Below are 144179 nucleotides of genomic sequence, written 5' to 3'. Positions count from 1 at the left end.
GACTGAGTCATGTGTGTGTGTGACTGAGTGTGTGTGTGAGTGACTGAGTGAGTGTGTGAGTGACTGTGTGTGTGTGTGTATGAGACTGTGTGTGAGAATGTCTGTGACTAAGTGAGTGTGTGAGTGACTGACTGTGTGTATGAGACTGTGTGTGAGTATGTCTGTGACTGAGTGAGTGTGTGAGTGACTGAGTAATGTGTGTATGTGACTGAGTGTGTGTGTGAGTGACTGAGTGAGTGTGTGAGTGACTGTGTGTGTGTGTGTATGAGACTGTGTGTGAGAATGTCTGTGATTGAGTAAAGTGTGTGAGTGACTGATTGTGTGTGTGTTTATGAGACTGTGTGTGAGAATGTCTGTGACTGAGTGAGTGTGTGAGTGACTGACTGTGTGTATGAGACTGTGTATGAGTATGTCTGTGACTGAGTGAGTGTGTGAGTGACTGAGTCATGTGTGTATGTGACTGAGTGTGTGTGTGAGTGACTGAGTGAGTGTGTGAGTGACTGTGTGTGTGTGTGTATGAGACTGTGTGTGAGAATGTCTGTGATTGAGTAAAGTGTGTGAGTGACTGATTGTGTGTGTGTTTATGAGACTGTGTGTGAGAATGTCTGTGACTGAGTGAGTGTGTGAGTGACTGACTGTGTGTATGAGACTGTGTATGAGTATGTCTGTGACTGAATGAGTGTGTGAGTGACTGAGTGAATGTGTGAGTGACTGACTGTGTGTGTGTGAATGAGACTGTGTGTGAGTATGACTGTGACTGAGTGAGTGTGTGAGTGACTGACTGTGTGTATGTGTGTATGAGACTGTGTGTGAGTATGTCTGTGACTGAGTGAGTGTGTGAGTGACTGACTGTGTGCGTGTATGAGACTGTGTATGAGTATGTCTGTGACTGAGTGTGTGAGTGACTGAGTGTGTGAGTGACTGACTGTGTGTATGTGTGTATGAGACTGTGTGTGAGTATGTCTGTGACTGAGTGAGTGTGTGAGTGACTGACAGTGTGTGTGTATGAGACTGTGTGTGAGTATGTCAGTGACTGAGTGAGCGTGTGAGTGACTGACTGTATGCGTGTATGAGACTGTGTGTGAGTATGTCTGTGACTAAGTATGTGTGTGACAGAGTGAGTGTGTGAGTGACTGTGTGTGTATGAGACTGTGTGTGAGTACGTGTGTGACTGACTGAGTGTGTGAGTGACTGACTGTGTGTGTGTGTGTGAGACTGTGTGAGTATGTCTGTGACTGAGTGAGTGTGTGAGTGACTGACTGTGTGTGTGTGAATGAGACTGTGTGTATGTCTGTGACTGAGTGAATGTGTGAGTGACTGACTGTGCGTGTATGAGACTGTGTGTGAGTATGTCTGTGACTGAGTGAGTGTGTGAGTGACTGACTGTGTGTATGTGTGTATGAGACTGTGTGTGAGTATGCCTGTGACTGAGTGAGTGTGTGAGTGACTAACTGTGTGTGTGTATGAGACTGTGTGTGAGTATGTGTGTGACTGAGTGAGTGTGTGAGTGACTGAGTGAGTGTGTGAGTGACTGAGTGAGTATGTCTGTGACTGAGTGAGTATGTGTGTGACTGAGTGAGTGTGTGAGAGACTGACTGTGTGTGTGTATGAGACTGTGAGTGAGTATGTCTGTGACTGAGTGAGTGTGTGAGCGACTGAGTGAGTGTGTGAGTGACTGAGTGAGTGTGTGACTGACTGAGTGTGTGAGTGACTGACTGAGTGTGTGAGTGACTGAGTGAGTGTGTGAGCGACTGAGTGAGTGTGTGAGTGACTGAGTGAATGTGTGAGCGACTGAGTGAGTGTGTGAGTGACTGAGTGAGTGTGTGAGTGACTGAGTGAGTGTGTGAGTGACTGACTGTGTGTATGAGACTGTGTGTGAGAATGTCTGTGACTGAGTGAGTGTGTGAGTGACTGAGTCATGTGTGTGTGTGACTGAGTGTGTGTGTGAGTGACTGAGTGAGTGTGTGAGTGACTGTGTGTGTGTGTGTATGAGACTGTGTGTGAGAATGTCTGTGACTAAGTGAGTGTGTGAGTGACTGACTGTGTGTATGAGACTGTGTGTGAGTATGTCTGTGACTGAGTGAGTGTGTGAGTGACTGAGTCATGTGTGTATGTGACTGAGTGTGTGTGTGAGTGACTGAGTGTGTGAGTGACTGTGTGTGTGTGTGTATGAGACTGTGTGTGAGAATGTCTGTGATTGAGTAAAGTGTGTGAGTGACTGATTGTGTGTGTGTTTATGAGACTGTGTGTGAGAATGTCTGTGACTGAGTGAGTGTATGAGTGACTGACTGTGTGTATGAGACTGTGTATGAGTATGTCTGTGACTGAATGAGTGTGTGAGTGACTGAGTGAATGTGTGAGTGACTGACTGTGTGTGTGTGAATGAGACTGTGTGTGAGTATGACTGTGACTGAGTGAGTGTGTGAGTGACTGACTGTGTGTATGTGTGTATGAGACTGTGTGTGAGTATGTCTGTGACTGAGTGAGTGTGTGAGTGACTGACTGTGTGCGTGTATGAGACTGTGTATGAGTATGTCTGTGACTGAGTGTGTGAGTGACTGAGTGTGTGAGTGACTGACTGTGTGTATGTGTGTATGAGACTGTGTGTGAGTATGTCTGTGACTGAGTGAGTGTGTGAGTGACTGACAGTGTGTGTGTATGAGACTGTGTGTGAGTATGTCAGTGACTGAGTGAGCGTGTGAGTGACTGACTGTATGCGTGTATGAGACTGTGTGTGAGTATGTCTGTGACTGAGTATGTGTGTGACAGAGTGAGTGTGTGAGTGACTGTGTGTGTATGAGACTGTGTGTGAGTACGTGTGTGACTGACTGAGTGTGTGAGTGACTGACTGTGTGTGTGTGTGTGTGTGTGTGTGAGACTGTGTGAGTATGTCTGTGACTGAGTGAGTGTGTGAGTGACTGACTGTGTGTGTGTGTATGAGACTGTGTGTATGTCTGTGACTGAGTGAATGTGTGAGTGACTGACTGTGCGTGTATGAGACTGTGTGTGAGTATGTCTGTGACTGAGTGAGTGTGTGAGTGACTGACTGTGTGTATGTGTGTATGAGACTGTGTGTGAGTATGCCTGTGACTGAGTGAGTGTGTGAGTGACTAACTGTGTGTGTGTATGAGACTGTGTGTGAGTATGTGTGTGACTGAGTGAGTGTGTGAGTGACTGAGTGAGTGTGTGAGCGACTGAGTGAGTGTGTGAGTGACTGAGTGAGTGTGTGAGTGACTGAGTGAGTGTGTGAGTGACTGACTGTGTGTATGAGACTGTGTGTGAGAATGTCTGTGACTGAGTGAGTGTGTGAGTGACTGAGTCATGTGTGTGTGTGACTGAGTGTGTGTGTGAGTGACTGAGTGAGTGTGTGAGTGACTGTGTGTGTGTGTGTATGAGACTGTGTGTGAGAATGTCTGTGACTAAGTGAGTGTGTGAGCGACTGACTGTGTGTATGAGACTGTGTGTGAGTATGTCTGTGACTGAGTGAGTGTGTGAGTGACTGAGTCATGTGTGTATGTGACTGAGTGTGTGTGTGAGTGACTGAGTGAGTGTGTGAGTGACTGTGTGTGTGTGTGTATGAGACTGTGTGTGAGAATGTCTGTGATTGAGTAAAGTGTGTGAGTGACTGATTGTGTGTGTGTTTATGAGACTGTGTGTGAGAATGTCTGTGACTGAGTGAGTGTGTGAGTGACTGACTGTGTGTATGAGACTGTGTATGAGTATGTCTGTGACTGAATGAGTGTGTGAGTGACTGAGTGAATGTGTGAGTGACTGACTGTGTGTGTGTGAATGAGACTGTGTGTGAGTATGACTGTGACTGAGTGAGTGTGTGAATGACTGACTGTGTGTATGTGTGTATGAGACTGTGTGTGAGTATGTCTGTGACTGAGTGAGTGTGTGAGTGACTGACTGTGTGCGTGTATGAGACTGTGTATGAGTATGTCTGTGACTGAGTGTGTGAGTGACTGAGTGTGTGAGTGACTGACTGTGTGCATGTGTGTATGAGACTGTGTGTGAGTATGTCTGTGACTGAGTGAGTGTGTGAGTGACTGACTGTGTGCGTGTATGAGACTGTGTATGAGTATGTCTGTGACTGAGTGTGTGAGTGACTGAGTGTGTGAGTGACTGACTGACTGTATGCGTGTATGAGACTGTGTGTGAGTATGTCTGTGACTGAGTATGTGTGTGACAGAGTGAGTGTGTGAGTGACTGTGTGTGTATGAGACTGTGTGTGAGTACGTGTGTGACTGACTGAGTGTGTGAGTGACTGACTGTGTGTGTGTGTGTGTGTGTGTGAGACTGTGTGAGTATGTCTGTGACTGAGTGAGTGTGTGAGTGACTGACTGTGTGTGTGTGTATGAGACTGTGTGTATGTCTGTGACTGAGTGAATGTGTGAGTGACTGACTGTGCGTGTATGAGACTGTGTGTGAGTATGTCTGTGACTGAGTGAGTGTGTGAGTGACTGACTGTGTGTATGTGTGTATGAGACTGTGTGTGAGTATGCCTGTGACTGAGTGAGTGTGTGAGTGACTAACTGTGTGTGTGTATGAGACTGTGTGTGAGTATGTGTGTGACTGAGTGAGTGTGTGAGTGACTGAGTGAGTGTGTGAGTGACTGAGTGAGTATGTCTGTGACTGAGTGAGTATGTGTGTGACTGAGTGAGTGTGTGAGAGACTGACTGTGTGTGTGTATGAGACTGTGAGTGAGTATGTCTGTGACTGAGTGAGTGTGTGAGCGACTGAGTGAGTGTGTGAGTGACTGAGTGAGTGTGTGAGTGACTGAGTGTGTGAGTGACTGAGTGAGTGTGTGAGCGACTGAGTGAGTGTGTGAGTGACTGAATGAGTGTGTGAGCGACTGAGTGAGTGTGTGAGTGACTGAGTGAGTGTGTGAGCGACTGAGTGAGTGTGTGAGTGACTGAGTGAGTGTGTGAGTGACTGAGTGAGTTTGTGAGTGACTGACTGTGTGTGTGTATGAGACTGTGAGTGAGTATGTCTGTGACTGAGTGAGTGTGTGAGTGACTGAGTGAGTGTGTGAGTGACTGAGGACGGAATTTCCGGCCCCATTGACGTCGGGCGTCCTGTTGGGCGGTGGTGGTGACAGAGCAATGTCACGAGGAGGCTAAAAGTCAGCTTCACACCATCACGAAACCAGTTTGTGATCGTCTGCTCCATCGTCAATGGTGGGCCGTGTTTCTCACACCAGCCCCCCCCCCCAACCCTGACCGCAGGCTACAATCAGTGTGAAGCCCTTGCTCGTTCTCTCTCTCACTGGCACTTGTTGAGAAACCACTTCTACCAGTCAGGGCCCCAAACGCACTAGCACACATGGATAAAGATGAGCACAAACTGGAGCTTATGCCAAATTGTAGTTGTAATTGTTCTCAGGTTGGGCACCAGATTGAGGATCTGCTGTAATGGGAGTCTAATAAATATAGTGAGGGAGTCAGCGTTTTGCCAATGGCTGTCACTGGTGCACAGAGGTTGAATGATTGGGTAATGAGGTGAGCATGTGGTCAAATTGTTGTGCTGGCAATTTGAGATTTCTCTCTGGATATCGTGAGAAAGGAGGGTTTTTATTTTTAATTGGTGACCTGCATCATTAACAGATTGCACTGACTGAATCAGAGTGAAGGTTGTTTCTCATTTCCCCTTCTATCACTGCCCACTCCCCAAGGCGTGTGTTCCTTTTTTGGACGAGGAGCTTCCCCAAACCCTTCCAGCCCTGCAAGGGGAAAATTGCTTAAATAATTAAAACTTCATAATTGTACCATCAGGCAGGGTAATGAATCAAACAGTTGAGCAAGGTCCTATTATGTTTCCATTTCTGCTTTACACAATTTCACCAATCATACACAGGAATGGTAAACTATACTGAAGTTCGGTTTATTTGAAGATACAGTACAGGATGACTCAGCAGACAGACCTACTTTATGGATTCAGCAACTATCACTCACAGGGACAGCACAGCTGCAATTCCGACACACACAGTCCGAGCGGCTGGTCATATGCTGCTCTATGTCTTGCTACTTGCTCATTTGCATATTCTCTTAAAGTGATATCACAACGTCCCCTTTTTCCCCCAAGATAACATGACATACATTAACAGTGAAAATACATACGCAGTAGGGTGGTATGGGGGAGGTGGTGGCATTGTGGTATTGTCACTGGACTAGTAATCCAGAGACCCAGGGTAATGCTCTGTGGACCAGGGTTTGAGTCCCAACACGGCAGATGGTGGGATTTGAATTCAATAAAAACCTGGAATTAAAAGTCTATTGATGACCATGAAATCATTGTCAATTGTCGTATAAACCCACCTGGTTCACTAATGCCCTTTAGGGAAGGAAATCTGCTGTCCTTACCTGGTCTGGCCTGCATGTGACTCCAGACCCACAGCAATGTGGTTGACTCTTAAATGCCCTCTGAAGAAGGCAATTAGGAATGGGCAATAAATCCTGGCCCAGCCAGCAATGCCCTCATTCCATGAACAAATAAAAAAAATTGTGAAGAAAGATAGATCCTCTGTTTAAGGGTTCAAGAATCTGTATAACGTATGGGTGGCTTGCTAATTCTCCTGGATTTCATGATGGTATGACCTTCCTGAGATCTAGACTTATCACTTAGGTGTTCTTGACTTGTAGGCGTGTTGGTATCCTGTGTGTTATTGGAGTGCTAGTTGTTTTCATGGTCATCTTCCACAATTCCACTTTCCAAGTTTGGATGTTTTTAGATGCAGTTGGAGTGCTGAGTGTTATACGGTTGTACAGTTCCTGGAGCTGGCTTCTGTTTCTCTTTAATGTCACTCCATTCAATGTTGTGACCTCATAGGCTCACTGCATACCTTAGGGACTTCTGAGGGTGACCAGTTTCCCTTAGTAGGAAATCAACCAAACCTTCTGTCCTACGCATTGACCAGGCAGTTCTGCACCTGCAAGTCAGTCGTGTGCTGTCTTCATTCTCCCTTGTATTTTGAGAAGTTTCTCCTGCATCTCTGAGAGCTGGGACAGGTGATGGCTTGGCAAGGTTGTCCTAACCTGCCTTGAGAACACCATTTCCACTGGTGACAGTAAGCCCATTTCTAAAGGTGTTGCTCTCAAGTGTAACACGGCAAGATCTTGTTATGTTTCTCTGCACTTCATCATTAACGCCTTAAGATTAATGCTTTAACAGTGAGAACCATTCACTCAGCAAGGTTGTTGGATCTGGGATAGTGTGGCGAGGCCGTCACATGGTTTATGCCCCAATTAACACACACGTCCCTAAAAAGTCTACCTGTATATTGTGGCTCATTATCTGATATGATCTCTTCAGGTATATCTAACAAACCGAATATTGCACTCATTATGTCCACCACAGACGTACTCGGGGTACCCATCAATTGTCTGATGATTAGAAATTTGGAAAAGTAATCAGTGACTAGGAGAAAGTCATTGCCATGGATGGTGAATAAATCTGTTGTGATTTTAGACCAAGGATATGATGGAACCTCATGAGGGTGTAGAGGTTCTTTGCGTTGATGTAGTTGCTGACTCTGGCATGCTTTGCACATCCTCACTAGCTTCCTGATATCATTGTCGATCCCCAGTCAATACACAGACTTCCTTGCCAGGTGCCCTTTTCGTTCTATGTCAATCAATTCATTCTTAAGCTTCTCCTAAATGTGCACTCTGCACTTTCTGGAAGGGTTAATCAATGGAATTGCATCTTCTCTGAGGTGTCATAAGCATCACTCTGAAGTTCCCGATAGTATTGAATCTGTCTGGGTATCTCTGCAGTAGGCCACAGACTGACTCAATGTAATTGTTCTTGGTCTCTTCTCCTGCGACTGGCATCTTCCTCGTTTTCAATGCCGTCCTTATTTTCACCACTTCTTTATTCAGATCTATGATGGATGAATCTAAAAAGTATAATTCCATCCTTTGTTTGAAAATTCAAGTAGGACACTATGGCCTTCCAAGTCATACTGAGGAATTTGATGTCTCCTGACTTTTATGGATACTCCTGATGTGTAGGGAATTTGTGATCTCTACTCCATTCACCAATGCGGCTGCTGTGTTTTTTTTCCCCTCTCTTTTGGTGATCTCAAGTATGGTCTCAGTGTTGAGTCCTGTACATGCCAGTAACCCAGCTACTGCTGGTCCACTTGTGTCCATCAGGTAGAACACTTGTAGTTTCCATGGAGACTTGCTGTAGCTGCATTTCAATGTCAATGTACCAGTTCAATGAATGGGTGACCCATTGTACACCATTAGTTTGTCTGTCATAGGTTATATCATTGACTTCCAACAATCCAAATACATATCCTTCAGGATTCTGACAGGAAAGATGTTCATGCTCCCTCCCACGTCCACTTCGGGTTTGTTTGCAGCTTTTCTTCAGGCATATGATGCTGATAGTAACAAAAGGTTCTAACTGTCTGACTTCATCCACACGTCACGTCACACTCACAGTGTGGAAATCCTCTTCACTTTCCAGGTGAATATTTTTCTGCTCTTAACCTTGACCCTGATCTGTCTGGATCTGTCTGGCCATTAACTTTGTCTACGATCTGTCTGGTCGTTAACATCGTGTACGATCTGTCTGGTTGTTAACCTCGTGTATGTGTTTGCGTTTATGTGGGTCTCTGGCGCAGCCCCTGCAGTTGCAGCCAGTGTGCTTCATGTACTCTTTGGTTGTAACTTACTGTGACCTCTGGTCGCACCTCTGGAACCAGATTTCCTACGTATGTGAGCCCAGTGTCCTTTTACACCACATACCCTCGCAAAAGACCTTGGAACGCAGGACAGCTTCACGTTGGGTGCAGTAAACCACATTTCCCATGTGGCTTGTTTGCTTTCTGTATCCTGGCTACCATGTCTATACTGGTGGGTGGACCTAATGCTAGCAGCTGTTGTTGTCCCAGCTACAAGGGCTTCATATTTTCTGCCATTTCTAGCAGTGTATCAGTATTGCAACCTTACTTTTTCTCCAGAAGGTCCTTTTGAAAGGCTTTGACTGGTATCAAAGCTATAATCAGCTCCATTATCCATTCAGAAAGTTCTGCTTCCAAAAAATCACAGTCCCTGTGCTTATCAGGGCACCTGCTGTTGAACTGATCAATTGGATGTGAAAGATTCCAGGACACTATTTTGAAGGAGAACAGCGGAGTTCTCCCCTGTTTCCTGGCCAATATTTATCTCTCAATCAACACCAGTAAAAACGACTCACCGGCACATAGTTACATTCCCAGGGGAGGAGGGGAAACTGCTGACTGGGAAAGGACAGTGGGACACAGCAGCAAGCAGCTAAGTTGTAGCAAGAATAGAGGCTGCTTTACTGAATGAAATCCTGCTCATCTGAAGCTCACAACTAATCCAGAACTCATTAAAAGGTTAGTGCTGGTGATTACTGTCATTTTCTTAGTTCACAAGAAGGGATCTGAAGTTAATTTGTTCATTCATTTTGTGTTTGTAAAGTAGAACGGGTTAACAATTTGCACCAAAGTGTCTCGATCACCGAAGTGTTTTCAATCATTCAAGAAAGGCTGGAGAAGTAGTTTGTGAGAAGACGTGTTCAGTACAATTAGGCACTGACACTCTCTTTACAGGGAAGCGGTTAGCTCAGTTGCTGGATGGTGAGTGTGTGATTTAGAATAATGCTCACAGTGTGGGGTCAATTCCTGTTCTGGCTCAGGAAGGCTTGGGATCTGTTCTTATCTTCTTGGTTGTAGAGGTTGTAGGTTTCAAAGGTGCTGTCAAAAAATATTACAGAAGGACTTACAAATATTCTGTTTTCCTTAGATATTCTCTGGACAATCGATAAGCAGCCTGATCATCATACACTCAGGAGTGGCCGGTACCAATAGCCAAGAACAGAACCTGGGGTATAAAGAAAGTGACGTCATTTTTAAAAATTTGTTCACAGGATCTGTTTCACAGCATTTATTGCCCTTGTTCAGAGGGCATTTTAAGAGTCAACCACAGTATTGTGGGTCTGGAGTCACATGTAGGCCAGACCAGGTAAGGACAGCAGATTTCCTTCCCTAAAGGACATTAGTGAACCAGAGGGGATTTTACGACAATCGTTTCATGGTTATCATTAGATGTTTTAACACATGGTTTTTATTGAATTCAAATTCCACCATGCCGTGGGATTCAAACTCAGGTCCCCAGAGCATTACCCTGGGCCTCTGGATTACCAGTCCAGTGACAATACCACTACACCACCACCTCCCGCTATGTGTCCTCTGCCCAAAGACAGGTCTTTGGTGTATTGTCTGCTGATCTTCACTCTTGAGTTGTTTTCCTTGTCAGTTTTTGTCAGTGTTGATTTGCAATGGCCTTTCACTCTCAGGGGCAAGCGAAGAGGCAGGTCCCAAGCCTTCCTGAGCCAGAACAGGAATTGACCCCACACTGTGAGCATTATTCTAAATCACACACTCACCATCCAGCAACTGAGCTAACCGCTTCCCTGTAAAGAGAGTGTCAGTGCCTAATTGTACTGAACACATGTCCTCTCACAAACTACTTCTCCAGCCTTTCTTGAATGATTGAAAACACTTTGGTGATCGAGACACTTTGGTGCAAATTGTTAACCCGTTCTACTTTACAAACACAAAATGAATGAACAAATTAACTTCAGATCCCTTCTTGTGAACCAAGAAAATGACAGTAATCATCAGCACTAACCTTTTAATGAGTTCTGGATTAGTTGTGAGCTTCAGATGAGCAGGATTTCATTCAGTAAAGCAGCCTCTATTCTTGCTACAACTTAGCTGCTTACTGCTGTGTCCCACTGTCCTTTCCCAGTCAGCAGTTTCCCCTCCACCCCTGGGAATGTAACTACGTGCCGGTGAGTCGTTTTTACCGGTGTTGATTGAGGGATAAATATTGGCCAGGAAACAGGGAGAACTCCGCTGTTCTCCTTCAAAATAGTGTCCTGGGATCTTTCACATCCACCAGAGGAGGCAGACAGGACCTCGGTTTAGCATCTAATCTGAAAGATGCATGAACTCTGGACTTTAGCAGTGATCAGGGGTACAGAGGCTAACTGTAGACTGCAGTGCAGTCAAAATCGACTCTAGCTACTCCAGCAGAGTCTGAGACTAGAATCTGAGATCTGTATCGCTTTAAGGAAATAGCAAATGAGCAAGTAGCCACGATGTAGAGCAGCTAGTAATGTGTAGCATGTGTGTAGGAATTGCAGCTGTGCTGTCCCTGTGAGCGACAGTTGCTGTATCCATAAAATAGATCTGTCTGCTGGGCCATCCTGTACTGTATCTTCAAGTAAACCAAACCTACCCTACCTATTGTTTATCAGTCCTATGTGTAAGATTGTAAGTTTGTGTAAAGCCAACCTAGAAACACAACATGGTGGCAGTGATGTGAATTTGAAAACCACAGGACAAGCCACTGAAGAGTCAGAGGCTGTGTGTACATCAAAACCCCGGGAGGGAAAATCCCTCTACAGATGGTATTTTGCAGAACAGTGAGTACCTGGTTTGTGGAATAGCCAGTTCGGTGGTTAATGGAAGCAGTGAGTTGGTTCAGAGACTGGTTGTACAGCCAAGACCACATCCTCGAGTGCCATTCCTACACAAAAGTTAAAAACGCGCAAAACTGAAAAAACCTGAATGGCCATTGCAAAAAGAGGGGAACAAAAACGAAGCAGCTGCATTGGTGAATCTCTTCGTGGAGTAGAGAGATCACAAATTCCCTACACATCGGGAGCGTCCGCAAAAGACAGGGGACATCAAAAAGATGACCACCAAATTCCCCAGTATGATTTGGAAGGCCACAGGTGTCCTATCCTAATTTAGGCTTTTCAAACAAAGGATGGAATTATGCTTTTTAGATTCATCCCATTATAAATCTGGATAAACAAGAGGTGAAAATAAAGCCATTGGAAGCAAGGGGTTGCATACTGTCAACAACTTTGGGCCTGTCTGAGGAGGATCAGAAGGATCCTGTTAAGTTGTGGAACATGCTGGAGGATCAGCTTTGTGTAAAAGTGAACTTAAGGATTCACCTTTGAGCTGATGTCCTAGAGACCGTAGCCACAAGATCCAATTGATCAGTTCATCAGCAGGTACCCTGATAAGCACAGGGACTGTGATTTTCTGGAAGCGGAACTTTCTGAATGGATAATGGAGCTGATTATAGCTTTGATACCAGTCAAAGCCTTCCAAAAGGACCTTCTGGAGAAAAAGTAAGGTTGCAATACTGATACACTGCTAGAAATGGCAGAAAATATGAAGCCCTTGTAGCTGGGACAACAACAGCTGCTAGCATTAGGTCCACCCACCAGTATAGACATGGTAGCCAGGATACAGAAAGCAAACAAGCCACATGGGAAATGTGGTTTACTGCACCCAACGTGAAGCTGTCCTGCGTTCCAAGGTCTTTTGCGAGGGTATGTGGTGTAAAAGGACACTGGGCTCACATACGTAGGAAATCTGGTTCCAGAGGTGCGACCAGAGGTCACAGTAAGTTACAACCAAAGTGTATATGAAGCACACTGGCAGCAACTGCAGGGGCTGCACCAGAGACCCACATAAACGCAAACACATACACGAGGTTAACGACCAGACAGATCGTACACGAGGTTAACGACCAGACAGATCGTACACAAAGTTAATGACCAGACGCATCATAGATGAAGTTAACGGCCAGACAGATCGTAGATGAAGTTAATGGCCAGACAGATCGTAGACAAAGTTAATGGCCAGACAGATCATGGATGAAGTTAACGACCAGACAGATCGTAGACGAAGTTAATGTCCAGACTGATCGTAGACGAAGTTAATGGCCAGACGGATCGTAGACAAAGTTAATGGCCAGACAGATCATGGATGAAGTTAACGACCAGACAGATCGTAGACGAAGTTAATGTCCAGACTGATCGTAGACGAAGTTAATGGCCAGACGGATCGTAGACGAAGTTAACGACCAGACAGATCAGGGTCAAGGTTAAGAGCGGAAAAATCTTCACCTGGAAAGTGAAGAGGATTTCCACACTATGAGTGTGACGTGACGTGTGGATGAAGTCAGACAGTTAGAACCTTTTGTTCCTATCAGCATCATATGCCTGAAGAAAAACTGCAAACACACTGCCAAAGTGAACGTGGGAGGGAGCATGAACATCTTCCCTGTCAGGATCCTGAAGGATCATTGGAAGTCACACTCAGCAAGAGCAACAAGGGCAGCAAAATCACTCACCATCCTGACTTGGAAATATATCGCCGTTCCCTCACTGTCGCTGGGTCAAAATCCTGGAACTCCCTCCCTAACAGCACTGTGGGTGTACCTACACCACATGGACTGCAGCAGTTCAAGAAGGCAGCTCACCACCACCTTCTCAAGGGCAATTAGGGATGAGCAATAATTTTTGGAGTTCATTGCCGGAGATGCAATGCAGAAGACACAATAAATTTCAGATAATTAACTGAGGTCATGAGGGACCATAGACATCTCTCTTTATTAGAGAGAGACAATTGGTTTCTTCATAAGTTGAGGGGAACCACTCTGCAGCCTGGGGTATTGTGAGGGGGGAGGGCTCCAAGAACAATCACAGCCAGTACAGAGAATGAACCCACACCATTAGCATCGTTCTGCATCACACACCAGCCATCGAGCCAGGTGAGCTAACTGACCCCACCCTGGAACTGATTCACAGCAGCAGTAACAGCAGAATGGAAACTTGCAGTCACTTGCTGGGGTGTCAGCAGGTGGATGACTGAATGAATCCCTTACTATACAAGGGGCAGGTGAACAGCCTCTCCCCACTGTGAATGTGTTGGTGTTTCATCAGATCAATCCTGCTTTTAATGCTGGCCTCACAGTCAGACCATTTAAACGGATCTCGGATTGGTGTGAATAAGCTTGTGTACCTTGAGATGGAATGGAGTTTAGAAGAGCGAGAACAAGGGGTGACGTGATTGAAGCGTGTAAATTCCTGAACGGCCTCGAGAAGGTGAATGTGGAAAGGATGTTTCCTCCTGTGGGTGAGTCCAGCCTAAGGGGCACTGTTTTAAAATTAGGGGTGGCCCTTGTGATGAGGGTTCTGCAACTTTGGAACTCTCTGCCTCAGGTGGTGGAGGTGGGGTTACTGAATATTTTAGAGGCAGCGGTAGATAGATTCTTGTTAGGCAAGGGAATCAAAGATTATTGGGGGTAGATGGGAATGTGGAATTTGAAACACAAACGGTTCTTATTGATGTTTGGAGCAGGCTCGAGGGGCTGAATGGCCTGCTTCTGCTCTATTTTGTATGCTTGTATGTAAGTTCCTTCCCACACACGGAGCATGAATATGCTGTGAACCAGAAGATGAGGTAAATTAGTGAATCCCTTCCCACACTCGGTGTAGTTGAAATTGCAGGTATTATATCCAATGGTTCAGCAAATCAGAGTAAATAATTTAACTTAATAACTTGATCCAGACAAAAAGACTGCTTCATCACAAGACCAACACAGTCCAGGACCCTCATAGTCCATGACCATTACAGTCCAGGACCATCACATTCCAGGACTATCACATTACAAGAGCATGACAGTCCAGGACCATCACAGTCCAGGACAATTACAGTCCAGGACCATCACATTCCAGGACTATCACATTACAAGAGCATGACAGTCCAGGACCATCACAGTCCAGGACAATTACAGTCCAGGACCATCACATTCCAGGACCATCACAGTCCAGGACCATCACATTCCAGGACCATCACAGTCCAGGACCATTACAGTCCAGGACCATCACATTCCAGGACCATCACAGTCCAGGACCATTACAGTCCAAGACCATCACATTCCAGGACCATCACAGTCCAGGACCATTACAGTCCAGGACCATCACATTCCAGGACTATCACATTACAAGAGCATGACAGTCCAGGACCATCACAGTCCAGGACCATCACATTCCAGGACCATCACAGTCCAGGACCATCACAGTCCAGGACCATCACATTCCAGGACCATCACAGTCCAGGACCATTACAGTCCAGGACCATCACATTCCAGGACCATCACAGTCCAGGACCATTACAGTCCAAGACCATCACATTCCAGGACCATCACAGTCCAGGACCATTACAGTCCAGGACCATCACATTCCAGGACCATCACATTCTAGGATCATTACAGTCCAGGATCATCACATTCCAGGGCCATCACATTCCATGACCTTCACTATCCAGGACCATCACATTCCAGAACCATTACAGTCCAGGACTGTTACAGTCCAGGACCCTTACATTCCAGGACCACCACAGTCCAGGACCATCACAGTGCAGCACCATGACAGTCCAAGACCAACAAATTCCAGAACCATCACATTCCAAAACCATTATAGCCCAGGACCATCACATTCCAGGACCATTACAGTTGAAGATCATCACATTCCAGGACCTTCACATTCCAGGACCTTCACATTCCAGGACCATCACAGTCCAGGACCATCACAGTGCAGCACCATGACAGTCCAGGACCAACACATTACAGGACTATCACAGCCCAGGACCATCACATTCCAGGATCCTCACAGCTGAGAGCCGTTACATTCCAGGACCATTATATTCCAGGACCATTACAGTCCAGGATCATCACTGTCCAGAACCATAACAGTCTAGGACCATCACTGTCCAGAACTATAACACTCCATCAGATTCTAGGACCATCACAGCCCAGGACTGTCACATTCCAGGACCATCACAGCCCAGGGCCACCACATTCCAGGACAATTACATTCTAGGACCATCATATTCCAGGACAATTACATTCCAGGACCATCACATTCCAGGACGATTACAGTTGAAGATCATCACATTCCAGCACCATCAGATCCCAGGGCGATCACAGTCCAGGACCATCGCACTGCAGCACCATGACAGTCCAAGACCATGACATTCTAGGACCATTACAGTCTAGGATGATCACAATCCAGGACCATTGCAGTGCAGCACCATGACAGTCCTGGACCTACACATTACAGGACTATCACAGCCCAGGACATCACATTCCAGGATCCTCACAGTCGAGGGCTGTTACATTGCAGGGCCATCACATTCCAGGACCATTACACTCCATGATCATTACAATCCAGGACTAATGCAGTCCAGGATCATCACTGTCCAGTACCATGACAGTCCAGGATCATCACTGTCCAGAACCATGACAGTCCAGGACCATTACAATCCAGGACCCTCACAGCCTAGGACTACTGCATTCCAGGATCATACATTCCAGGACCGTCAATTCAAACAGTGATGGAAATTATTGAAGATTTTGATAGCCTCTCATTGATTATCAATGTCTGTTGTTACTTGAAGTTAGAACAATGCTGAGTGGACAAACCATCAGAGAGAGTCTTGGTGAGTTGCTGCAGTGCATCTTGTAGATGATACACACTGCTGCTACAGTGTGTTGGTGGTAGAGGGTGTGAATGTTTGTGGATGTGGTGCCAATCAAATGGGCTGCTCAGTCTTAGACGGTGTCAAACTTCTTGAGTGTGGTTGGAGCTGTGCTTATCCAGGAAAATGAAGAGAATTCCATCACACTCCTGATTCGTACCTTGAGCATTCCCGATTTTAATCATTCCACCATTGTGAAGTGGGCCTTCAGCTGCCTGGGCCCTAAGCTCTGGAATTCTCTCCCTAAAACTTTCCTCCTCTCTGTCTGTCTCTCTCTCTCTGCTTTTCTCTATCTCTCTCTCCTTTAAGTCGCTTGTTTGGCACCTCAACCACAAACATTCATTCCCTCCACCACTCACGCTCAATAGCAGCAGTGTTCATCATCTACAAGATGCATTGCAGGAAATCATCAAGGCTCCTTAGTTAGCACCTTCCAAACCCACGATCACTACCACCTAGAGGGACAAGGACAGCAGATACATGGGAACACCACCACCTGGAAGTTCCCCTCCAAGTCACTCACCATCCTGACTTGGAAATATATCGCTGTTCCTTCACTGTTGCTGGGTCAAAATCCTGGAACTCCCTCCCTAACAGCACTGTTGTTGTCCTACATCACATGGACACCAGGGGTCAAGAAGGCAGCTCACCACCACCTTCTCAAGGGCAATTACGAATGGGCAATAAACTCTGGCCTGGCCAGTGAAGCCCCCATCCAGTGAATGAAGAAGAAAAACTCTTTTAAATTCTACCTGTTTGACCAAGCTTTAGGTCATTTGCCCCATGTCTCCTTAGCTCGATGTTAAGTTCTGTTTGATAACACACTCCTGTGAAATTCCATAGGATGGTCATTATGTTAAAGGTGCTATATAGATACAAGTTGTTGTTGTAGATGGTGGTGAGGCCTAGAGGGAGCCTGCAGGCAGAGATACAGAGATTGCACTGGTAGTTGAGGGAGACACGTTGCGTGACTGGGTATTGGTGGGGAATTGTGTGGGTGTTAGCGAGTCTGTCACTTGTTCCAGAAAGCTGGTTTCTAAACGCTGATGTTGACTGGATACAAACACTGAGCTCCTTTGTGCTGTATAACACGGTTAATGGGGGAATCTGACACTTCAAGCTGGGCAACAAACTTGGTCATGCACTTGATGAGCTGCTTGAGATTATAATAGGGCCGTGTTACTGAACAGGGTTTATCTCACCATGTCCTCCGAAGGTTTGGAATTATCTTTCTGGCAACAATGTTAATTCCTAGATGCTCCGGGACAATCCTGGAAAGTTGGCAACCATAACACAAAACCAACAAGAATAATCGATCAATCTCCGTTTTTAAATTCAAATTGCCCCCCAGCCTGAACAGTTTGGTGGGTTGGGGGGGGGGTCCGATTTCCATTCCCCTTTCTATGAAGGAGTGCTTCCTGACATCACTGCCGAACAGTCTGGCACGAATTTGAAGGTTTTGAGAAGGAAGAAAGTTGCTGAAGACATTCTACTCAACCCCTGCTGCACTAGGCCTCAGGTTCTGGGCCTGGAGGGAATCGCTTGTAATTACAGCCTTCTCCACCAGAGGGGACCCTCTTATTAATATTTCAGCTGCCTCCTGATCGACTTCAAAACCACGGGGAGTTTATTTCCAAATTAAACCCTTTCCATTCTGTCTCTGACATGAAGTTGGCTTCACACTGAAATTCTGAAACTCCACTAAACCAGCCTCATTTCTTTGACTGAAAAGACAGGGTAAGTGATGGGCCAAAGTTCACTGTAGCCCAAAAGAAACACCTTGCATTTCTATAGCACCTTTCACTACTACAGGACACTCCAAAGCAATTTAAGAGTCAATTAAATACTTTCTGAAGTGGAGTCACTGTTGCAATGAAACTCAGCAGCCAATTTGCACACAGCAAGCTCCCACAAACAACAATGTGATAATGACTGGATCATCTGTATTTGTGATGTTGGTTGAGAAATAAATATTAATCCCAGGACACTGGGAGAACTCCCCTGCTTTTCTTCAAAATATTGCTATGGGATCTTTTACTTCTACCTGAGAGGACAGATGGGGCCAGCACTCCTGCCTGAACCTCTGAGACTGCACTGTTCTCTCGATACTGACCCTCGGACAGTGCAGCACTCCCTCAGTACTGACCCTCTGACAGTGCAGCACTCCCTCAGTACTGACCCTCCGACAGTGCAGCACTCCCTCAGTACTGACCCTCTGACAGTGCAGCACTCCCTCAGTACTGACCCTCTGACAGTGCAGCACTCCCTCAGTACTGACCCTCCGACAGTGCAGCACTCCCTCAGTACTGGCCCTGTGACAGTGCGGCACTCCCTCAGTACTGGCCCTCCGACAGTGCAGCACTCCCTCAGTACTGACCCTCTGACAGTGCAGCACTCCCTCAGTACTGACCCTCGGACAGTGCAGCACTCCCTCAGTACTGACCCTCTGACACTGAAGCACTCCCTCAGTACTGACCCTCTGACAGCGCAGCACTCCCTCAGCACTGACCCTCTGACAGCGCAGCACTCCCTCAGTACAGACCCTCTGACAGCGCAGCACTCCCTCAGTACTGACCCTCTGACAGCGCAGCACTCCCTCAGTACTGACACTCTGACAGTGCAGCACTCCCTCAGTACTGACCCTCGGACAGTGCAGCACTCCCTCAGTACTGACCCTCTGACAGCGCAGCACTCCCTCAGTACTGACCCTCTGACAGCGCAGCACTCCCTCAGTACTGACCCTCGGACAGTGCAGCACTCCCTCAGTGCTGATCCTCTGACAGTGCAGCACTCCCTCAGTACTGACCCTCTGACAGTGCAGCACTCCCTCTGTACTGACCCTCTGACAGTGCAGCACTCCCTCTGTACTGACCCTCTGACAGTGCAGCACTCCCTCAGTACTGGACCCTCTGACAGTGCAGCACTCCCTCAGTACTGACCCTCTGACAGTGCAGCGCTCCCTCTGTACTGACCCTCTGACAGTGCAGCACTCCCTCAGTACTGACCCTCTGACAGTGCAGCACTCCCTCAACACTGACCCTCTGACAGTGCAGCACTCCCTCAGCACTGACCCTCTGACAGTGCAGCACTCCCTCTGTACTGACCCTCTGACAGTGCAGCACTCCCTCAGTACTGACCCTCCGTCGGTGCAGCACTCCCTCAGTGCTGACCCTCGGACAGTGCAGCACTCCCTCAGTGCTGACCCTCTGACAGTGCAGCACTCCCTCAGTGCTGATCCTCTGACAGTGCAGCACTCCCTCAGTACTGACCCTCTGACACTGAAGCACTCCCTCAGTACTGACCCTCTGACAGTGCAGTACTCCCTCAGTACTGACCCTCTGACAGTGCAGCACTCCCTCAGTACTGACCCTCTGACAGTGCAGCACTCCCTCAGTACTGACCCTGCGACAGTGCAGCACTCCCTCAGTACTGACCCTCCGACAGTGCAGCACTCCCTCAGTGCTGACCCTCTGACAGTGCAACACTCCCTCAGTACTGACCCTCCGACAGTGCAGCACTCCCTCAGTGCTGATCCTCTGACAGTGCAGCACTCTCTCTGTACTGACCCTCTGACACTGAAGCACTCCCTCAGTACTGACCCTCTGACAGTGCAGCACTCCCTCAGTGCTGACCCTCTGACAGTGCAGCACTCCCTCAGTACTGACCCTGCGACAGTGCAGCACTCCCTCAGTACTGACCCTCCGACAGTGCAGCACTCCCTCAGTGCTGACCCTCTGACAGTGCAGCACTCCCTCAGTACTGACCCTCCGACAGTGCAGCACTCCCTCAGTGCTGATCCTCTGACAGTGCAGCTCTCCCTCTGTACTGACCCTCTGACACTGAAGCACTCTCTCAGTACTGACCGTCTGACAGTGCAGCACTCCCTCAGTGCTGACCCTCTGACAGTGCAGCACTCCCTCAGTACTGACCCTGCGACAGTGCAGCACTCCCTCAGTACTGACCCTCCGACAGTGCAGCACTCCCTCAGTGCTGACCCTCTGACAGTGCAACACTCCCTCAGTGCTGACCCTCTGACAGTGAAGCACTCCCTCAGTGCTGACCCCCCCAACAGTGCAGCACTCCCTCAGTGCTGACCCCCCCAACAGTGCAGCACTCCCTCAGTGCTGACCCTCCAACAGTGCAGCACTCCCTCAGTGCTGACCCTGCAACAGTGCAGCACTCCTTTAGTACTGACCCTCTGACAGTGCAGCACTCCCTCAGTGCTGACCCTCCGTCGGTGCAGCACTCCCTCAGTACTGACTCTCCGACAATGCAGCACTCCCTCAGTGCTGACCCTGCAACAGTGCAGCACTCCTTTAGTACTGACTCTCTGACAGTGCAGCACTCCCTCAGTACAAATTGGGAATGTTGTTGTGAATTTTATGTTCAAGCCTCCGGTGTGGGACTTGAACTCCTAACCTTCTGACTCTGGGGCAAGTGTGTGACTTACTCACATTGGCTGACCATGATTGGGAAGAGCAGATTTTTGGTAGAGGTTACTGACCTCCAGGGTGTGCTGGTATCTCCTAGATTTGGAGGTGACCCTCCAGGTGAGTGCTGCTGGGATAGGGCAGCAGATTGACCAAGTGGAGAAGTGCAGGCAGAACATTGCCAACTCTGGTGTCAGCTCTGACACAATACTGACACTGAGTTGGGAACCCCTCGGGTGGGGTCACCCTAAGATTGGATTTGAAAAGTCTGCAATTGTGCTGGGGGGTAGGGAGAATGGTGGGGGAGGAGTCCAAAGTTTGGGATTCTGAATTAGAGTTGGAAATGGGCGATGGGTTGAGGGCAGAGAAAGGACGGACAGTGTGTGAGTTGGAGACTAGGGGTGGTAGAGAACAGATATCAGAGTGGGGGGACCACGATATAATTAATAAACTAGAAAAAACAAAAGGCATCCTAGCTTTAAGAGATGGATTGACATAAAACTACAATACATTCTTACCCAGGCTGAGAGACAAATGGTGGTGTTCGAATCCCAATAATTTGTATAGCACCTTTCAGATTCCTGAACATCCCTTGGAGTTTCGCTGAGGTGTGATTAAACCAATCGCGATTCATCATTCAAGCCTCTACAAGGTAACTGAACCAAACACGAAGAAAGCCTACTGACATAGCATTCCACATTCCAATAGAGAATTGTACACTGACTGGTGTCTCCTAGTCCCTCTCACTCTCTCTCTCTCTCTCTCAGGGAGATATCTGTACACTGACTGTTGTCTCTCAGTCCCCCTCTCTCAGGGAGATATCTGTACACTGACTGGTGTCTCTCAGTCACCTCTCTCTCAGTGAGATATCTGTACACTGACTGGTGTCTCTCAGTCACCTCTCTCTCAGTGAGATATCTATACACTGACTGGTGTCTCTCAGTCACCTCTCTCTCAGGGAGATATCTATACACTGACTGGTGTTTCTCAGTCCCCTCTCTCTCAGGGAGATATCTGTACACTGACTGGTGTCTCTCAGTCCCCTCTCTCTCAGGGAGATATCTGTACACTGACTGGTGTCTCTCAGTCCCCTCTCTCTGGGAGATATCTGTACACTGACTGGTGTCTCTCAGTCCCCTCTCTCTCAGGGAGATATCTGTACACTGACTGGTGTCACTCAGTCCCCTCTCTCTCAGGGAGATATCTGTACACTGACTGGTGTCTCTCAGTCCCCTCTCTCTCTCTGGGAGATATCTGTACACTGACTGGTGTCTCTCAGTCCCCTCTCTCAGGGAGATATCTGTACACTGACTGGTGTCTCTCAGTCCCCTCTCTCTCTCTGGGAGATATCTGTACACTGACTGGTGTCTCTCAGTCCCCTCTCTCAGGGAGATATCTGTACACTGACTGGTGTCTCTCAGTCCCCTCTCTCTCTCTCTCAGGGAGATATCTGTACACTGACTGGTGTCTCTCAGTCCCTCTCTCAGGGAGATATCTGTACACTGACTGGTGTCTCTCAGTCCCCTCTCTCTCTCAGGGAGATATCTGTACACTGACTGGTATTTCTCAGTCTCCTCTCTCTCAGGGAGATATCTGCACACTGACTGGTGTCTCTCAGTTTCTCTCTCTCTCTCTCAGGGAGATATCTGTACTGGGACTGGTGTTTCTCAGTCTCTTTCTCTCTCTCTCTGAAGGAGATATCTGTACACTGACTGGTGTCTCTCAGTCCCTCTCTCTCAGGGAGATATCTGTACACTGACTTGTGTCTCTCAATTTCTCTCTCTCAGGGAGATATCTGTACACTGACTGGCGTCTCTCAGTCCCCTCTCAGGGAGATATCTGTACACCGACTGGTGTCTCTCAGTCCCCTCTCAGGGAGATATCTGTACACTGACTGGCGTCTCTCTGTCCCCTCTCAGGGAGATATCTGTACACTGACTGGTGTCTCTCAGTCCCTCCCTCTCAGGGAGATATCTGTACACTGACTGGTGTCTCTCAGACCGTCTCTCTCTCAGGGAGATATCTGTACACTGACTGGTGTCACTCAGTCCCCTCTCTCTCTCAGGGAGATATCTGTACACTGACTGGTGTCTCTCAGTCCCCTCTCTCTCTCAGGGAGATATCTGTACACTGACTGGTGTCTGTCAGTCCCTCTCTCTCTCAGGGAGATATCTGTACACTGACTGGCGTCTCTCAGTCCCCTCTCAGGGAGATATCTGTACACCGACTGGTGTCTCTCAGTCCCCTCTCAGGGAGATATCTGTACACTGACTGGCGTCTCTCTGTCCCCTCTCAGGGAGATATCTGTACACTGACTGGTGTCTCTCAGTCCCTCCCTCTCAGGGAGATATCTGTACACTGACTGGTGTCTCTCAGACCGTCTCTCTCTCAGGGAGATATCTGTACACTGACTGGTGTCACTCAGTCCCCTCTCTCTCTCAGGGAGATATCTGTACACTGACTGGTGTCTCTCAGTCCCCTCTCTCTCTCAGGGAGATATCTGTACACTGACTGGTGTCTGTCAGTCCCTCTCTCTCTCAGGGAGATATCTGTACACTGACTGGTGTCTCGCTGTCCTGTCTCTCAGGGAGATATCTGTACACTGACTGGTGTGTCTCAGTCCCCTCTCTCTCTCAGGGAGATATCTGTACACTGACTGGTGTCTGTCAGTCCCTCTCTCTCTCAGGGAGATATCTGTACACTGACTGGTGTCTCGCTGTCCTGTCTCTCAGGGAGATATCTGTACACTGACTGGTGTATCTCAGTTCCCTCTCTCTCAGGGAGATATCTGTACACTGACTGGTGAATCTCAGTCCCCTCTCTCTCGGGGAGATATCTGTACACTGACCGGTGTCTCTCAGTCCCTCTCTCTCAGGGAGATATTTGTACACTGACTGGTGAATCTCAGTCCCCCTCTCTCAGGGAGATATCTGTACACTGACTGGTGTCTCTCTCTCTGTCCTTTCTCAGGGTGCTGCCTAGGAGATGTGCTCTTGGGTGCTGGTACCATTCACAGGCTTCTCAAAGATGGCTGGCCATCACAGAGTTAACACTATTCACTTCCTGTGCGTGGATTTAATTTAGTTTTGGAATCTGAGGTATCTGCATTCAGCTCTGCTGCCTGATCCCACCCTGATGAAATGTGGGATTTGAGCAGCGTTATTGCAGTCTCTGCCTCCTTTCTCCCTCCCTCTTTCTGTCTCCCTCCCTTCCCAAACTCTCTCCAAAATCAGGCCCTATCTTTACCTCTAGCTCACCCTGTCCTTCTCACTTCACTATCGATTGAAAGGTAGTCTGTGATGCCTAGCAACCAGGAGATAAACCGGACAATAACCCAGAACATTCAGCGAGCCGATCGCTGCCTGTGTGAGTGAGAAACGGTTGGATTGTTTGACTATAACAGGATGAACTAAGATTACAGCTTTCTTCAAACTGGTAAGTGGACAATACATCGAGCCAGCAAGATTGCAGTCTCTGATCAACTGCATCTCTGTATCAGGATGCCTCTCTATTCATTGCTTCAAGATCACTTTGCAGTGAAACAGTAGACAGCTCTTGAATGCGAGTGCACAGTGCCGACCTGCTATAGAATTGATTTGTGGCTAAATGTTATTTGAATTAGATGTGGAATGGGAGCTTCTTCCCTGTTTGTGAGGCTACTAATTCATAAATCATTTGAAAATCTACTGGCTGAAATTAAAGATTTAAAATTCTTGTCACATATCAGTGCCTTGAATTTGTCTCTGTGCAGCTGGGCTATTGTACTATACTGCTGTAGGAAGAAAGGCAGGATTGGTAAATGTCGGACATGCAGTGTTTGAGAAATGGGGAATGTAGCAGGCAGGAATAGAAGCACATTGAATTGTGTGTGTGTGTGTGTGTGTGCCTTCCTGTTTCACAGGTAATTGTGTGTATGTGTGTGTGATTGTGTGTGTCTGTTTCTGTGTGTGCCTTCCTGTTTCACAGGTTTTTGTGTGTGTGTGTGTGTGTGCGTGTGTGTGTGTGTGTGTATGTGTGTGTGTGTGTCAGTGCTTCTGTGTGTATCCTCACATTGAGGATACCCTCCATCATGCTGTGTGGCACTACCATCATTCTAATTGGGATGGATTTCCAACTGATCTAGCAACTCAACACTGGGCACCCATGAGGCACTGTGGGCCATCAGCAGCAGCAGAATTGTACTCAGCCACAAACTGTAACCTCATGGCCCACTCTACCATTACCATCTAACCAGGGGATCAACCCTGGTTCAAGAGTGCAGGAGGGCATGCCAGGTGCCTATAAATGAGGTGTCAACCTGGTGAAGCTACAACACAGACTACTTGCATGCCAAACAGCGAACGTTGGTTACAGCGAAACCTACGCTGCTGTTTACAGTAACTTTCCTGCACTGCTGCTTAGAGTAACTATAATGTACTGCTGGTTACAGTGTCTGTACTGCGCTGCTGGTTACAGTGTCTGTACTGCGCTGCTGGTTACAGTGTCTGTACTGCGCTGCTGGTTACAGTGACTGTACTGCGCTGCTGGTTACAGTGTCTGTACTGCGCTGCTGGTTCACAGAATCACAGAATGTTATGGCGCAGGAGGCCATTCAGCCCATCGTGTTTCCGCCGGCTCTCCGAATGAGCATCATGAATTAGTGCCATTCTCCGGCTTTTTTCTCCGTAGCCTCTTGAATGCCTCAATCGCAGTTGCCTCCACCACACTTCCAGGCAGTGCATTCCAGTGACAGTCCTGTGCTCCTGGTTACAGTGACTGTGCTGCACTGCTGGTTACAGTGACCTTCCTGCAATGCTGGTTACATTGACCTTCCTGCACTGCTGGGTACAGTGACCTTCCTGCACTGCTGGTTACATTGACCTTCCTGCACTGCTGGTTACATTGACCTTCCTGCACTGCTGGGTATAGTGACTGCCCTGTGCTGCTGCTTACAGTGACTGTCCTGCACTGCTGGGTACAGTGACTGTCCTGCGCTGCTGGGTACAGTGACTGTCCTGTGCTGCTGCTTACAGTGACTGTCCTGCACTGCTGGGTACAGTGACTGTCCTGCACTGCTGGGTACAGTGACTGTCCTGTGCTGCTGCTTACAGTGACTGTCCTGCACTGCTGGTTACAGTGACTGCCCTGTGCTGCTGATTACAACGACCTTCCTGCACTGCTGGGTACAGTGATGCTACTATGCTGCTGGTTATAGTGACTATATTGCACTGTTGGTTACAGTGACTGCCCTGTGCTGCTGGTTACAGTGACTGTACTGCGCTGCTGGTTACAGTGACTGTACTGTGCTGCTAGTTACAGTGACTGTACTGTGCTGCTGGTTACAGTGATTGTACTGCGCTGCTGGTTACAGTGACTGTACTGCGCTGCTGGTTACAGTGACTGTACTGTGCTGCTGCTTACAGTGACTGTCCTGCACTGCTGGTTACAGTGTTTTTACTGTGCTGCTGGTTACAGTGGCTGTCCTGCACTGCTGGTTACAGTGACTGTACTGTGCTGCTGGTTACAGTGACTGTACTGTGCTGCTGCTTACAGTGACTGTCCTGCACTGCTGGTTACAGTGTTTTTACTGTGCTGCTGGTTACAGTGGCTGTCCTGCACTGCTGGTTACAGTGACTGTACTGTGCTGCTGGATACAGTGACTGTACTGTGCTGCTGGTTACAGTGACTGTACTGTGCTGCTGGTTACAGTGACGATACTGCACTATTGGTTACAGTGACTGCCCTGCACTGCTGGTTACAGTGACTGTACTGCGCTGCTGTTTACAGTGACTGCCCTGCGCTGCTGGTTACAGTGACAATACTGCAATATTGGATACAGTGACTGCCCTGCACTGCACATTGCAGTGGCAACTGCACTGCTGATTACAGTGACACTAATGCTCTGCTGATTACAGTGACTGTCTTGTGCTGCTGGTTACAGTGACTGCCCTGCACTGCTGGTTACAGTGACTATACTGTGCTGCTGGTTACAGTGACTATACTGTGCTGCTGGTTAGAGTATCTGTACTGTGCTGGTGGTTACAGTGACTACACTGTGTTGCTGGTTGCAGTGTCTGTACTGCGCTGCTGGTTACAGTGACTATACTGTGCTGCTGGTTACAGTGACTATACTGTGCTGCTGGGTACAGTGTCTGTACTGTGCTGCTGGTTACAGTGACTATACTGTGCTGGTGATTACAGTGACTACACTGTGCTGCTGGTTACAGTGTCTGTACTGTGCTGGTGATTACAGCGACTACACTGTGCTGCTGGTTACAGTGTCTGTACTGCACTGCTGGTTACTGTGTCTGTACTGTGCTGCTGGTTACAGTGTCTGTACTGTGCTGCTGGTTACAGTGACTGAACTGCGCTGCTGGTTACAGTATCTGTACTGCGCTGCTGGTTACAGTGTCTGTACTGTGCTGGTGATTACAGTGACTACACTGTGCTGCTGGTTGCAGTGTCTGTACTGCGCTGCTGGTTACAGTGACTATACTGTGCTGCTGGTTACAGTGACTATACTGTGCTGCTGGTTACAGTGTCTGTACTGCACTGCTGGTTACAGTGTCTGTACTATGCTGCTGGTTACAGTGTCTGTACTGTGCTGCTGGTTACAGTGACTGAACTGCGCTGCTGGTTCACAGGATCACGGCATTTTATGGCACAGTAGGAGGTTATTCAGCCCATCATGACTGCATCGGCTCCCCGAATGAGCGTTATGACTTATTACCATTCTCTTGCTTTCTCGCCGTCTCCAATCACTTTGTTTCTATTCAAATAATTTTCTGATGCCCTTTTGAATGCCTCGATTGAAGCTGCCTCCATCACACTTCCAGGCAGTGCATTCTAGGGTCAGTGCTGCGCTCCTGGTTACAGTGACTGTGCTGAACTGCTGGTCACAGTGACCTTCCTGCGCTGCTGGTTACAGTGACCTTTCTGTGCTGCCGGTTACTGTGACCTTCCTGCGCTGCTGGTTACAGTGACCTTCCTGCGCTGCTGGTTACAGTGACCTTTCTGTGCTGCCGGTTACTGTGACCTTCCTGCGCTGCTGGTTACAGTGACCTTCCTACACTGCTGGTTACAGTGACCTTGCTGTGCTGCCGGTTACAGTGACTGCACTGAACTGCTGGTCACAGTGACCTTCCTGCACTGCTGGTTACAGTGACCTTCCTGCACTGCTGGTTACAGTGACCTTCCTGCACTGCTGGCTACAGTGACCTTCCTGCACTGCTGGTTACAGTGACCTTCCTACACTGCTGGTTACAGTGACCTTCCTGCACTGCTGGTTACAGTGACCTTCCTACACTGCTGGTTACAGTGACCTTCCTGCGCTGCTGGTTACAGTGACTGTACTGAACTGCTGGTTACAATGACCCTCCTGCACTGCTGGTTACAGTGACTGCACTGAACTGCTGGTTACAGTGACCTTCCTGCACTGCTGGTTACAGTGACCTTCCTGCACTACTGGTTACAGTGAACTTCCTGCACTGCTGGTTACAGTGACTGCACTGAACTGCTGGTTACAGTGACCTTCCTGCACTGCTGGTTATAGTGACCTTCCTGCACTGCTGGCTACAGTGACCTTCCTGCACTGCTGGTTATAGTGACCTTCCTACACTGCTGGTTATAGTGATCTTCCTGCACTGCTGGCTACAGTGACCTTCCTGCACTGCTGATTATAGTGACCTTCGTACACTGCTGATTACAGTGACCTTCCTGCACTGCTGGTTACAGTGACCTTCCTACACTGCTGGTTACAGTGACCTTCCTGCGCTGCTGGGACTGCTGGTTACAGTGACCTTCCTGCACTGCTGGGTACAGTGCCCTTCCTGCACTGCTGGTTACAGTGATTGCACTGAACTGCTGGTTACAGTGACCTTCCTGCACTGCTGGTTACAGTGACCTTCCTGCACTGCTGGTTACAGTGACCTTCCTACACTGCTGGTTACAGTGACCTTCCTGCACTGCTGGTTACAGTGACCTTCCTACACTGCTGGTTACAGTGACCTTCCTGCGCTGCTGGTTACAGTGACTGCACTGAACTGCTGGTTACAATGACCCTCCTGCACTGCTGGTTACAGTGACTGCACTGAACTGCTGGTTACAGTGACCTTCCTGCACTGCTGGTTACAGTGACCTTCCTGCACTACTGGTCACAGTGAACTTCCTGCACTGCTGGTTACAGTGACTGCACTGAACTGCTGGTTACAGTGACCTTCCTGCACTGCTGGTTATAGTGACCTTCCTGCACTGCTGGCTACAGTGACCTTCCTGCACTGCTGGTTATAGTGACCTTCCTACACTGCTGGTTATAGTGATCTTCCTGCACTGCTGGCTACAGTGACCTTCCTGCACTGCTGATTATAGTGACCTTCGTACACTGCTGATTACAGTGACCTTCCTGCACTGCTGGTTACAGTGACCTTCCTACACTGCTGGTTACAGTGACCTTCCTGCACTGCTGGTTACAGTGACCTTCCTGCACTGCTGGTTACAGTGACCTTCCTGCACTGCTGGGTACAGTGACCTTCCTGCGCTGCTGGGTACAGTGACCTTCCTGCGCTGCTGGTTACAGTGCCCTTCCTGCACTGCTGGTTACAGTGATTGCACTGAACTGCTGGTTACAGTGACCTTCCTACACTGCTGGTTACAGTGACCTTTCTGTGCTGCTGGTTACAGTGACCTTCCTACACTGCTGGTTACAGTGACCTTCCTGCGCTGCTGGTTACAGTGACCTTCCTGCACTGCTGGTTACAGTGACATTCCTGCGTTGCTGTTTACATTGACCTTCCTACACTGCTGGTTACAGTGACCTTCCTGCGCTGCTGGTTACAGTGACCTTCCTGTGCTGCTGGTTACAGTGACCTTCCTGCACTGCTGGGTACAGTGACCTTCCTGCGTTGCTGGTTACAGTGACCTTCCTGCACTGCTGGTTACAGTGACCTTCCTGCGCTGCTGGTTACAGTGACCTTCCTGCGCTGCTGGTTACAGTGACCTTCCTACACTGCTGGTTACAGTGACCTTCCTGCGCTGCTGGTTACAGTGACCTTCCTGAACTGCTGGTTACAGTGACCTCCCTGCACTGCTGGTTACAGTGACCTTCCTGCACTGCTGGTTACAGTGACCTTTCTGTGCTGCTGGTTACAGTGACCTTCCTACACTGCTGGCTACAGTGACCTTCCTACGCTGCTGGTTACAGTGACCTTCCTGCGCTGCTGGTTACAGTGACCTTCCTGCACTGCTGGTTACAGTGACTGCACTGAACTGCTGGTTACAGTGATCTTCCTGCACTGCTGGTTACAGTGACCTTCCTGCACTGCTGGTTACAGTGACCTTCCTGCACTGCTGGTTACAGTGACCTTTCTGTGCTGCTGGTTACAGTGACTGCATTGCATTGCTTGTTACAGTCACCTTCCTGCACTGCTGGTTACAGTGATCTTCGTGCACTGCTGATTACAGTGACTATACTGTGCTGCTGGTTACAGTGACTGTACTGCGCTGCTGGTTACAGTGACTGTATTGCGATGCTGGTCACAGTGACTATACTGTGCTGCTGGTTACAGTGACCTTCCTGCGCTGCTGGTTACAGTGACTGCACTGAACTGCTGGTTACAATGTCCCTCCTGCACTGCTGGTTACAGTGACTATACTGAACTGCTGGTTACAGTGACCTTCCTGCACTGCTGGTTACAGTGACCTTCCTGCACTACTGGTTACAGTGAACTTCCTGCACTGCTGGTTACAGTGACTGCACTGAACTGCTGGTTACAGTGACCTTCCTGCACTGCTGGTTATAGTGACCTTCCTGCACTGCTGGCTACAGTGACCTTCCTGCACTGCTGGTTATAGTGACCTTCCTACACTGCTGGTTATAGTGATCTTCCTGCACTGCTGATTACAGTGACCTTCCTGCACTGCTGGTTACAGTGACCTTCCTACACTGCTGGTTACAGTGACCTTCCTGCACTGCTGGTTACAGTGACCTTCCTGCACTGCTGGTTACAGTGACCTTCCTGCACTGCTGGGTACAGTGACCTTCCTGCGCTGCTGGGTACAGTGACCTTCCTGCGCTGCTGGTTACAGTGCCCTTCCTGCACTGCTGGTTACAGTGATTGCACTGAACTGCTGGTTACAGTGACCTTCCTGCACTGCTGGTTACAGTGACCTTCCTGCACTGCTGGTTACAGTGACCTTCCTACACTGCTGGTTACAGTGACCTTCCTGCGCTGCTGGTTACAGTGACCTTCCTGCACTGCTGGTTACAGTGACCTTCCTGCACTGCTGGGTACAGTGACTGCACTGAACTGCTGGTTACAGTGACCTTCCTGCACTGCTGGTTACAGTGACCTTCCTGCACTGCTGGTTACAGTGACCTTCCTACACTGCTGGTTACAGTGACCTTTCTGTGCTGCTGGTTACAGTGACCTTCCTACACTGCTGGTTACAGTGACCTTCCTGCGCTGCTGGTTACAGTGACCTTCCTGCACTGCTGGTTACAGTGACATTCCTGCGTTGCTGTTTACAGTGACCTTCCTGCACTGCTGGTTACAGTGACTGCACTGAACTGCTGGTTACAGTGCCCTTCCTGCACTGCTGGTTACAGTGATTGCACTGAACTGCTGGTTACAGTGACCTTCCTGCACTGCTGGTTACAGTGACCTTCCTGCACTGCTGGTTACAGTGACCTTCCTACACTGCTGGTTACAGTGACCTTCCTGCACTGCTGGTTACAGTGACCTTCCTGCACTGCTGGGTACAGTGACTGCACTGAACTGCTGGTTACAGTGACCTTCCTGCACTGCTGGTTACAGTGACTGCACTGAACTGCTGGTTACAGTGACCTTCCTGCACTGCTGGTTACAGTGACCTTCCTGCACTGCTGGTTACAGTGACCTTCCTACATTGCTGGTTACAGTGACCTTTCTGTGCTGCTGGTTACAGTGACCTTCCTACACTGCTGGTTACAGTGACCTTCCTGCGCTGCTGGTTACAGTGACCTTCCTGCACTGCTGGTTACAGTGACATTCCTGCGTTGCTGTTTACAGTGACCTTCCTACACTGCTGGTTACAGTGACCTTCCTGCGCTGCTGGTTACAGTGACCTTCCTGTGCTGCTGGTTACAGTGACCTTCCTGCACTGCTGGGTACAGTGACCTTCCTGCGTTGCTGGTTACAGTGACCTTCCTGCACTGCTGGTTACAGTGACCTTCCTGCGCTGCTGGTTACAGTGACCTTCCTGCGCTGCTGGTTACAGTGACCTTCCTACACTGCTGGTTACAGTGACCTTCCTGCGTTGCTGGTTACAGTGACCTTCCTGCACTGCTGGTTACAGTGACCTTCCTGCGCTGCTGGTTACAGTGACCTTCCTGCGCTGCTGGTTACAGTGACCTTCCTACACTGCTGGTTACAGTGACCTTCCTGCGCTGCTGGTTACAGTGACCTTCCTGAACTGCTGGTTACAGTGACCTCCCTGCACTGCTGGTTACAGTGACCTTCCTGCACTGCTGGTTACAGTGACCTTTCTGTGCTGCTGGTTACAGTGACCTTCCTACACTGCTGGCTACAGTGACCTTCCTACGCTGCTGGTTACAGTGACCTTCCTGCGCTGCTGGTTACAGTGACCTTCCTGCACTGCTGGTTACAGTGACTGCACTGAACTGCTGGTTACAGTGATCTTCCTGCACTGCTGGTTACAGTGACCTTCCTGCACTGCTGGTTACAGTGACCTTCCTGCACTGCTGGTTACAGTGACCTTTCTGTGCTGCTGGTTACAGTGACTGCATTGCATTGCTTGTTACAGTCACCTTCCTGCACTGCTGGTTACAGTGATCTTCGTGCACTGCTGATTACAGTGACTATACTGTGCTGCTGGTTACAGTGACTGTACTGCGCTGCTGGTTACAGTGACTGTATTGCGATGCTGGTCACAGTGACTATACTGTGCTGCTGGTTACAGTGACCTTCCTGCGCTGCTGGTTACAGTGACCTTCCTGAACTGCTGGTTACAGTGACCTCCCTGCACTGCTGGTTACAGTGACCTTCCTGCACTGCTGGTTACAGTGACCTTTCTGTGCTGCTGGTTACAGTGACCTTCCTACACTGCTGGCTACAGTGACCTTCCTACGCTGCTGGTTACAGTGACCTTCCTGCGCTGCTGGTTACAGTGACCTTCCTGCACTGCTGGTTACAGTGACTGCACTGAACTGCTGGTTACAGTGATCTTCCTGCACTGCTGGTTACAGTGACCTTCCTGCACTGCTGGTTACAGTGACCTTCCTGCACTGCTGGTTACAATGACCTTTCTGTGCTGCTGGTTACAGTGACTGCATTGCATTGCTTGTTACAGTCACCTTCCTGCACTGCTGGTTACAGTGATCTTCGTGCACTGCTGATTACAGTGACTATACTGTGCTGCTGGTTACAGTGACTGTACTGCGCTGCTGGTTACAGTGACTGTATTGCGATGCTGGTCACAGTGACTATACTGTGCTGCTGGTTACAGTGACTGTACATTGCTGCTGGTTACAGTGTCTGGAACGCGCTGCTGGTTACAGTGTCTGGAACGCGCTGCTGGTTACAGTGACTATACTGTGCTGCTGTTTACAGTGTCTGTACTGTGCTGCTGGTTACAGTGTCTGTACTGTGCTGCTGGTTATAGTGACTGTACTGTGCTGCTGGTTACAGTGTCTGTACTGTGCTGCTGGTTATAGTGACTGTACTGTGCTGCTGGTTACAGTGTCTGTACTGTGCTGCTGGTTACAGTGACTATACTGTGCTGCTGGTTACAGTGTCTGTACTGTGCTGCTGGTTACAGTGACTATACTGTGCTGCTGGTTACAGTGTCTGTACTGTGCTGCTGGTTACAGTGTCTGTACTGTGCTGCTGGTTACAGTGACTATACTGTGCTGCTGGTTACAGTGTCTGTACTGTGCTGCTGGTTACAGTGACTATACTGTGCTGCTGGTTACAGTGTCTGTACTGTGCTGCTGGTTACAGTGTCTGTACTGTGCTGCTGGTTACAGTGTCTGTACTGTGCTGCTGGTTACAGTGTCTGTCCTGCACTGCTGGTTACAGTGTCTGTACTGTGCTGCTGGTTACAGTGACTATACTGTGCTGCTGGTTACAGTGTCTGTACTGTGCTGCTGGTTACAGTGACTATACTGTGCTGCTGGTTACAGTGTCTGTACTGTGCTGCTGGTTACAGTGACTATACTGTGCTGCTGTTTACAGTGTCTGTACTGTGCTGCTGGTTACAGTGTCTGTACTGTGCTGCTGGTTACAGTGACTATACTGTGCTTCTGGTTATAGTGACTATACTGTGCTGCTGGTTACAGTGTCTGTACTGTGCTGCTGGTTACAGTGACTATACTGTGCTGCTGGTTACAGTGTCTGTACTGCGCTGCTGGTTACAGTGTCTGTACTGTGCTGCTGGTTACAGTGACTATACTGTGCTGCTGGTTACAGTGACTGTACTGTGCTGCTGGTTATAGTGACTATACTGTGCTGCTGGTTACAGTGTCTGTACTGAGCTCTAGGTTACAGTGACTATACTGTGCTGCTGTTTACAGTGTCTGTACTGTGCTGCTGGTTATAGTGACTATACTGTGCTGCTGTTTACAGTGTCTGTACTGTGCTGCTGGTTATAGTGACTATACTGTGCTGCTGGTTACAGTGTCTGTACTGTGCTGCTGGTTACAGTGACTATACTGTGCTGCTGTTTACAGTGTCTGTACTGTGCTGCTGGTTATAGTGACTATACTGTGCTGCTGGTTACTGTGACTGTACTGTGCTGCTGGTTACAGTGTCTATATTGCGATGCTGGTTACAGTGACTACACTGTGCTGCTGTTTACAGCGTCTGTACTGTGCTGCTGGTTACAGTGTCTATATTGCGATGCTGGTTACAGTGACTACACTGTGCTGCTGTTTACAGCGTCTGTACTGTGCTGCTGGTTACAGTGTCTGTACTGTGCTTCTGGTTACAGTGTCTACATTGCGATGCTGGTTACAGTGACTATACTGTGCTGCTGGTTACATTGTCTGTACTGTGCTGCTGTTTATAGTGACTATACTGTGCTGCTGGTTACAGTGTCTATATTGCGATGCTGGTTACAGTGACTACACTGTGCTGCTGTTTACAGCGTCTGTACTGTGCTGCTGGTTACAGTGTCTGTACTGTGCTTCTGGTTACAGTGTCTACATTGCGATGCTGGTTACAGTGACTATACTGTGCTGCTGGTTACATTGTCTGTACTGTGCTGCTGTTTATAGTGACTATACTGTGCTGCTGGTTACATTGTCTGTACTGTGCTGCTGGTTACATTGTCTGTACTGTGCTGCTGGTTACAGTGACTATACTGTGCTGCTGGTTACAGTGTCTGTACTCTGTTGCTGTTTATAGTGACTATACTGTGCTGCTGGTTACATTGTCTGTACTGTGCTGCTGGTTACAGTGACTATACTGTGCTGCTGGTTACAGTGTCTCTACTGTGCTGCTGGTTACAGTGTCTGTACTGTGCTGCTGGTTACGGTGATTGTACTGCGCTGCTGATTACAATATCTGTACTGTGCTGCTGGTTACAGTGACTATATTGTGCTGCTGGTTACACTGACTGAACTGCGCTGCTGACTCACAGGGTCACAACATTTTATGGCGCAGAAGGAGGCCATTCAGCCGTCATGTCTGCATCGGCTCCCCGAATGAGCGTTATGACTTATTACCATTCTCTTGTTTTCTCGCCGTCTCCATTCACATTGTTTCTATTCAAATAATTATCTGATGCCCTCTTGAATGCCTCGATTGAAGCTGCCTCCATCACACTTCCAGGCAGTGTCTAGTGACAGTGCTGCGCTCCTGGTTACAGTGACTGTGCTGCGCTGCTGGTTACAGTGAAAGTGCTGCGCTCCTGGTTACAGTGACTGTGCTGCGCTGCTGGTTACAGTGACTGTGCTGCGCTGCTGGCTACAGTGATGATACTGCACTGTTGGTTACAGTGACGATACTGCACTGTTGGTTACAGTCACTGCCCAGCACTGCTGGTTACAGTGACTACACTTTGCTGCTGATTACAGTGTCTGTACTGTGCTACTGGTTACAGTGACTGTACAGTGCTGCTGGTTACAGTGTCTGTATTGCGATGCTGGTTACAGTGACTATACTGTGCTGCTAGTTACAGTGACTGAACTGCACTGCTGATTCACAGGGTCACAACATTTTATGGCACAGTAGGAGGTTATTCAGCCCATCATGTCCGCATCGGCTCCCCGAATGAGCGTTATGACTTATTACCATTCTCTTGCTTTCTCGCCGTATCCATTCACTTTGTTTCTATTCAAATAATTATCTGATGCCCTCTTGAATGCCTCGATTGAAGGTGCCTCCATCACACTTCCAGACAGTGCATTCTAGTGTCAGTGCTGCGCTTCTGGTTACAGTGACTGTGCTGCGCTGCTGACTAGTGACCTTCCTGCGCTGCTGGTTATAGTGACCTTCCTGCACTGCTGGGTACAGTGACCTTCCTGCACTGCTAGTTATAGTGATCTTCCTGCACTGCTGGGTACAGTGACCTTCCTGCACTGCTGGGTACAGTGACCTTCCTGCGCTGCTGGTTACAGTGACCTTCCTGCACTGCTGGTTACAGTGACCTTCCTGCACTGCTGGTTACAGTGACCTTCCTGCATTGCTGGTTACAGTGACCTTCCTGCACTACTGGTTACAGTGACCTTCCTGCACTGCTGGTTACAGTGACCTTCCTGCATTGCTGGTTACAGTGACCTTCCTGCACTGCTGGTTACAGTGACCTTCCTGCATTGCTGGTTACAGTGACCTTCCTGCACTGCTGGTTACAGTGACCTTCCTGCGCTGCTGGGTACAGTGACCTTCCTGCGCTGCTGGTTACAGTGACCTTCCTGCGCTGCTGGTTATAGTGACCTTCCTGCACTGCTGGTTACAGTAACTGTACTGTGCTGCTGGTTACAGTGACCTTCCTGCACTGCTGGTTACAGTGACTGTACTGCGCTGCTGGTTACAGTGACCATCCTGCACTGCTGGTTACAGTGACTGTACTGCACTGGTGGTTACAGTGACTGCACTCCTCTGTTGGTTACAGTGACTGTACTGCACTACCAGTTACAGTGACTGTACTGTGCTGCTGGTTACAGTGACTGTCCTGTACTACCGGTTACAGTGACTGTACTGCACTACTGGTTGCAATGACTGTACTGTACTGCTGGTTACGGTAACTGTCCTGTGCTACCGGTTACAGTGACTGTACTGCGCTGCTGGTTACAGTGAATGTCCTGCACCACTGGTTGCAGTGACCTTCCTGTACTGCTGGTTACAGTGACTGTACTGCACTGCTGGTTACAGTGACCTTCCTGTACTGCTGGTTACAGTGACTGTACAGCGCTGCTGGTTACAGTGACTGCACTCCTCTGTTGGTTGCAGTGACTGTCCTGCACTACTGGTTACAGTGACTGTACTGCACTACTGGTTGCAGTGACTGTACTTTGCTGCTGGTTACAGTGACTGCACTGAGCTGCTGGTTACAGTGACTGTACTGTGCTGCTGGTTACAGTGTTGGTACTGTGCTGCTGGTAACAGTGACTGTACTGTGCTGCTGGTTACAGTGTTGGTACTGTGCTGCTGGTAACAATGACTGTACTGTGCTGCTGGTTACAGTGACTGTCCTGTACTACCGGTTACAGTGACTGTACTGCACTACTGGTTGCAATGACTGTACTGTACTGCTGGTTACAATAACTGTCCTGTGCTACCGGTTACAGTGACTGTACTGCACTGCTGGTTACAGTGAATGTCCTGCACTACTGGTTGCAATGACTGTACTGTACTGCTGGTTACAGTAACTGTCCTGTGCTACCGGTTACAGTGACTGTACTGCGCTGCTGGTTACAGTGAATGTCCTGCACTACTGGTTGCAGTGACTGTACTGCACTGCTGGTTACAGTGACCTTCCTGTACTGCTGGTTACAGTGACTGTACTGCACTGCTGGTTGCAGTGACCTTCCTGCACTGCTGGTTACAGTGACTGTACTGCACTGCTGGTTACAGTGACCTTCCTGTACTGCTGGTTACAGTGACTGTACTGCGCTGCTGGTTACAGTGACTGTACAGCGCTGCTGGTTACAGTGACTGCACTCCTCTGTTGGTTGCAGTGACTGTCCTGCACTACTGGTTACAGTGACTGTACTGCACTACTGGTTGCAGTGACTGTACTTTGCTGCTGGTTACAGTGACTGCACTGCGCTGCTGGTTACAGTGACTGTACTGTGCTGCTGGTTACAGTGTTGGTACTGTGCTGCTGGTAACAGTGACTGTACTGTGCTGCTGGTTACAGTGTTGGTACTGTGCTGCTGGTAACAGTGACTGTACTGTGCTGCTGGTTACAGTGACTGTCCTGTACTACCGGTTACAGTGACTGTACTGCACTACTGGTTGCAATGACTGTACTGTACTGCTGGTTACAGTAACTGTCCTCTGCTACCGGTTACAGTGACTGTACTGCGCTGCTGGTTACAGTGAATGTCCTGCACTACTGGTTGCAGTGACTGTACTTTGCTGCTGGTTACAGTGACTGCACTGCGCTGCTGGTTACAGTGACTGTACTGTGCTGCTGGTTACAGTGTTGGTACTGTGCTGCTGGTAACAGTGACTGTACTGTGCTGCTGGTTACAGTGACTGTACTGTGCTGCTGGTTACAGTGACTGTCCTGTACTACCGGTTACAGTGACTGTACTGTGCTGCTGGTTACAGTGACTGTCCTGCACTGCTGGTAAATGTAAAAAACTTTGTGCCAAAATCCCTGTCGCTTTCAGATAGACTGGATGCTGAGCACTATCTTATTCCAGCATCCCATAAACCTTTCTCTCCATCAATCAAACCCACATCCTGCCCCAATTATCCACCACTTTCATATCCTTATCTAGAAATATTTTTCTCTAACTTTGGAATTTTATACACCCTCAACATCTCCCTCCTAAATTTTCTAATTTTTACCTTTGGGATTTGAACTGAAAGTGCTGGATACTGCAAAGGTTATGGACCTTGACTATATTCTGGCAATAGTGCTGAAGACTTGTGCTCCAGAACTTGCCGTACCCCTAGCCAAGCTGTTCCAGTACAGCTACAACACTGCATCTACCTGGATTGTGGAAAATTGCCCAGGTATGTGCTGTACAGTAAAAAACAGGACAAATCAACACGGCCAATTACCGCCCATCAGTCTACTCTCGATCATCAGTAAAGTGATGGAAGGGGTCATAAACAGTGCTATCAAGCAGTACTTACTCAGCAATAACCTGCTCACTGAAGCTCTGTTTGGGTTCCGCCAGAGTCACTCAGCTCCTGACCTCATTACAGCATTGATACAAATATGGACAAAAGAGCGGAACTCCCGAGGTGAGGTGAGAGTGACTGCCCTTGACATCAAGGCCGCATTTGACCGAGTGTGGCATCAAGGAGCCCTAGCAAAACTGGAGCCAATGGGAATCAGGGGGAAAACTCTCTGCTGGTTGGAGTCATACCTAGCACAAAGGAAAATGGTTGATGTTGTTGGAGGTCAGTCACCTCGGCCCTAGGACATCACTGCAGGAGCTCCTCAGGATAGTGTCCTCGGCCCAACCATCTTCAGCTTCATCATTGACCTTCCTTCCATCATAAGGTCAGAAGTGGAAATGTTCGCTGATGATTTAACGATGTTCAGCATCATTTGCGAACTCCTCAGATACTCAAGCAGTCCATGTCCAAATGCAGCAAGACCTGGACAATATCCAGGCTTGGACAGATTAGTGGCAAGTAACATTTGTGCCACAGATGTACATCTCCAACAAGAGACAGTCTAATCAACTCCCTGTGACATTCAATGACATTACCATCACTGAATCCCCACTATCAACATCCTGGGGGTTACCATTGACCAGAAACTGAACTGGACTAGCCATATAAATACTGTGGCTACAAGAGCAGGTCAGAGGCTAGGAATCCTATGATGAGTAACTCACCTTCCTGACTCCCCAAAGCCTGTCCACCATCTATAAGGCACAAGTCAGGAGTGTGATGGAATACTCCCCACTTGCCTGGGTGAGTGCAGCTCTAACACACAGAAGTTTGAAACCATCCAGGACAAAGCAGCCGCTTAATTGGCACCACATTCACCAACTTAAACATTCACTCCCTCCACCGCCGATGTACAGTGAAAGCAGTATGTACCATCTACAAGATATACTGCAGAAACTCACCAAGGTTCTTTTGACAGCACCTTCCAAACCCATGACCGCTACCATTTGAAGGACAAGGGCAGCAGACACATGGGAACACCACCACCTGGAAGTTCCCCTCCAAGTCACTCACCACCCTGACTTGGAAATTTATCGCAGTTTCTTCAGGCCACCCCAAAGCACTTTACAGCCAATGAAGTGTATACTGTAAAGTTGGAAATGCAGCAGTCAATTTGCACACAGCAAGCTCCCACCAACAGCAATGTGATAATGACCAGATCATCTGTTTTTTGTGGTGTTGATTGAGATAAATACTGGCTCCAGGACACTGGGGAGAACTCCCCTGGACTTCTTCAAAATAATGCCACGGAACTATTTATGCCCACCTGAGAGGGCAGATGAAGCCTCTATTTAAAGTCTCATTGGAAAAACAGCAACTCCATCAGTGCAGCACTCCCTCAGTATTGCACTGAGAGTGTTAACATAGATTTTGTTGCTCAGGTCTCTGGACTGAGACTTGAACAAATAAACCTTCTGACTGAGAGGCAACTGCACTACCCCCTGAGAGGCAACTGTATTACCCCCTGAGAGGCAACTGTACTACCCCTGAGAGGCAACTGTATTACCCCCTGAGAGGCAACTGTACTACCCCTGAGAGCCAAATGCACTACCCCCTGAGAGGCAACTGTACTACCCCTGAGAGGCAACTGTATTACCCCCTGAGAGGCAACTGCACTACCCCTGAGAGGCAACGGTATTACCCCCTGACAGGCAACTGTACTACCCCCGAGAGGCAACTGTATTACCCCCTGAGAGGCAACTGTATTACCCCCTGAGAGGCAACTGTACTACCCCTTGAGCCATGGCCTGCTGCTTTGTTGATAATTTTCTGGATTCCTGGTCTCTACAACATTCTTCTGTTTGATTATTCTTCGCAGGTCAATGGCTGTGAGGCCAATTGTCACACAGAGCTGCCCAGCAACATTCGGACATCAAACCTTGGAGTTTCATGCTCTGCCTGATGTGTTTCCACACTGGACACTGCAATTCCATATTGGACGCTCCAGACCCACAGTGGACACTGCAGATCCAAACTGATCACCACAGATCCACACTAGACATTGTCATTCCACACTGGACACTGTAATTCCACACTGGACATTGTTGTTCCACATTGGACACTACAGTCCCACACTGGACATTGCTACTCCAGTCTGGACACTGCAGCTCCACACTGGAAATTGCCATTCCACACTGGATACTGCAGTTTCACACTGGACATGGCAGTTTCACACTGAACACTGCAGTTCCATGTTGGGTTGAGTGAGGTTTTCACCATTAGGGAACTGCCAGTGAATTGTTCCCAGTGGAAATTGTTCAGACCAGATGAGTGTGGGTTAAGATATCAAATGGATAATTGAGCAGTGAGATAGGGAGCAGAGAAGAGCCTTGAGCTGAACTGTGTTGCAGAATTTGATCATGACCTGCTCAGTAACTGGGTAGCCCATAGTACTCTGCACTGATTAATATTTCATTGAGAGTGGAAAACATCTCCATAATTTCTTCTGCTTGGATTTGCTGCAAGCCTCCCCCGTCTTAGATGCTCAGTTTATATTTCTGAGCTGGGATGTTCAATAAATATCATGAGAAAAATCCTGCTTTTAACAAAAACTGGAGTGAATGTTAGATAAATTTGGGAAGGGAAGCACCAGCTCTCCTGGTATTTCTGTACCTCTCGAATTTAACTCCTTCATTATTGTAAGCCATAGTTGAGGGGACAGGTGACATAAAGAGCAAATCCCACCAACCCACCTTCTCCCCTTATCCCTCAATCCCACCCACCCACCTTCTCCCAATATCCTTCAATCCCACCTACCCAGTTTCTCTCAATATCCGTCAATCCCACCTACCCAGTTTCTCTCAATATCCGTCAATCCCACCCACCCATCTTCTCCCCATATCCCTTAATCCTACCTACCCACCTTCTCCCAATAACCTTCAATCCCACGTACCCACCTTCTCCCAATATCCCCCAATCCCATGTACCCACCTTCTCCCAATATCCCTCAATCCCACCTACCCACCTTCTCCCCATATCCCTCAATCCCACTGACCCACCTTCTCCCCATATCCCTCAATCCTACCCACCCACCTTCTCCCAATATCCCTCAATCCCACGTACCCACCTTCTCCCAATATCCCTCAATCCCACCTACCCACCTTCTCCCAATATCCCTCAATCCCACCTACCCACCTTCTCCCAATATCCCTCAATCCCACCCACCTATCTTCTCCCCATATCCCTCAATCCTACCTACCCACCTTCTCCCAATATCCCTCAATACCATCTACCCACCTTCTCCCCATATCCCTCAATCCCACCGACCCACCTTCTGCTCATATCCCTCAATCCTACTTACCCAGTTTCTCCCAATATCCCTCAATCCTACCCAACAAGTTTCTCTCTATATCCCAGTATTTGAGTGTTTGTCCTGTGTTCAGCTGCTGTAGAAATGTGTTCTTTGTGCTAAAATTGAGAGATTAATGAACATTTAGCCCTGGGTTTTAGCTGTAAATTGAGCCTGTTGTCGAGCGGGCAAGAGAGCAGGTCTGCTGATTACTGCCTGCACCGGGGTAGGTGGGTTAACATGATTTGGGTTTGAAAACATGAATTAAATGCTTGAGATCTCAGAGAACCCAGCTAATCATTCCCCTTACCACCTCACCACTAACTCAACACATTACCTCTTTTTTGCATGGCTTTATTATAATTGAAATGATCTCCGGGTATTTCATGGTATGCTGATGTTTGAATGCAGTTGCCAAAACAAGATAAGGTTGAATCGCTATATAAGGTAATTGGTTTGCTCACTTACCTACCTCTGCCAGTTTTCCTGCTGTGTGTGGATATTTTACTGACTGTCGCTGGGATCTGTATTGTGGCCTGGAAGCAGGGGGTCTCCTTCTGACATCAGTGAAAGCATTTGAGAGATTCCTATTCAGTTTTGGCAGTGAAGGATCTTGTCAGGGATGAGTGAGACTAATGATCAGATCACTGCTCCTCACAGAAGCTTGACTGTTCCCAGGTCTCAGTTGCCTGACACGGTGATAATGTAATGGTCGCTTCTCCTGCGCTCGCAGATTCCTGGTTCTGGTTCTTTCTGTGACACAACATTCTCTTCTGAACCACGGGTGGAATCGTCCCAGATGTGCACTAAGTGCGGTAGCGGGCGGGAGAAAGGACGTTTTACCTGCTGGTCACAATGGCGGCTTTTCACGCTGTATTGTGCCAATCCCGTCTGATTAGTCATGCATTCCCGGGAAACATGCGGTTTCGATGGTTGTCAGTCACTGATACACCCGTTAGGCCATTACCTCGCCACTTCTTTACACCGGGCGCCATATTTTAAGTGCAGTCGCACGCGTGCCTCTCAGTGCTTCCAGCCCGGGACTGCTGCACGGAAGACATGGCCCCAAAAGGCAAGAAGACTGCAGCTGCCCCCCCCCCCCCCCCCAAATTCAGTGATACGCCTCTGGAGCCTGCTGCCATGTACTCTACCCACGCTCTGGCTGCAGGAGGCCCATCAGTGTCACCACTCCAGCTTGGGACCGTTGGCAGAGGTGGTCAGTGCCAACGCTGCACAGAAGAGCTTCACCATCCAGTGTAGAAAACGGATGAATGGTCTCTTCCCTGCCGCCAGGGTAAGGCAACCATCTCATCGCTCTAAACTCTCACGCTCACTCGGCCATCACACATTCACTGGCATCTCACTCACTGCCAGCTCAAGGGGCATCACCACTCGCTCTCTCTCATACACACGCCCTCACATCTCCATCCAGCCTCATCTCCTCTGGAGACTGCCCCCTCAGCCCTCACACGTACTCTTGAGGCCACTTCCACAGATCAACATGTGTCCCCACACACACATTCTTGGATGCCCCCATTCCCCAATAATGCCCTAGCCCTGCAGACTTTTCTCTTGCCCGAAGCCACTTCTCCCCCCCTCCCCAAGCAAGCTATAGCCCTGCAGCCATTAAAAGGTTACCCCCGCCTTATGGCTGGTCTGGTAAGTAGAGAGCTGCCTGTAGTGAGCACCCCCCCCTCCTAAAAGTGATGTGGTGCTGCCTGTGAAGCCTGGCGCTGATGCCCGCAACTGCTGCCCGAAGCAAGGTGGGCAAACAAACCTCAAAGCCCCGAGTGAAGGGCAGCTCGCCAAGTTGTGAACCACGTCGACATGCCCAGATGATCCAGCAATAGTGGGGGGGGGTGGGGGGATGATTCCGGCGAGCAGGGCTTATAATGATATGCAGATGCATTAAAATGAGGTTCCCGAAGTGTGGCAGCCATTGATGGGCAGAGCTGAAGATTGCAAACAGGTTTCATGAGTTTGTGAAACCAATGTTTGGCCTCCCCACCATATTGCCTGCTCACGCCCACCATGACGCCTGACACCAATGGGCACAGAAAATTCCACCTTACATCTCATTCACTTTTGCTTTTCATTGCCCTCTCTCTCTCTCTCTCTATCTCTTTCCCACTCAGTCTGGTCTTTCTCACTCTCTCCCTCTGTCTCTATCACCTCTTCACTTTGGCTCTTTTCACTTGCTCCCCCTCTCTCACTCTACCATGGGTGTCACCCTCCTGCTCTCTCATTCTCGCTTATTCTCATTTCTGTTTTCCTTGTGTTCCCTCTGTATCTGCCCTTCTGTTTACTCATTCCTGATATCACACTGTCTGACCCAGAGCACAGGCTGATGAACCAAACAGTTTTCTCTGAATTTAATATGGTTGTGTTGTTAGCAAGAATAGTGTCGTTGGTGAATGATGTCAGACCTCCACGGTCCAACTCACACAAACACTGAATTAACTGTTACCTGTCTATGATTGGAAGTTATTGCTGGACCCTGCTGGAATAATTCCAATCACAACACAGCACACACTCAAAAAGAGAGTTATTATCATTGACATGGAACTAGAAGGAGATGAGGAGAAACCTCTTTACCCAGAGAGTGACCTCCTCCTGTGCAGAATGACTCAATAACTCAATGGGAGTGGTGAGAATTTGGAACTCACTGCCACAGAGAGAGATACATTTAAGGGGAAGCTGGATAAACACACGAGGGATATGCTGTTAGGATGAGGTGGAGCCCACTACTCTTTTCTCCTTGAAAGCATTGAAGCTAATCATCACAATCTGAGGATTTCTCCAGTCATACTGTGCAGTGAGGGACAGCTAATGTATCCGTGCAGTTATTCCACAGATGTCTGTGAGTGTTGCTCCATTATTCATGTCGGGTGGTGTCACTGGGTCTGCAAATCAGCTTTGCAATCACCAGCAGTGACTCTCCATCTGATTAATGCCTCACAAAAGAAAATGGCTGAATTGGAGGCAAAGGAAACATTGAAGGGCTCGTGTTGTGTGGCTACAATCTGGTTTATTGTTAGGAAGGAAAATCTTTTGGTTTGAAATAGTTAATTTTGTTTCTCTGTTGTTCTGGGTTAAACAATGTCAGATTTTTTTGTATAAAACTAACCATGCCCCGGTCTTCCTTCCAAGCTCCTGGTTTCACCCTCCAGCCCATCACCAAGCAGTCATCCAGCGTCACTATTTGAACCAATCCCAGCCAGCCACACAACCCTAATCTCTCCCTTCCCTCTGGGCATTTTTAATGTTTTTTTTAATCTTTCATGGGATGTGGGCATCACTGGCAAAGTTCTTGCCCATCCCTAAATGCCCCTTGAGAAGCTGGTGGTGAGCTGTCTTCTTGAACTGCAGCAGTCCATGTGGCGTAGGAGGGAGTTCCAGGATTTTGACCCAACGACAGCAAAGAGAAGGAGGGGAATTTCCTGCTGCCCTTGTCCTTCTAGATGGTAGTGGTCATGGGTTTGGAAGGTGATGTCTAAGGAGCCTTAGTGAATTCCTGCTGTGCATCTTATAGATGGTACACACTGCTGCCACTGTGCGTCGGTGATAGAAGGAGTGAATATTTGTGGAAGGGGTACCAATCAAGCCAATCCCTAGTCAGGACGAGAAACTCTGGCTGATTTCCACTCCCTCTCACCCAGAGGTCACCTTGCCTCTCTTACCACAGACTGGGAATTGAACTTCAGAGCTTGTCTCAGTAATACACTGGGCAGGGTATTTTCCTACTGAGATACCAGAGCAAACAGTCAATAAGTAACCTACAGATTCACCAGGATGTAGGACTGTCATGAAACCCATGGAAATCTGCGCAAACTCACTCACTCACACTCTCTCTCCCACTCACTCACTCTTTCCCCAACATTCACTCACTCACTCTTTCCCCAACATTCACTCACTCTCTCTCCCACAGTCACTCACTCACTCTCTCTCCCACACTCACTCACTTTCTCTCTCCCCACACTCACTCACTCTCTTCCTCCTCCATACGCACTCACTCACTCTCTGCCCCACATGCACTTTCTGTCTCCCCCTACTCTCTACTCTCTCTCCCACACTCACTCACTGTTTCTCTCTCCCACATTTACTCACTCTCTCTCTCTCCCACACTCACTACTCTTCTCTCTCCCGCATTCACTGTCTCTCTCCCACGCTCATTCACTTGCTCATTCTCTCCCTCATCCACACTCACTCACACTCTCTCCCACACCACCAGGCAGTGGCTCTTCAGCCTCACTATCCCCACCCGCACCACTGCACCCAGCCGCTTCCTCCCCCAGCCAGTCTGGCACAGCCCAGCCCAGCCCTGCAGCCTCTCTCTTTCTCTCTCGCCAGTGCCTCTTTTTCCAGAGCGCGCTCACCTCTGCCAGTGTTGCTGCTCCTCCAGTCACAGACTGCTCCTCTCCTGATAGGCTCACTTGTCAGCCTATCAGCAACAAACATGGGAAGGGACTGGCCTGTGTTTGGAGAAGCAGTTTCTTTCAGAATCTTCCACTCCACTTACTGGCATCTTGACGACTGCCTCCAGGAGGGTTTCACCTGCCACATCCGGCCTATGGGCCATGCGTTTGACAAGCCTGCTTCAGAGGATTTGATCAAAGCAAAATACTGCGGAAGCTGGAAATCTGAAACAAAAACAGAAAGTGCTAGAAAAACTCAGCAGGTCTAACAGCATCTGTGGAGAGAGAAACAGAGGTAACGTTTCGAGTCCGTATGACTCTTCTTCAGAGCTCCTCCTTCAGACGATTGGATGTCTGGTCAGATATATTAAAATATGGTTGCGCTGCTGGACTTCCAGTCCGGGGAAGGTTGGATGAAATAAGACAGTCCTGACAACAGACCATCCAGAACTCCCGTCAGTAGATTTTAATTCTGTTTTTGAGGTTGTGAGGCGGTTTGGCTAGCAGCCTGCCACTAATGGCAAAACAAAAAAAACATAACAGATCCCACACCTACCTTAAAATTCCCTCTGCACTATAACGGTCATTTGAATTGAACCCACCAAATCCTAATCCAGATCAAATTGGGCAGATGAACGATGCCATCAGTTGCCCAGTGGGTCAGTCAGAAGAATTCTGTCCCCCCAACAGACTACCAAGTGTGGCATTGCTGTCAGACAGGTGAGGTATCATCGTGGTGACGCTACTGGGCTAGTATTCCAGAGGGCTGGATAATGTTCCAGAAGCAGGAGCTCAAATCCACCCATGGCAACTGGAAAATTTAATTAATTAAATAAACCCGGAATAAAAACTAGGATCAGTAATGGTGACCATAAAAGCGCCAGATTCTAGTAAACACCCACCTGGTTGACTGGAAGGAAATCTGCCATCCTCATCTGGACTCCAGCCCACAGCAATGGTGTTGACTCTTAACTACCCTCTGAAGTGGCCACTCAGTTGTATTCAAGAAGGTGGCTCACCACCATCTTCTCAAGGGCAATTAGGGATGGGCAATAAATGCGGCCTGGCTGAATGAATTAAAAAAGAAAGTCGGTGTTCGGCTTGTTAGTTTCAGAACGCTTGGTCCTGCCCGGTGTTGAGTGTGGTTTCTACATGCCCCAGAAAGACCCTGTTCACTTGCCCAGATTGGGAGCCTTTCCACTTCACTTCAGCTTCTAGTTTTATCTGACACAATAACTACACAAAATGTTGAACCTTACTGGACAGTAAAACAAGTGAATCATGGCAGTAAATACAGCCTGGATGTTTATAGTCATTACTAAGTTCAGCTCTCTCTTTGACTTGTAGAAAGTTATAAATCTTTTCAGCATGTTGTTGGACCAGTTTGAGATATCAGAAATATTCTTTTTTTGTGGCTCCCTTCTCTTTCTCACCATTTCTCAAAGCTATCTGGCTGGGCCATCTCTCTTTAAAAATAGACTCAGTGTTACTCCTTTGAAGTGACAAACTAATAAATATTGTCAACAAAGGGAGCAGGGTCTAACAAATTTAAACACGTACCTTCTTCAATTTTTTTGAGAAAACAGCAAAATACCTCTATGTGAACAAATCCCAAAGCATGTTTGTATTTGAATTGAGTGACTTGCCCCCACACCCCACAACGCTATCTCCACCAGTCCCACTTCACATGAAAACCAGCCCAGACAGACAAGCTCAGGGTTAGAACAATGAGTGCCAATGTGTTTTCTGTGGGTGAAGCTGGCTTATAAAATCTTGGTCCAGAAAGAACGAAGCAAATATCAGATAAAAGCAAAAACTGCGGATGCTGGAAATCCAAAACAAAAATAAAAATAAAAATACCTGGAAAAACTCAGCAGGTCTGGCAGCATCTGCAGAGAGGAACACAGTTAACGTTTCGAATGGAAATACATTTAAAAATAATGGAAGTAGGTGGGAAAAGAAAAATCTATATAAATTATTGGAAAAAAAGGGGGGGATAGGAAAGGGGGTGGGGATGGAGGAGAGAATTCATGATCTAAAATTGTTGAACTCAGTATTCAGTCCAGAAAGCTGTAAAGGGCCTAGTCGGAAGATGAGGTGCTGTTCCTCCAGTTTGCGTTGAGCTTCACTGGAACAATGCAGCAGGCCAAGGCACCTCCCCAAGCAACTGCAGAAGGTGCAACACCTGCCCCTTTACTTCCCCTCTCCTCACCGTCCAAAGGCCCAAACACTCCTTTCAAGTGAAGCAGCATTTCACTTGTACTTCCTTCAATTTAGTCTACTGCATCTGTTGCTCCCAATGCGGTTTCCACTACATTGGAGAGGCCAAACGCAGACTGGGTGACCGCTTTGCAGAACACCTTCGGTCTGTCCGCAAGCATGACCCTGACCTCCCTGTCGCTTGTCATTTCAACACTCCACCCTGCTCTCATGCCCACATGTCTGTCCTTGGCCTGTTGCATTGTTCCAGTGAAGCTCAACGCAAACTGGAGGAACAGCACCTCATCTTCCGACTAGGCACTTTACAGCCTTCCGGACTGAATATTGAGTTCAACAATTTTAGATCATGAACTCTCTCCTCCATCCCCACCCCCTTTCTGATCCCCCCTTTTTTTCCAATAATGCATATAGATTTTTCTTTTCCCACCTAGTTCCATTATTTTTAAATGTATTTCCATCCATTGTTTTATCTCTACCTTTTAGCCTTTTTCAATTCCTTCACCCTACCCCACCCCCACTAGGGCTATCTGTACCTTGCTTGTCCTGCTTTCTACCATTAATTAGCACATTCCTTAGATAATATCATCACCTTCAACACCTCTTTGTCCTTTTGTCTGTGACATCTTTTGGTTATCTCCACCTATCACTGGCCCTCTATCCAGCTCTACTTGTCCCACCTCTTCCCTTAAACCAGTTTATATTTCACCTCTCTTCTATTTTTACTTAGTTCTGTTGAAGAGTCATACAGACTCAAAATGTTAACTGTGTCCCTCTCCGCAGATGCTGCCAGACCTGCTGAGTTTTTCCAGGTATTTTTATTTTTATTTTTGTTTTGTGAAGCAAATATCAGGCCCGATCTCACATAAAAAGATTGATGTTTATGAAGTAATCTCTTACGATGATCAACAGGGAACAGGTAACCTCTATGGTGACACTGTGAATTACAAAAGGTGGTAAAAGATTGAGAAACTGGTCCATCTTTCAAATCCTCCTGTTCCCTGGAACTGGCAAAGTTCTGTGAGATGAACAACAAATGTTCCAATCTGTGTGGTAACATTTGTCACCCCATTAAACGTGGCATATTATACCCTGGTGAAGAAACCTCCAGCAATTAGAATAGGATTAATTACTCTGAAAAGATATTACACTGAGGCATCTGAGTAATTCCACACAGAGATTAGAAATGGTCCATTTAAATGGGAAATTTATGTTAATGCTCAGGAAAGGATCAGTAAATATTACATTATTGGAGGTAATTTCTTTCACCAACCATTACTTTAGCTTCAGCTCTCTAAGACTTAGATTTTCACAAACTCAGGGATTTTAATTAAAGGGAGTTTTCAGCCGTTGATGAGAGGGTTAATATGTGGTGTTCGTGGTTCTCTGCTCTTGTCAGAACTGTTCATAGAGTCACTACAGTGCAGCAGCAAACCATTCAGCCCATTGAATCCATGCCAGCCCTCTGTAGAGAAACCCAGTCAGGCCCATTCCCTCACTCTAACCCCATAGCCTTGGGAGCTTATTTCCATTTGGTGTCCATCCAATTTTCTTTTCAAATCATTATCATCTCTACATCCAGCACCCTCCAAGGCAGCGAGTTCCAAACAACAGTACAATTTTCCTTTTATTTAATGAAAGGCTTTAAATTTTAATGCTTATCAAAGTTCAAGGAGGTCAGTGCAGGAGAATGGAGGATGTAACAGTTCAATCATCCCATGATATTATCAAACACTCTCAGGACAGGTACAGCACAGGGTTAGATACAGAGTAAATCTCCCTCTACACCGTCCCCATCAAACACTCCCAGGACAGGGACAGCACGGGGTTAGATACAGAGTAAAGCTCCCTCTACACCGTCCCCATCAAACACTCCCAGGACAGGGACAGCACGGGGTTAGATACAGAGTAAAGCTCTCTCTACACTGTCCCCATCAAACACTCCCAGGGCAGGTACAGCACGGGGTTAGATACAGAGTAAAACTCCCTCTACACTGTCCCCAGTTACACTCCCAAGGTAGGTATAGCACGGGATTAGATAAGAGTATAGTTCCCTCTACACTATCCTAGAGTTAGGCTTGAAACCGTGAGCTGTTGCCTGAGATTGCTAACACTGTATCTGGGTGGCCCTCACTGCTTGTATCGGTCTCTGTTTTCTGTCGCTATCACACCCCCAACCTCAATTATAAACTCAGGGACCTTCCTCTAGCATACCACTACCTTAATTCCATATACTCCTCCCCAGTCATCCTGTGCTTTCCTTCAGAATGGCATTGGGGCTTATAATCTGAGGGCTGATTGCATACATTTTAAAAAATGTATTTGTTCATGTGATGTGAGCGTTACTGGCTGGGCCAGCATTTATTGCCCATTCCTAATTGCCCTTGAGAAGGTAGTGGTGAGCTGCCTTTTTGAACTGCTACAGTCCATGTGGTGTAGGTACACCCACAGTGCTTTTAGGGAGTGATTTCCAGGAGTTTGACCCAGTGACAGTGAAGGAACAGAGATATATTTCCAATTCAGGATGGTGAGCAGTTTGGAGGGGAACTTCCAGGTGGTGGTGTTCCCATTGTCTGCTCCCCTTGTTCTTCTAGATGGTAGTGGTCGTGGGTTTGGAAGGTGCTGTCTAAGGAGCCTTGGTGAATTCCTGCAGTGCTTCTCGTAGATGGTACACACTGCTGCTTCTGTGTGTCGATGGTCGGGGGGGGTGAATGCTGAAGGTGGTGGATGTGGTGCCAATCAAGCAGGCTGCTTTGTTCATGATGGTGTCAAGCTTCTTGAGCGTCATTGGAGCTGCACTCATCCAGGCAAGTGGGGAGTATTCCATCCCACTCCTGACTTGTGCCTTGTAGATGGTGGACAGGCTTTGGGGAGTCAGGACGTGAGTTACTTGCCACAGGATTCCCAGCCTCTGACCTGCTCTTGTAGCCACAGTATTTATACAGCTAGTCCAGTTCAGTCTGATCAATGGTAAACCCCAGGATGTCGATAGAAGGGGATTCAGCAATGGTAATGCCATTGAATGTCAATGGGCAATGGTTAGATTCTCTATTGTTGAAGATCTTGAGTACTGCTGAAAAAAATAGATTTTGTTATCAAAACGTTTCGTCTTGCACTCAACTTGACAATTCACAAGAATACCAAATGTAAAAGGAAAAAACAATTTATTCTATATGAGAAGAGAGTGTTGATTTAATTGGTAGAGGTGTTGCCATGGAGAATGCACTGATTGATGGTGACTGATAGTTAAATGCCAAGCATTGTTTGAAAATCAAACCAGGCAGCTTTACTCCTATTGGTCAAGGTATTGCCTTGACGAATGAACCAGCGAATGACTGTCACTTATTTTGTTTAGCTGAAACAGGTGCAATTTGTGTACATGTTCTTTCTGTCTGCATAGAACAGGGCCCCGTGTATTAATATATGTAGCTTCCACTACGCACAAATGTGTCACACTGCGAGTCCGACTGACAATCTTAAATTGGTTGTCAGCGTAATTCTTAGCACACTGAGGATTATTTAACAAATGTAGCCCAATCGTAGATTCACATCTATTGTTGGACACTGTGTTTTGAGTGTTGCAAGCACAGGCTTGTTGGGTATGGTCTGTATCTTGCCTGTTGTGAACAGCAGCTGGGACACGCTGTTTGATACTATCCACCAGTCTTTGGGCCATACGGCCTACATATCTAGCATCACACTGGCACTGAAATTCATATATCACATTCCTCATCTGTGTGATAGGCAGAGCGTCTTTTTGGCTTGATGGCAGCAACATCCTGTTAAGGGCGAATACCACTCGTGTTGCTACTGCATAGTAGCAGTGTGAAACAGCTAGCTTCACCTGTTACTCACATTTTTGAGATACCTTACCCTTCCAGGGTAATCTGAGGTAGACTGGGCACTTTTTAGGATTGAAAGTGACGGCCTTAGACCCATCCATGAGATTGCATGATATACAGCGCAAAATGATCTGATGAGGGTAATCTTTGATGTGCCCTATTTTAGCATTAAGCTTGTTGGAGATGATCATTGTCTGGCAGTTGTGTGGTGCCATTGTTACTTGTCACTTGTCAGCCCAAACCTGAATGTTGTCCAGGTCTTGCTGCGTTTGGACAAGGACTGCTTCAGTATCTGAGGAGTATCGAATGGTGCTGAACATTGTGCAATTATCAGCGAACATTCCCACTTATGACCTTATGATGGAAGGAAGGTCATTGATGAAGCAGCTGAAGATGGTTGGGCCGAGGACACTACCCTGAGGAACTCCTGCAGTGATGTACTTGGACTGAGATGGTGATGATGAGGTCAAGTAGGTTTTTCCCGCTTGTTGGTTCCCTCACCACCTGCCGCAGACCCAGTCTGGTAGCTATGTCCTTTAGACATGGCCAACTCAGTCAGTGGTCAGACAGAGCCGCTCTTGGTGATGGACACTGAAGTCCCCCACCCAGGGGACATTTTGTACCCTTGCCACCCTCAGTGTTTCTTCCAAATGGTGTTCAGCATGGAGGTGGCGTTGGTGGGAGGGTGGTAGGTGGCAATCATGTTTGACCTGATACCATGAGACTTCATGAGGTTTGGAGTCGATGTTGAGGACTGCCAGGGCAGCTCCCTCCCAGCTGTATGCCACTGTGTCACCTCCTCTGGGACAAGACAGAACAGGGATGGTGATAGTGATGTCTGGAGCATTGTCTGTAAGCATTGGCACCAAGTTACAATTATAGGAACAGGAAAGGGTCATTCAGCTCCTTAAGCCATTAGATCATGGCTGCTCTAAGATTCGAAGAGATTCTGTTAGATTTGAATTCTGTTTCTAACAATAAATTAATTATTAATTCCTTGCCTGCTCCTTAATCAAAGTGAAACTAATTAAATCTGTTGCATCGCTCATTTTCTGATCTGCCAATTTCTTGACATATATTTGTCAGTTTTGGAAAAGGCAGTCACAATTTTCACATAATTTGATTCACAGACTCAGGGTTTTATAAAGAAGGAACACTCCTTCAGACAGACACCATCTGGACATAGGAGAAGGAGGAGGCCATTCAGTCCCTTGAACCTGTTCTGCCAATCTATTAGATTGTGGCTGCACTGAACCTCAACTCCATTAATCCACCTTTATTCCATATACCTTAACTGATACCCTTAACTCACAAAGATCTTTCAACCACAATTTTGAAAACTCATAATTGATCCCCAGCATTCACAGCTTTATTGGGTGCGAGTTCCAGATTTCCACTAGCCTTTGTGTGAAGAAGTGCTTCCTGACATCACCCCTGAACTGCCTGGCTCTCATTTTAAGGTTATATCCCCTTGTTCTGGACTCCGACCCCCCAAACCCCCAGCCCACCATGGGCCTTTGTTTCTCTGACCTACCCTATCAAACCATTTTAACATTTTAAACACCTCAAGCGATCATCCCTCAATCTTCTAAATTCCAGGGAATACAAATCAAACCTTTCCAGTCTGGCTACAACATTGACATCTACCCGACAAAGTGGAAAGTTGCCCAGGTTTGTCCTGTACACAAAAAGCAGGACCAATTCAAACCAGCCAATCCAACCTCTTCACCATCAGTAAAGTAATGGGAAGGGGTCATCAACAATGCTAACAAGCGGCACTTGCTTAGCAATAAACTGCTCACTGTTGCACAGTTTGGGTTCTGCCAGGGCCACTTAGCTCGATCCTGACCTCATTACAACCTTGGTTCAAACATGGATAAAAGAGCTGAACTCCAGAGGTGAGGTGAGAGTGACTGCCCTTGAATCAAGGCAGCATTTGACCGAGTGTGACATCAAGGAGCCCTAGCAAAACTGGAGTCAATGGGAATCAGGGGAAAAATGTCCGCTGGTTGGAGTCATACCTAGCACAAAGAAAGATGATTGTGGTTACTGGAGGTCAATCATCTTAGTCTCAAGACCTCACTGCAGGAGTTCCTCAGGGTAGTGTCCTAGGCCCAACCATCTTCAGCTGCTTCATGACCTTCCTTCCATCATAAGGTCAGAAGTGGGGAGGTTCACTGATGATTGCACAATGTTCAGCACCATTTGCGACTGCTCAGGTACTGGAGCAGCCCATATCCAATTGCAGCCAGACCTGGACAATATCCAGGTTTGGGCTGACAAGTGGCAAGTAACATTCACACCACACAAGTACCAGGCAATGACCATCTCCAACAAGAGAGAATCTAACCATCTCTCCTTGACACTTAATGGCTTTACCATCACTGAATCCCTCACTATCTACATCCTGGGGTTACTATTGACCAGAAACAGAACTGGACTAGCCATATAAATACTGTGGCTACAAGAGCAGGTCAGAGGCTGGGAATCCTATGACAAGTAACTCACCTCCTGAATCCCCAAAGTCTGTCCACAATATACAAGGCACAAGTCAGAAGTGTGATGGAATACTCCCCACTTGCCTGGATGACTCTCAAGAAGCTCAACACCATCCAGGACAAAGCAGCCCACTAGATTGGCACCCCATTTACAAACATTCACCCCCTCCACTAACGACCCACAGTCGCAGCAGTGTGTACTACCTACAAGATCCACTGCAGCAACTTGCCAAGGCTCCTTCGACAGCACCTTCCAAATTCACAACCACTACCAGCTAGAAAGGCAAGGACAATAGACACATGGGAACATCACCCCTCCAAGTCACTCACCATCCTGACTTGGAAATATATCGCCATTCCTTCACTGTCGCTGGGTCAAAATCCTGGAACTCCCTCCCTAACAGCACTGTGGGGGTACCTATACTACATGGACTGCAGCAGTTTAAGAAGGCAGCTCACCATCACCTTCTCAAGGGCAACTCAGGATTGCTGGCCTAGCCAGCGATGTCCACATTCTATGAAAGAATAAAAAAAAGGTCCTAACTCAAGCTGAATCCCTTTGCCCTGCCCATGCAACTATCCATGTGAGATGAGATGGTGAACATCACAAGAAATATTCAACTGGTTCACAAGCAAGCCTGATCCTTCATCATAGCTGATTTCTGCTTCGAGATGTTCAGGACTAATAACCCCTGGCTGCTTTCCATCTCTAAACATAAAGAGATATTATTATCCAAACCTGAGAACGACAGACAGACAGAGAGAAAGATAGTTAGTGGGAGAGAGAGAGAGAAAATTGGAGAGTCAGAGAAAAAGAGGAGGAGAGAGAGTAAATTACAACAGTGATGGCATTTCAAAACTATTTCATTGGCTGTGAAACGTTTTGGGACATCCTGAGGTTGTGAAAGGCACTATAGAAATGCAAGACCTTATTATTGCAACAGCAACAAGCTCAATTAGTAATTTCCACAGTTATGCATCTGTAAATTGGCATTTTACCTCTCCGTGTATTGGGACTTAACAAAGAGATTGGCTTGTGAAGACTGTTCACAGGAGGTTTGGTTAGAGTCTTGCATCTTTATTTATGTACACGGTACTCCCATTGTGTGTACGTGTGCAGTTCTGTGACACAACAAAGGGCCATGTATATAAAATATCCTCCACTGAAGATTTTGCCTTCTCCTCAATTTAAAACAAAACTAAATGAAGAGTGAAACAGCCCAGAATGTGCAGTTTCTCAACCCTCTCCCTGTTCGAGTAGGTCTCTGAAGAAGAGGAGAGGCTGGGGACAGGGCAGTTAACTAATGGGAGAAATGCATCATTCATCAATTGCTTTCTCTTTTTTTTTTGCTCTCGCCCAATGGACCCTGCTCTGTGTAACCACTGAATCATAGAATGGAACTTTACAGAAGGAGGCCATTCAGCCCTTTGTGCCTGTGCCGACTCTTTGAAAAAAACTATCCAATTAGTCCCATTGTCTGCTTTTTCCTCATAGCCCTGCAGACCTTTCCTCTTCAAATATTTATTCAATTCCCTTTTTGAAAGTTATTATTGAATCTGCTTCCACCACACTTTCAGATCGTGCATTCGGGATCACAACAACTCACTGTGTAAAAAAAATGTTTTCTCATCTTCTGTTTGGTTCTTTTGTCAATCACCTTAAATTTGTTTCCTCTGGTTACTGACCCTCCTGTCACTGGAAACAGTTTCTCCTTGTTTACTTAATCAAAACTCTTCCAGGACTTTGAGCATCTCTAGCAAAGCTCCTCTTAACCCCTCTGCTCTAAGATGAACTTGCACCCAACATAGTGCTCAGGTCTATTCTGCTCAATATTAACTCTAAGCTTTTCTATGTATTGGACAAGCGGGGTGGGGATGGTAAGAAGCTTTCCAAACCATCACTCAGTCAGGGCCACGTGTGAAAACAAGGGAAGTTTAGAATCCTTCAGTACCAAGACAGATTTGTAGATATCACAATACACAAAAGGGTCTCGTTTGACATTTTAATGTCAAACTGAATGCTGCAACGCATTGAGAGACAGAAATAACACAAAGCAACAGTTCTGTCACTGTCTCCATGGGCATGCTGCAGGTATATCAGAGACTCTTTTCTTTGCAATGGTTAGAGAGTGCCGAGGGTGATTACTGGTCAGTTGATTAAATCATCAAGCGGTTATCACTAAACTTTCTCAAGGAGTGCGAAATATCTGAACTGCATTAGATTAAGAGCCATCACCAGGCATTATAACCTTTGGAAAGTCTCTGGTGAGGCCACAGTTAGAATATTGTGTATAATTCTGTGGCTACTACTTTCAAATGTTTTAATCTGGATTCTTCACATTTACATAATTCATACATCATTTGGGGTAGCCTGTGTCTCCTGACATTTCAATTTTCACAAGTCATTTGGTGTTTGTGTGGCTTTCTGAAGTGGAATTAGTGGAAGATTAAGTAGCCATATTAAAGCCAGAAACAAAAAACTGCCCAAGTAGGAGATGGAGAAAGCAATTAGTCTGTATGACTCTGGCCTTCTGAAACTCTCTCCTGAAACTGCTGCACTGTTGGAGGTGCCATCTTTTGGAGGAAACATTAAACCAAAGCCCCACCTCCCGATTGCATGGAAGTAAAAGATTCCACAGCACTATTTTGAAGAAGAGCAGGGGAGTTCTCCCCAGTGTCCTGGCCAATATTTACCCCTAACAAACATCACAAAAAAGATAATCTGACCATGATCACATTGCTGTTTGTGGGATCTTGCTGTGTACAAATTGGCTGCTATGTTTCCTACAACAGTGACTACACTACAAGAAGTACTTTTTTTTTATTCATTCACAGGATGTGGGCTTCGCTGGCTGGGCCAGCATTTAATGCCCATCCTTAGTTGCCCTTGAGAAGTTGGCAGTGAGCTGCCTTCTTGAACTGCTGCAGTCCATGTGGTGTAGGTACACCCACAGTGCTGTTAGGGAGGGAGTTCCAGGATTTTGACCCAGGGACAGTGAAGGAACGGTGATATATTTCCAAGTCAGGACGGTGAGTGATTTGGATGGGAAATTCCAGGTGATGGTGTTTCCATGTATCTGCTGCCCTTGTCCTTCTAGATGGTAGTGGTTGTGGGTTTGGAAGGTCCTATCGAAGTCTTGGTAAATTCCTGCAGTGCATCTTGTAGATGGTACACACTGCTGCTACTGTGCGTCGATGGTGGAGGGAGTGAATGTTTGTGGATGTGGTGCCAATCAAGCGGGCTGCTTTGTCCTGGACAGTGTCAAGCTTCTTGAGTGTTGTGGGAGCTGCACTCATCCAGGCAAGCGGGGTGTATTCCATCACACTCCGACTTGTGCCTTGTAGATGGTGGACAGGCTTTGGGGAATCAGGAAGGTGAGTTACTCATCATAGGATTCCTAGCCTCTGACCTGCTCTTGTAGCCACAGTATTTATATGGCCAGTCCAGTTCAGTTTCTGGTCAATGGTAACCCCCAGGATGTTGATAGTAGGGGATTCAGTCATGGTAATGCCATTGAACATCAAGGGTCAATGGTTGGATTCTCTCTTGTTGGAGATGGTCAATTGTTAATGTTACTTGCCACTTGTCAGCCCAAGCCTGGATATTGTCCAGGTCTTGCTGCATTTGGACATGGACTGCTTCAATATCTGAGGAGTTGCGAATTTTGCTGAACATTGTGCAATCATCAGTGAACATCCCCACTTCTGACCTTATGATGGAAGGAAGGTCATTGATGAAGCAGCTGAAGATGGTTGGGCCAGGGATACTACCCTGAGGAACTCCTGCAGTGATGTCCTGGAGCTGAGATATTGACCTCCAACAAGCTCAACTATCTTCCTTTGTGCTGGGTATGATTCCAACCAGCGGAGAGTTTTCCCCTTGATTCCCATTGACTCCAGTTTTGCTGGGGCTCCTTGATGTCACACTCGGTCAAATGCTGCCTTGATGTCAAGGGCAGTCACTCTCACCTCACCTTGGGAGTTCAGCTCTTTTGTCCATGTTTGAACCAAGGCTGTAATGAGGTCAGGAGCTGAGTGGCCCTGGCAGAACCCAAACTGGGCATCAGTGAGCAGGTTATTGCTAAGTAAGTGCCGCTTGATAGCACTGTTGGTGACCCCTTCCATTACTTTACTGATAGTTGAGAGTAGACTGATGTGGCAGTCATTGGCCGGGTTGGATTTGTCCTGCTTTTTGTGTACAGGACATACCTGGGCAATTTTCCACATAGCTGGGTAGATGCCAGTGTTGTAGCTGTACTAGAACACTGTGGCTAGGGGCGCGGCAAGTTCTGGAGCACAAGTCTTCGGTACTATTGTTGGAATATTGTCAGGCCCCATAGCCTTTGCAGTATACAGTGCCTTCAGTTGTTTCTTGATATCACATGGAGTGAATCGAATTGGCCGAAGACTGGCATCTGTGATGCTGGGGACCTCCGGAGGAGGCTGAGATGGATCATCCACTTGGCACTTTTTGCTGAAGATTGTAGCAAATGTTTCAGCCTTTCTTTTGCACTGATGTGCTGGGCTCCCCCATCATGGAGGATGGGGATATTTGTGGATCCTCCTCCTCCAGTGAATTGTTTAATTATCCACCACCATTCACAACTGGTTGTGGCAGGACTGCAGAGCTTAGATCTGATCCGTTGGTTGTGGGATTGCTTAGCTCAGTCCATCACTTGCTGCCTATGTTTGGCATGCAAGTAGTCCTGTGTTATAGCTTCACCAGGTTGACACCTTATTTTTAGATATGCCTGGTGCTGCTCCTGGCATACCCTCCTGCACTCTTCACTGAACCAGGGTTGATTTCCCTGGCTTCATTGGCTGTAAAGCACTTTGAGACATCTGGTAGTCATGAAAGTCGCAATATAAATGCAAATTGTTCTTTCTTTTTATTTCTTTACTCAGGAGTGGTGAGAACTAGTTCCCAATGAAAGTGGTTGAAGCAATAAAGCTGAGTTGCTTTCAAAAGGAAACTAGATGAGTACATGAGAGAGAAGGGAATAGAAAGACGGGCTGAAAGGCTGGGAGATTTCTGTTTCTACTTTAGTTGTGTCAGCATCCCAAGCTAATACCTGTATTCCGCCAACATTTCTGTGGGTAGCGCTAACTAAACCAGACATGTCCTACTGAGATGGTAGTCCTGGTAATGAAAACTTATAAATAGAAATAATCTAATGACGGGTCTTGGAGATTTCCAGTGATGGGGCCAGACTATTTCCTTTGACAGCTTGTTCCACTGTGGGATTGCCCTTGGGATGAAAGATTGTTGATGCACTTGTCTTGGAAACAAATGGTCTTTGTATTCTGTGTGGATGGCTACCTTGTGTTTTGTCATTGCCCAGGGCACCAGGTACTTGATTCTGTCAATTCCCACCAGTCGATTCCATATTTTATAGAACATGGTCCATCTGTTTAACTCCTTCCTTTTCTGTAGTGATTCCCATTCCAAATCTTTGATCCAGGATGTGACCCTGGTGTATTTCCCATAGTGATTCATACAGTATCATGCAGCACAGCTCTGGATCACTCCAATCTTATTTATATCTCTCACCATTTAAGGATCCTACACATAACTTGCATATGCCAGGATTGGACGAACAAATGTCTGATAAGCTTTAACTCTGATATTTTTGTTGCAATGCCAAAGGTTCCTCCTCACAAATCCAAGAACTCTGAAATGAGAGAGATGGATAAGGAGGAGAATCATGTGAAGGAGAAACACCAGCATAAACGACTTGGGCCGAATGGCCCCTTCGGCACTGTATGGTCCATGTGAAAATAAATTTTAGTAACAGACTAAAGGCCCACACAGCCTGTTGTATTCAGTGCCCTTGCACAAAGGATTGATGGGCCAAATGCCATCTATTTTCTCACATTCTATCGAATTCCAATGGACCTGACCTTTTCGCAGTCAATCCTACTTACACCAGAGTGATGTCAGTGCTGCTCTCTGGAACCCTCTTCCTAAACCCTTCCCTTTGCAACCTTTTTCATTTTAAAAATCTCTTGACAGTCTTGTTTTTTTGACCATACTGTTGGTTATCTCCCCTGCTTCTGCTCCTTGAAGGATCTTGGGGTCTTGTCTATTGAAGGTACATGCGGTATGAATGTATTTGTTCTCACTGTATACAATGTTGTTGGAGTTCCCTCTTCCCATCCCTTCCTGTCCATTGCCGCTGTATTTTAATGATCCAGTGCGTCACCTAATCTGTTTTCAGAGAATGAGCTGGATGTTGAACAAGACTCAGCATTGGTTCTACAGCCACTTGTTAAACTGAGGACCATTCCCCAACAACAACACCCCCCCCCCAAAAAAATATTCTGTTTCAGATAAGCAGTATGGGAACAAAATGTGTTGAGCGTTTAAATTACCCTCTAAATTCCACCGTTTTATATTAGTGAACATCCCATTACAAAACAGATCAAAGGAGAACACATCAGAATGGTAAGCAGTGTGGTAGTAGGATTGGCCCCAATCCCACCTCAATGGCGAGGCATCCTGCTTTCAGACCTGATTACCAGAAAATGTTTTTCCATCTGAAAATGTAATGCAACAATTTTTATTGCAAAGTTATCTCCGTCTTACAGTGAGTTCTTTGTCTGCCTCTCTGTACTGTGCTCTTCTGATAAGTGCTCATGGAAAATGTGGGGAATGAGTTTTGCCTTTCCTTCCTCGCTGAAATACATTTTTTCATTGTAAATTTAAAGCTCATTTAAATGGGAGACCTTGATACTGGGCCAGTGAAGCATCATCTATTTCACACTCAAAGTGTCAGTTTCAAGCACTCCAATCATCACAGGGTTCAAGTTCTTTAGGAGAAAGCAACCTGAAGGCTGAGTCGGAGGTTAAAAACCAGCTTCGCTCACACAAGTCACGATACAGCACGAGAGAATCGTGATTGGTTTTAGGGTTGGTTTGTCTAGTAGCTGAGAAAGTGACCAGAGAACTCATTTCAATTGCAAACATCCTGCTGGATCTGTATCAAAATACATGCAGGTTATCATCTTTCTGAAAGACTTTGAACAGTCGTTCTGGTTTTCAGTCACTTTTTTAAACAATCACACTGATCAACCCTTCCAAATCAGAGAGTCTATCTGTAGGTTTGAAAGAGAAATAATCAATTAGCTTTGTGAAATGGTGAAATAAAGAAAATATAAGAATATTGCTTCTATCATGAAATATTTCTGATTTTATTCGAGTTGAAGAGCTGACCAATAATAACAATTACTGTATTTATACAATCCTTTTAAGGTCGTGAAATGTCCCAAGGTGCCTCACAAGAGTGATTATCAAACACACTTTGGTCCCGAGCCACATAAACAGATATTAGGACAGGTGACCAAAAGCTTAGTCAAAGAGGTAGGTTTTAAAGAGCGTCTTGAAGGAGGAGAGAGAGATTGAGGGGCGTAGAGGCTTAGGGAAGAGATTCCAGAGCTTAAGGCCCTGGCAGTTGAAGACACAGTTGGAGTGATTAAAGTCAGGGATTCTCAAGAGCCAGAATTGCGGGTGGGCAGAGTTGTCAGTAGGGCTGTATGAGCTTACAGAGATAGGGTGGGACGAGGCCATGGACGGATTTGGAAACGAGGTTGTGAATTTTAAAAGCAGAGCATTGCGGGAGCAAGTTTGCTGTATGAATACTTTGTTGGCTGCTTGTTTACTTGATAATAAATTTGCATGGTAGGTAAAGCCTGACTCCAGGCCTCAGATAGCAATATTCTGCTTTCTGCTAACAGATGACCACAGTCGCTCACATAAAGTGAAGTATGCACAAACTGTACTTTGGTCCCGAGCCACATAAACAGATATTAGAACAGGCGACCAAAAGTTTAGTCAAAGAGGTAGGTTTTAAAGAGCGTCTTAAAGGAGGAGAGAGAGATTGAGGGGTGTAGAGGCTTAGGGAAGGGATTCCAGAGCTTGTACACACAACCTGAATTTACTTAGATAAGTCGGCAAGGAAAACAGTATTAGGGACGTAAGATTCACCAAGAATGTGGTCTGAACCTTGGAAGGCCAAAATAGCTTGAGTGAAAAAGAGAATGGGAGCTGGTGAAGGCCATTCTGAGCTTCTGGAAACTCTGATGTGATACACTACCTTCCCAAATACATCAGACCCAGTCATCAGGAAAACATGGAATCATCCCTCAGGGCACCACATCAATAGGGAGCATGATAGATAATACAACCAACAGCCAGGCTGAATATACAAGTTTCAGATGGGAAGTGAAAAATTCAAATGAGAGAAGCAAAGAGAGAGTATGAGAAGAGATGAATTTTAGTTAAAATTTTTATTGAAGTTTAAAAACCTTCATGAAACCTCATCGCGCGTGTGGATGAGGTTGCATGATAAATGCGAAGGTCGCCTGGGCTCTTTGCCGGCCTGCCAACCTTAAGGTTGGATGGGCAGCTATGTTAATTATTTAAATTGATATTTAAATGGCCTTAATAGGCCTTTGACAGCTCGGCGGGCACGCAGCCAGCTTCGGAGCGCGCCTGTCGAACTGAAGACCTGATGACGCGCGGTGATGTCGGGACGCACGCCTGACATCACCGTGCGTCATTTTGCACGGTGGGGCCTGCACTAGCACACTGACCCAAAGATTCTGGCCTATGATTCTGTGGAACCAGACCCTGGACTATCTGCCTTGAGATCCACAGTAATATCTCAGGAGGGGAGATAATTAGACCCAAAGTGGTTTCTGCTCAGGGCAAACTGTACAGGACCTGGGTAGATCTCCTCTGTTCCCTGTTACCAATAAATCTTTCTCCTAATTGGTCTAAAGTTTGAGCCAGTCAATTTACTGTAGTCTGTTGATACCCTGACTTTTTCAAATATGTCACTACTTATCCTGATTGGCATCTGGCTAACCATGTGTTCCACTACGTTTCTCACAATAACTCCCAGGTCACCACGAATAATGTCACCGGAGACCCCAATTTACAGGAATGTTTGGAATTGTCCCTGTATTTTATTACCAGAATCACAACAATTCACTCAAATGAAATTTAGCAACCTTTCCAATCATTAATGCTATGAAACAGAAGGAAAATATCACCAATAATGTGATATCCCAAGTGTTAAAATCTCATTAGTGTTGGAGTGAGGACCAAAGTAAGGCTTGAATAATTCACATCTTTAGAATTCCATTGCACACGTCTATTCCCATTCACTCCCATTGTGCAGAATTCCAATGTGGCAGCCATTTCCTCATTTATTCCTCAGAACAAGGGAGCCTGCCTCGCATTGAAGTGACTTTGAATCATAGAATGGATACAACATAGATGGAGGCCATTCGGCCCATCATGTTTATGCCGGCTGTTGGCAAGAGCAACTCAGTTAGTCCACTCCCCTGCCTTCTCTCCGTAACCCTGCAAAATAGAAGTTCAGGAGGACAGAGACTGCTCAGGAAGATGTCAAGTGAGATTTAATGCTGGGAGGTGTAAGGCAAGGGAATTATTGGTCAGCCCACAGTTAAAACATAAGTGCGGAGACAATGGAGAGAGACCAAGGGGTAAGGGAGAAACAGGAAAGAGAGAGGGATCAGAGAGTGCATTTATGTATACTCTTCCTCTGAGTCAGTCCCTCTGTATTGAGGACAGCTTGCTTCTTTGAAGGAGTCACATGTACTATGGATAAAGGGGAACTGATGGATGTACTTAGATTTCCAGAAGGCATTTGATAAAGTGCCACATCAAAGGTTATTGCAGAAAATAAAAGCTCATGGTGTAGGGGGTAAGATAATGGCATGGATAGAAGATTGGCTAGCTAACAGGAAGCAGACAGTTGGCATAAATGGATCTTTTTCTGGTTGGCAAGATGTGACAAGTGGTGTGCCACCGGGATCAGTGCTGGGACCTCAATTTTTTACAATTTATATTAGTGACTTGGATGAAGGGACCGAAGGGATGGTCGCTAAATTTGCTGATGATACAAAGATAGGTAGGAAAGTAAATTGCAGGAAGAATAAAAAAGAAGCTTATTATCTAAATGGTGAGAGATTGCAGAGCTCTGCGATTCAGAGGGATCTGGGTGTCCGAGTGCATGAATCACAAAAGGTTAGTATACAGGTAATTAGGAAGCTAATAGAAGGTTATCATTTATTGTGAGGGGAATTGATTACAAAAGTAGGGAGGTTATGCTCCAGTTGTGCAGGGCATTGGTGAGACCACATCTGGAGTATTGTGTATAGTACTGGTCTCCTTATTTAAAGAAAGATGTAAGTACCTTAGAAACAGTTCACAGAAGGTTTACTAGACCAATACAAGGAATGATCAGGTTGTCTAATGAGGAAAGGCTGGACTAGTTAGGCTGGAATTTAGAAGAGTAAGAGGTGACTTAATTGAAACCTTTAAGATCCTGAGGGGTCTTGGTAGGGGAGATTTGGAGAGAATGTTTCCTCTTGTGGGAGAATCTAGAACTAGGGGTCACTGTTTAAAAATAAGAGATGAGGAGAATTTTTTTTCTCTCGGAGGGTTGTGAGTCTTTGGAACTCTCTTCCTCAAAAGGGGTTAGAAGCAGAGTCTTTGAATATTTTTAAGGCCGAGCTAGATAGATTCTTGATTAACAAGGGGGATAGGCAGGAATGTGATGTTGAGGTTACATTCAGATCAGCCATAATCTTACTGCATGGTGGAACAGGTTCGAGGGGCCGAGTGGAGGCCTACTCTTGCCCCTAACTCGTATGTTCCACACTGGTTCGATGGGTTCTGTAGTGGCTGCTAAGTCCAGTGTGCGACCTACAGACTCTGTCACATGCAGGGTAGATGGTGTTTGAAGGGTTGGGTAGATGGGTTGTTGGAGGTTTGTGCGCTCCCTCTGACGCCTCAACTTCACCTCTGCATGTTCCCGACAAAGTCTCGCGATGTGTTCGGTGCCTTCCCGAATAAACCTTCTCTATTTTGGTCGGTTACAACCCAGGGTCCCTCATAAATCAGTGGGGATGTTTGACCTCTTCAGGAAAGCTTTGAGAACATCCCTAAAACATTTCTGCTGTCCTCCTAGGAGTCTCCTATCGTGACTGAGTTCAGAGTAGAACAGTTGCTTCAGGAGTCTGGTGCCAGACTTATAAACTACATGTACTAAGACTGTGATAGCTGCTGTGGAAATGCAAGCACCGTCTTTTCTTTACTGCGTGTTAAAGTAGGAAGCAGTTGGTGTTGGTGCCAGCACATGCTCCTGAAATCAGAATCTTAACCAGCTCTGCATGCATGCATCTCAGTAACACAGCTGTTACCGTGTTCCTGCAACTCCCTGGAGATGAGCTGCTCTTTAATCGCTCTTTATAACAAACCCCGTTTTGTCGAAAATCCTGGGACTTTTATTGCGTCTTTGGTCACTGCTGTTGACAGGGCTGGAGCCACCTGTCATTGAAAATTACCCTCTCTCTCCTGCCTCTCTACATATTAATTGTCATTAATATTTCAGAACCCAAAGGACTTTGGTCTAGCAAAACACAACCCATTAATCTTTCATTCTCTTCCTAAAGCAAGCTGCTTCCATTGCTAGTTCCCTCAACGGTACCATGCCCAGGCCTGAACCCTCTGCCCCTTCCCGTCAGTCATTAGCCAGGCTTGCTTTGCTAAGATGTTTAATGTTCTGTGTGTGTTATCTTCACATGAGGTACAAGGTCAGAGCAAGAGATCGGGCATCTGCTCATGAAATGGGATGGCTGATAGAAATAATGGAGACAGATTAAGATGAGAATGTTACAGGGCATTTAGTTCAATAACTCTAGTCTGTGTTGAGCATCTGCAATGCACTAACCAAAAAACCAGAACAAATCTCACTCTGAGCTAAACAAGGGATGAGTCAAAAAAACACATAACACACATGTAACCATGCAACATAAGCAGATAGCACAGCATAGACACACACCATCTTCAGCTGCTTCATCAATGACCTTCCTTCCAACATAAGGTCAGAAGTGGGGATGTTCACTGATGATTGCACAATGTTCAGCACCATTTGCAACTCCTCAGATACTGAAGCAGCCCATGTCCAAATGCAGCAAGACCGGGACAATATCCAGGCTTGGGCTGACAAGTGGCAAGTAACATTCACGCCACACAAGTGTCAGGCAATGACCATCTCCAACAAGAGAGAATCCAACCATCGCCCCTTGACGTTCAATGGCATTACCATGACTGAATCCCCCACTATCAACATCCTGGGGGTTACCATTGACCAGAAACTGAACTGGACTAGCCATATAAATACTGTGGCTACAAGAGCAGGTCAAAGGATGGGAATCCTGCAGCGAGTAACTTATGTCCCGACTCCCCAAAGGCTGTCCACTATCAACAAGTCAGGAGTGTGATAGGAGACTCTCCACTTGCCTGGGTGAGTGCAGCTCCAACAACACTCAAGAAGCTTTACACCATCCAGGACAAAGCAGCCCTACTGTTACCCTCATTGGGAATTATACATTAGGAACAGTGACCTGGATGGAGGTTCCTTGACTGTTCTCAGGAATGAAACTGACAACTGACCCCCGTCAACAAAAGGTTTGTTGAGTTTGAGTTGGGATCACTAGTGAGAGAACCCATTACTTCTCTCTGGCTGACAGGAGCAATACTGAAACAAGATGCTTGTGTAATGCATAGATATGTGAGTCACTGAAAACGTAGATATCAGTGGTAAATATAAAGAGAGGAGTTGGAATGCACATTGTTATTAATTTGGATGTGGTGTCACATTTATTGAGAGATTTAAAAGAATGTTACAAATTTCTGTTTGAACAGAATTTACTAAAAACACCTCGATGAATCTCTGATGACAGGGCGGTGTGAGAACTAGCAAAATACAAAATTGAATGGGAGAATCTATCAGAGCTTTACATTCTATCATTGCACAAATTAAATATTCAGTTTCTCTCAGGGTTTCGGAGCTAGGTCAGGAATGGTATTGCTGGGTAGAAAGTCTGGGTGCAGACACATTCTCCTGTGCTTTTTAGGTTCTTTATTCGATCATTATGGGGAAAGATGGTGATGGATCAGGTTGGAGACCATTCCATGATTGCAAGATCAGAGGGTGGCAAAATCCATTGACACACATGAGCTCCCCAATATTGGGCTGCCTTCACCTCACAACAACCCAACACCTCACGACAACCAAACACCTCACAACAAACCAACACCTCACAACAACTTAACGCCTCACAACAACCCAACGCCTCACAACAACCCAACACCTCACAACAACCCAACACCTCACAACAACCCAACACCTCACAACAACCCAACACCTCACAACAACCAAACACCTCGCAACAACCCAACACCTCACAACAACCCAACAACTCACAACAACCCAACACAACAACTTAACACCTCACAACAACCTAACGCCTCACAACAACCCAACACCTCACAACAACCCAACACCTCACAACAACTTAACACCTCACAACAACCTAACGCCACACAACAACCCAACATCTCACAACAACCCAACACCTCACAACAACTTAACACCTCACAACAAGCTAACGCCTCACAACAACCTAACAACTCACAACAACGCAACACCTCACAACAACCCAACACTTCACAACAACACAACACCTCGCAACAACCTAACATCTTACAACAACCCAACACCTCACAGCAACCGAGCACCTCACAACAATGCAACACCTCACAACAACCCAAAATTTCACAACAACTCAACACCTCGAAAAAACCCAACACCTCACAACAACCTAACACCTCACAACGACCTAACACCTCACAACAACCTAACGCCTCACAACAACCTAACACCCCACAACAACCTAACACCTCACAACAACCTAACACCTCACAACAACCTAACACCTCACAAGAACCTAACGCCTCACAACAACCTAACGCCTCACAACAACCTAACACCTCACAACAACCCAACACTTCACAACAACCCATCACCTCGCAACAACCTACAACTTACAACAACCCAACACCTCACAGCAACCAAGCACCTCACAACAACGCAACACCTCGGAAAAACCAAACACCTCACAACAACCCAACACCTCACAACAACCCAACACCTCAAAACAACCTAACACCTAACAACAACCTAACACCTCACAACAACCCAACACCTCGCAACAACTTAACACCTCACAACAACCCAACACCTCACAACAACGCAACACCTCACAACAACCCAACACCTCGCAACAACCTAACCCCTCACAACAACCCAACACCTCACAACAACCCAACACCTCACAGCAAAAGAGCACCTCACAATAACCGAAAAAGTTACAACACCCCAGCACCTCACAACAACCCAACACCTCACAACAACCTAACACGTCACAAAAACCAAACAGCTCACAACAACCCAACACCTCACAACAACCCAACACCTCGCAACAACCTAACACCTCATAACAACTTAACACCTCACAACAACGCAACACCTCACAACAACCCAACACCACGCAAAAAACTAACACCTCAGAACAACCTATAACCTCACAACAATGCAAAACCTCACAACAACCCAACACTTCACAACAACCCAACACCTCACAACAAACTAACACCTCACAACAACCTAACACCTCACAACAACCCAACACCTCGCAACAAACTAACGCCTCACAACAGCCCAACATTTCACAGCAACCGAGCACCTTACAACAACCTAACACTTCACAACAATCCAACACCTCACAACAACTTAATGCCTCACAACAACGCAACTACTCACAACAACCCAACACCTCGCAACAACCTAACAACTCACAACAACCAAACACCTCACAACAATGCAACACCTCACAACAACCCAACACTTCACAACAACCCAACACCTCACAACAAACTAACACCTCACAGCAACCCAACGCCTCACAACAACACAATAAGTCACAACGACCCAACACTTCGCAACAACCTAGCACCTCACAACAACTTAACACTTCACATTAACTTAACACCTCACAACAACCCAAAACCTCACAACAACCCAACACCTCACAACAACCCAATACCTCACAACAACCTAACACCTCACAACAACCCAACACCTCACAACAACCCAACATCTCACAACACCCCAACACCTCACAACAACCCAACACCTCAAAACAACCCATCACTTCACAGCAACTGAGCACCTTACAACAACCTAACACTTCACAATAACGTAACACCTCACAACAACCAAACACATCACAGCCATCAAACGCCTCAAGACAACCAACGCTTCACAACAGCCCAACGCCTCACAACAACCCAAAACCTCACAACAAGCCAACACCTCAAAACAACATAAAACCTCACAACAACCTAACACTTCACAGCAACTGAACACCTTACAACAACCTAACGCTTCACAACAACCTAACACCTCACGACACCTCACAACAACCTAACACCTCACAACGCAACACCTCACAACAACCCAACACCTCAAAACAAACCATCACTTCACAGCAACTGAGCACCTTACAACAACCTAAAACTTCACAATAACCTAACACCTCACAACAACCCAACACTTCACAGCAACCGAGCACCTTACAACAACCTAACACTTCACAACAACCTAACACTTCACAACAACCCAACGTCTCGCAACAACCTAACATCTCACAACAACCCAACACTTCACAACAACCCAACACCTCACAACAACCTAACACCTCACAACAACCTAATAGCTCGCAACAACCCAACAACTCGCAACAAACTAACACCTTACAACAACCCAACACTTTACAGCAACTGAGCACCTTACAACCACCTAACACTTCACATTAACCTAAAAGCTCACAACAGCCCAACACCTCACAACAACCCAACATCTCACAACACCCCAACACCTCACAACAACCCAACAGCTCAAAACAACCCATCACTTCACACCAACTGAGCACCTTACAGCAACCTAACACTTCACAATAACCTAACACCTCACAACAACCCAACACATCACAGCCACCCAACGCCTCAAGACAACCAACGCTTCATAACAGCCCAATGCCTCACAACAACCCAACACCTCACAACAACCCAACACCTCACAACAAACCATCACTTCACAGCAACTGAGCACCTTACAACAACCTAAAACTTCACAATAACCTAACACCTCACAACAACCCAACACTTCACAGCAACCGAGCACCTTACAACAACCTAACACTTCACAACAACCTAACACTTCACAACAACCCAACGTCTCGCAACAACCTAACATCTCACAACAACCCAACACTTCACAACAACCCAACACCTCACAACAACCTAACACCTCACAACAACCTAACAGCTCGCAACAACCCAACAACTCGCAACAAACTAACACCTTACAACAACCCAACACTTTACAGCAACTGAGCACCTTACAACCACCTAAGACTTCACATTAACCTAAAACCTCACAACAGCCCAACACCTCACAACAACCCAACATCTCACAACACCCCAACACCTCACAACAACCCAACAGCTCAAAACAACCCATCACTTCACACAACTGAGCACCTTACAACAACCTAACACTTCACAATAACCTAACACCTCACAACAACCCAACACATCACAGCCACCCAACGCCTCAAGACAACCAACGCTTCATAACAGCCCAATGCCTCACAACAACCCAACACCTCACAACAAGCCAACACCTCACAACAACATAACACCTCACAACAACCTGACACTTCACAGCAACTGAGCACCTTACAACAACCTAAAACTTCCCAATAACCTAACACCTCACAACAACCCAACAGTTCACAGCAACCGAGCACCTTACAACAACCTAACACTTCACAACAACCTAACACTTCACAACAACCCAACATCTCGCAACAAACTAACATCTCACAACAACCCAACACTTCACAACAACCCAACGTCTCGCAACAACCTAACATCTCACAACAACCCAACACTTCACAACAACCAAACACCTCACAACAACCTAACAACTCTCAACAACCCAACACCTCACAACAAACTAACACCTTACAACAACCCAACACTTTACAACAACTGAGCACCTTACAACCACCTAACACTTCACATTAACCTAACACCTCACAACAACCCAACACCTCACAACAACCCAACATCTCACAACACCCCAACACCTCACAACAACCCAACACCTCAAAACAACCCATCACTTCACAGCAACTGAGCACCTTACAACAACCTAACACTTCACAATAACCTAACACCTCACAACAACCCACCACATCACAGCCATCAAACGCCTCAAGACAACCAACGCTTCACAACAGCCCAACGCCTCACAACAACCCAAAACCTCACAACAAGCCAACACCTCAAAACAACATAACACCTCACAACAACCTAACACTTCACAGCAACTGAACACCTTACAACAACCTAACGCTTCACAACAACCTAACACCTCACGACACCTCACAACAACCTAACACCTCACAACGCAACACCTCGCAACAACCCAACACATCACAGCAATCCAACGCCTCATAGCAACCCAACACCTCACAACAACCAACGCCTCACAACAACCCAAAACCTCACAACAACCTAACACCTCACAACAACCCAACGCCTCACAACAGCCCAACACTTCACAGCCACCAAACGCCTCAAGACAACCAACGCCTCACAACAACCCAACACCTCACAACAAGCCAACACCTCACAACAACATAACACCTCACAACAACCTAACACTTCACAGCAACTGAACACCTTACAACAACCTAACGCTTCACAACAACCTAACACCTCACGACACCTCACAACAACCTAACACCTCACAACGCAACACCTCGCAACAACCCAACACGTCACAGCAATCCAACGCCTCATAGCAACCCAACACCTCACAACAACCAACGCCTCACAACAACCCAACACCACACAACAACCTAACACCTCACAACAACCCAACACCTCACAACAACCCAAGGCCTCACAACAACCCAACACTTCACAGCAACCGAGCACCTTACAAAAACATAATACTTCACAATAACCTAACACCTCACAGCACCTCACAACAACCCAACACCTCACAACATCCCAACACCTCACAACAACCTAACACCTCACAACAACCCAACACCTCACAACAACCCAACACCTCACAACAACCCAACACCTCACAACAACCCAACACTACACAGCAACTGAGCACCTTACAACAACCTAACACTTCAAAATAACGTAACACCTCACACCACCTCACAACAACCCAACGCCTCACAACAACCCAATACCTCACAACAACCCAACACCTCACAACAACCTAACACCTCACAACAACCCAACACCTCACAACAACCCAACACCTCACAACAACCCAAAACCTCACAACAACCTAACACTTCAAAATAACGTGACACCTCACACCACCTCACAACAACGCAACGCCTCACAACAACCCAATACCTCACAACAACCCAACACCTCACAACAACCTAACACCTCACAACAACTTAACACCTCACAACAACCCAACACCTCACAGCAACCTACACTTTACAACAACCCAACACCTCACAGCAACCAAGCACCTCACAACAACGCAACAGCTCACAACAGATGAACAATTCACAACAACCCAACATCTCACAACAACCCAACACCTCACAACAAGCCAACACCTCAAAACAACCTAACACCTCACAATAACCAAACACTTCACAACAACCCAACACCTCGCAACAACCCAACAACTCGCAACAACTTAACACCTCACTACAACCTAACACCTCACAACAACGCAACACCTCACAACAACCCAACACTTCACAAAAACCCAACACCTCGCAACAACCTAACCCCTCACAACAACCCAACACCTCACAACAACCCAATACCTCTGAACAACTTAACACTTCACAGCAACTGAGCACATTACACCAGCCTAACACTTCAAAATAACGTAACACCTCACACCACCTCACAACAACCCAACGCCTCACAACAAGCCAACACCTCACAACAACATAACACCTCACAACAACCTAACACTTCACAGCAACTGAACACCTTACAACAACCTAACGCTTCACAACAACCTAACACCTCACGACACCTCACAACAACCTAACAGCTCACAACAACCCAACATCTCACAACAACCCAACACTTGACAGCAACCGAGCACCTTACAACAACCTAACACTTCACAACAACCTAACACTTCACAACAACCCAACATCTCGCAACAACCTAACACCTCACAACAACCTAACACCTCACAACAACGCAACACCTCACAACAACCCAATACTTCACAACAACCCAACACCTCACAACAACCTAACACCTCACAAAAACCTAACAACTCTCAACAACCCAACACCTCGCAACAAACTAACACCTTAAAACAGCCCAACACTTTACAGCAACTAAGCACTTTACAACAACCTAACACTTCACATTAACCTAACACCTCACAACAACCCATCACCTCACATCAACCCAATACCGCACAACAACCTAACACCTCACAAAAACCCAACACCTCACAACAACCCAACATCTCAAAACAACCTAACATCTCACAACAACCCAACACTTCACAACAACCCAACGTCTCGCAACAACCTAACATCTCACAACAACCCAACACTTCACAACAACCTAACACCTCACAACAACCTAACAACTCTCAACAACCCAACACCTCGCAACAAACTAACACCTTACAACAACCCAACACTTTACAGCAACTGAGCACCTTACAACCACCTAACACTTCACTTTAACCTAACACCTCACAACAACCCAACACCTCACAACAACCCAACATCTCACAACACCCCAACACCTCACAACAACCCAACACCTCAAAACAACCCATCACTTCAAAGCAACTGAGCACCTTACAACAACCTAACACTTCACAATAACCTAACACCTCACAACAACCCACCACATCACAGCCATCAAACGCCTCAAGACAACCAAAGCTTCACAACAGCCCAACGCCTCACAACAACCCAAAACCTCCCAACAAGCCAACACCTCAAAACAACATAACACCTCACAACAACCTAACACTTCACAGCAACTGAACACCTTACAACAACCTAACGCTTCACAACAACCTAACACCTCACGACACCTCACAACAACCTAACACCTCACAACGCAACACCTCGCAACAACCCAACACATCACAGCAATCCAACGCCTCATAGCAACCCAACACCTCACAACAACCTAACACCTCACAACAACCCAACACCTCACAACAACCCAACGCCTCACAACAACCCAACACTTCACAGCCACCAAACGCCTCAAGACAACCAACGCCTCACAACAGCCCAACACCTCACAACAAGCCAACACCTCACAACATAACACCTCACAACAACCTAACACTTCACAGCAACTGAACACCTTACAACAACCTAACGCTTCACAACAAGCTAACACCTCACGACACCTCACAACAACCCAACACCTCAAAACAACCCATCACTTCAAAGCAACTGAGCACCTTACAACAACCTAACACTTCACAATAACCTAACACCTCACAACAACCCAGCACATCACAGCCACCAAACGCCTCAAGACAACCAAAGCTTCACAACAGCCCAACGCCTCACAACAACCCAAAACCTCCCAACAAGCCAACACCTCAAAACAACATAACACCTCACAACAACCTAACACGTCACAGCAACTGAACACCTTACAACAACCTAACGCTTCACAACAACCTAACACCTCACGACACCTCACAACAACCTAACACCTCACAACGCAACACCTCGCAACAACCCAACACATCACAGCAATCCAACGCCTCATAGCAACCCAACACCTCACAACAACCTAACACTTCACAATAACCTAACACCTCACAACAACCCACCACATCACAGCCATCAAACGCCTCAAGACAACCAACGCTTCACAACAGCCCAACGCCTCACAACAACCCAAAACCTCACAACAAGCCAACACCTCAAAACAACATAACACCTCACAACAACATAACACTTCACAGCAACTGAACACCTTACAACAACCTAACGCTTCACAACAACCTAACACCTCATGACACCTCACAACAACCTAACACCTCACAACGCAACACCTCGCAACAACCCAACACATCACAGCAATCCAACGCCTCATAGCAACCCAACACCTCACAACAACCAACGCCTCACAACAACCCAACACCTCACAACAACCTAACACCTCACAACAACCCAACACCTCACAACAACCCAACGCCTCACAACAACCCAACACTTCACAGCAACCGAGCACCTTACAAAAACATACTACTTCACAATAACCTAGCACCTCACAGCACCTCACAACAACCCAACACCTCACAACAACCCGACACCTTACAACAACCTAACACCTCGCAACAACCCAAAGCCTCACAGCAACCCAACATCTCACAACATCCCAACACCTCACAACAACCCAACACCTCACAACAACCCAACACCTCACAACAACCCAACACCTCACAATAACCCAACACCTCACAACAACCCAACACTACACAGCAACTGAGCACCTTACAACAACCTAACACTTCAAAATAACGTAACAACTCACACCACCTCACAACAACCCAACGCCTCACAACAACCCAATGCCTCACAACAACCCAACACCTCACAACAACCTAACACCTCACAACAACTTAACACCTCACAACAACCCAACACCTCAGAGCAACCTACACTTTACAACAACCCAACACCTCACAGCAACCGAGCACCTCACAACAACGCAACAGCTCACAACAAACGAACAATTCACAACAACCCAACAGCTCGCAACAACCCAACATCTCACAACAACCCAACACCTCACAACAAGCCAACACCTCAAAACAACCTAACACCTCACAATAACCAAACACTTCACAATAACCCAACACCTCGCAACAACCCAACAACTCGCAACAACTTAACACCTCACAACAACGCAACACCTCACAACAACCCAACACTTCACAAAAACCCAGCACCTCGCAACAACCTAACCCCTCACAACAACCCAACACCTCACAACAACCCAATACCTCTGAACAACTTAACACTTCACAGCAACTGAGCACTTTACACCAACCTAACACTTCAAAATAACGTAACACCTCACACCACCTCACAACAACCCAACGCCGCACAACAAGCCAACACCTCACAACAACATAACACCTCACAACAACCTAACACTTCACAGCAACTGAACACCTTACAACAACCTAACGCTTCACAACAACCTAACACCTCAAGACACCTCACAACAACCTAACAGCTCACAACGCAACACCTCGCAACAATCCAACACCTCACAGCAATCCAACGCCTCATAGCAACCCAACGCCTCACAACAACGAATGCCTCACAACATGACAACGCCTCACAACAACCCAATACCTCACAACAACCTAACACCTCACAACCAACCCAACCCCTGTCAACAACGCAACACTTCACAGCAACTGAGCACCTTACAACAACCTAATACTTCACAATAACCTAGCACCTCACAGCACCTCACAACAACCCAACATCTCACAACATCCCAACACCTCACAACAACACAACACCTCACTACAAACCAACACCTCGCAACAACCTAACACCTCACAACAACCCAACACCTCACAACAACCCAACACCTCACAACAACCCAAAACCTCACAACAACCCAACACTTCACAGCAACTGAGCACCTTACAACAACCTAACACTTCAAAATAACGTAACACCTCACACCACCTCACAACAACCCAACGCCTCACAACAACCCAATACCTCACAACAACTCAACACCTCACAACAACCTAACACCTCACAACAACTTAACACCTCACAACAACCCAACACCTCACAACAATCTAACTCCTCACAACAACACAACACCTCAAAACAACCCAACACCTCACAACAACCCAAGACTTCACAGCAACTGAGCAACTTACAAAGACATAACACTTCACAACAACCTAACACCTCACAACAAACAAATACCTCACAACACCCCAACACCTCACAACAACCCAACACCTCACATCAACCCAAAACCGCACGACAACCTAACACCTCACAAAAACACAACACCTCACAACAACACAACACCTCAAAACAAACCATCACTTCACAGCAACTGAGAACCTTACAGCAACCTAAAACTTCACAATAACCTAACACCTCACAACAACCCAACACTTCACAGCAACCGAGCACCTTACAACAACCAACACTTCACAACCACCTAACACTTCACATTAACCTAACACCTCACAACAACCCAACACCTCACAACAACCCAACATCTCACAACACCCCAACATCTCACAACACGCCAACACCTCACAACAACCCAACACATCAAAACAACCAATCACTTCACAGCAAATGAGCACCTTACAACAACCTAACACTTCACAATAACCTAACACCTCACAACAACCCAACACATCACAGCCACCCAACTCCTCAAGACAACCAACGCTTCACAACAGCCCAACGCCTCACAACAACCCGACACCTCACAACAAGCCCACACCTCACAACAACATAACACCTCACAAAAACCCAACATTTCACAGCAACTGAACACCTTACAACAACCTAACGCTTCACAACAACCTAACACCTCACAACACCTCACAACAATCCAACACCTCACAACAACTTAATGCCTCACAACAACGCAACACCTCACAACAACCCAACACCTCGCAACAACCTAACACCTCACAACAACCCAACACCTCACAACAACCCAACACTTCACAGCAACAGAGCACCTTACAACAACCTAATACTTCACAATAACCTAGCACCTCACAGCACCTCACAACAACCCAACATCTCACAACAACGCAACACCTCACAACAAAACAACACCTCACTACAACCTAACACCTCACAACAACCCAACACCTCACAACAACCCAACACTTCACAGCAACAGAGCACCTTACAACAACCTAATACTTCACAATAACCTAGCACCTCACAGCACCTCACAACAACCCAACATCTCACAACAACCTAACACCTCACAACAACCCAACACCTCAGAACAACTTAACACCTCACAAAAACCTAACACCTCACAGCAAACGAGCACCTCACAACAACCTAACACCTCACAACAGCCCAACATTTCACAGCAACCGAGGACCTTCCAACAACCTAATACTTCACAACAACCTAACACATCACAACACCTCACAACAATCCAACACCTCACAACAACTTAATGCCTCACAACAACGCAACACCTCACAACAACCCAACACTTCACAGCAACCGAGCACCTTACAACAACCTAACAGTTCACAACAACCTAACACTTCACAACAACCCAACATCTCGCAACAACCTAACACCTCACAACAACCTAACACCTCACAACAACGCAACACCTCACAACAACCCAATACTTCACAACAACCCAACACCTCACAACAACCTAACACCTCACAACAACCTAACAACTCTCAACAACCCAACACCTCGCAACAAACTAACACCTTAAAACAACCCAACACTTTACAGCAACTAAGCACCTTACAACAACCTAACACATCACATTAACCTAACACCTCACAACGACCCAACACCTCACAACAACCCAACACCTCACAACAACCCAACACCTCACATCAACCCAATACCGCACAACAACCTAACAGCTCACAAAAACCCAACACCTCACAACAACACAACACCTCAAAACAAACCATCACTTCACAACAACTGAGAACCTTACAACAACCAACACTTCACAACCACCTAACACTTCACATTAACCTAACACCTCACAACAACCCAACACCTCACAACAACCCAACACATCAAAACAACCAATCACTTCACAGCAAATGAGCACCTTACAACAACCTAAAACTTCACAATAACCTAGCACCTCACAACAACCCAACACTTCACAACAACCCAACACCTCACAACAACCCAACACCTCACAACAACCTAACACCTCACAACGACCCAACACCTCACAACAACCCAACACCTCACATCAACCCAAAACCGCACGACAACCTAACACCTCACAAAAACACAACACCTCACAACAACCCAACACCTCAAAACAAACCATCACTTCACAGCAACTGAGAACCTTACAGCAACCTAAAACTTCACAATAACCTAACACCTCACAACAACCCAACACTTCACAGCAACCGAGCACCTTACAACAACCTAACACTTCACAACCACCTAACACTTCACATTAACCTAACACATCACAACAACCCAACACCTCACAACAACCCAACATCTCACAACACCCCAACATCTCACAACACGCCAACACCTCACAACAACCCAACACCTCAAAACAACCCATCACTTCACAGCAAATGAGCACCTTACAACAACCTAACACTTCACAATAACCTAACACCTCACAACAACCCAACACTTCACAGCAACCGAGCACCTTACAACAACCAACACTTCACAACCACCTAACACTTCACATTAACCTAACACCTCACAACAACCCAACACCTCACAACAACCCAACATCTCACAACACCCCAACATCTCACAACACGCCAACACCTCACAACAACCCAACACATCAAAACAACCAATCACTTCACAGCAAATGAGCACCTTACAACAACCTAACACTTCACAATAACCTAACACCTCACAACAACCCAACACATCACAGCCACCCAACTCCTCAAGACAACCAACGCTTCACAACAGCCCAACGCCTCACAACAACCCGACACCTCACAACAAGCCCACACCTCACAACAACATAACACCTCACAAAAACCCAACATTTCACAGCAACTGAACACCTTACAACAACCTAACGCTTCACAACAACCTAACACCTCACAACACCTCACAACAATCCAACACCTCACAACAACTTAATGCCTCACAACAACGCAACACCTCACAACAACCCAACACCTCGCAACAACCTAACACCTCACAACAACCCAACACCTCACAACAACCCAACACTTCACAGCAACAGAGCACCTTACAACAACCTAATACTTCACAATAACCTAGCACCTCACAGCACCTCACAACAACCCAACATCTCACAACATCCCAACACCTCACAACAACACAACACCTCACTACAACCCAACACCTCACAACAACCTAACACCTCACAACAACCCAACACCTCAGAACAACTTAACACCTCACAAAAACCTAACACCTCACAGCAAACGAGCACCTCACAACAACCTAACACCTCACAACAGCCCAACATTTCACAGCAACCGAGGACCTTCCAACAACCTAATACTTCACAACAACCTAACACATCACAACACCTCACAACAATCCAACACCTCACAACAACTTAATGCCTCACAACAACGCAACACCTCACAACAACCCAACACCTCGCAACAACTGAACACCTCACAACAACCAAATACCTCACAACAATGCAACACCTCACAACAACCCAGAACTTCACATCAACCCAACACCTCACAACAAACTAACACCTCACATTAACCTAACACCTCACAACAACCCAACACCTCACAGCAACCCAACACCTCACAACAACCCCAATAACTCACAACAACCCAACACTTCGCAACAACCTAACACCTCACAAGAACTTAACAGCTCACAACAACCCAACATCTCACAACAACCCAACACTTCACAGCAACCGAGCACCTTACAACAACCTAACAGTTCACAACAACCTAACACTTCACAACAACCCAACATCTCGCAACAACCTAACACCTCACAACAACCTAACACCTCACAACAACGCAACACCTCACAACAACCCAATACTTCACAACAACCCAACACCTCACAACAACCTAACACCTCACAACAACCTAACAACTCTCAACAACCCAACACCTCGCAACAAACTAACACCTTAAAACAACCCAACACTTTACAGCAACTAAGCACCTTACAACAACCTAACACATCACATTAACCTAACACCTCACAACGACCCAACACCTCACAACAACCCAACACCTCACAACAACCCAACACCTCACATCAACCCAATACCGCACAACAACCTAACAGCTCACAAAAACCCAACACCTCACAACAACACAACACCTCAAAACAAACCATCACTTCACAACAACTGAGAACCTTACAACAACCAACACTTCACAACCACCTAACACTTCACATTAACCTAACACCTCACAACAACCCAACACCTCACAACAACCCAACACATCAAAACAACCAATCACTTCACAGCAAATGAGCACCTTACAACAACCTAAAACTTCACAATAACCTAGCACCTCACAACAACCCAACACTTCACAGCAACCGAGCACCTTACAACAACCTAACACTTCACAATAACCTAACATCTCACAACAACCCAACACTTCACAACAACCCAACACCTCACAACAACCCAACACCTCACAACAACCTAACACCTCACAACGACCCAACACCTCACAACAACCCAACACCTCACATCAACCCAAAACCGCACGACAACCTAACACCTCACAAAAACACAACACCTCACAACAACCCAACACCTCAAAACAAACCATCACTTCACAGCAACTGAGAACCTTACAGCAACCTAAAACTTCACAATAACCTAACACCTCACAACAACCCAACACTTCACAGCAACCGAGCACCTTACAACAACCTAACACTTCACAACCACCTAACACTTCACATTAACCTAACACATCACAACAACCCAACACCTCACAACAACCCAACATCTCACAACACCCCAACATCTCACAACACGCCAACACCTCACAACAACCCAACACCTCAAAACAACCCATCACTTCACAGCAAATGAGCACCTTACAACAACCTAACACTTCACAATAACCTAACACCTCACAACAACCCAACACTTCACAGCAACCGAGCACCTTACAACAACCAACACTTCACAACCACCTAACACTTCACATTAACCTAACACCTCACAACAACCCAACACCTCACAACAACCCAACATCTCACAACACCCCAACATCTCACAACACGCCAACACCTCACAACAACCCAACACATCAAAACAACCAATCACTTCACAGCAAATGAGCACCTTACAACAACCTAACACTTCACAATAACCTAACACCTCACAACAACCCAACACATCACAGCCACCCAACTCCTCAAGACAACCAACGCTTCACAACAGCCCAACGCCTCACAACAACCCGACACCTCACAACAAGCCCACACCTCACAACAACATAACACCTCACAAAAACCCAACATTTCACAGCAACTGAACACCTTACAACAACCTAACGCTTCACAACAACCTAACACCTCACAACACCTCACAACAATCCAACACCTCACAACAACTTAATGCCTCACAACAACGCAACACCTCACAACAACCCAACACCTCGCAACAACCTAACACCTCACAACAACCCAACACCTCACAACAACCCAACACTTCACAGCAACAGAGCACCTTACAACAACCTAATACTTCACAATAACCTAGCACCTCACAGCACCTCACAACAACCCAACATCTCACAACATCCCAACACCTCACAACAACACAACACCTCACTACAACCCAACACCTCACAACAACCTAACACCTCACAACAACCCAACACCTCAGAACAACTTAACACCTCACAAAAACCTAACACCTCACAGCAAACGAGCACCTCACAACAACCTAACACCTCACAACAGCCCAACATTTCACAGCAACCGAGGACCTTCCAACAACCTAATACTTCACAACAACCTAACACATCACAACACCTCACAACAATCCAACACCTCACAACAACTTAATGCCTCACAACAACGCAACACCTCACAACAACCCAACACCTCGCAACAACTGAACACCTCACAACAACCAAATACCTCACAACAATGCAACACCTCACAACAACCCAGAACTTCACATCAACCCAACACCTCACAACAAACTAACACCTCACATTAACCTAACACCTCACAACAACCCAACACCTCACAGCAACCCAACACCTCACAACAACCCCAATAACTCACAACAACCCAACACTTCGCAACAACCTAACACCTCACAAGAACTTAACAGCTCACAACAACCCAACATCTCACAACAACCCAACACTTCACAGCAACCGAGCACCTTACAACAACCTAACAGTTCACAACAACCTAACACTTCACAACAACCCAACATCTCGCAACAACCTAACACCTCACAACAACCTAACACCTCACAACAACGCAACACCTCACAACAACCCAATACTTCACAACAACCCAACACCTCACAACAACCTAACACCTCACAACAACCTAACAACTCTCAACAACCCAACACCTCGCAACAAACTAACACCTTAAAACAACCCAACACTTTACAGCAACTAAGCACCTTACAACAACCTAACACATCACATTAACCTAACACCTCACAACGACCCAACACCTCACAACAACCCAACACCTCACAACAACCCAACACCTCACATCAACCCAATACCGCACAACAACCTAACAGCTCACAAAAACCCAACACCTCACAACAACACAACACCTCAAAACAAACCATCACTTCACAACAACTGAGAACCTTACAACAACCAACACTTCACAACCACCTAACACTTCACATTAACCTAACACCTCACAACAACCCAACACCTCACAACAACCCAACACATCAAAACAACCAATCACTTCACAGCAAATGAGCACCTTACAACAACCTAAAACTTCACAATAACCTAGCACCTCACAACAACCCAACACTTCACAGCAACCGAGCACCTTACAACAACCTAACACTTCACAATAACCTAACATCTCACAACAACCCAACACTTCACAACAACCCAACACCTCACAACAACCCAACACCTCACAACAACCTAACACCTCACAACGACCCAACACCTCACAACAACCCAACACCTCACATCAACCCAAAACCGCACGACAACCTAACACCTCACAAAAACACAACACCTCACAACAACCCAACACCTCAAAACAAACCATCACTTCACAGCAACTGAGAACCTTACAGCAACCTAAAACTTCACAATAACCTAACACCTCACAACAACCCAACACTTCACAGCAACCGAGCACCTTACAACAACCTAACACTTCACAACCACCTAACACTTCACATTAACCTAACACATCACAACAACCCAACACCTCACAACAACCCAACATCTCACAACACCCCAACATCTCACAACACGCCAACACCTCACAACAACCCAACACCTCAAAACAACCCATCACTTCACAGCAAATGAGCACCTTACAACAACCTAACACTTCACAATAACCTAACACCTCACAACAACCCAACACATCACAGCCACCCAACACCTCAAGACAACCAATGCTTCACAACAGCCCAACGCCTCACAACAACCCGACACCTCACAACAAGCCAACACCTCACAACAACATAACACCTCACAAAAACCCAACACTTCACAGCAACTGAACACCTTACAACAACCTAACGCTTCACAACAACCTAACACCTCACAACACCTCACAACAATCCAACACCTCACAACAACTTAATGCCTCACAACAACGCAACACCTCACAACAACCCAACACCTCGCAACAACCTAACACCTCACAACAACCCAACACCTCACAACAACCCAACACTTCACAGCAACTGAGCACCTTACAACAACCTAATACTTCACAATAACCTAGCACCTCACAGCACCTCACAACAACCCAACATCTCACAACATCCCAACCCCTCACAACAACACAACACCTCACTACAACCCAACACCTCGCAACAACCTAACACCTCACAACAACCCAACACCTCACAACAACCCAACACCTCACAACAACCCAAAACCTCACAACAACCCAACACTTCACAGCAACTGAGCACCTTACAACAACCTAACACTTCAAAATAACGTAACACCTCACACCACCTCACAACAACCCAACGCCTCACAACAACCCAATACCTCACAACAACTCAACACCTCACAACAACCTAACACCTCACAACAACTTAACACCTCACAACAACCCAACACCTCACAACAATCTAACTCCTCACAACAACACAACACCTCAAAACAACCCAACACCTCACAACAACCCAAGACTTCACAGCAACTGAGCAACTTACAAAGACATAACACTTCACAACAACCTAACACCTCACAACAAACAAATACCTCACAACACCCCAACACCTCACAACAACCCAACACCTCACATCAACCCAAAACCGCACGACAACCTAACACCTCACAAAAACACAACACCTCACAACAACACAACACCTCAAAACAAACCATCACTTCACAGCAACTGAGAACCTTACAGCAACCTAAAACTTCACAATAACCTAACACCTCACAACAACCCAACACTTCACAGCAACCGAGCACCTTACAACAACCAACACTTCACAACCACCTAACACTTCACATTAACCTAACACCTCACAACAGCCCAACACCTCACAACAACCCAACATCTCACAACACCCCAACATCTCACAACACGCCAACACCTCACAACAACCCAACACATCAAAACAACCAATCACTTCACAGCAAATGAGCACCTTACAACAACCTAACACTTCACAATAACCTAACACCTCACAACAACCCAACACATCACAGCCACCCAACGCCTCAAGACAACCAACGCTTCACAACAGCCCAACGCCTCACAACAACCCGACACCTCACAACAAGCCAACACCTCACAACAACATAACACCTCACAAAAACCCAACACTTCACAGCAACTGAACACCTTACAACAACCTAACGCTTCACAACAACCTAACACATCACAACACCTCCAACAATCCAACACCTCACAACAACTTAACACCTCACAAAAACCTAACACCTCACAGCAAACGAGCGCCTCACAACAACCTAACAACTTACAACACCCCAACACCTCACAACACCCCAACACCTCACAACAACCCAACATCTCACAACAACCTAACACCTCACAACAAGCTAACACCTCACAACAACCCAACACCTCACAACAACCCAACACTTCACAACAACCATACACCTCACAACAAACTAACACCTCACAACAACCTAACACCTCACAACAACCCAACACCTCGCAACAAACTAACACCTCACAACAGCCCAACATTTCACAGCAACCGAGGACCTTCCAACAACCTAATACTTCACAACAACCTAACACATCACAACACCTCACAACAATCCAACACCTCACAACAACTTAATGCCTCACAACAACGCAACACCTCACAACAACCCAACACCTCGCAACAACTGAACACCTCACAACAACCAAATACCTCACAACAATGCAACACCTCACAACAACCCAGAACTTCACAACAACCCAACACCTCACAACAAACTAACACCTCACATTAACCTAACACCTCACAACAACCCAACACCTCACAGCAACCCAACACCTCACAACAACCCCAATAACTCACAACAACCCAACACTTCGCAACAACCTAACACCTCACAAGAACTTAACAGCTCACAACAACCCAACATCTCACAACAACCCAACACTTCACAGCAACCGAGCACCTTACAACAACCTAACAGTTCACAACAACCTAACACTTCACAACAACCCAACATCTCGCAACAACCTAACACCTCACAACAACCTAACACCTCACAACAACGCAACACCTCACAACAACCCAATACTTCACAACAACCCAACACCTCACAACAACCTAACACCTCACAACAACCTAACAACTCTCAACAACCCAACACCTCGCAACAAACTAACACCTTAAAACAACCCAACACTTTACAGCAACTAAGCACCTTACAACAACCTAACACTTCACATTAACCTAACACCTCACAACGACCCAACACCTCACAACAACCCAACACCTCACAACAACCCAACACCTCACATCAACCCAATACCGCACAACAACCTAACAGCTCACAAAAACCCAACACCTCACAACAACACAACACCTCAAAACAAACCATCACTTCACAACAACTGAGAACCTTACAACAACCAACACTTCACAACCACCTAACACTTCACATTAACCTAACACCTCACAACAACCCAACACCTCACAACAACCCAACACATCAAAACAACCAATCACTTCACAGCAAATGAGCACCTTACAACAACCTAAAACTTCACAATAACCTAACACCTCACATCAACCCAAAACCGCACGACAACCTAACACCTCACAAAAACACAACACCTCACAACAACCCAACACCTCAAAACAAACCATCACTTCACAGCAACTGAGAACCTTACAGCAACCTAAAACTTCACAATAACCTAACACCTCACAACAACCCAACACTTCACAGCAACCGAGCACCTTACAACAACCTAACACTTCACAACCACCTAACACTTCACATTAACCTAACACATCACAACAACCCAACACCTCACAACAACCCAACATCTCAAGACAACCAATGCTTCACAACAGCCCAACGCCTCACAACAACCCGACACCTCACAACAAGCCAACACCTCACAACAACATAACACCTCACAAAAACCCAACACTTCACAGCAACTGAACACCTTACAACAACCTAACGCTTCACAACAACCTAACACCTCACAACACCTCACAACAATCCAACACCTCACAACAACTTAATGCCTCACAACAACGCAACACCTCACAACAACCCAACACCTCGCAACAACCTAACACCTCACAACAACCCAACACCTCACAACATCCCAACACTTCACAGCAACTGAGCACCTTACAACAACCTAATACTTCACAATAACCTAGCACCTCACAGCACCTCACAACAACCCAACATCTCACAACATCCCAACCCCTCACAACAACACAACACCTCACTACAACCCAACACCTCGCAACAACCTAACACCTCACAACAACCCAACACCTCACAACAACCCAACACCTCACAACAACCCAAAACCTCACAACAACCCAACACTTCACAGCAACTGAGCACCTTACAACAACCTAACACTTCAAAATAACGTAACACCTCACACCACCTCACAACAACCCAACGCCTCACAACAACCCAATACCTCACAACAACTCAACACCTCACAACAACCTAACACCTCACAACAACTTAACACCTCACAACAACCCAACACCTCACAACAATCTAACTCCTCACAACAACACAACACCTCAAAACAACCCAACACCTCACAACAACCCAAGACTTCACAGCAACTGAGCAACTTACAAAGACATAACACTTCACAACAACCTAACACCTCACAACAAACAAATACCTCACAACACCCCAACACCTCACAACAACCCAACACCTCACATCAACCCAAAACCGCACGACAACCTAACACCTCACAAAAACACAACACCTCACAACAACACAACACCTCAAAACAAACCATCACTTCACAGCAACTGAGAACCTTACAGCAACCTAAAACTTCACAATAACCTAACACCTCACAACAACCCAACACTTCACAGCAACCGAGCACCTTACAACAACCAACACTTCACAACCACCTAACACTTCACATTAACCTAACACCTCACAACAGCCCAACACCTCACAACAACCCAACATCTCACAACACCCCAACATCTCACAACACGCCAACACCTCACAACAACCCAACACATCAAAACAACCAATCACTTCACAGCAAATGAGCACCTTACAACAACCTAACACTTCACAATAACCTAACACCTCACAACAACCCAACACATCACAGCCACCCAACGCCTCAAGACAACCAACGCTTCACAACAGCCCAACGCCTCACAACAACCCGACACCTCACAACAAGCCAACACCTCACAACAACATAACACCTCACAAAAACCCAACACTTCACAGCAACTGAACACCTTACAACAACCTAACGCTTCACAACAACCTAACACATCACAACACCTCACAACAATCCAACACCTCACAACAACTTAATGCCTCACAACAACGCAACACCTCACAACAACACAACACCTCGCAACAACCTAACACCTCACAACAACCCAACACCTCACAACAACCCAACACTTCACAGCAACAGAGCACCTTACAACAACCTAATACTTCACAATAACCTAGCACCTCACAGCACCTCACAACAACCCAACATCTCACAACATCCCAACACCTCACAACAACACAACACCTCACTACAACCCAACACCTCGCAACAACCTAACACCTCACAACAACCCAACACCTCACAACAACCCAACACCTCACAACAACCCAAAACCGCACGACAACCTAACACCTCACAAAAACACAACACCTCACAACAACCCAACACCTCAAAACAAACCATCACTTCACAGCAACTGGGAACCTTACAGCAACCTAAAACTTCACAATAACCTAACACCTCACAACAACCCAGCACTTCACAGCAACCGAGCACCTTACAACAACCTAACACTTCACAACCACCTAACACTTCACATTAACCTAACACATCACAACAACCCAACACCTCACAACAACCCAACATCTCACAACACCCCAACATCTCACAACACGCCAACACCTCACAACAACCCAACACCTCAAAACAACCCATCACTTCACAGCAAATGAGCACCTTACAACAACCTAACACTTCACAATAACCTAACACCTCACAACAACCCAACACATCACAGCCACCCAACGCCTCAAGACAACCAATGCTTCACAACAGCCCAACGCCTCACAACAACCCGACACCTCACAACAGCCAACACCTCACAACAACATAACACCTCACAAAAACCCAACACTTCACAGCAACTGAACACCTTACAACAACCTAACGCTTCACAACAACCTAACACCGCACAACACCTCACAACAATCCAACACCTCACAACAACTTAATGCCTCACAACAACGCAACACCTCACAACAACCCAACACCTCGCAACAACCTAACACCTCACAACAACCCAACACCTCACAACAACCCAACACTTCACAGCAACTGAGCACCTTACAACAACCTAATACTTCACAATAACCTAGCACCTCACAGCACCTCACAACAACCCAACATCTCACAACATCCCAACCCCTCACAACAACACAACACCTCACTACAACCCAACACCTCGCAACAACCTAACACCTCACAACAACCCAACACCTCACAACAACCCAACACCTCACAACAACCCAAAACCTCACAACAACCCAACACTTCACAGCAACTGAGCACCTTACAACAACCTAACACTTCAAAATAACGTAACACCTCACACCACCTCACAACAACCCAACGCCTCACAACAACCCAATACCTCACAACAACTCAACACCTCACAACAACCTAACACCTCACAACAACTTAACACCTCACAACAACCCAACACCTCACAACAATCTAACTCCTCACAACAACACAACACCTCAAAACAACCCAACACCTCACAACAACCCAAGACTTCACAGCAACTGAGCAACTTACAAAGACATAACACTTCACAACAACCTAACACCTCACAACAAACAAATACCTCACAACACCCCAACACCTCACAACAACCCAACACCTCACATCAACCCAAAACCGCACGACAACCTAACACCTCACAAAAACACAACACCTCACAACAACACAACACCTCAAAACAAACCATCACTTCACAGCAACTGAGAACCTTACAGCAACCTAAAACTTCACAATAACCTAACACCTCACAACAACCCAACACTTCACAGCAACCGAGCACCTTACAACAACCAACACTTCACAACCACCTAACACTTCACATTAACCTAACACCTCACAACAGCCCAACATCTCACAACAACCCAACATCTCACAACACCCCAACATCTCACAACACGCCAACACCTCACAACAACCCAACACATCAAAACAACCAATCACTTCACAGCAAATGAGCACCTTACAACAACCTAACACTTCACAATAACCTAACACCTCACAACAACCCAACACATCACAGCCACCCAACGCCTCAAGACAACCAACGCTTCACAACAGCCCAACGCCTCACAACAACCCGACACCTCACAACAAGCCAACACCTCACAACAACATAACACCTCACAAAAACCCAACACTTCACAGCAACTGAACACCTTACAACAACCTAACGCTTCACAACAACCTAACACCTCACAACACCTCACAACAATCCAACACCTCACAACAACTTAATGCCTCACAACAACGCAACACCTCACAACAACCCAACACCTCGCAACAACCTAACACCTCACAACAACCCAACACCTCACAACAACCCAACACTTCACAGCAACAGAGCACCTTACAACAACCTAATACTTCACAATAACCTAGCACCTCACAGCACCTCACAACAACCCAACATCTCACAACATCCCAACACCTCACAACAACACAACACCTCACTACAACCCAACACCTCGCAACAACCTAACACCTCACAACAACCCAACACCTCACAACAACCCAACACCTCACAACAACCCAAAACCTCACAACAACCTAACACTTCAAAATAACGTAACACCTCACACCACCTCACTACAACCCAACGCCTCACAACAACCCAATACCTCACAACAACTCAACACCTCACAACAACCTAACACCTCACAACAACTTAACACCTCACAACAACCCAACACCTCACAACAATCTAACTCCTCACAACAACCCAACACCTCAAAACAACCCAACACCTCACAACAACCCAAGACTTCACAGCAACTGAGCAACTTACAAAGACATAACACCTCACAACAACCCAACACTTCACAGCAACCGAGCACCTTACAACAACCTACCCATTCACAACAACCTAATACTTCACAATAACCTAACACCTCACAACAACCCAATACCTCACAACAATCTAACGCCTCACAACAACCTAACACCTCACAACAACCCAACACTTCACAACAACCCAACACCTCACAACAACCTAACACCTCACAACAACCCAACACCTCACAGCAAATGAGCACCTCACAACAACCTAACAACTTACAACACCCCAACACCTCACAACAACCTAACACCTCACAACAACCTAACACCTCACAACAACCCAACACCTCACATCAACCCAACACTTCGCAAAAACCTAACACCTCACAACAACTTAACACATCAAAACAACGAAAAACCTCACAACAACCAACACCTCGCAACAACCTAACACCTCACAACAACCTAACACCTCACAACAATGCAACACCTCACAACAACCCAACACTTCACAACAACCATACACCTCACAACAAACTAACACCTCACAGGAACCTAACACCTCACAACAACTCAACACCTCGCAACAAACTAACGCCTCACAACAGCCCAACATTTCACAGCAACCGAGGACCTTACAACAACCTAACACTTCAAAACAACCTAACACCTCACAACACCTCACAACAATCCAACACCTCACAACAACTTAATGCCTCACAACAACGCAACACCTCAAAACAATCCAGCACTTCACAACAACCCAACACCTCACAACAAACTAACACCTCACATTAACCTAACACCTCACAACAACCCAACACCTCACAGCAACCCAACGCCTCACAACAACCCAATACCTCACAACAACTCAACACCTCACAACAACCTAACACCTCACAACAACTTAACACCTCACAACAACCCAACACCTCACAACAATCTAACACCTCACAACAGCCCAACACCTCACAACAACCCAACATCTCACAACACCCCAACATCTCACAACACGCCAACACCTCACAACAACCCAACACATCAAAACAACCAATCACTTCACAGCAAATGAGCACCTTACAACAACCTAACACTTCACAATAACCTAACACCTCACAACAACCCAACACATCACAGCCACCCAACGCCTCAAGACAACCAACGCTTCACAACAGCCCAACGCCTCACAACAACCCGACACCTCACAACAAGCCAACACCTCACAACAACATAACACCTCACAAAAACCCAACACTTCACAGCAACTGAACACCTTACAACAACCTAACGCTTCACAACAACCTAACACCTCACAACACCTCACAACAATCCAACACCTCACAACAACTTAATGCCTCACAACAACGCAACACCTCACAACAACCCAACACCTCGCAACAACCTAACACCTCACAACAACCCAACACCTCACAACAACCCAACACTTCACAGCAACAGAGCACCTTACAACAACCTAATACTTCACAATAACCTAGCACCTCACAGCACCTCACAACAACCCAACATCTCACAACATCCCAACACCTCACAACAACACAACACCTCACTACAACCCAACACCTCGCAACAACCTAACACCTCACAACAACCCAACACCTCACAACAACCCAACACCTCACAACAACCCAAAACCGCACGACAACCTAACACCTCACAAAAACACAACACCTCACAACAACCCAACACCTCAAAACAAACCATCACTTCACAGCAACTGGGAACCTTACAGCAACCTAAAACTTCACAATAACCTAACACCTCACAACAACCCAGCACTTCACAGCAACCGAGCACCTTACAACAACCTAACACTTCACAACCACCTAACACTTCACATTAACCTAACACCTCACAACAACCCAACACCTCACAACAACCCAACATCTCACAACACCCCAACATCTCACAACACGCCAACACCTCACAACAACCCAACACCTCAAAACAACCCATCACTTCACAGCAAATGAGCACCTTACAACAACCTAACACTTCACAATAACCTAACACCTCACAACAACCCAACACATCACAGCCACCCAACGCCTCAAGACAACCAATGCTTCACAACAGCCCAACGCCTCACAACAACCCGACACCTCACAACAGCCAACACCTCACAACAACATAACACCTCACAAAAACCCAACACTTCACAGCAACTGAACACCTTACAACAACCTAACGCTTCACAACAACCTAACACCTCACAACACCTCACAACAATCCAACACCTCACAACAACTTAATGCCTCACAACAACGCAACACCTCACAACAACCCAACACCTCGCAACAACCTAACACCTCACAACAACCCAACACCTCACAACAACCCAACACTTCACAGCAACTGAGCACCTTACAACAACCTAATACTTCACAATAACCTAGCACCTCACAGCACCTCACAACAACCCAACATCTCACAACATCCCAACCCCTCACAACAACACAACACCTCACTACAACCCAACACCTCGCAACAACCTAACACCTCACAACAACCAAACACCTCACAACAACCCAACACCTCACAACAACCCAAAACCTCACAACAACCCAACACTTCACAGCAACTGAGCACCTTACAACAACCTAACACTTCAAAATAACGTAACACCTCACACCACCTCACAACAACCCAACGCCTCACAACAACCCAATACCTCACAACAACTCAACACCTCACAACAACCTAACACCTCACAACAACTTAACACCTCACAACAACCCAACACCTCACAACAATCTAACTCCTCACAACAACACAACACCTCAAAACAACCCAACACCTCACAACAACCCAAGACTTCACAGCAACTGAGCAACTTACAAAGACATAACACTTCACAACAACCTAACACCTCACAACAAACAAATACCTCACAACACCCCAACACCTCACAACAACCCAACACCTCACATCAACCCAAAACCGCACGACAACCTAACACCTCACAAAAACACAACACCTCACAACAACACAACACCTCAAAACAAACCATCACACCACAGCAACTGAGAACCTTACAGCAACCTAAAACTTCACAATAACCTAACACCTCACAACAACCCAACACTTCACAGCAACCGAGCACCTTACAACAACCAACACTTCACAACCACCTAACACTTCACATTAACCTAACACCTCACAACAGCCCAACACCTCACAACAACCCAACATCTCACAACACCCCAACATCTCACAACACGCCAACACCTCACAACAACCCAACACATCAAAACAACCAATCACTTCACAGCAAATGAGCACCTTACAACAATCTAACACTTCACAATAACCTAACACCTCACAACAACCCAACACATCACAGCCACCCAACGCCTCAAGACAACCAACGCTTCACAACAGCCCAACGCCTCACAACAACCCGACACCTCACAACAAGCCAACACCTCACAACATAACACCTCACAAAAACCCAACACTTCACAGCAACTGAACACCTTACAACAACCTAACGCTTCACAACAACCTAACACCTCACAACACCTCACAACAATCCAACACCTCACAACAACTTAATGCCTTACAACAACGCAACACCTCACAACAACCCAACACCTCGCAACAACATAACACCTCACAACAACCCAACACCTCACAACAACCCAACACTTCACAGCAACAGAGCACCTTACAACAACCTAATACTTCACAATAACCTAGCACCTCACAGCACCTCACAACAACCCAACATCTCACAACATCCCAACACCTCACAACAACACAACACCTCACAACAACCCAAAACCTCACAACAACCTAACACTTCAAAATAACGTAACACCTCACACCACCTCACTACAACCCAACGCCTCACAACAACCCAATACCTCACAACAACTCAACACCTCACAACAACCTAACACCTCACAACAACTTAACACCTCACAACAACCCAACACCTCACAACAATCTAACTCCTCACAACAACCCAACACCTCAAAACAACCCAACACCTCACAACAACCCAAGACTTCACAGCAACTGAGCAACTTACAAAGACATAACACCTCACAACAACCCAACACTTCACAGCAACCGAGCACCTTACAACAACCTACCCATTCACAACAACCTAATACTTCACAATAACCTAACACCTCACAACAACCCAATACCTCACAACAATCTAACGCCTCACAACAACCTAACACCTCACAACAACCCAAGACTTCACAACAACTGAGCACCTTACAAAGACATAACACTTCACAACAACCTAACACCTCACAACAAACAAATACCTCACAACAATCTAACGCCTCACAACAACCTAACACCTCACAACAACGCAACCCCTCACAACAACCCAACACTTCACAACAACCCAACACCTCACAACAACCTAACGCCTCACAACAACCCAACACTTCACAACAACCCAACACCTCACAACAACCTAACAACTCACAACAACCCAACACCTCACAGCAAACGAGCACCTCACAACAACCTAACAACTTACAACACCCCAACACCTCACAACAACCTAACACCTCACAACAACCTAACACCTCACAACAACCCAACACCTCACAACATTCCAACACCTCACAACAACCCAAAACCTCGCAAGAACCTAACACCTCACAACAACTTAACACCTCACAACAACGCAACACCTCACAACAACCCAACACCTCGCAACAACCTAACACCTCACAACAACCTAACACCTCACAACAATGCAACACCTCACAACAACCCAACACCTCACAACAATCCAACACATCGAAACAACCATACACCTCACAACAAACTAACACCTCACAGGAACCTAACACCTCACAACAACTCAACACCTCACAACAAACTAACGCCTCACAACAGCCCAACATTTCACAGCAACCGAGGACCTTACAACAACCTAACACCTCGCAACAACCTAACACCTCACAACAAGCTAACACCTCACAACAATGCAACAACTCACAACAACCCAGCACTTCAAAACAACCCAACACCTCACAACGAACTAACACCTCACATTAACCTAACACCTCACAACAACCCAACACCTCACAGCAACCCAACGCCTCACAACAACCCAATAACTCACAACAACCCAACACTTCGCAACAACCTAACACCTCACAACAACTTAACAGCTCACAACAACCCAACATCTCACAACAACCCAACACTTCACAGCAACCGAGCACCTTACAACAACCTAACACTTCACAACAACCCAACATCTCGCAACAACCTAACACCTCACAACAACCTAACACCTCACAACAACGCAACACCTCACAACAACCCAATACTTCACAACAACCCAACACCTCACAACAACCTAACACCTCACAACAACTTAACAACTCTCAACAACCCAACACCTCGCAACAAACTAACACCTTAAAACAACCCAACACTTTACAGCAACTAAGCACCTTACAACAACCTAACACTTCACATTAACGTAACACCTCACAACGACCCCAACACCTCACAACAACCCAACACCTCACAACAACCCAACACCTCACAACAACCCAACACCTCACAACAACCCAACACCTCACATCAACCCAATACCGCACAACAACCTAACACCTCACAAAAACCCAACACCTCACAACAACCCAACACCTCAAAACAAACCATCACTTCACAGCAACTGAGCACCTTACAACAACCTAAAACTTCACAATAACCTAACACCCCACAACAACCCAACACTTCACAGCAACCGAGCACCTTACAACAACCTAACACTTCACAACAACCTAACACTTCACAACAACCCAACGTCTCGCAACAACCTAACATCTCACAACAACCCAACAGTTCACATCAACCCAACACCTCACAACAACCTAACACCTCACAACAACCTAACAACTCGAAACAACCCAACACCTCGCAACAAACTAACACCTTACAACAACCCAACACTTTACAGCAACTGAGCACCTTACAACCACCTAACACTTCACTTTAACCTAACACCTCACAACAACCCAACACCTCACAACAACCCAACATCTCACAACACCCCAACAGCTCACAACAACCCAACACCTCAAAACAACCCATCACTTCACAGCAACTGAGCACCTTACAACCACCTAACACTTCACATTAACCTCAAACCTCACAACAGCCCAACACCTCACAACAACCCAACATCTCACAACACCCCAACACCTCACAACAACCCAACAGCTCAAAACAACCCTTCACTTCATACCAACTGAGCACCTTACAACAACCTAACACTTCACAATAACCTAACACCTCACAACAACCCAACACCTCACAACAACCCAACGCCTCAAGACAACCAACACTTCACAACAGCCCAATGCCTCACAACAACCCAACACCTCACAACAAGCCAACACCTCACAACAACATAACACCTCACAACAACCTAACACTTCACAGCAACTGAACACCTTACAACAACCTAACGCTTCACAACAACCTAACACCTCACAACAGCTCACAACAACCTAACACCTCACAACGCAACACCTCGCAACAACCCAACACATCACAGCAATCCAACGCCTCATAGCAACCCAACACCTCACAACAACCAACGCCTCACAACAACCCAACACCTCACAACAACCTAACACCTCACAACAACCCAACACCTCACAACAACCCAACACCTCACAACAACCCAACACTTCACAGCAAACGAGAACCTCACAACAACCTAACAACTTACAACACCCCAACACATCACAACAACCCAACACCCCACAACAACCTAACACCTCACGATAACCTAACACCTCACAACAACCTAACACCTCACAACAACCCAACACCTCAGAACAACTTAACACCTCACAAAAACCTAACACCTCACAGCAAACGAGCGCCTCACAACAACCTAACAACTTACAACACCCCAACACCTCACAACACCCCAAGACCTCACAACAACCCAACACCTCACAACAAACTAACACCTCACAACAACCTAACACCTCACAACAACCCAGCACTTCACAACAACCCAACACCTCACAACAAACTAACACCTCACATTAACCTAACACCTCACAAAAACCCAACACCTCACAGCAACCCAATAACTCACAACAACACAACACTTCGCAACAACCTAACACCTCACAACAACTTAACAGCTCACAACAACCCAACATCTCACAACAACACAACACTTCACAGCAACCGAGCACCTTACAACAACCTAACACTTCACAACAACCTAACATTTCACAACAAACCAACATCTCGCAACAACCTAACACCTCACAACAACCTAACACCTCACAGCAACCCAATACTTCACAACAACCCAACACCTGACAACAACCTAACACCTCACAACAACCTAACACCTCACAGCAACCCAATACTTCACAACAACCCAACACCTGACAACACCCTAACACCTCACAACAACCTAACAACTATCAACAACCCAACACCTTGCACCAAACTAACACCTTAAAACAACCCAACACTTTACAGCAACTAAGCACCTTACAACAACCTAACATTTCACATTAACCTAACGCCTCACAACGACCCAACACCTCACAACAACCCAACACCTCACAACAACACAACACCTCACATCAACCCAATACCGCACAACAACCTAACACCTCACAAAAACCATACCTCACAACAACCCAACACCTCAAAACAAACCATCACTTCACAGCAACTGAGCACCTTACAACAACCTAAAACTTCACAATAACCTAACACCTCACAACAACCCAACACTTCACAGCAACCGAGCACCTTACAACAACCTAACACTTCACAACAACCTAACATCTCAACAACAACCCAACACCTCACAACAACCTAACACCTCACAACGACCCAACACCTCACAACAACCCAACACCTCACATCAACCCAAAACCGCACGACAACCTAACACCTCACAAAAACACAACACCTCACAACAACCCAACACCTCAAAACAAACCATCACTTCACAGCAACTGAGAACCTTACAGCAACCTAAAACTTCACAATAACCTAACACCTCACAACAACCCAACACTTCACAGCAACCGAGCACCTTACAACAACCTAACACTTCACAACCACCTAACACTTCACATTAACCTAACACCTCACAACAACCCAACACCTCACAACAACCCAACATCTCACAACACTCCAACATCTCACAACACGCCAACACCTCACAAGAACCCAACACCTCAAAACAACCCATCACTTCACAGCAACAGAGCACCTTACAACAACCTAATACTTCACAATAACCTAGCACCTCACAGCACCTCACAACAACCCAACATCTCACAACATCCCAACACCTCACAACAACACAACACCTCACTACAACCCAACACCTCGCAACAACCTAACACCTCACAACAACCCAACACCTCACAACAACCCAACACCTCACAACAACCCAAAACCTCACAACAACCTAACACTTCAAAATAACGTAACACCTCACACCACCTCACTACAACCCAACGCCTCACAACAACCCAATACCTCACAACAACTCAACACCTCACAACAACCTAACACCTCACAACAACTTAACACCTCACAACAACCCCACACCTCACAACAATCTAACTCCTCACAACAACCCAACACCTCAAAACAACCCAACACCTCACAACAACCCAAGACTTCACAGCAACTGAGCAACTTACAAAGACATAACACCTCACAACAACCCAACACTTCACAGCAACCGAGCACCTTACAACAACCTACCCATTCACAACAACCTAATACTTCACAATAACCTAACACCTCACAACAACCCAATACCTCACAACAATCTAACGCCTCACAACAACCTAACACCTCACAACAACCCAAGACTTCACAACAACTGAGCACCTTACAAAGACATAACACTTCACAACAACCTAACACCTCACAACAAACAAATACCTCACAACAATCTAACGCCTCACAACAACCTAACACCTCACAACAACGCAACCCCTCACAACAACCCAACACTTCACAACAACCCAACACCTCACAACAACCTAACGCCTCACAACAACCCAACACTTCACAACAACCCAACACCTCACAACAACTTAACACCTCACAACAACGCAACACCTCACAACAACCCAACACCTCGCAACAACCTAACACCTCACAACAACCTAACACCTCACAACAATGCAACACCTCACAACAACCCAACACCTCACAACAATCCAACACATCGAAACAACCATACACCTCACAACAAACTAACACCTCACAGGAACCTAACACCTCACAACAACTCAACACCTCACAACAAACTAACGCCTCACAACAGCCCAACATTTCACAGCAACCGAGGACCTTACAACAACCTAACACCTCGCAACAACCTAACACCTCACAACAAGCTAACACCTCACAACAATGCAACAACTCACAACAACCCAGCACTTCAAAACAACCCAACACCTCACAACGAACTAACACCTCACATTAACCTAACACCTCACAACAACCCAACACCTCACAGCAACCCAACGCCTCACAACAACCCAATAACTCACAACAACCCAACACTTCGCAACAACCTAACACCTCACAACAACTTAACAGCTCACAACAACCCAACATCTCACAACAACCCAACACTTCACAGCAACCGAGCACCTTACAACAACCTAACACTTCACAACAACCCAACATCTCGCAACAACCTAACACCTCACAACAACCTAACACCTCACAACAACGCAACACCTCACAACAACCCAATACTTCACAACAACCCAACACCTCACAACAACCTAACACCTCACAACAACTTAACAACTCTCAACAACCCAACACCTCGCAACAAACTAACACCTTAAAACAACCCAACACTTTACAGCAACTAAGCACCTTACAACAACCTAACACTTCACATTAACGTAACACCTCACAACGACCCCAACACCTCACAACAACCCAACACCTCACAACAACCCAACACCTCACAACAACCCAACACCTCACAACAACCCAACACCTCACATCAACCCAATACCGCACAACAACCTAACACCTCACAAAAACCCAACACCTCACAACAACCCAACACCTCAAAACAAACCATCACTTCACAGCAACTGAGCACCTTACAACAACCTAAAACTTCACAATAACCTAACACCCCACAACAACCCAACACTTCACAGCAACCGAGCACCTTACAACAACCTAACACTTCACAACAACCTAACACTTCACAACAACCCAACGTCTCGCAACAACCTAACATCTCACAACAACCCAACAGTTCACATCAACCCAACACCTCACAACAACCTAACACCTCACAACAACCTAACAACTCGAAACAACCCAACACCTCGCAACAAACTAACACCTTACAACAACCCAACACTTTACAGCAACTGAGCACCTTACAACCACCTAACACTTCACTTTAACCTAACACCTCACAACAACCCAACACCTCACAACAACCCAACATCTCACAACACCCCAACAGCTCACAACAACCCAACACCTCAAAACAACCCATCACTTCACAGCAACTGAGCACCTTACAACCACCTAACACTTCACATTAACCTCAAACCTCACAACAGCCCAACACCTCACAATAACCCAACATCTCACAACACCCCAACACCTCACAACAACCCAACAGCTCAAAACAACCCTTCACTTCATACCAACTGAGCACCTTACAACAACCTAACACTTCACAATAACCTAACACCTCACAACAACCCAACACCTCACAACAACCCAACGCCTCAAGACAACCAACGCTTCACAACAGCCCAATGCCTCACAACAACCCAACACCTCACAACAAGCCAACACCTCACAACAACATAACACCTCACAACAACCTAACACTTCACAGCAACTGAACACCTTACAACAACCTAACGCTTCACAACAACCTAACACCTCACAACAGCTCACAACAACCTAACACCTCACAACGCAACACCTCGCAACAACCCAACACATCACAGCAATCCAACGCCTCATAGCAACCCAACACCTCACAACAACCAACGCCTCACAACAACCCAACACCTCACAACAACCTAACACCTCACAACAACCCAACACCTCACAACAACCCAACACCTCACAACAACCCAACACTTCACAGCAAACGAGAACCTCACAACAACCTAACAACTTACAACACCCCAACACATCACAACAACCCAACACCCCACAACAACCTAACACCTCACGATAACCTAACACCTCACAACAACCTAACACCTCACAACAACCCAACACCTCAGAACAACTTAACACCTCACAAAAACCTAACACCTCACAGCAAACGAGCGCCTCACAACAACCTAACAACTTACAACACCCCAACACCTCACAACACCCCAAGACCTCACAACAACCCAACACCTCACAACAAACTAACACCTCACAACAACCTAACACCTCACAACAACCCAGCACTTCACAACAACCCAACACCTCACAACAAACTAACACCTCACATTAACCTAACACCTCACAAAAACCCAACACCTCACAGCAACCCAATAACTCACAACAACACAACACTTCGCAACAACCTAACACCTCACAACAACTTAACAGCTCACAACAACCCAACATCTCACAACAACACAACACTTCACAGCAACCGAGCACCTTACAACAACCTAACACTTCACAACAACCTAACATTTCACAACAAACCAACATCTCGCAACAACCTAACACCTCACAACAACCTAACACCTCACAGCAACCCAATACTTCACAACAACCCAACACCTGACAACAACCTAACACCTCACAACAACCTAACACCTCACAGCAACCCAATACTTCACAACAACCCAACACCTGACAACAACCTAACACCTCACAACAACCTAACAACTATCAACAACCCAACACCTCGCACCAAACTAACACCTTAAAACAACCCAACACTTTACAGCAACTAAGCACCTTACAACAACCTAACATTTCACATTAACCTAACGCCTCACAACGACCCAACACCTCACAACAACCCAACACCTCACAACAACCCAACACCTCACATCAACCCAATACCGCACAACAACCTAACACCTCACAAAAACCATACCTCACAACAACCCAACACCTCAAAACAAACCATCACTTCACAGCAACTGAGCACCTTACAACAACCTAAAACTTCACAATAACCTAACACCTCACAACAACCCAACACTTCACAGCAACCGAGCACCTTACAACAACCTAACACTTCACAACAACCTAACATCTCAACAACAACCCAACACCTCACAACAACCTAACACCTCACAACGACCCAACACCTCACAACAACCCAACACCTCACATCAACCCAAAACCGCACGACAACCTAACACCTCACAAAAACACAACACCTCACAACAACCCAACACCTCAAAACAAACCATCACTTCACAGCAACTGAGAACCTTACAGCAACCTAAAACTTCACAATAACCTAACACCTCACAACAACCCAACACTTCACAGCAACCGAGCACCTTACAACAACCTAACACTTCACAACCACCTAACACTTCACATTAACCTAACACCTCACAACAACCCAACACCTCACAACAACCCAACATCTCACAACACCCCAACATCTCACAACACGCCAACACCTCACAAGAACCCAACACCTCAAAACAACCCATCACTTCACAGCAACAGAGCACCTTACAACAACCTAATACTTCACAATAACCTAGCACCTCACAGCACCTCACAACAACCCAACATCTCACAACATCCCAACACCTCACAACAACACAACACCTCACTACAACCCAACACCTCGCAACAACCTAACACCTCACAACAACCCAACACCTCACAACAACCCAACACCTCACAACAACCCAAAACCTCACAACAACCTAACACTTCAAAATAACGTAACACCTCACACCACCTCACTACAACCCAACGCCTCACAACAACCCAATACCTCACAACAACTCAACACCTCACAACAACCTAACACCTCACAACAACTTAACACCTCACAACAACCCAACACCTCACAACAATCTAACTCCTCACAACAACCCAACACCTCAAAACAACCCAACACCTCACAACAACCCAAGACTTCACAGCAACTGAGCAACTTACAAAGACATAACACCTCACAACAACCCAACACTTCACAGCAACCGAGCACCTTACAACAACCTACCCATTCACAACAACCTAATACTTCACAATAACCTAACACCTCACAACAACCCAATACCTCACAACAATCTAACGCCTCACAACAACCTAACACCTCACAACAACCCAAGACTTCACAACAACTGAGCACCTTACAAAGACATAACACTTCACAACAACCTAACACCTCACAACAAACAAATACCTCACAACAATCTAACGCCTCACAACAACCTAACACCTCACAACAACGCAACCCCTCACAACAACCCAACACTTCACAACAACCCAACACCTCACAACAACCTAACGCCTCACAACAACCCAACACTTCACAACAACCCAGCACCTCACAACAACCTAACAACTCACAACAACCCAACACCTCACAGCAAACGAGCACCTCACAACAACCTAACAACTTACAACACCCCAACACCTCACAACAACCTAACACCTCACAACAACCTAACACCTCACAACAACCCAACACCTCACAACATTCCAACACCTCACAACAACCCAAAACCTCGCAAGAACCTAACACCTCACAACAACTTAACACCTCACAACAACGCAACACCTCACAACAACCCAACACCTCGCAACAACCTAACACCTCACAACAACCTAACACCTCACAACAATGCAACACCTCACAACAACCCAACACCTCACAACAATCCAACACATCGAAACAACCATACACCTCACAACAAACTAACACCTCACAGGAACCTAACACCTCACAACAACTCAACACCTCACAACAAACTAACGCCTCACAACAGCCCAACATTTCACAGCAACCGAGGACCTTACAACAACCTAACACCTCGCAACAACCTAACACCTCACAACAAGCTAACACCTCACAACAATGCAACAACTCACAACAACCCAGCACTTCAAAACAACCCAACACCTCACAACGAACTAACACCTCACATTAACCTAACACCTCACAACAACCCAACACCTCACAGCAACCCAACGCCTCACAACAACCCAATAACTCACAACAACCCAACACTTCGCAACAACCTAACACCTCACAACAACTTAACAGCTCACAACAACCCAACATCTCACAACAACCCAACACTTCACAGCAACCGAGCACCTTACAACAACCTAACACTTCACAACAACCCAACATCTCGCAACAACCTAACACCTCACAACAACCTAACACCTCACAACAACGCAACACCTCACAACAACCCAATACTTCACAACAACCCAACACCTCACAACAACCTAACACCTCACAACAACTTAACAACTCTCAACAACCCAACACCTCGCAACAAACTAACACCTTAAAACAACCCAACACTTTACAGCAACTAAGCACCTTACAACAACCTAACACTTCACATTAACGTAACACCTCACAACGACCCCAACACCTCACAACAACCCAACACCTCACAACAACCCAACACCTCACAACAACCCAACACCTCACAACAACCCAACACCTCACATCAACCCAATACCGCACAACAACCTAACACCTCACAAAAACCCAACACCTCACAACAACGCAACACCTCAAAACAAACCATCACTTCACAGCAACTGAGCACCTTACAACAACCTAAAACTTCACAATAACCTAACACCCCACAACAACCCAACACTTCACAGCAACCGAGCACCTTACAACAACCTAACACTTCACAACAACCTAACACTTCACAACAACCCAACGTCTCGCAACAACCTAACATCTCACAACAACCCAACAGTTCACAACAACCCAACACCTCACAACAACCTAACACCTCACAACAACCTAACAACTCGAAACAACCCAACACCTCGCAACAAACTAACACCTTACAACAACCCAACACTTTACAGCAACTGAGCACCTTACAACCACCTAACACTTCACTTTAACCTAACACCTCACAACAACCCAACACCTCACAACAACCCAACATCTCACAACACCCCAACACCTCACAACAACCCAACACCTCAAAACAACCCATCACTTCACAGCAACTGAGCACCTTACAACCACCTAACACTTCACATTAACCTCAAACCTCACAACAGCCCAACACCTCACAACAACCCAACATCTCACAACACCCCAACACCTCACAACAACCCAACAGCTCAAAACAACCCTTCACTTCATACCAACTGAGCACCTTACAACAACCTAACACTTCACAATAACCTAACACCTCACAACAACCCAACACCTCACAACAACCCAACGCCTCAAGACAACCAACGCTTCACAACAGCCCAATGCCTCACAACAACCCAACACCGCACAACAAGCCAACACCTCACAACAACATAACACCTCACAACAACCTAACACTTCACAGCAACTGAACACCTTACAACAACCTAACGCTTCACAACAACCTAACACCTCACAACAGCTCACAACAACCTAACACCTCACAACGCAACACCTCGCAACAACCCAACACATCACAGCAATCCAACGCCTCATAGCAACCCAACACCTCACAACAACCAACGCCTCACAACAACCCAACACCTCACAACAACCTAACACCTCACAACAACCCAACACCTCACAACAACCCAACACCTCACAACAACCCAACACTTCACAGCAAACGAGAACCTCACAACAACCTAACAACTTACAACACCCCAACACATCACAACAACCCAACACCCGACAACAACCTAACACCTCACGACAACCTAACACCTCACAACAACCTAACACCTCACAACAACCCAACACCTCAGAACAACTTAACACCTCACAAAAACCTAACACCTCACAGCAAACGAGCGCCTCACAACAACCTAACAACTTACAACACCCCAACACCTCACAACACCCAAAGACCTCACAACAACCCAACACCTTACAACAAACTAACACCTCACAACAACCTAACACCTCACAACAACCCAGCACTTCACAACAACCCAACACCTCACAACAAACTAACACCTCACATTAACCTAACACCTCACAAAAACCCAACACCTCACAGCAACCCAATAACTCACAACAACACAACACTTCGCAACAACCTAACACCTCACAACAACTTAACAGCTCACAACAACCCAACATCTCACAACAACACAACACTTCACAGCAACCGAGCACCTTACAACAACCTAACACTTCACAACAACCTAACATTTCACAACAAACCAACATCTCGCAACAACCTAACACCTCACAACAACCTAACACCTCACAGCAACCCAATACTTCACAACAACCCAACACCTGACAACAACCTAACACCTCACAACAACCTAACACCTCACAGCAACCCAATACTTCACAACAACCCAACACCTGACAACAACCTAACACCTCACAACAACCTAACAACTATCAACAACCCAACACCTCGCACCAAACTAACACCTTAAAACAACCCAACACTTTACAGCAACTAAGCACCTTACAACAACCTAACATTTCACATTAACCTAACGCCTCACAACGACCCAACACCTCACAACAACCCAACACCTCACAACAACCCAACACCTCACATCAACCCAATACCGCACAACAACCTAACACCTCACAAAAACCATACCTCACAACAACCCAACACCTCAAAACAAACCATCACTTCACAGCAACTGAGCACCTTACAACAACCTAAAACTTCACAATAACCTAACACCTCACAACAACCCAACACTTCACAGCAACCGAGCACCTTACAACAACCTAACACTTCACAACAACCTAACATCTCAACAACAACCCAACACCTCACAACAACCTAACACCTCACAACGACCCAACACCTCACAACAACCCAACACCTCACATCAACCCAAAACCGCACGACAACCTAACACCTCACAAAAACACAACACCTCACAACAACCCAACACCTCAAAACAAACCATCACTTCACAGCAACTGAGAACCTTACAGCAACCTAAAACTTCACAATAACCTAACACCTCACAACAACCCAACACTTCACAACAACCCAACACCTCACAACAACCTAACACCTCACAACAACTTAACAACTCTCAACAACCCAACACCTCGCAACAAACTAACACCTTAAAACCACCCACCACTTTACAGCAACTAAGCACCTTACAACAACCTAACACTTCACATTAACGTAACACCTCACAACGACCCCAACACCTCACAACAACCCAACACCTCACAACAACCCAACACCTCACAACAACCCAACACCTCACAACAACCCAACACCTCACATCAACCCAATACCGCACAACAACCTAACACCTCACAAAAACCCAACACCTCACAACAACCCAACACCTCAAAACAAACCATCACTTCACAGCAACTGAGCACCTTACAACAACCTAAAACTTCACAATAACCTAACACCCCACAACAACCCAACACTTCACAGCAACCGAGCACCTTACAACAACCTAACACTTCACAACAACCTAACACTTCACAACAACCCAACGTCTCGCAACAACCTAACATCTCACAACAACCCAACAGTTCACAACAACCCAACACCTCACAACAACCTAACACCTCACAACAACCTAACAACTCGAAACAACCCAACACCTCGCAACAAACTAACACCTTACAACAACCCAACACTTTACAGCAACTGAGCACCTTACAACCACCTAACACTTCACTTTAACCTAACACCTCACAACAACCCAACACCTCACAACAACCCAACATCTCACAACACCCCAACACCTCACAACAACCCAACACCTCAAAACAACCCATCACTTCACAGCAACTGAGCACCTTACAACCACCTAACACTTCACATTAACCTCAAACCTCACAACAGCCCAATGCCTCACAACAACCCAACACCGCACAACAAGCCAACACCTCACAACAACATAACACCTCACAACAACCTAACACTTCACAGCAACTGAACACCTTACAACAACCTAACGCTTCACAACAACCTAACACCTCACAACAGCTCACAACAACCTAACACCTCACAACGCAACACCTCGCAACAACCCAACACATCACAGCAATCCACGCCTCATAGCAACCCAACACCTCACAACAACCAACGCCTCACAACAACCCAACACCTCACAACAACCTAACACCTCACAACAACCCAACACCTCACAACAACCCAACACCTCACAACAACCCAACACTTCACAGCAAACGAGAACCTCACAACAACCTAACAACTTACAACACCCCAACACATCACAACAACCCAACACCCCACAACAACCTAACACCTCACGACAACCTAACACCTCACAACAACCTAACACCTCACAACAACCCAACACCTCAGAACAACTTAACACCTCACAAAAACCTAACACCTCACAGCAAACGAGCGCCTCACAACAACCTAACAACTTACAACACCCCAACACCTCACAACACCCAAAGACCTCACAACAACCCAACACCTCACAACAAACTAACACCTCACAACAACCTAACAACTCACAACAACCCAGCACTTCACAACAACCCAACACCTCACAACAAACTAACACCTCACATTAACCTAACACCTCACAAAAACCCAACACCTCACAGCAACCCAATAACTCACAACAACACAACACTTCGCAACAACCTAACACCTCACAACAACTTAACAGCTCGCAACAACCCAACATCTCACAACAACACAACACTTCACAGCAACCGAGCACCTTACAACAACCTAACACTTCACAACAACCTAACATTTCACAACAAACCAACATCTCGCAACAACCTAACACCTCACAACAACCTAACACCTCACAGCAACCCAATACTTCACAACAACCCAACACCTGACAACAACCTAACACCTCACAACAACCTAACACCTCACAGCAACCCAATACTTCACAACAACCCAACACCTGACAACAACCTAACACCTCACAACAACCTAACAACTATCAACAACCCAACACCTCGCACCAAACTAACACCTTAAAACAACCCAACACTTTACAGCAACTAAGCACCTTACAACAACCTAACATTTCACATTAACCTAACGCCTCACAACGACCCAACACCTCACAACAACCCAACACCTCACAACAACCCAACACCTCACATCAACCCAATACCGCACAACAACCTAACACCTCACAAAAACCATACCTCACAACAACCCAACACCTCAAAACAAACCATCACTTCACAGCAACTGAGCACCTTACAACAACCTAAAACTTCACAATAACCTAACACCTCACAACAACCCAACACTTCACAGCAACCGAGCACCTTACAACAACCTAACACTTCACAACAACCTAACATCTCAACAACAACCCAACACCTCACAACAACCTAACACTTCACAACAACCTAACATCTCAACAACAACCCAACACCTCACAACAACCTAACACCTCACAACGACCCAACACCTCACAAAAACACAACACCTCACAACAACCCAACACCTCAAAACAAACCATCACTTCACAGCAACTGAGAACCTTACAGCAACCTAAAACTTCACAATAACCTAACACCTCACAACAACCCAACACTTCACAGCAACCGAGCACCTTACAACAACCTAACACTTCACAACCACCTAACACTTCACATTAACCTAACACCTCACAACAACCCAACACCTCACAACAACCCAACATCTCACAACACCCCAACATCTCACAACACGCCAACACCTCACAACAACCCAACACCTCAAAACAACCCATCACTTCACAGCAAATGAGCACCTTACAACAACCTAACACTTCACAATAACCAAACACCTCACAACAACACAACACATCACAGCCACCCAACGCCTCAAGACAACCAATGCTTCACAACAGCCCAACGCCTCACAACAACCCGACACCTCACAACAAGCCAACACCTCACAACAACATAACACCTCACAAAAACCCAACACTTCACAGCAACTGAACACCTTACAACAACCTAACGCTTCACAACAACCTAACACCTCACAACACCTCACAACAATCCAACACCTCACAACAACTTAATGCCTCACAACAACGCAACACCTCACAACAACCCAACACCTCGCAACAACCTAACACCTCACAACAACCCAACACCTCACAACAACCCAACACTTCACAGCAACTGAGCACCTTACAACAACTTAATACTTCACAATAACCTAGCACCTCACAGCACCTCACAACAACCCAACATCTCACAACATCCCAACCCCTCACAACACAACACCTCACTACAACCCAACACCTCGCAACAACCTAACACCTCACAACAACCCAACACCTCACAACAACCCAACACCTCACAACAACCCAAAACCTCACAACAACCCAACACTTCACAGCAACTGAGCACCTTACAACAACCTAACACTTCAAAATAACGTAACACCTCACACCACCTCACAACAACCCATCGCCTCACAACAACCCAATACCTCACAACAACTCAACACCTCACAACAACCTAACACCTCACAACAACTTAACACCTCACAACAACCCAACACCTCACAACAATCTAACTCCTCACAACAACACAACACCTCAAAACAACCCAACACCTCACAACAACCCAAGACTTCACAGCAACTGAGCAACTTACAAAGACATAACACTTCACAACAACCTAACACCTCACAACAAACAAATACCTCACAACTCCCCAACACCTCACAACAACCCAACACCTCACATCAACCCAAAACCGCACGACAACCTAACACCTCACAAAAACACAACACCTCACAACAACACAACACCTCAAAACAAACCATCACTTCACAGCAACTGAGAACCTTACAGCAACCTAAAACTTCACAATAACCTAACACCTCACAACAACCCAACACTTCACAGCAACCGAGCACCTTACAACAACCAACACTTCACAACCACCTAACACTTCACATTAACCTAACACCTCACAACAACCCAACACCTCACAACAACCCAACATCTCACAACACCCCAACATCTCACAACACGCCAACACCTCACAACAACCCAACACATCAAAACAACCAATCACTTCACAGCAAATGAGCACCTTACAACAACCTAACACTTCACAATAACCTAACACCTCACAACAACCCAACACATCACAGCCACCCAACGCCTCAAGACAACCAACGCTTCACAACAGCCCAACGCCTCACAACAACCCGACACCTCACAACAAGCCAACACCTCACAACAACATAACACCTCACAAAAGCCCAACACTTCACAGCAACTGAACACCTTACAACAACCTAACGCTTCACAACAACCTAACACCTCACAACACCTCACAACAATCCAACACCTCACAACAACTTAATGCCTCACAACAACGCAACACCTCACAACCCAACACCTCGCAACAACCTAACATCTCACAACAACCCAACACCTCACAACAACCCAACACTTCACAGCAACAGAGCACCTTACAACAACCTAATACTTCACAATAACCTAGCACCTCACAGCACCTCACAACAACCCAACATCTCACAACAACCCAACATCTCACAACACTCCAACATCTCACAACACGCCAACACCTCACAAGAACCCAACACCTCAAAACAACCCATCACTTCACAGCAACAGAGCACCTTACAACAACCTAATACTTCACAATAACCTAGCACCTCACAGCACCTCACAACAACCCAACATCTCACAACATCCCAACACCTCACAACAACACAACACCTCACTACAACCCAACACCTCGCAACAACCTAACACCTCACAACAACCCAACACCTCACAACAACCCAACACCTCACAACAACCCAAAACCTCACAACAACCTAACACTTCAAAATAACGTAACACCTCACACCACCTCACTACAACCCAACGCCTCACAACAACCCAATACCTCACAACAACTCAACACCTCACAACAACCTAACACCTCACAACAACTTAACACCTCACAACAACCCCACACCTCACAACAATCTAACTCCTCACAACAACCCAACACCTCAAAACAACCCAACACCTCACAACAACCCAAGACTTCACAGCAACTGAGCAACTTACAAAGACATAACACCTCACAACAACCCAACACTTCACAGCAACCGAGCACCTTACAACAACCTACCCATTCACAACAACCTAATACTTCACAATAACCTAACACCTCACAACAACCCAATACCTCACAACAATCTAACGCCTCACAACAACCTAACACCTCACAACAACCCAAGACTTCACAACAACTGAGCACCTTACAAAGACATAACACTTCACAACAACCTAACACCTCACAACAAACAAATACCTCACAACAATCTAACGCCTCACAACAACCTAACACCTCACAACAACGCAACCCCTCACAACAACCCAACACTTCACAACAACCCAACACCTCACAACAACCTAACGCCTCACAACAACCCAACACTTCACAACAACCCAACACCTCACAACAACTTAACACCTCACAACAACGCAACACCTCACAACAACCCAACACCTCGCAACAACCTAACACCTCACAACAACCTAACACCTCACAACAATGCAACACCTCACAACAACCCAACACCTCACAACAATCCAACACATCGAAACAACCATACACCTCACAACAAACTAACACCTCACAGGAACCTAACACCTCACAACAACTCAACACCTCACAACAAACTAACGCCTCACAACAGCCCAACATTTCACAGCAACCGAGGACCTTACAACAACCTAACACCTCGCAACAACCTAACACCTCACAACAAGCTAACACCTCACAACAATGCAACAACTCACAACAACCCAGCACTTCAAAACAACCCAACACCTCACAACGAACTAACACCTCACATTAACCTAACACCTCACAACAACCCAACACCTCACAGCAACCCAACGCCTCACAACAACCCAATAACTCACAACAACCCAACACTTCGCAACAACCTAACACCTCACAACAACTTAACAGCTCACAACAACCCAACATCTCACAACAACCCAACACTTCACAGCAACCGAGCACCTTACAACAACCTAACACTTCACAACAACCCAACATCTCGCAACAACCTAACACCTCACAACAACCTAACACCTCACAACAACGCAACACCTCACAACAACCCAATACTTCACAACAACCCAACACCTCACAACAACCTAACACCTCACAACAACTTAACAACTCTCAACAACCCAACACCTCGCAACAAACTAACACCTTAAAACAACCCAACACTTTACAGCAACTAAGCACCTTACAACAACCTAACACTTCACATTAACGTAACACCTCACAACGACCCCAACACCTCACAACAACCCAACACCTCACAACAACCCAACACCTCACAACAACCCAACACCTCACAACAACCCAACACCTCACATCAACCCAATACCGCACAACAACCTAACACCTCACAAAAACCCAACACCTCACAACAACCCAACACCTCAAAACAAACCATCACTTCACAGCAACTGAGCACCTTACAACAACCTAAAACTTCACAATAACCTAACACCCCACAACAACCCAACACTTCACAGCAACCGAGCACCTTACAACAACCTAACACTTCACAACAACCTAACACTTCACAACAACCCAACGTCTCGCAACAACCTAACATCTCACAACAACCCAACAGTTCACATCAACCCAACACCTCACAACAACCTAACACCTCACAACAACCTAACAACTCGAAACAACCCAACACCTCGCAACAAACTAACACCTTACAACAACCCAACACTTTACAGCAACTGAGCACCTTACAACCACCTAACACTTCACTTTAACCTAACACCTCACAACAACCCAACACCTCACAACAACCCAACATCTCACAACACCCCAACAGCTCACAACAACCCAACACCTCAAAACAACCCATCACTTCACAGCAACTGAGCACCTTACAACCACCTAACACTTCACATTAACCTCAAACCTCACAACAGCCCAACACCTCACAATAACCCAACATCTCACAACACCCCAACACCTCACAACAACCCAACAGCTCAAAACAACCCTTCACTTCATACCAACTGAGCACCTTACAACAACCTAACACTTCACAATAACCTAACACCTCACAACAACCCAACACCTCACAACAACCCAACGCCTCAAGACAACCAACGCTTCACAACAGCCCAATGCCTCACAACAACCCAACACCTCACAACAAGCCAACACCTCACAACAACATAACACCTCACAACAACCTAACACTTCACAGCAACTGAACACCTTACAACAACCTAACGCTTCACAACAACCTAACACCTCACAACAGCTCACAACAACCTAACACCTCACAACGCAACACCTCGCAACAACCCAACACATCACAGCAATCCAACGCCTCATAGCAACCCAACACCTCACAACAACCAACGCCTCACAACAACCCAACACCTCACAACAACCTAACACCTCACAACAACCCAACACCTCACAACAACCCAACACCTCACAACAACCCAACACTTCACAGCAAACGAGAACCTCACAACAACCTAACAACTTACAACACCCCAACACATCACAACAACCCAACACCCCACAACAACCTAACACCTCACGATAACCTAACACCTCACAACAACCTAACACCTCACAACAACCCAACACCTCAGAACAACTTAACACCTCACAAAAACCTAACACCTCACAGCAAACGAGCGCCTCACAACAACCTAACAACTTACAACACCCCAACACCTCACAACACCCCAAGACCTCACAACAACCCAACACCTCACAACAAACTAACACCTCACAACAACCTAACACCTCACAACAACCCAGCACTTCACAACAACCCAACACCTCACAACAAACTAACACCTCACATTAACCTAACACCTCACAAAAACCCAACACCTCACAGCAACCCAATAACTCACAACAACACAACACTTCGCAACAACCTAACACCTCACAACAACTTAACAGCTCACAACAACCCAACATCTCACAACAACACAACACTTCACAGCAACCGAGCACCTTACAACAACCTAACACTTCACAACAACCTAACATTTCACAACAAACCAACATCTCGCAACAACCTAACACCTCACAACAACCTAACACCTCACAGCAACCCAATACTTCACAACAACCCAACACCTGACAACAACCTAACACCTCACAACAACCTAACACCTCACAGCAACCCAATACTTCACAACAACCCAACACCTGACAACAACCTAACACCTCACAACAACCTAACAACTATCAACAACCCAACACCTCGCACCAAACTAACACCTTAAAACAACCCAACACTTTACAGCAACTAAGCACCTTACAACAACCTAACATTTCACATTAACCTAACGCCTCACAACGACCCAACACCTCACAACAACCCAACACCTCACAACAACCCAACACCTCACATCAACCCAGTACCGCACAACAACCTAACACCTCACAAAAACCATACCTCACAACAACCCAACACCTCAAAACAAACCATCACTTCACAGCAACTGAGCACCTTACAACAACCTAAAACTTCACAATAACCTAACACCTCACAACAACCCAACACTTCACAGCAACCGAGCACCTTACAACAACCTAACACTTCACAACAACCTAACATCTCAACAACAACCCAACACCTCACAACAACCTAACACCTCACAACGACCCAACACCTCACAACAACCCAACACCTCACATCAACCCAAAACCGCACGACAACCTAACACCTCACAAAAACACAACACCTCACAACAACCCAACACCTCAAAACAAACCATCACTTCACAGCAACTGAGAACCTTACAGCAACCTAAAACTTCACAATAACCTAACACCTCACAACAACCCAACACTTCACAGCAACCGAGCACCTTACAACAACCTAACACTTCACAACCACCTAACACTTCACATTAACCTAACACCTCACAACAACCCAACACCTCACAACAACCCAACATCTCACAACACCCCAACATCTCACAACACGCCAACACCTCACAAGAACCCAACACCTCAAAACAACCCATCACTTCACAGCAACAGAGCACCTTACAACAACCTAATACTTCACAATAACCTAGCACCTCACAGCACCTCACAACAACCCAACATCTCACAACATCCCAACACCTCACAACAACACAACACCTCACTACAACCCAACACCTCGCAACAACCTAACACCTCACAACAACCCAACACCTCACAACAACCCAACACCTCACAACAACCCAAAACCTCACAACAACCTAACACTTCAAAATAACGTAACACCTCACACCACCTCACTACAACCCAACGCCTCACAACAACCCAATACCTCACAACAACTCAACACCTCACAACAACCTAACACCTCACAACAACTTAACACCTCACAACAACCCAACACCTCACAACAATCTAACTCCTCACAACAACCCAACACCTCAAAACAACCCAACACCTCACAACAACCCAAGACTTCACAGCAACTGAGCAACTTACAAAGACATAACACCTCACAACAACCCAACACTTCACAGCAACCGAGCACCTTACAACAACCTACCCATTCACAACAACCTAATACTTCACAATAACCTAACACCTCACAACAACCCAATACCTCACAACAATCTAACGCCTCACAACAACCTAACACCTCACAACAACCCAAGACTTCACAACAACTGAGCACCTTACAAAGACATAACACTTCACAACAACCTAACACCTCACAACAAACAAATACCTCACAACAATCTAACGCCTCACAACAACCTAACACCTCACAACAACGCAACCCCTCACAACAACCCAACACTTCACAACAACCCAACACCTCACAACAACCTAACGCCTCACAACAACCCAACACTTCACAACAACCCAGCACCTCACAACAACCTAACAACTCACAACAACCCAACACCTCACAGCAAACGAGCACCTCACAACAACCTAACAACTTACAACACCCCAACACCTCACAACAACCTAACACCTCACAACAACCTAACACCTCACAACAACCCAACACCTCACAACATTCCAACACCTCACAACAACCCAAAACCTCGCAAGAACCTAACACCTCACAACAACTTAACACCTCACAACAACGCAACACCTCACAACAACCCAACACCTCGCAACAACCTAACACCTCACAACAACCTAACACCTCACAACAATGCAACACCTCACAACAACCCAACACCTCACAACAATCCAACACATCGAAACAACCATACACCTCACAACAAACTAACACCTCACAGGAACCTAACACCTCACAACAACTCAACACCTCACAACAAACTAACGCCTCACAACAGCCCAACATTTCACAGCAACCGAGGACCTTACAACAACCTAACACCTCGCAACAACCTAACACCTCACAACAAGCTAACACCTCACAACAATGCAACAACTCACAACAACCCAGCACTTCAAAACAACCCAACACCTCACAACGAACTAACACCTCACATTAACCTAACACCTCACAACAACCCAACACCTCACAGCAACCCAACGCCTCACAACAACCCAATAACTCACAACAACCCAACACTTCGCAACAACCTAACACCTCACAACAACTTAACAGCTCACAACAACCCAACATCTCACAACAACCCAACACTTCACAGCAACCGAGCACCTTACAACAACCTAACACTTCACAACAACCCAACATCTCGCAACAACCTAACACCTCACAACAACCTAACACCTCACAACAACGCAACACCTCACAACAACCCAATACTTCACAACAACCCAACACCTCACAACAACCTAACACCTCACAACAACTTAACAACTCTCAACAACCCAACACCTCGCAACAAACTAACACCTTAAAACAACCCAACACTTTACAGCAACTAAGCACCTTACAACAACCTAACACTTCACATTAACGTCACACCTCACAACGACCCCAACACCTCACAACAACCCAACACCTCACAACAACCCAACACCTCACAACAACCCAACACCTCACAACAACCCAACACCTCACATCAACCCAATACCGCACAACAACCTAACACCTCACAAAAACCCAACACCTCACAACAACGCAACACCTCAAAACAAACCATCACTTCACAGCAACTGAGCACCTTACAACAACCTAAAACTTCACAATAACCTAACACCCCACAACAACCCAACACTTCACAGCAACCGAGCACCTTACAACAACCTAACACTTCACAACAACCTAACACTTCACAACAACCCAACGTCTCGCAACAACCTAACATCTCACAACAACCCAACAGTTCACAACAACCCAACACCTCACAACAACCTAACACCTCACAACAACCTAACAACTCGAAACAACCCAACACCTCGCAACAAACTAACACCTTACAACAACCCAACACTTTACAGCAACTGAGCACCTTACAACCACCTAACACTTCACTTTAACCTAACACCTCACAACAACCCAACACCTCACAACAACCCAACATCTCACAACACCCCAACACCTCACAACAACCCAACACCTCAAAACAACCCATCACTTCACAGCAACTGAGCACCTTACAACCACCTAACACTTCACATTAACCTCAAACCTCACAACAGCCCAACACCTCACAACAACCCAACATCTCACAACACCCCAACACCTCACAACAACCCAACAGCTCAAAACAACCCTTCACTTCATACCAACTGAGCACCTTACAACAACCTAACACTTCACAATAACCTAACACCTCACAACAACCCAACACCTCACAACAACCCAACGCCTCAAGACAACCAACGCTTCACAACAGCCCAATGCCTCACAACAACCCAACACCGCACAACAAGCCAACACCTCACAACAACATAACACCTCACAACAACCTAACACTTCACAGCAACTGAACACCTTACAACAACCTAACGCTTCACAACAACCTAACACCTCACAACAGCTCACAACAACCTAACACCTCACAACGCAACACCTCGCAACAACCCAACACATCACAGCAATCCAACGCCTCATAGCAACCCAACACCTCACAACAACCAACGCCTCACAACAACCCAACACCTCACAACAACCTAACACCTCACAACAACCCAACACCTCACAACAACCCAACACCTCACAACAACCCAACACTTCACAGCAAACGAGAACCTCACAACAACCTAACAACTTACAACACCCCAACACATCACAACAACCCAACACCCGACAACAACCTAACACCTCACGACAACCTAACACCTCACAACAACCTAACACCTCACAACAACCCAACACCTCAGAACAACTTAACACCTCACAAAAACCTAACACCTCACAGCAAACGAGCGCCTCACAACAACCTAACAACTTACAACACCCCAACACCTCACAACACCCAAAGACCTCACAACAACCCAACACCTTACAACAAACTAACACCTCACAACAACCTAACACCTCACAACAACCCAGCACTTCACAACAACCCAACACCTCACAACAAACTAACACCTCACATTAACCTAACACCTCACAAAAACCCAACACCTCACAGCAACCCAATAACTCACAACAACACAACACTTCGCAACAACCTAACACCTCACAACAACTTAACAGCTCACAACAACCCAACATCTCACAACAACACAACACTTCACAGCAACCGAGCACCTTACAACAACCTAACACTTCACAACAACCTAACATTTCACAACAAACCAACATCTCGCAACAACCTAACACCTCACAACAACCTAACACCTCACAGCAACCCAATACTTCACAACAACCCAACACCTGACAACAACCTAACACCTCACAACAACCTAACACCTCACAGCAACCCAATACTTCACAACAACCCAACACCTGACAACAACCTAACACCTCACAACAACCTAACAACTATCAACAACCCAACACCTCGCACCAAACTAACACCTTAAAACAACCCAACACTTTACAGCAACTAAGCACCTTACAACAACCTAACATTTCACATTAACCTAACGCCTCACAACGACCCAACACCTCACAACAACCCAACACCTCACAACAACCCAACACCTCACATCAACCCAATACCGCACAACAACCTAACACCTCACAAAAACCATACCTCACAACAACCCAACACCTCAAAACAAACCATCACTTCACAGCAACTGAGCACCTTACAACAACCTAAAACTTCACAATAACCTAACACCTCACAACAACCCAACACTTCACAGCAACCGAGCACCTTACAACAACCTAACACTTCACAACAACCTAACATCTCAACAACAACCCAACACCTCACAACAACCTAACACCTCACAACGACCCAACACCTCACAACAACCCAACACCTCACATCAACCCAAAACCGCACGACAACCTAACACCTCACAAAAACACAACACCTCACAACAACCCAACACCTCAAAACAAACCATCACTTCACAGCAACTGAGAACCTTACAGCAACCTAAAACTTCACAATAACCTAACACCTCACAACAACCCAACACTTCACAACAACCCAACACCTCACAACAACCTAACACCTCACAACAACTTAACAACTCTCAACAACCCAACACCTCGCAACAAACTAACACCTTAAAACAACCCAACACTTTACAGCAACTAAGCACCTTACAACAACCTAACACTTCACATTAACGTAACACCTCACAACGACCCCAACACCTCACAACAACCCAACACCTCACAACAACCCAACACCTCACAACAACCCAACACCTCACAACAACCCAACACCTCACATCAACCCAATACCGCACAACAACCTAACACCTCACAAAAACCCAACACCTCACAACAACCCAACACCTCAAAACAAACCATCACTTCACAGCAACTGAGCACCTTACAACAACCTAAAACTTCACAATAACCTAACACCCCACAACAACCCAACACTTCACAGCAACCGAGCACCTTACAACAACCTAACACTTCACAACAACCTAACACTTCACAACAACCCAACGTCTCGCAACAACCTAACATCTCACAACAACCCAACAGTTCACAACAACCCAACACCTCACAACAACCTAACACCTCACAACAACCTAACAACTCGAAACAACCCAACACCTCGCAACAAACTAACACCTTACAACAACCCAACACTTTACAGCAACTGAGCACCTTACAACCACCTAACACTTCACTTTAACCTAACACCTCACAACAACCCAACACCTCACAACAACCCAACATCTCACAACACCCCAACACCTCACAACAACCCAACACCTCAAAACAACCCATCACTTCACAGCAACTGAGCACCTTACAACCACCTAACACTTCACATTAACCTCAAACCTCACAACAGCCCAATGCCTCACAACAACCCAACACCGCACAACAAGCCAACACCTCACAACAACATAACACCTCACAACAACCTAACACTTCACAGCAACTGAACACCTTACAACAACCTAACGCTTCACAACAACCTAACACCTCACAACAGCTCACAACAACCTAACACCTCACAACGCAACACCTCGCAACAACCCAACACATCACAGCAATCCACGCCTCATAGCAACCCAACACCTCACAACAACCAACGCCTCACAACAACCCAACACCTCACAACAACCTAACACCTCACAACAACCCAACACCTCACAACAACCCAACACCTCACAACAACCCAACACTTCACAGCAAACGAGAACCTCACAACAACCTAACAACTTACAACACCCCAACACATCACAACAACCCAACACCCCACAACAACCTAACACCTCACGACAACCTAACACCTCACAACAACCTAACACCTCACAACAACCCAACACCTCAGAACAACTTAACACCTCACAAAAACCTAACACCTCACAGCAAACGAGCGCCTCACAACAACCTAACAACTTACAACACCCCAACACCTCACAACACCCAAAGACCTCACAACAACCCAACACCTCACAACAAACTAACACCTCACAACAACCTAACAACTCACAACAACCCAGCACTTCACAACAACCCAACACCTCACAACAAACTAACACCTCACATTAACCTAACACCTCACAAAAACCCAACACCTCACAGCAACCCAATAACTCACAACAACACAACACTTCGCAACAACCTAACACCTCACAACAACTTAACAGCTCGCAACAACCCAACATCTCACAACAACACAACACTTCACAGCAACCGAGCACCTTACAACAACCTAACACTTCACAACAACCTAACATTTCACAACAAACCAACATCTCGCAACAACCTAACACCTCACAACAACCTAACACCTCACAGCAACCCAATACTTCACAACAACCCAACACCTGACAACAACCTAACACCTCACAACAACCTAACACCTCACAGCAACCCAATACTTCACAACAACCCAACACCTGACAACAACCTAACACCTCACAACAACCTAACAACTATCAACAACCCAACACCTCGCACCAAACTAACACCTTAAAACAACCCAACACTTTACAGCAACTAAGCACCTTACAACAACCTAACATTTCACATTAACCTAACGCCTCACAACGACCCAACACCTCACAACAACCCAACACCTCACAACAACCCAACACCTCACATCAACCCAATACCGCACAACAACCTAACACCTCACAAAAACCATACCTCACAACAACCCAACACCTCAAAACAAACCATCACTTCACAGCAACTGAGCACCTTACAACAACCTAAAACTTCACAATAACCTAACACCTCACAACAACCCAACACTTCACAGCAACCGAGCACCTTACAACAACCTAACACTTCACAACAACCTAACATCTCAACAACAACCCAACACCTCACAACAACCTAACACTTCACAACAACCTAACATCTCAACAACAACCCAACACCTCACAACAACCTAACACCTCACAACGACCCAACACCTCACAAAAACACAACACCTCACAACAACCCAACACCTCAAAACAAACCATCACTTCACAGCAACTGAGAACCTTACAGCAACCTAAAACTTCACAATAACCTAACACCTCACAACAACCCAACACTTCACAGCAACCGAGCACCTTACAACAACCTAACACTTCACAACCACCTAACACTTCACATTAACCTAACACCTCACAACAACCCAACACCTCACAACAACCCAACATCTCACAACACCCCAACATCTCACAACACGCCAACACCTCACAACAACCCAACACCTCAAAACAACCCATCACTTCACAGCAAATGAGCACCTTACAACAACCTAACACTTCACAATAACCAAACACCTCACAACAACACAACACATCACAGCCACCCAACGCCTCAAGACAACCAATGCTTCACAACAGCCCAACGCCTCACAACAACCCGACACCTCACAACAAGCCAACACCTCACAACAACATAACACCTCACAAAAACCCAACACTTCACAGCAACTGAACACCTTACAACAACCTAACGCTTCACAACAACCTAACACCTCACAACACCTCACAACAATCCAACACCTCACAACAACTTAATGCCTCACAACAACGCAACACCTCACAACAACCCAACACCTCGCAACAACCTAACACCTCACAACAACCCAACACCTCACAACAACCCAACACTTCACAGCAACTGAGCACCTTACAACAACTTAATACTTCACAATAACCTAGCACCTCACAGCACCTCACAACAACCCAACATCTCACAACATCCCAACCCCTCACAACACAACACCTCACTACAACCCAACACCTCGCAACAACCTAACACCTCACAACAACCCAACACCTCACAACAACCCAACACCTCACAACAACCCAAAACCTCACAACAACCCAACACTTCACAGCAACTGAGCACCTTACAACAACCTAACACTTCAAAATAACGTAACACCTCACACCACCTCACAACAACCCATCGCCTCACAACAACCCAATACCTCACAACAACTCAACACCTCACAACAACCTAACACCTCACAACAACTTAACACCTCACAACAACCCAACACCTCACAACAATCTAACTCCTCACAACAACACAACACCTCAAAACAACCCAACACCTCACAACAACCCAAGACTTCACAGCAACTGAGCAACTTACAAAGACATAACACTTCACAACAACCTAACACCTCACAACAAACAAATACCTCACAACTCCCCAACACCTCACAACAACCCAACACCTCACATCAACCCAAAACCGCACGACAACCTAACACCTCACAAAAACACAACACCTCACAACAACACAACACCTCAAAACAAACCATCACTTCACAGCAACTGAGAACCTTACAGCAACCTAAAACTTCACAATAACCTAACACCTCACAACAACCCAACACTTCACAGCAACCGAGCACCTTACAACAACCAACACTTCACAACCACCTAACACTTCACATTAACCTAACACCTCACAACAACCCAACACCTCACAACAACCCAACATCTCACAACACCCCAACATCTCACAACACGCCAACACCTCACAACAACCCAACACATCAAAACAACCAATCACTTCACAGCAAATGAGCACCTTACAACAACCTAACACTTCACAATAACCTAACACCTCACAACAACCCAACACATCACAGCCACCCAACGCCTCAAGACAACCAACGCTTCACAACAGCCCAACGCCTCACAACAACCCGACACCTCACAACAAGCCAACACCTCACAACAACATAACACCTCACAAAAGCCCAACACTTCACAGCAACTGAACACCTTACAACAACCTAACGCTTCACAACAACCTAACACCTCACAACACCTCACAACAATCCAACACCTCACAACAACTTAATGCCTCACAACAACGCAACACCTCACAACCCAACACCTCGCAACAACCTAACATCTCACAACAACCCAACACCTCACAACAACCCAACACTTCACAGCAACAGAGCACCTTACAACAACCTAATACTTCACAATAACCTAGCACCTCACAGCACCTCACAACAACCCAACATCTCACAACATCCCAACACCTCACAACAACACAACACCTCACTACAACCCAACACCTCACAACAACCTAACACCTCACAACAACCCAACACCTCAGAACAACTTAACACCTCACAAAAACCTAACACCTCACAGCAAACGAGCGCCTCACAACAACCTAACAACTTACAACACCCCAACACCTCACAACACCCCAACACCTCACAACAACCCAACATCTCACAACAACCTAACACCTCACAACAACCTAACACCTCACAACAACCCAACACCTCACAACAACCCAATACTTCACAACAACCATACACCTCACAACAAACTAACACCTCACAACAACCTAACACCTCACAACAACCCAACACCTCGCAACAAACTAACACCTCACAACAGCCCAACATTTCACAGCAACCGAGGACCTTCCAACAACCTAATACTTCACAACAACCTAACACATCACAACACCTCACAACAATCCAACACCTCACAACAACTTAATGCCTCACAACAACGCAACACCTCACAACAACCCAACACCTCGCAACAACTGAACACCTCACAACAACCAAATACCTCACAACAATGCAACACCTCACAACAACCCAGAACTTCACAACAACCCAACACCTCACAACAAACTAACACCTCACATTAACCTAACACCTCACAACAACCCAACACCTCACAGCAACCCAACGCCTCACAACAACCCCAATAACTCACAACAACCCAACACTTCGCAACAACCTAACACCTCACAAGAACTTAACAGCTCACAACAACCCAACATCTCGCAACAACCTAACACCTCACAACAACCTAACACCTCACAACAACGCAACACCTCACAACAACCCAATACTTCACAACAACCCAACACCTCACAACAACCTAACACCTCACAACAACCTAACAACTCTCAACAACCCAACACCTCACAACAACACAACACATCACAGCCACCCAACGCCTCAAGACAACCAATGCTTCACAACAGCCCAACGCCTCACAACAACCCGACACCTCACAACAAGCCAAAACCTCACAACAACATAACACCTCACAAAAACCCAACATTTCACAGCAACCGAGGACCTTACAACAACCTAACACTTCACAACAACCTAACACCTCACAACACCTCACAACAATCCAACACCTCACAACAACTTAATGCCTCACAACAACGCAACACCTCAAAACAATCCAGCACTTCACAACAACCCAACACCTCACAACAAACTAACACCTCACATTAACCTAACACCTCACAACAACCCAACACCTCACAGCAACCCAACGCCTCACAACAACCCAATACCTCACAACAACTCAACACCTCACAACAACCTAACACCTCACAACAACTTAACACCTCACAACAACCCAACACCTCACAACAATCTAACACCTCACAACAACCCAACACCTCACAACAACCCAACACCTCATAACAACCCAAGACTTCACAACAACTGAGCACCTTACAAAGACATAACACTTCACAACAACCTAACACCTCACAACAGCCCAACATTTCACAGCAACCGAGGACCTTACAACAACCTAACACTTCACAACAACCTAACACCTCACAACACCTCACAACAATCCAACACCTCACAACAACTTAATGCCTCACAACAACGCAACACCTCAAAACAATCCAGCACTTCACAACAACCCAACACCTCACAACAAACTAACACCTCACATTAACCTAACACCTCACAACAACCCAACACCTCACAGCAACCCAACGCCTCACAACAACCCAATACCTCACAACAACTCAACACCTCACAACAACCTAACACCTCACAACAACTTAACACCTCACAACAACCCAACACCTCACAACAATCTAACACCTCACAACAACCCAACACCTCACAACAACCCAACACCTCATAACAACCCAAGACTTCACAACAACTGAGCACCTTACAAAGACATAACACTTCACAACAACCTAACACCTCACAACAAACAAATACCTCACAACAATCTAACGCCTCACAACAACCTAACACCTCACAACAACGCAACCCCTCACAACAACCCAACACTTCACAACAACCCAACACCTCACAACAACCTAACGCCTCACAACAACCCAACACTTCACAACAACCCAACACCTCACAACAACCTAACAACTCACAACAACCCAACACCTCACAGCAAACGAGCACCTCACAACAACCTAACAACTTACAACACCCCAACACCTCACAACAACCTAACACCTCACAACAACCTAACACCTCACAACAACCCAACACCTCACAACATTCCAACACCTCACAACAACCCAAAACCTCGCAAGAACCTAACACCTCACAACAACTTAACACCTCACAACAACGCAACACCTCACAACAACCCAACACCTCACAACAACCTAACACCTCACAACAACCTAACACCTCACAACAATGCAACACCTCACAACAACCCAACACCTCACAACAATCCAACACATCGCAACAACCATACACCTCACAACAAACTAACACCTCACAGAAACCTAACACCTCACAACAACTCAACACCTCACAACAAACTAACGCCTCACAACAGCCCAACATTTCACAGCAACCGAGGACCTTACAACAACCTAACACCTCGCAACAACCTAACACCTCACAACAAGCTAACACCTCACAACAATGCAACAACTCACAACAACCCAGCACTTCAAAACAACCCAACACCTCACAACGAACTAACACCTCACATTAACCTAACACCTCACAACAACCCAACACCTCACAGCAACCCAACGCCTCACAACAACCCAATAACTCACAACAACCCAACACTTCGCAACAACCTAACACCTCACAACAACTTAACAGCTCACAACAACCCAACATCTCACAACAACCCAACACTTCACAGCAACCGAGCACCTTACAACAACCTAACACTTCACAACAACCCAACATCTCGCAACAACCTAACACCTCACAACAACCTAACACCTCACAACAATGCAACACCTCACAACAACCCAATACTTCACAACAACCCAACACCTCACAACAACCTAACACCTCACAACAACTTAACAACTCTCAACAACCCAACACCTCGCAACAAACTAACACCTTAAAACAACCCAACACTTTGCAGCAACTAAGCAACCTACAACAACCTAACACATCACATTAACATAACACCTCACAACGACCCAACACCTCACAACAACCCAACACCTCACAACAACCCAACACCTCACAACAACCCAACACCTCACAACAACCCAACACCTCACATCAACCCAATACCGCACAACAACCTAACACCTCACAAAAACCCAACACCTCACAACAACCCAACACCTCAAAAAAAACCATCACTTCACAGCAACTGAGCACCTTACAACAACCTAAAACTTCACAATAACCTAACACCTCACAACAACCCAACACTTCACAGCAACCGAGCACCTTACAACAACCTAACACTTCACATCAACCTAACACTTCACAACAACCCAACGTCTCGCAACAACCTAACATCTCACAACAACCCAACACTTCACAACAACCCAACACCTCACAACAACCTAACACCTCACAACAACCTAACAACTCGAAACAACCCAACACCTCGCAACAAACTAACACCTTACAACAACCCAACACTTTACAGCAACTGAGCACCTTACAACCACCTAACACTTCACTTTAACCTAACACCTCACAACAACCCAACACCTCACAACAACCCAACATCTCACAACACCCCAACACCTCACAACAACCCAACACCTCAAAACAACCCATCACTTCACAGCAACTGAGCACCTTACAACAACCAAACACTTCACAATAACCTAACACCTCACAACAACCCAGCACATCACAGCCACCAAACGCCTCAAGACAACCAACGCTTCACAACAGCCCAACGCCTCACAACAACCCGACACCTCACAACAAGCCAACACCTCACAACAACCCAACACCTCACAACAACCCAACACCTCACAACAACTGAACACCTTACCACAACCTAACGCTTCACAACAACCTAACACCTCACGACACCTCACAACCTAACACCTCACAACGCAACACCTCGCAATAACCCAACACATCACAGCAATCCAACGCCTCATAGCAACCCAACATGTCACAACAACCAACGCCTCACAACAACCCAACACCTCACAACAACCTAAAGCCTCACAACAACCCAACACCTCACAACAACCCAACACCTCACAACAACCCAACACTTCACAGCAACCGAGCACCTTACAACAACCTACTAATTCACAATAACCTAACACCTCACAGCACCTCACAACAACCCAACACCTCACAACAACCCGACACCTTACAACAACCTAACACCTCGAAACAACCCAAAGCCTCACAGCAACCCAACATCTCACAACATCCCAACACCTCACAGCAACCCAACACCTCACAACAACCCAACACCTCGCAACAACCTAACACCTCACAACAACCCAACACCTCACAACAACCCAACACCTCACAACAACCCAACACCTCACAACAACCCAACACTTCACAGCAACTGAGCACCTTACAACAACCTAACACTTCAAAATAACGGAACATCTCACACCACCTCACAACAACCCAACGCCTCACAACAACCCAATACCTCACAACAAACCAACACCTCACAACAACCCAACCCCTCACAACAACTTAACACCTCACAACAACCCAACAACTCACAACAATCTAACACCTCACAACAACCCAACACCTCAAAACAACCCAACACCTCATAACAACCTAAGACTTCACAGCAACTGAACACCTTACAACAACCTAACAATTCACAACAACCTAACACCTCACAACACCTCACAACAACCCAACATCTCGCAACAAACTAACCCCTCACAACAGCCTAACATTTCACAGCAACCGAGCACCTTACAACAACCTAACACTTCACAACAACCTAACACCTCACAACACCTCACAACAATCCAACACCTCACAACAAGTTAATGCCTCACAACAACCCAACACCTCACAACAACCCAACACCTCACAACAACCCAACACTTCACAGTAACCGAGCACCTTACAAAAACATAACACCTCACAACAACCCAACACTTCACAGCAACCGAGCACCTTACAACAACCCACCAATTCACAACAACCTAACACTTCACAACAACCTAACACCTCACAACAAACAAACACCTCGCAACAACCTAACCCCTCACAACAACCCAGCATTTCACAGCTACCGAGCACCTTACAACAACCTAACACTTCACAACAACCTAACACCTCACAACACCTCACAACAATCCAACACCTCACAACAACTTAATGCCCCACAAATCCCAACACCTCACAACCACCCAACACCTCACAACAACCCAACACCTCACAACAACCTAACACCTCACAACAACCCAACAATTCACAGCAACCGAGAACCTTACAACAACCTAACAACTCACAATAACCTAACACCTCACAACAACCCAATACCTCACAACAACCTAACACCTCACAACAAGCCAACGCCTCACAACAACCCAACACCTCACAACAACCCAATACCTCACAACAACCCAACACCTCACAACAACCCAACACCTCACAACAACCGACGCCTCATAACAGCCCAAAACCTCATAACAACCCAATACCTCACAACAACTCAACACCTCACAACAACCCAACACCTCACAACAACCCAACATCTCACAGCACTCCAACACCTCACAACAACCCAACAGCTCAAAACAACCCATCACTTCACAGCAACTGAGCACCTTACAACAACCTAACACTTCACAATAACCTAACACCTCACAACAACCCAACACATCACAGCCACCCAACGCCTCAAGACAACCAACGCTTCACAACAGCCCAACGCTTCACAACAACCCAACACCTCACAACAAACCAACACCTCACAACAACATAACACCTCACAACAACCTAACACTTCACAGCAAGTGAACACCTTACAACAACCTAAAGCTTCACAAGAACCTAACACCTCACGACACCTCACAACAACCTAACACCTCACAACGCAACACCTTGCAACAACCCAACACATCACAGCAATCCAACGCCTCATATCAACCCAACACCTCACAACAACCAACGCCTCACAACAACCCAACACCTCACAACAACCTAACACCTCACAACAACCCAACACCTCACAACAACCCAACTCCTCACAACAACCCAACACTTCACAGCAACTGAGCACCTTACAACAACCTAATAATTCACAATAACCTAGCACCTCACAGCACCTCACAACAACCCAACACCTCACAACAACCCGACACCTTACAACAACCTAACACCTCGCAACAACCCAAAGCCTCACAGCAACCCAACATCTCACAACATCCCAACACCTCACAACAACCCAACACCTCACAACAACCCAACACCTCGCAACAACCTAACACCTCACAACAACCCAACACCTCACAGCAAACCAACACCTCACAACAACCCAACACCTCACAACAACCCAACACCTCACAACAACCCAACACCTCACAGCAACTGAGCACCTTACAACAACCTAACACTTCAAAATAACGTAACACCTCACACCACCTCACAACAACCCAACGCCTCACAACAACCCAATACCTCACAACAACCCAACACCTCACAACAACCTAACACCTCACAACAACTTAACACCTCACAACAACCCAATACCTCACAACAATCTAACACCTCACAACAACCCAACACCTCAAAACAACCCAACACCTCATAACAACCTTAGACTTCACAGCAACTGAACACCTTACAACAATCTAACAATTCACAACAACCTAACACCTCACAACACCTCACAACAACCCAACATCTCGCAACAAACTAACCCCTCACAACAGCCTAACATTTCACAGCAACCGAGCACCTTTCAACAACCTAACACTTCACAACAACCTAACGCCTCACAACACCTCACAACAATCCAACACCTCACAACAAGTTAATGCCTCACAACAACCCAACACCTCACAACAACCCAACATCTCACAACAACCCAACACTTCACAGCAACCGAGCACCTTACAAAAACATAACACCTCACAACAACCCAACACTTCACAGCAACCGAGCACCTTACAACAACCCACCAATTCACAACAACCTAACACTTCACTACAACCTAACACCTCACAACAAACAAACACCTCGCAACAACCTAACCCCTCACAACAACCCAGCATTTCACAGCAACCGAGCACCTTACAACAACCTAACACTTCACAACAACCTAACACCTCACAACACCTCACAACAATCCAACACCTCACAACAACTTAATGCCCCACAAATCCCAACACCTCACAACCACCCAACACCTCACAACAACCCAACACCTCACAACAACCTAACACCTCACAACTACCCAACACTTCACAGCAACCGAGAACCTTACAACAACCTAACAATTCACAATAACCTAACACCTCACAACAACCCAATACCTCACAACAACCTAACACCTCACAACAAGCCAACACCTCACAACAACCCAACACCTCACAACAACCCAATACCTCACAACAACCCAACACCTCACAACAACCCAACACCTCACAACAACCGACGCCTCATAACAGCCCAAAACCTCATAACAACCCAATACCTCACAACAACCCAACACCTCACAACAACCCAACACTTCACAGCAACCGAGCACCTTACAACAACCTAAGACTTCACAATAACCTAACACCTCACAACAACCCGACACCTCAAACAACCCAACACTTCACAGCAACCGAGCACCTTACAAAAACCTAACACCTCACAACAACCCACCACTTCACAGCAACCGAGCACCTTACAACAACCTACCAATTCACAACAACCTAACACTTCACAACAGCCGAACGCCTCACAGCAACTGGACACCTCACAACAAGCCAACACCTCACAACAACATAACACCTCACAAAAACCTAACACTTCACAGCAACTGAACACCTCACAACAACCTAACACCTCACAACGCAACACCTCGCAACAACCCAACACCTCACAACAACCAACGCCTCACAACAACCCAACACCTCACAACAACCTAAAGCCTCACAACAGCCCAACACCTCACAACAACCCAACACCTCACAACAACCCAACACTTCACAGCAACTGAGCACCTTACAACAACCTACTAGTTCACAATAACCTAACACCTCACAGCACCTCACAACAACCCAACACCTCACAACAACCCGACACCTTACAACAACCTAACACCTCGAAACAACCCAAAGCCTCACAGCAACTCAACATCTCACAACATCCCAACACCTCACAACAACCCAACACCTCACAACAACCCAACACCTCGCAACAAACTAACACCTTAGAACAACCCAACACTTTACAGCAACTGAGCACCTTACAACCACCTAACACTTCACATTAACCTAACACCTCACAACAACCCAACACCTCACAACAACCCAACACCTCACAACAACCCAACACTTCACAGCAACTGAGCACCTTACAACAACCTAACACTTCAAAATAACGTAACACCTCACACCACCTCACAACAACCCAACACCTCACAACAACCCAACACTTCACAGCAACCGAGCACCTTACAACAACCTAACACTTCACAATAACCTAACACCTCACAACAACCCGACACCTCAAACAACCCAACACTTCACAGCAACCGAGCACCTTACAAAAACCTAACACCTCACAACAACCCACCACTTCACAGCAACCGAGCACCTTACAACAACCTACCAATTCACAACAACCTAACACTTCACAACAGCCGAACGCCTCACAGCAACTGGACACCTCACAACAAGCCAACACCTCACAACAACATAACACCTCACAAAAACCTAACACTTCACAGCAACTGAACACCTCACAACAACCTAACACCTCACAACGCAACACCTCGCAACAACCCAACACCTCACAACAACCAACGCCTCACAACAACCCAACACCTCACAACAACCTAAAGCCTCACAACAGCCCAACACCTCACAACAACCCAACACCTCACAACAACCCAACACTTCACAGCAACTGAGCACCTTACAACAACCTACTAGTTCACAATAACCTAACACCTCACAGCACCTCACAACAACCCAACACCTCACAACAACCCGACACCTTACAACAACCTAACACCTCGAAACAACCCAAAGCCTCACAGCAACTCAACATCTCACAACATCCCAACACCTCACAACAACCCAACACCTCACAACAACCCAACACCTCGCAACAAACTAACACCTTAGAACAACCCAACACTTTACAGCAACTGAGCACCTTACAACCACCTAACACTTCACATTAACCTAACACCTCACAACAACCCAACACCTCACAACAACCCAACATCTCACAGCACCCCAACACCTCACAACCACCCAACACCTCACAACCACCCAACACCTCACAACAACCCAACACCTCACAACAACCCAACACCTCACAACAACCCAACACTTCACAGCAACTGAGCACCTTACAACAACCTAACACTTCAAAATAACGTAACACCTCACACCACCTCACAACAACCCAACGCCTCACAACAACCCAATACCTCACAACAACCCAACACCTCACAACAACCTAACACCTCACAACAACTTAACTCCTCACAACAACCCAACACCTCACAACAATCTAACACCTCACAACAACCCAACACCTCAACACAACCCAACACCTCATAACAACCTAAGACTTCACAGCAACTGAACACCTTACAACAACCTAACAATTCACAACAACCTAACACCTCACAACACCTCACAACATCCCAACATCTCGCAACAAACTAACCCCTCACAACAGCCTAACATTTCACAGCAACCGAGCACCTTACAACAACCTAACACTTCACAACAACCTAACACCTCACAACACCTCACAACAATCCAACACCTCACAACAAGTTAATGCCTCACAACAACCCAACACCTCACAACAACCCAACACTTCACAGCAACCGAGCACCTTACAAAAACATAACACCTCACAACAACCCAACACTTCACAGCAACCGAGCACCTAACAACAACCTACCAATTCACAACAACCTAACACTTCACAACAACCTAACACCTCACAACAAACAAACACCTCGCAACAACCTAACCACTCACAACAACCCAGCATTTCACAGCAACCGAGCATCTTACAACAACCTAACACTTCACAGCAACCTAACACCTCACAACACCTCACAACAATCCAACACCTCACAACAACTTAATGCCCCACAAATACCAACACCTCACAACCACCCAACACCTCACAACAACCCAACACCTCACAGCAATCCAACGCCTCATAGCAACCCAACACCTCAAAACAACCCAATACCTCACAATAACCCAATACTGCACAACAACCCAACACCTAACAACAACCCAACCCCTCACAACATCCTAATACCGCACAACAACCCAACACCTGACAACAACCCAACCCCTCACAACAACCCAACACTTCACAGCAACTGAGCACCTTACAACAACCTAATACTTCACAATAACCTAACACCTCACAGCACCTCACAACAACGCAACACCACAAAACAACCCAACACCTCACAACAACCTGACACCTTACAACAACCTAACACCTCGCAACAACCCAACGTCTCACAGCAATCAACGCCTCACAACAACCCAACACCTCACAACAACCTGACACCTTACAACAACCTAACACCTCGCAACAACCCAACATCTCACAGCAACCAACGCCTCAAAACAACCCAGTACCTCACAACAACCCAACACCTCACAACAACCCAACACCTCACAAAAAACCAACACTTCACGGCAACCCAACACTTCACAGCAACTGAGCACCTTACAACAACCTAACACTTCACAATAACCTAACACCTCACACCACCTCACAACAACCCAACGCCTCACAACAACCCAATACCTCACAACAAACTAACGCCTCACAACAGCACAACATTTCACAGCAACCGAGCACCTTGCAACAACCTAACACTTCACAACAACCTAACACCTCACAACACCTCTCAACAATCCAACACCTCACAACAACTTAATGCCTCACAACACCCCAACACCTCACAACAACCCAACACTTCACAGCAACCAAGCACCTTACAACAACCTACCAATTCACAACAACCTAACACTTCACAACAACCTAACACCTCACAACATCAAACATCTCGCAACAACCCAGCATTTCACAGCAAACAAGCACCTTACAACAACCTAACACTTCACAACAACCTAACACCTCACAACACCTCACAACAATCCAACACCTCACAACAATTTAATGCCCCACAAAAACCCAACACCTCACAACAACCCAACCCCTCACAACAACCTAACACCTCACAACAACCCAACACCTCACAACAACCCAACGCCTCACAACAACCCAACACCTCACAACAACCTAATGACACACAAAAGCCCAACACATCACAACAACTTAATGCCTCGCAACAACCCAACACCTCACAACAACCCAACACCTCACAACAACCCAACACTTCACAACAAGCTAACACCTCACAACAACCCAACAACTCGCAACAACCCAACACTTCACAGCAACTGAGCACCTTACAACAACCTAACACTTCACAATCACCTAACACCTCACAACAACCCAACACCTCACAGCAAACGAGTACCTCACAACAACCTAACAACTTACAACACCCCAACACCTCACAACAACCCAACGCCTCACAACAACCCAATACCTCACAACAACCCAACACTTTACAACAAGCTAGCACCTCACAACAATTTAAAACCTCACAACAACACAACATCTCGCAACAACCCAACACTTCACAGCAACCGAGCACCTTACAACAACCTGACACTTCACAACAACCTAACACTTCACAACAACCCAACATCTCTCAACAACCTAACACCTCACAACAACCTAACACCTCACAATAACCTAACACCTCACAACAGCGCAACACCTCACAACAACCCAACACTTCACAACCACCCAACATCTTGCAACAACCTAACCCCTCACAACAACCCAACACCTTACAACAACCCAACACCTCACAGCAACCGAGCACCACATAACAACCTAACACCTCAAAGCAACCGAGCACCTCATAACAACCTAACACCTCACAACGCAACACCTCACAACAACCCAACACTTCACAACTACCCAACCCCCTCACAACAACCTAACACCTCGCAACAACCTACAGCTTACAACATCGCAACACCTCACAGCAACCGAGCACCTCACAACAACGCAACACCTCACAACAAGCCAACACTTCACAACAACTCAACACCTCGCAACAATCCAACACCACACAACAACGCAACAGCTCACAACAACCCAACACCTCAAAACAACCTAACACCTCACAACAACCTAACACTTCACAACAACCTAACACTTCACAACAACCTAACACCTCACAACAACGCAACACCTCACAACAACCCAACACTTCACAACAACCCAACACCGCGCAACAACCTAACCCCTCACAACAATCCAACACCTCACAACAACCTAACACCTCACAACCCAACACCTTACAACAACCTAACACTTCACAACAAACTAACACCACACAACAACTTAATGCCGCACAACAACCCAACAACTCACAACAACCCAAAACCTCACAACAACCCAACACTTCACAGCAACCGAGCGCCTTACAACAACCTAACAGTTCACAACAACCTAACACCTCGCAACAACCTAACACCTCACAGCAACGTTAACACCTCACAACAACGCAAAACCTCACAACAACCCAACACTTCACAACAACCCAACACCTCACAACAACCTAACACCTCACAACAACCAAACACCTCACAACTATCCAACACCTCGCAACAACCTAACACCTCACAACAAACCAACACTTTACAGCAACTGAGCACCTTACAACAACCTAACACTTCACAATAACCTAACACCTCACAACACCTCACAACAACCCAACACCTCACAACATCCCAACACCTCACAACAACCCAATACCTCAAAACAACCTAACACCTCACAGCAACCCAACACCTCACAACAACCCAACACTTCACAGCAACTGAGCACCTTACAACAGCCTAACACTTCACAATAACCTAACACCTCACAACAACCCAACACCTCACAGCAACCCAACGCCTCACAACAAGCCAACACCTCACAGCAAACGAGTACCTCACAACAACCTAACAACTCACAACACCGCAACACCTCACAACAACCCAACACCTCACAACAACCTAACACCTCACAACAACCCAACACCTCACAACAACCCAACACCTCACAACAACCCAACACTTCACAGCAACTGAGCACCTCACAACAACCTAACACCTCACAACAACCTAACACCTCATAACAGCGCAACACCTCACAATAACCCAGCCCTTCACAACAACCCAACACCTCACAACAACCTAACACCTCACAACAACCCAACACCTCACAACAACCCAACAGCTCACAACAACCTAACACCTCACAGCAACCCAACACCTCACAACAACCCAACACTTCACAGCAACTAAGCACCTTACAACAACCTAACACTTCACAATAACCTAACACCTCACAACAACCCAACACCTCACAGCAACCCAATGCCTCACAACAACCCAACACCTCACAGCAAATGATTACCTCACAACAACCTAACAACTTACAACACCCCAACACCTCACAACAACCCAACGCCTCACAACAACCCAATACCTCACAACAATCCAACACTTTACAACAACCTAACACCTCACAACATCTTATCACCTCACAACAACCCAACATCTCACAACAACCCAACACTTCACAGCAAACGAGCACCTTACAACAACCTAACACTTCACAACAACCTAACACTTCACAACAACCCAACATCGCTCAACAAACTAACACCTCACAACAACCTAACACCTCACGACAACGCAACACCTCACAACAACCCAACACTTCACAACAACCCAAAACCTCACAACAACCTAACACCTCACAACCTCCTAACACCTCACAACAGCGCAACACCTCACAACAACCCAACACTTCACAACAACCCAACACCTTGCAACAACCTAACTCCTCACAACAACCCAACACCTCACAACAACCCAACACCTCACAGCAACCGAGCACCTCATAACAACCTAACACCTCACAGCAACCGAGCACCTCATAACAACCTAACACCTCACAACGCAACACCTCACAACAACCCAACACTTCACTACTACCCAACCCCTCACAACAACTTAACACCTCACAACAATCCAACACCTCACAACAACCTAACACCTCACAACCCAACACCTTACAACAACCTAACACTTCACAACAAACTAACACCACACAACAACTTAATGCCGCACAACAACCCAACAACTCACAACAACCCAAAACCTCACAACAACCCAACACTTCACAGCAACCGAGCGCCTTACAACAACCTAACAGTTCACAACAACCTAACACCTCGCAACAACCTAACACCTCACAGCAACGTTAACACCTCACAACAACGCAAAACCTCACAACAACCCAACACTTCACAACAACCCAACACCTCACAACAACCTAACACCTCACAACAACCAAACACCTCACAACTATCCAACACCTCGCAACAACCTAACACCTCACAACAAACCAACACTTTACAGCAACTGAGCACCTTACAACAACCTAACACTTCACAATAACCTAACACCTCACAACACCTCACAACAACCCAACACCTCACAACATCCCAACACCTCACAACAACCCAATACCTCAAAACAACCTAACACCTCACAGCAACCCAACACCTCACAACAACCCAACACTTCACAGCAACTGAGCACCTTACAACAGCCTAACACTTCACAATAACCTAACACCTCACAACAACCCAACACCTCACAGCAACCCAACGCCTCACAACAAGCCAACACCTCACAGCAAACGAGTACCTCACAACAACCTAACAACTCACAACACCGCAACACCTCACAACAACCCAACACCTCACAACAACCTAACACCTCACAACAACCCAACACCTCACAACAACCCAACACCTCACAACAACCCAACACTTCACAGCAACTGAGCACCTCACAACAACCTAACACCTCACAACAACCTAACACCTCATAACAGCGCAACACCTCACAATAACCCAGCCCTTCACAACAACCCAACACCTCACAACAACCTAACACCTCACAACAACCCAACACCTCACAACAACCCAACAGCTCACAACAACCTAACACCTCACAGCAACCCAACACCTCACAACAACCCAACACTTCACAGCAACTAAGCACCTTACAACAACCTAACACTTCACAATAACCTAACACCTCACAACAACCCAACACCTCACAGCAACCCAATGCCTCACAACAACCCAACACCTCACAGCAAATGATTACCTCACAACAACCTAACAACTTACAACACCCCAACACCTCACAACAACCCAACGCCTCACAACAACCCAATACCTCACAACAATCCAACACTTTACAACAACCTAACACCTCACAACATCTTATCACCTCACAACAACCCAACATCTCACAACAACCCAACACTTCACAGCAAACGAGCACCTTACAACAACCTAACACTTCACAACAACCTAACACTTCACAACAACCCAACATCGCTCAACAAACTAACACCTCACAACAACCTAACACCTCACGACAACGCAACACCTCACAACAACCCAACACTTCACAACAACCCAAAACCTCACAACAACCTAACACCTCACAACCTCCTAACACCTCACAACAGCGCAACACCTCACAACAACCCAACACTTC

The sequence above is a fragment of the Carcharodon carcharias genome, chromosome 32, assembly GCF_017639515.1.
Source record: "Carcharodon carcharias isolate sCarCar2 chromosome 32, sCarCar2.pri, whole genome shotgun sequence".
Taxonomy (NCBI): domain Eukaryota; kingdom Metazoa; phylum Chordata; class Chondrichthyes; order Lamniformes; family Lamnidae; genus Carcharodon; species Carcharodon carcharias.
This window is presented reverse-complemented; position numbering follows the sequence as displayed.